General features: G+C 40.0%; 2 protein-coding genes, 1 long non-coding RNA gene and 1 pseudogene across 12 annotated transcripts; 1 reads left to right on the forward strand and 3 right to left on the reverse strand.

Annotated features, from left to right (window-relative positions):
- Nucleotides 1-20,978: 20,978 nt before the first annotated feature.
- TAF1 (TATA-box binding protein associated factor 1) lies at nt 20,979-90,507 on the reverse strand. 7 transcript variants are annotated; one of them, XM_077888112.1, is made up of 39 exons: nt 90,240-90,507; nt 89,112-89,226; nt 88,847-88,963; nt 84,793-84,912; nt 83,428-83,669; nt 82,624-82,842; nt 82,005-82,223; nt 81,458-81,665; nt 79,921-80,097; nt 79,141-79,268; nt 78,938-79,045; nt 78,643-78,816; nt 78,031-78,204; nt 77,697-77,801; nt 75,347-75,547; nt 75,033-75,174; nt 74,534-74,664; nt 73,755-73,835; nt 68,504-68,653; nt 68,203-68,322; nt 67,737-67,912; nt 66,783-66,961; nt 65,155-65,365; nt 64,520-64,685; nt 62,984-63,195; nt 59,996-60,104; nt 59,686-59,784; nt 59,201-59,378; nt 54,623-54,690; nt 52,691-52,813; nt 51,442-51,534; nt 51,274-51,358; nt 30,718-30,785; nt 30,147-30,263; nt 26,655-26,780; nt 25,671-25,772; nt 25,248-25,404; nt 23,991-24,168; nt 20,979-21,357 (listed from the first exon to the last, which is right to left on the reverse strand). In XM_077888112.1, the coding sequence occupies exons 1-39, from the start codon at nt 90,417-90,419 to the stop codon at nt 21,138-21,140; spliced, it is 5,778 nt and encodes a 1,925-aa protein (XP_077744238.1). In that variant the 5' UTR covers nt 90,420-90,507; the 3' UTR covers nt 20,979-21,137. The 7 variants fall into 7 exon arrangements, with proteins under 7 accessions (XP_077744238.1, XP_077744239.1, XP_077744240.1 ...); XM_077888113.1 differs by having other exon boundaries at nt 65,155-65,368; nt 83,428-83,606; nt 90,240-90,506; XM_077888114.1 differs by having other exon boundaries at nt 65,155-65,368; nt 82,723-82,842; nt 90,240-90,506.
- LOC144308004 (uncharacterized) lies at nt 89,923-92,045 on the forward strand. The gene is made up of 2 exons (XR_013374651.1): nt 89,923-90,879; nt 91,853-92,045. It is a non-coding gene; the product is annotated as an uncharacterized LOC144308004 (long non-coding RNA).
- A 2,411-nt stretch (nt 92,046-94,456) lies between these two features.
- Nucleotides 94,457-104,279, reverse strand: LOC144308003 (rho-related GTP-binding protein RhoG-like). 4 transcript variants are annotated; one of them, XM_077888120.1, is made up of 3 exons: nt 104,120-104,276; nt 98,084-98,181; nt 94,457-97,895 (listed from the first exon to the last, which is right to left on the reverse strand). In XM_077888120.1, exons 2-3 carry the CDS (start codon nt 98,093-98,095, stop codon nt 97,305-97,307), a joined length of 603 nt encoding a protein of 200 aa, XP_077744246.1. In that variant the 5' UTR covers nt 98,096-98,181; nt 104,120-104,276; the 3' UTR covers nt 94,457-97,304. The 4 variants fall into 4 exon arrangements, with proteins under 4 accessions (XP_077744246.1, XP_077744247.1, XP_077744248.1 ...); XM_077888121.1 differs by lacking the exon at nt 104,120-104,276 and adding an exon at nt 99,317-99,339; XM_077888122.1 differs by lacking the exon at nt 104,120-104,276 and adding an exon at nt 98,791-99,244.
- A 13,861-nt stretch (nt 104,280-118,140) lies between these two features.
- LOC144309245 (U6 spliceosomal RNA) lies at nt 118,141-118,240 on the reverse strand (annotated as a pseudogene).
- Between the last annotated feature and the right edge of the window lie 7,085 nt (nt 118,241-125,325).

Here is a 125,325-nt window from a genome sequence, read left to right on the forward strand (position 1 = left end):
CAAACACATTTTTAGTAGTACAAAAATATCCAGCATCCAACAAGGTCAAGTTCACAATGTCTGGCATCCAATAAAAAAATTAACAGGTATGCAAAGAAGCTGGAAAATATAATGAGGAGAAAAATCAATCAATAGACTCAGAAATGACACAGGTGTAAGGTTAGTAGACAGGGACAACAAAACAGTCTTTTAAAAAAGATTTTATTTATTCATGTGAGAGACACAGAGAGAGGCAGAGACGTAGGCAGAGGGAGAGGCAGGCTCCCTGCGGGGAGCTCAATGCGGGACTGGATCCCAGGACCCCTGGATCACACCCTGAGCCAAAGGCATACGCTCAACCACTGAGCTACCCAGGCGCCCCCAAAACAGTTATTTTAGCTATATTCCATATATTCAAGATGGCAGAGAAAAAATGAGTATGTTACGCAGAGACATAAAAGATAAAAAAGGTACAAATCAAACTTCAAGAAAGGAAAAAAATGTCTAAAATAAAAAGTACACTAGATAGGATTAATAGCAGATACATCCTGCAGAAGAAAAATATTAGTGAACTTGAAGGCATAATAGAAACCGAATGAAACAGAGGAAAAAATACTGAAAAAATGAACAGAGAACCCAGTGAACTGTGAGGGTGACTCCAAGCACACTTCTTTTTTTTTTTCCAAGCACACTTCTATACATGTAATTGGAGTCCCTGAAGGAAAAAGGTGGACAGAATAAATGTTTGATAAAATGATAGGTGAAAATTTTCCAAATTTCATGAAAACAAAAACAAACACAGAAATCTAAGAATCCCAATGAACTACATTCCAAGCACAAGATACATGAAAAAGCCTACCCCATGAAAGAGAGCAAACTAAACCCAAAGCTGGCAGAAGGAAGTAAATAAAGATTATAGGATAAAAATAGACTAGAAAAACAACACAAAGATTCAATGAAACAAAAATCGACTTCTTTGAGAAGAATGAAAGTGACAAGCCCTTAGCTAAACTAAGAAAGAGTAAGAGAGAAGACTCAAAGTACTAACATCAGAAATGAAGGAGGGGACAAAACTATGGACTTTACAAAAATAACAAACATTGTAAGAGACTACTGTGAACGCTCACTCTTTTCGAACTGAAATTTTTATTGAGATAATTGTAAGAAATAATAGACATCCTTTGTACGCCTTACCTAGTTTCTCTAAATGGTAACATTTTACAAAATCATTGCCCACTAGGGACGCCTGGGTGGCTTAGCGGTTAAGTGCATCTGCCTGCTTCTCCTCCCTCTGCCTGTGTCTCTGTCTGTGTGTGTGTCTCATGAATAAATAAATAAAATCTTTAAAAATAAATAAATGAAAACAAAAACCATTGCCCCCTAGTATTTACCACAAAGCCTAAGTGATCCTTTATAAAACATAAATAAAATTATGGCCCTCTATGTGCTCCATGCTTAAAACCTTCTAATGGTTTCCCAGGCCACACAGAATTACATAATCTGGCTCCTGGAAACCTCTATGACCTCATCTCCTGCCTCTCTCCCCTTGTTTACACTGCGCCAGACAAGGTGGCCTCCTTGCTATTCGTCTAACACACCTTTACTGTTTCAGGGTCCTGTTCTCTCTACCCGGAATGATCTTCTCCCAGATATCCACATCTTCTAATCACTAAGTTTTTAGCATAAAAACTTTTAGAAAATGTATCACAAATACAAGAGTACATACATATGTAGTCTTCAGATTTGATTCTTTGAACCATATATATATCTAAAGAATAAAATCATAAATGTGTATGCGAATTAAAGAATAATAAAGCGAATACCTGCAATTCCATCCCTCAGCTTGAGAAACAGAACAGCAGAGCCTCTGAAACCCTCTATATGTCCTTCAGAATTGCATCCCTCTCCTTCCCCACAAGATATAGCTACTATCAGGAATTTTGCTTTTCTTTATTGCTTTCTTGCCTGAGTTTTTGCTCTTTACATCATAGAATCATGACATATGATTTTCCCCTGAATTTGCTCTCTTTACATTTGTGGGATTCATCATATTGATATTTGTAACTGTAGGTATCTATTTTCACTGATGTGGTTTTCCATTTGATGATTACACCATAATTTATTAAGCCAAATATCCTGCTGGATATTTAGGCTATTTCTGGCTTTTTGTTATTAAGATCAGTGCTGCTATGAACACACTTGTTTTTTGTTTTTTTACTTTTTTTAGAGAGGGAGTGGGGGGAAATGGGGCAGAGGGAGAGGGAGAGGGAGATAAAATCTTTTTTTTTTTTTTTTTTTTCCTCAGTGGGATCCTTTTATTTTGTTCGCTATTTATAAAGTAAAATTTCAACCTGTAAAAGTTGTTTCTACCAGTTCGGTCAACGGCTTGGAACATTCCTAATTCCCGGGTGTGGTGGTCCCCAGGGCAGGTCCAGGGGACCAGATGGAGGGGTTCCAAAACTCCACAATACCAGCTTCTCCAGGATCCCACTGCTTCATTCTTACTGGCGATCAGCGAGGTAAAATCTTAAGCAGGCTCCATGCTCAGCGTATACCCCCACACAGGACTCGATCTCACAACCTGAGCTGAAATCAAGAGTCGAACACTTAACAGACTGAGCCACCCAGATGCCTCCACACTTGAATTCTTGTACATATATTCTGATACATTTATGAAATATTTTTCTAGGGTATATTCTAGGGGTAGAACTGCTGAATCATACAGTATAACCATATTTTTAGATTTATTAAATGGCAAAAATGTATTAAAAGTGGTTATGGGGCACCTGGGTGGCTCAGTCAGTTAAGCATCTGACTCTTGATTTCAGCTCAGGTTGTGAGATCAAGCCCCACCTAGGGCTCTATGCTGAGTGTGGAGCCTGTTCTCTCCCTCTCTCTCTGACCCTCTTCCCCTGCTTTCTCCTTCTTCTCTAAGAAAAAAATATTGTACCTATTTACATTTCTGCTTGCAAGATTTCCATTGTACAACCTCCTTAACAACACTGGTATTAGACTTTTTAATATTTGTCAGTATGATGAGTATAAAATTAATCTTATTATGGTCATTTGCATTTCCCTGATTACCAGTGAGGTGGTTCATCTTTTCATTGTTTATCGATCATTCCTGTTTTCACTTCTGGAAATATCTATTGAGTTCTTTTGGTCAATTTTCTGTTGGGTGGCTTGTCTTTTCCTTATTGATAAATAATATTTTAAATATATATTCAGGATAGTTATCCCTTATTAGTTATGTAAATTGCAAATATCATTTGCCAGACCCTGTAGCCTTTTTAAATAATGTGTTTTGATAAACAGAAGTTGGGCTTTTTAAATATTTTATTTATTTATTTTTAAAGATTTATTTATTTATTCATTCAGAGAGAGCGAAAAGAGAGGCAGAGACACAGGCAGAGGGAGAAGCAGGCTCCACGCAGGAAGCACGACATGGGACTCGATCCCGGGTCTCCAGGACCCGGCCCTGGGCTGAAGGTGGCGCTAAACCGCTGAGCCACCCGGGCTGCCCAGAAGTTGTTTTTTTTTTAACATAATCAAATATATCAACTTTTTATGGTTTGTGCTTTATATTTTTTCTTTTTATTATTTTGCCCCAAGTTTTAATTTGAATTCCAGTTAATGTGCTTTATATTTTGTCCAAGAAATCCTTTCCTATACCAATGTTATAGAAATATTCCCCTATCTTTTCTTTTTTATTAGAGAGAGCATGAGCAGGGAGGGCAGAGGGAGAGAGAATATCTTAAGCAGGCTCCACACCCAGCATGCAGTGTCTGATGCAGGGCTTGATTTCAGGTTCTGAAATCAAGAGTCAGATATCCAACTGACTGAGCCACCCAGGTGCCCCCAGACTTTTTCTATAGTTATTTTTTTTAACAAAAAAGTTTTAGCAGATGCGCTAAACTGCTGAGCCATGCAGGCGTCCCTGTTTCCAATTTTTAATACCACCTTGAGTGTGGACTAGACTTAATGATTTGCTTCTAAGGAAAAGTATATGCAAAAGGAAAAATAGTAATTTTATAGTGGAGAAACCTGGCAGATAGCAACTTTAACCAAATGATCAAGGTTAATATCAGTAGTAAGTCATGTTGACATTTGTGATGCAGTGAGAAGGATACTTCACTTCTGTGGTTTTCTTCCCCAAAATGCATAATCCCAGCCTAATGAGAAAAATATCAGACAAACCCAAATTGAGAGACAGTCTACCAACCTGTACCCTTTAAAAAGAATGAAGGTCATGGAAAGCATGAAAGACAAGGAAATTCCCAGAGACTTCCACAGATTGGAGGAGACTAAAGAAACATAACGACTAAATGCAACATGGTATCCTTGATTAAATCTTGGAATAGAAAACAGACATAAGTGAAAAAAAGAAACTAGTGAGGGCAGCCCTGGTGGCTCAGTGGTTTAGCGCCGCCTGCAGCCCAGGGTGTGATCCTGGAGACCCTGGATGGAGTCCCACATCGGGCTCTCAGAATGGATCCTGCTTCTCTCTCTGCCTGTGTCTCTGCCTCTCTCTCTCCTCTCTGTGTATTCTCATGAATAAATAAATAAAAATCTTAGAAAAAAGAAACTAGTGAGATATGAAAAAAATCTGTAGTTTGGCTAATAGAACTGTATAATACTGATTTCTTAGTTTTGATAAATATGCCATGATAAGATGTTAACATCAGGGGAAGACAGGTAAGGGTATACAGGAATTCTCTGTACTATATTTGAAACTTTCCTGTAAATTCAAGATTATTTCAATACAATTGAAGAAAAAATGTAATTTCTTAAATTAGGTGGTAGGTACATTTCATGGTTTTATTATTCTTTATATCTAGTATATCCATTATATTCATTTATACACATGAACTATCTCGTAATTAAAAAACAATAAAGGAGGGATGCCGGGGTGGCTTAGCGGGTGAGCATCTGCCTTCGGTTCAGGGCGTGATCCTGGGGTCCATGGATCGAGTCCTGCGTGGGGCTCCCTGTGGGGAGCCTGCTTCTCCCTCTGCCTGTGTCTCTGCCTCTCTCTCTCTGTGTGTCTCTCATGAATAAAAAAATAAAATCTTAAAATAAACAATAAAAAATGTAAGGGATCTAAACTAAGCTATCTGTGTAAGGGATCTATGAATTTTTTTTAATTAATTAATTTATTTATTTATGATAGTCACACAGAGAGAGAGAGAGGCAGAGACACAGGCAGAGGGAGAAGCAGGCTCCATGCACCGGGAGCCCGACGTGGGATTCGATCCCGGGTCTCCAGGATCCCGCCCTGAGCCAAAGGCAGGCGCTAAACCGCTGAGCCACCCAGGGATCCCGGATCTATGAAATTTTTAATACTCCAAATTCAATTCATTTGATTTAAGATAAGATAAACACATGATGAATTGTTCTAGTATAGAAGGCTTTGGTTTCAGCATTTATAATGACCTTCATCTGATAAAATGATGTATTAACAGAAAAAGGGTAGTCTTAAGACATCACATAAGAGAGTCCACAATAGGGGCCAAATTCATCAGTATTCACCAGCATTGTCTAGTAGTGAGAAGTTCTGGTATCAAATCCATCCCTATAGAGGAGATGGGCACATGAGGTTATCACAACTTGATGATACCAGCCATTCAAATCAGCTAATAGGTGTCTCAGTCGGTTAAGCATCTGCTTCAGCTTAAGTCATGATCTCAGGATCCTGGGAGAGAGCAGCATCGGGCTCTCAGCTCAGCAGGGAGTCCACTTCTCCCTCTCCATTTGCCCCTCCCCCTACTCCTGCTCTCTCTCTCTCTCTCAAATAAAGAAAATCTCTCTCTCTTTTTAAAGAACATATCAGTGAGCCAGGGGCTGGTTCTTTGAAAAGATCAACAAAATTGATAAACCTCCAGCCAGATGTATCAAGAAAAAAAGAGATGACCCAAATAAAATCACAAATGATGGGATGCCTGGGTGGCTCAGTCAGTTGAGTGTCTGCCTTCGGCTCGGGTCATGATCCCAGGGTCCTGGTATGGAGCCCTGCAGCAGGCTCCCTGCTCAGTGGGGAGCCTGCTTTTCCCTCTCCTCCCCTGCTCGTGCTCTCTTGCTATCTCTGCCTCTCTCTCTCAAATAAATAAATAAAATATTTTTTTTAAATCACAAATGAGAGAGAAGAAATAACAACCACCACAGAGGGATCCCTGGGTGGCTCAGCGGTTTAACGCCTGTTTTCGGCCCAGGGCGCAATCCTGGAGTCCAGGGATCGAGTCCTGTGTTGGGCTCCCGGCATGGAGCCTGCTTCTCCCGCTGCCTGTGTCTCTGCCTCTCTATGTTTGTCATGAATAAATAAATAAATAAATCTTAAAAAAAACCAACCATCACAGAAATAGAGACAATTATAATATTATGAAAAACCATATGCCAACAAATTTGTCAACCTAGATGAAATGGATAATTTCCTTAGAAACATATCACCTACCAAAACTGAAACAGGAAGAAATAGAAAATTTGAACAGACCAATTACCAAACAAATAAACTGAATCAGTAATAAAAAAAACTCCCAACGATCAAAAGTTCAGAAGTAGAAGGCTTCATAGATGAATTCTACCAAAGATTTAAAGAGGAGTTAATACCTATTCTTCTCAAACTATTCAAAAAAAATAGAAGAGGATAGAAAACTTCCAAATTCATTCTACGAGGCCAGCATTAGCTTGAAATCAAAACCAGATAAAGACACCACCAAAAAAAGAGGCCAATATCTCTGATGAACATGTATACAAAAATCCTAAACGAAATAGGTTTAGAGGGAACATACCTCAACATAATAAAGGCCTTATATGAGAAACCCACTGTGAATATCATAATCAATGAGGAATACTGAGAGCTTTTCCCCTAAGGTCAGGAACAAGACGATGATGTCCTCTCTCACCACTTTTATTCAACATGGTATTAGAAGTCCTAGCCCTGGCAATCAGACAACAAAAAAGAAATAAAAGGCATCCAAATAGGTAAGGAAGAAGTAAAACTTTCACTATTTGCAGATGACATGATACTCTATATAGAAACCCTGAAAGACTCCACCAAAAAACTGCTAGAACTGATACACGAATTCAGTAAATTTGCAGGATACAAAGCCAACATGCAGAAATCTGTTGTATTTCTATAGACCAGTAATGAAGCAGCAGAAAGTGAAATTAAGGAGTTGATTCCATTTGCAACTGCACCAAACACAATAAGATATCTAGGAATAAATCTAATGAAAGAGATATAATATCTGTACTCTGAAAACTATAGAATATTTATGAAAGAAATTGAAGAAGACACAAAAAATGGGAAGACATTCCATGATCATGGATTGGAAGAACAAATATTGTTAACATGGCTACACTACCCAAAGCAATGGATAGATTTAATGCAATCTCTATCAAAATACCAATGGCATTTTTCACAGAATCAGAACAAAAATCCTAAAATTTGTATGGAACCACAAAAGACCTGAAAAAGCAAAGCAAAGCTGGAGGCATCACAATTCTGGACTTCAAGCTATATCACAAAGCTGTATTAATCAAAACAGTATGGTACTGGCACAAAAATAGAGCATAGAAAAATGCAACAGAATAGTAAACCCAGAAATGCACCCACAACTGTATGGTCCATTAATCTTCAACAAAGCAGGAAAGAATATCCAATGGGAAAAACACAATCTCTTCGGGGGTTGGGCACCCAAGTCTTGATTTTGGCTTGGTTTATGATTTGGGGGTAATGAGATCAGGCCATTGCACCAGGCTCTGTGCTCCATGTGGAGTGTGCTTGGGATTCTCTCCCTCTCCCTCTGCCACTCCTCACCTCTCACGTTTGTGGCACTCTCTCCCTCTCCCTCTCTAAAATGAATAAATAAATCTTTAAAAAGACAGTCTCTTCAACAAATGGTGTTGAGAAAACTGGACAGCTACATGCAAAATAATGAAACTGCATGACTTACACCATACACAAAAATAAATTCAAAATGGATGAAAGACTTAAATGTGAGACCTGAAATGATAAAAATCCTAGAAGAGACCACAGGCAGTAACATCTCTGACACTGGCTATAGCAACTTGTTTTTCTAGATAGGTCCCTTGAGGCAAGGGGGAGAAAAGCCAAATAAACTATTGGGACTACATCATAATAAATAGCTTCTGCACAGTGAAGGAAGCAATCAACAAAACTAAAAGGCAACCCATGGAATGGGAGAAGATATTCACAAATGACATATTTTTTAAAAAGATTTTATTTATTCATTCATGAAAGACACATAGAGAGAGGCAGAGACACAGGCAGAGGGAGAAGCAGGCTCCATGCAAGAAGCCCAATGTGAGACTCGATCCCCGGACTCCAGGATCACACCCTGAGCCAAAGGCAGACACTCAACCGCTGAGCCACCCAGGCATCCCACAAATGACATATCTGATAAAAGGTTAGTATCCAAAATATATAAAGGACTTATAAAACTGGCCACCAAAAAAATGAATAATCCAATTAAAAACTGAGAAGACACGAACAGACATTTCTCCAAAGATGTACAGATGGCCCACAGACACATGGAAAGATGCTCATCATCACTTACCATCAGGGAAACGCAAACCAAAACTACAATGAAATATCACCTAACACTTGTCAGAATGGCTAAAATCACCAACACAAAAACCAACAGGTGTTGGCAAAGATGTGGAGAAAAAGGAAACCTCATGCACTGTTGCTGGGGATGCAGACAGGTACAGCTGCGATGGAAAACATATGGAGATCCACCCTGGGTTCATGACCTGAACTGGCAGACACCCAACCGACTGGGACACCCAGGCGTCTCTACTCTCCTATTTTTAAGTATGTTTAAAATTTTCTATAGTGAAAAGTTAGAAGTAGAATCCAACTTACTGTTCTGGTTCTGATTTTCTCCTCACTCAGCAACATCCTGATTGCATTGTCTTCTCATCTAGATTTGTCATTCAGTACAGCATGTACTGATGAGCAAATACAAATCCTTGTCTATGTGTTCAATTTCTCACTGCTGATTAACAATTTAGTAAATCTTCATAAATCACTTTAAGGTTTGGAATAGCATCTGATTGGTGAGATGAGGCCATGGACTGGGATGAATGCTGCCAGTGGCCAACCAATTGGGTGGCAAGATGGTTGCCCTTGAGTAAACCTACTACCTCTCAGTAGTTTGGCATTCACTGTTTTACCAGAATGCTTTGTTTTTCTACTTGAACTTCAACACTGGTAGACTGTGATTTAGGAATCCATCAGCTGTGGAGTCAGGACAAGGGAAGGTCTACCTCTCTTCTACCCGTTATTGTTATTTAAATAGTATAATAGTAAATACTAAAATAACAGTTAACACAGATTGAGGGCTCACTATGTGCCAAACATCATTCTAAGCACTTCACCATGTGTTATTTCATTTTATCTTTATGATGATCCTACATTTACAGAAGAGGAAACTAAGGCCTGGGAGACTTGCCTTAAAGAGCCAGAGTTTGAGCACAAGAGTTTGGCTTCAAAGCCATGTTCTTAGCACTGTGATGTATTATCTTAATCTGAAAACAATGTCAGAAGTTATCTTGTCTAATTATTTTGTAAATCATGCACATAAGCATCTCTGAACTGCCTCTAGGCTCTGAAGCAGAATATTACACACTGGGCAGGTAAGTTTGTTCCTGGCAAAATGCATAAGAATAGCATATATTGGAGAACAGTCGAGTTCATGGAAATTCACAATTATTATTTTGTAATGAGTACTGGGGGGGGGGGTGCGAGGGGACAGAGCAGCCTAGTCTCTTTTGCCTATATATTTAGAGACTATCTTCTCAGTCTTGGGGCTCTAAGACTTGACACCTAGGGAAAGCTCCAGGCAGTCTTTGTCCCACAGCTCCAATCAACATCAAAAGCAGTTTAAGTGTTTGAATGTTAATAATTAGAGGTTTGCGTGGGAAAACCTAGACTTCGTATGTTAGAAAATGAAGAGCTCTTGAAACCAGAAGTCAATAGACTAAACCGGGATATAAAATGTGTATTAATCAAATGGATGTCTTACTATGTAATAACTTATTTCTAAATAACGATTTAAAAAGTCATCATGTGGTGCCCCTGGGTGGCTCAGTCTGTTTTAAGCATCTGACTTTTGATTTCAGTTTAGGTCATGATCTCAGGGTTGTGAGATCTAGCCCCATGTCAGGCTCCCTGCTCAGCCAGGAGTCTGCTTGAGGTTTCTGTCTCCCTCTCCCTTTGCCCCTCCTGCCACTTGCGCATGTGCTCTCTCTCAAATAAATAAATCTTTATTATTATTTTAAAAAATATTTACTTGACAGAGAGCACAAGCAGGGGGAGGGGCAGAGGGAGAAGCAGCCCTACTGGACAGGGAGCCCGACATGGGGCTCCATCCCAGGACCCTGGGATCATGACCTGAGCTGAAGGCAGACACTTAACCAACTGAGCCACCCAGGAGCCCCCCACTTTTAAATTATTTATTAATAAGTAAATCTTAAAAATAAAGTCATCATGGGGTGCCTGGGTGGCTCAGTGTTTGAGCATCTCCCTTCGGCTCAGGTCATGATCCCAGGGATCTGGGATCCAGCTGTGCATCAGCTCTCTGCAGGGAGCCTGCTTCTCCCTCTGCCTCTCTCTGTATCTCTGTGTCTCTCATGAATAAATAAAATCTTTTTAAAAAAAGAAATCTCATCTTACTTTTTTAAGAATTATATTAATTCTGGTAAATACATTCTGTCCAGTTTGATATTTATTGCTCGAAGTTAGGAGAAGCCATACTTACATGGTGATCTGAAAGTTAAATCTGATAACCTATAATTTGATTCTAAAATTTAAAAAAAAAGGAAATCATAAGAAGAGGAAACAAGAAGCCAACCTTTATTTTTTTTATTTTTAATTTTTTAATTTTTATTTATTTATGATAGAGAGAGAGAGAGAGAGAGGCAGAGACACAGGCAGAGGGAGAAGCAGGCTCCATGCACCGGGAGCCCGATGTGGGATTTGATCCCAGGTCTCCAGGATCGCGCCCTGGGCCAAAGACAGGCGCTAAACCGCTACGCCACCCAGGGATCCCAAGAAGCCAACCTTTAAAAACCCCCAATTTTTATTCGAAACTTGGATTCTGGAAACACATCAAGACACTTGTAGAAAAGCTAAAATGAAATTTAAATTACAAAAGTTAGGGCTGAACCTACTGAAAATAAAAATTAAATTAGTAAATAAATAAAGGGGCACCTGGCTGGCTCAGTCAGTAGAGCATGCCTCGCTTGATCTCAGGGTCTTGATCTCAGGCCCCACATTGAGCATGGAGTCTACTTAAAATAAAATTTTTAAAATAAAGAAATAAAAGCTAGTGATGAAGAAATTCTTGTACTTTCTTCATAGCCACAAAAGTTTGGCTGTATTATAGTACTTGGAAATGTCTAAAGCCCTCAGGTATTTGTTTTCATTTCGATTGTTTCATAGAGTTAATTCTCAATAAAGGGGAGTCAAGTAAATTGAACAGTTCAATTTTCTGGGCCTGCTGGAATAGGAAATGAGGTCAGTATGTGGTTCTGAAGCTTTTCAGCTTTCCTCTACCTTTACACATTTTCATTGGTAGCAGTGGCTCACCAAGGCACTGATTTTCAGCCACGGGCAACATACAACTCGGGGTGATGTGGAAGCAAATATGAATGTGGATAAGAAGATTAATGGGAGAATTGGGAGTTTGAAAAATTCTCTTGGGTAATTCTGACAAACCATCCTTCCTTAAGAATTTCTACTTAGTCTGGAATATAGTAAGACTAACTGGTGTTTGGAATTCAAGATTTCATTTTAAGGAGTTAGAATTACTTTAATTGGTCTGTTGAACTCTTGTTTATTCAGAATATGTGATAATCACAGCTACCATTTACTGAGTACGGACTATGTGCCAGGCACCCTGCTGAGCACTTTCTTTGCATTAGCGCCTTTAATTTTCCCTACAGCCCTGTCAGGTAGCTGAGGAAACTAGATTTTAGCTAACTGTTCCAGGTCACACAGATAGTAAGTTATGGGAGTCGCAAGTGTGAACCTGAAGCCTGTATTTCTTTTTTTTTTTAAGATTTTATTTATTCATGAGAGACACACACACACACACATAGAGGCAGAGACATAGGCAGAGGGAGAAGCAGGTTCCATGCAGGGAGCCCGATGCGGGACTCGATCCCAGGACCCCGGGACCAGGCCCTGGGCCCAAGGCAGGTGCTAAACTGCTGAGCCACCCAGGGATCCCTGAAGCCTGTATTTCAAACCACCACACTACACTTTTTCCAAGATATTTCTGGATCGGAAATGCGGGCTTTTGTTGAAATGTGTTTTTTTCCCCTGTAGTCCATGAAGAGATTTTATTGGAATCCGGAGTTATAGCTGACATGTAGAAGGTTGTAGAAAGTGGAATGTCTTGTAAGCTTACCTCAAGAGAATGAAAATATGTTGCCCCAGCTTTTCTTTCTCTTGTTAGATGGACATCCAGCCTGTAACTTGCTAATGATTCTTAAGATTTAGGAGTATTTATATTAGGCTCTATTGTTTTGAGATTTAGACACCTTTGGAGGGAAAATTTCTTTAGACCTCAGGCCACACCTCTTTTAAATTAGCTTCTTTTTCTTAAGATTTTATTCATTTATTCATGAGAGACACAGGCAGAGGGAGAAGCAGGCTCCATGCAGGGAGCCCAATGTGGGACTCGATCCCGGGTCTCCAGGATCAGGCCCTGGGCTGAAGGCAGACACTGGACCCCTGAGCCACCCAGGCATCCCTTAAATTAGCTTCTTAACCAGGAGTCAAAGAAACATGATATTATACACATAACCTTATGTATATATTTACATTTTTTTCTGGAGGAAGAGTTCACAGCTTTTACCATATTTTCTTTTTTTTTTTTTTCTTGAGAGGGAGAGGGTGTGAAGGGCAGGTGTCTGGCTCTGCACTGGGGGGTGGAGCCTGCTTAAGTTTCTCCTGCTCCCTCTGCTTCTCTCCCTACTCTCTTTAATAAATAAATAAATCTTAAAAAACACAACATCTAATACACTTACTACCGGTATGCATTCTTCTGAAATGCAGTTGGGAAAATTGAGGGAAATATATCTGGCACCCTAGCAATCTGCATTTCTCACTTGCAAAATCTTTTTCCTCCCTAATTATTTAACTATTTCTCTACTTTAGAATATTTATTTGCTCCCAGTTTTCCCATATAGTCTTTTCCTCCTCTTAAAATATTCCTGATTTCATAAGAAGAAAACAAAGGAAGAGGGAACAGCTCTGTGATCATTGATATTACTTACTTTCCACCTACTAAAATGTAATATAATTCTGCTTCCTCTGTCAAATTTTTGGTTGGTAGAAGGTCTTACTTGTACTATAGAAATGAGAGAGTCACAAACATAGGTTATAAAGCATGCATCTTTATTTTATTGCAAATCAGGATGGATGAATATTTTAAAAACTTGAAAAGCTGTAAAATGGAGTTGATTGAAAATACTGGATTCCAAGTCCCCCAATTATAGAAAATCCAAACCTATATAGGTAAAATTCAAGAGAAGTGATTTTCAAAGTCTTACATCTATTTATACCAACTTGCAGAATTTATAATTTATATGTAATTTAAACTGTCACAGTTTGTGTATGACATTTATAAATAATAGGTGAGATACATAACAGTAAAGGTAACTTAGGGACACCTGCGTGGCTCAGTCAGTTAAGCATCTGCCTTTGGCTTAGGTCCTGGGATTGAGTCCTGTGTCAGGCTCCTTGTTCAGTGGGGAGTCTGCTTCTCCCTTTCCCTCTACCCCCTCCCCACTCCCCACACTCTCACAAATAAGTAACGTCTTTTAAAAAAATAACTTTTTATTTTTAAAACCTTTGAGTGTTTTTATGAACCAAAAAGCAAACGATAAATTTGCATTATTTACCTGATAATTTTAAAACTGTGATTGTATATTTCTTCTAAAGCACTTATAGTTACCAAAGACTATTATTAATGTTGTTGCTATTATTACATTAAGGTATGCATATTAAAATTACTATTATTACTGAAGGCTTGCATTCCAAGCCCAGGAATTTGATTTTACAGTAAGTGACCCCTACTGTCACCAGGATGTATACTAGTTTAAGAATAGCTGAGGGTGCCTGAGTGGTCCAGTCAATTGAGCATCCAACTCTTGATTTTGGCTGGGGTTGTGATCTCCAGGTCCTGTGTTGGGCTCCGTGCTCAGCATGGAGTCTGCTTGTCCCTTTCCCTCTGCTCCTCATCGCCCCCCTACTCCCACTCACACGCTTGAAATAAATAAAAGAACAGCTGATACAGAGACTGGCATTAATTTGGGAATGTTGCTGGATCAGTTTCTCAAACCTCTATTACCTGGGCCATCAGTAAAATACACAGACCAGCATCTTCTTCTCTAGATATTCTGACTCAAGAGGGCTGAATTGGGACCTAGGAACCAGTGGGGTTTTTTTAAAGATTTTATTTACTTATTTGAGAGAGAAAGAGACCACAAGCATGAGCAGGGGAAGGGGCAGAGGGAGAAGCAGACTCCCTGTTGAGCAGGGAGCCCAAGGCAGGGGTGCTCCATCCCAGGACCCTGGGATCACGACCTGAGCTGAAGGCTGATGCTTAACCAACTGAGCCATCCAGGGGCCCCGTGAAGCAGTGTTTTTAACAGGCACACCAGTTGTCTAAAGTCAGGGGGAAACAAGTTAGACTATTATTATATTTAGGCAAATACTGTACTGTGATACCTAAGACCTTGGAGTTGGAAAAGAAACTTAAACTACCAATAGGAAAAAAATTGGCTATTTTTACACTGATAAGGGATTGAGGCCTTGGAAACACAAAGCTGAGACTACCTTCTCCAGCTCCACTCCTCTCCCACTGAAAAGTGTCTCGCTACTTTCAGGATAAAGACAAAACTCCTTATTAGATTCTACAATACCTAGAGGCCTGGTTTGCCTCCTTCCTACTGCTTAGATACATCCAACACTCATTCTCCCAGTCTTTATTTATTTTTTAAAATTTATTTATTAATGAGAGACATAAAGGGGGGGGGCGGCAGAGACACAGGCAGAGGGAGAAGCAGGCTCCATGCAGGGAGCCTGATGTGGGACTCGATCCCGGGTCTCCAGGATCAGGCCCTGGGCCAAAGGCAGCGCTAAACCGCTGAGCCACCCGGGCTGCCCCCAGTATTAATTTAAAGGAGGTCCTTCTGGGGCACCTGGGTGGATCAGTCAGTTGAACATTGGTCCAGCTCTGGATTTCAGCTTGGGCCATGACCTCAGGATTGTGGGATTGAGCCCCATGTCGGGCTCCATGCTCAGTGGGGAGTCTGCCTAAGATTCTCTCCCTTTGCCTCTGCCCCTCCCTGTCCCCAGCTCACACTTTCTCTAAAATGCATCTTTAAAAAAATAAATAAATAAAGGGGATCCTTCTCCAGTCCAAGACTCATCCCTCTACCCTTTGTATGTCTAAATGTGTTCCCTCATCTGTAAAATGAGAATAATAATACCTATCTCATAGATGGTTCAGGATTAAATGAGGTCACATAAGAAGGGCTCTTTGCATAGAGGCTGGCACAGCGAATGATGGCTATTATTTAATCAAATCAAGCTGTGTCTATGCTCACATTCAATTCAATTCTTCAACCCACTTGCCATCTGGTTTCTGTACCTGCCATTCCAAGGAAAACTGTACTAGGTTCACCAATTGCCAAGTCCAAAGGACAAATTTCAGTCCTTATCTGATTAATCTTTCTGCAAGTACCAGACATCACTGACCACTCTATCCTTTGAAATTCTCCTTTGGCTTCCCTAAAAACAGTGTGTTCTGTTTTATTCATACTTCTCTGGCCAGTCTTTTAAAGCAACTCTTTTTTAAAAAAAAGATTTTATTTGTTTATTTATGAGAAAGAGAGAGGTAGAGACACAGGCAGAGGGAGAAGCAGGCTCCATGTAGGGAGCCCAAAACGGAACTCGATCCCAGGTCTCCAGGATCATGCCCTGGGCCAAAGGTGGCGCTAAACCACTGAGCAACCCAGGCTGCCCTTAAAGCAACTCTTGTGGTTCTTTCATTGCTTACCTTTCCAGATTTTTAAAAAACATCTTAGGGACATCTGGATGGCTCAGCGGTTGGGTGTCTGCCTTCAGCTCAGGGTGTGATCCCAGGATCTGGGATTGAGTCCCACATCGGGCTCACCACGGGGAGCCTGCTTCTCCCTCTGCCTGTGTCTCTGCCTCTCTCTCCATCTCTCATGAATAAATAAATCTTTAAAAAAAATAAAAAATAAAAAACATCTTAACTTTATTAAAGTAATACATGGCCTCTCTATATGCCAATGACAGCAGCAAAGTCTTGGTGGAGAGTAGTCAAGAAATAGTGATTGAAAGGAATTCCACCAATTTTGCTCTTATATTTGGGTCTTCGCCCCAAACTGCTTTACCTTTGCTTCTACACCAATAGCTGTGTTGCTAAGTACCTCTGGAAAAAAATCACACAATAAAGTAAACTGGTACTATGTATGTATGTATGTATGTATGTATGTATGTATGTATTTTAAGTAGGTGGGCTTGCATGGAGCCCAGCACACAGCTTGAACTCATGACCTGATCAAGATTTGAGCTGAGATCAAGAGTCAGGCACTCAACCAACTGAGCCACCCAGGCATCCCAACTGCTACCATTATAAAATGAATGTCTGTGGATGCCTCGGTGGCTCAGTGGTTGAGCATCTGCCTTTGGCTCAGGGCATGATCCCTGGGTCCTGGGATCTAGTCCTGCATCGGGCTCCCTGTAGGGAGCCCGCATCTCCCTCTGCCCATGTCTCTGCCTCTCTCTCTGCATCTCTCATGAATAAATAAATACAATCTTAAAAATCCTGTCAGTTCCAGCCCTCATTTCCTCCCTCAGGGATCATTAAAAAACCAAACCAAACAAACAAAAGAGAAATACTTCAATGTGACTAGAGGGGTTTGGGTGAAAAGGCTGAGCCCCACCCCCTGCTCTACTTCACTCCTAGAGCTGTTAACAGCTTGAAGTGTTTCTTGCCACCTCCTTTCTGTGAGTATGCAAACATGGATTTATATCCCCTTTGTCCCCCAAACAAATGAAATAAAACATCACTGCCTATCTTCTTATTTTTCTTCAAGAATACCTTTCCATATTAGCACATACTGATCTTCCTCATTCTTTTTTAACCACAGCATGGTATTTCACTGAATGGACGTGCCATAATTCAACCTGTCTGCTACAGGTGGACACTTACCTAGTTCCCGGGTTTTCATGACCTCCCTTGGTAGTTCCACACTTTTATTCAAGCTCTCATCCCATTTTCATTTTTCCTCACAAGGATCTTCTTCCCTCTCTCACAGAGAACTCCTCCAGCTTCCCATCTCCCTTATCTATACACTGATCTGAAACTCTAGCCATCCTTTCTGGTCTCAGGGGAGAGGATCTCTTCTGCAGAGTGAATGCTTGTTCTCACACAGGGCTTATCCTCTCAGTGGCTTTTTTTCCCCCAACCTCTCTCTCTTGCTTTCTCCCCTAAGCTTAAGTAAGCATGGTTACTTATTTTCCATTTTAAGACTCTCCCCCTCTCCTGCCTCACAGCCTAGTTTTTCTTTCTTCTTTCTTTCTTTCTTCCTTCCTTCCTTCCCCTTCCTTCTTTTCTTTCTCTTTCTTTCTTCCTTTCTTCCTTTCTTCCTTCCTTCCTTCCTTCTTTTCTTCTTTTCTTTTCTTCCTTTCTTTCTTTCTTTTCTTTCTTTTTTTTTCTTTCTTTCTTTCCTTCCTTCCTCCCTCCCTCCCTCCCTCCCTCCCTCCCTCCCTCCCTCTTTCTTTCTTTCTTTCTTTCTTTCTTTCTTTCTTTCTTTCTTTCTTTCTTCCTTTCTTTTCTTTCTTTCTTTCTTTCTTTCTTTCTTTCTTTCTTTCTTTCTTTCTTTCTTTCTTTCTTTCTTTCTTTCTTTCTTTCTTTCTTTCTTTCTTTCTTTCTTTTTCTTTCTTTCTTTCTTTCTCTTTCTTTCCAGCCTAGTTTCTTAAGAGTAGTCTTGTGATCTCTACACTTTCCTCATCTTCCATCTGCTCCTCAGACCCTGCTGCTGGCTGGTTTCCAATCTCATAACTCTACAACTGCTTTTGCTAGCTAAGATCACCAGGGACCCTCCTAATTACCAAAACCAAGGGCTCTCTTGCTCAGGCTTCCTTTAACTTTACCTCTTTGTGGCATCCATGTTGCCTTTTTTGTCTTAAAACTCCTTTGGTTTGAGAAATGGCACTCTTCCGGTATTGCTTCTATTTCTGGCCACCCTAAATATTGGTCTTTACCAGGATTCTGTCTTCCATGCTCTTCTGCCTGCACATTTCCTGGCTGATCTCACCAGCTCCCGAGGTTGCACAAATCCTAAGCTTTCTACCCATTGTCCTTTTGACTTCCAGGCTTCTAACCAAATTTAGCTGTTTCTCCTACCTTCCCCCCGCAGCCTGTGAACAGCATCACCATCGACCCAGTCACCTCAAAGTCAGAAATCTAGGTTCCACCCTCTTCCCTTCCATTATCAATCAGCCTCACCATGCCCCTCTCTACTGCCCATGCCTCTGCCAGCCTGAGTCTCCATCATCTCATCTGGCATCACCCTCTCCCCCATTTATCCATTCTCAAAGTGCCACCAGGGAGATCTCTCTAAAATGAGCATTTGATCCTGAGCATTGTAATCACCATACTACATGTTCCCTCTCTTTCAACCATCCAGAACTACTTGTTCCACAAACAGACCATGTAATTTCACATCGTCTGCCGAGAATGCTCTTCCCTCTCTCCAGCAAACTCCTACCTACTTTTCATGATCCATCTCAGTGATCTCCTCTCTGAAGCCTTCCCATCCTTATTCCATGAGCAAAGTTGGTTAACTCCTTCCTCTGACCACAGATTCTCATTATTTATTGCCATGATCACATTTTATTAAACTTATTTACCTGTCTCTCATTCTAGTTCCTAAAGTTCCCTGCAATTACAAACTAGACCTTACGTTTTTTATCAGCATCTAGCAGACCGCTTGATAAAGACAGGGGCTGGATATATGTTGAATGAACAAATGGATGAATACCACATACCCACCCAATCTCCCGAACCAAAATTCTGAAAGCCACCATCCATTCCATTCTGCCTTTTCCGTCCATGAATGCCGACTGGTCATCAAGTCCTGTTCATTCTACCCCCTGAAGAGCTCTCAGATTCATGCCCCTCTTCCCCATCTTCATGCCACAGCCCTAGATTGGGCTCCGTTACCCCTTATTTGAACTAGATTTGCTCCCCTCCAAAACCGTTCTCCACACTATAGCTGGGTTTTTAAATTTTTTATTACAAAAATAGTACATACTTGTAAAAAAATTCAAATGATACAGAAACAAAAGCACAGTACGTTCCCAGTACACATACAACCATATAGCCACCTCCTCTCTGATCCCATTCCTCAGAGGTTATCTCTGTGAACAGTTTAGTGTATATCCTTTCAGACCCTTTCCCTTGCATATACAAGTATACACACACACATATAGATATACACCCGTGGTTTTGTCTTACAAAAGTGGGGTCAAACTTTTCTGTTACACATAGATTCTTCAATTTCTTTCACAATCAACATACAGAAAACTTCTAGAACACAAATATGATGAAATCAATCCACTAGTGCTCATTTCCTGAAATATACAGTTCACACCTGTTGTCATCGAGGATGTGTTTCCTGCCAGTCTTTCAGTCTCATCTCTAGCCTTTCCAGCATTAAATGACTAGAGCATAAACTCCTTCCAATCCTTTCTGAAACAAGGCAGGCACAAACCAACCAACTGACCAGGAACATGCTCTGCTATCGGCCTTTTCACTTACGTTACACTCTGCCTGGACTTTTCTATCTGGCAAGTTCCTATTCACTCTTCAACAGTAAGCTTATCAATTACCTCTAGGAAGACTTCCCTGACTTTTTCTGACATGGTCACTCCTCTGTTTTCCCCTCTCCTTTTATCTAGATTCTTCATTGCACTTATCTCACCGCACCACTGCAATGATTTAAGAAACAAGTTTTGAATTCCACTCCCCCTCTCCCAACCTGTGGGTGAGCTCTTTGGGCAAAAGCAGTGTGTCTTATTTACCTTTGCATCCCAAGGATCTGATAACAGTGCTTATCACGGGGCAGATGCTCAAAGACACGTCTTTCGAGGATGTTCTGATTCTACAAACATTTACTGAGTACCCACTGTGCACAGAACCATATCCTGAGCATGAAAAGAAACAGAAGACACACAGTCTTTGCCCTAAGGCACTTACCACAGAACACATTTCACATGGCAACACATCATTTCTGACATACAGGTGGTTTCAAAGACTTATAGTCATTTGCCTCAAATCCATTTAGGAATAAGGCATTGCATAATTGAATAATAAAGTAACAGGGAGGTTGTCCAATAGGTTTATGTGTTTACTGGGGCACAGAGTCGACCAGTACTCAATTCTCTGTCTCAATAAGGAGGTGGTCACCAGTTCCAGCCTGCAAATTAGAAAACTGAGATGATATCATGCTTGGGAAAGGTCTAATACACCAAGGGGACAGAAAGTTGTTAGTCCTTTCACAATTTCTCCTCCTTCCCAAGGGAAAAGTGATAACATGAGTGGCAAGTGGAGCTAAAGGAGGGCACTGGAGAAGGAGCAGACTGCTTAGTGGTAGGGGAAAAGGGGTTACTTGGCTTTAAATCAAGGTGTGACACTGCCCCAGGAAGGTCAGAAGAGATGATTTATTTATTTTTTTTTTTTAAAATATTTTATTTATTTATTTAGGATAGTCACAGAGAGAGAGGGAGAGGCAGAGACACAGGCAGAGGGAGAAGCAGGCTCCATGCACCGGGAGCCTGACGTGGGATTCGATCCCGGGTCTCCAGGATCGCGCCCTGGGCCAAAGGCAGGCGCCAAACCGCTGCGCCACCCAGGGATCCCCAGAAGAGATGATTTATTATCCTTTATTTATTCTTTCTTAAAGGCTAAGGTATTAGTCAATCTGGTGATTTCAGGATCTGACACTACACAATTATGAACACGTTAAGGAAGGTGAGCCACCCAGGCTGGAGAACAGGGAAGGCTGACCAAGGAGGCCCAAAGGAAGCCTCATTCATCAGAGTCCAAATCACTGTCCCCAGCAATGGAGTGGAAATCCTCACTGTCCTCCTCATCCTCTGACAGGTGGACCTGGCTTAGTACACTTGGCCCAGAGCGCTGCTCTTCCTCCTCATCTTCTTCTTCCTCTGATACCTCATACCCACCGATGCTGCTGAAGCTTGTATCTTGGGTGTTCGACTTGGGATCAGGCTCCTCATAGCTCCCATAACTGAGAAGAGAAACACATCATCTCTTAAGCTCAGGCACCACCCTCTAGCCGACCAGTCCCGTTCTTGGTGCCACCAAGGAATCAGCCCATCTCACTTCCCTGAGACACTAAAAGGATTTGTTCCAGACTGTTCTCTAGGTACTTGAGAGAAAAATGATCCTGTTCAAAACATCCACCTGCCAACTTATACACAAGAACCCAAAATGAAAGAAACTCCCCTACAGCTGGACAACATGCTGCCGGCTGGCATGATCATAAGTGCTCTGATGGCCTCATAGTTTCATCTCCCACTTACAGCTTCACTCATCTATGGATCCAATTAGTCACCAATCCTGAAGATTCTACTTCTTCAATATATCTTGTCTCTGTCCCCTCCTTTCCATCTCTACTCTGCCTGCCTTAGCTTAGTCCTTTGTTATCTCTGGCCCATGCCACTCAAGTCAGTCTTTAGCAAACTGGGTGTAGTCTTGCTTTCCTTTAATTAATTCTTCACACTACTGCAAAAGTGCTCTTTAATTTTGTTTATTCTTAATTTTACTTAAAAAAAACCACATAAGCAATGCATGTCCACTGGTTTAAGTAAATAAATATATATATATATATACACATATGTATGTATACATATATATACATATATCAGGAAAAAAATCACTAGTAACTCTACCAGAGATAATCTTTTGGTATATGACCGTCCAAATTTTCTTCTATGCACTTAACTTAGATGCTTACACATTTTATTTTACAAAATTGGAATACTCTACATAATCTTCAGGAACTCGCTTTTTACACTAATGATTATAACGAGCATCTTTCCAGGTCAATAAACATACATCAACAGCATCATTTTAACAGCTATATGGTAGTCCACTATATGGCTGCAACATGATTTATTTACCAATCTCTCACTAGGACATTTAAGCTGTCTCCAATATTCCCACTATTAAAAATAATGCCGTGATTAAACTCCTTATACAAACAACTGGATGAAGGTGTTTTATTACTGCCATAGAATAATTTCCAAGACATGGAATCTTGGGGGCCAAAGGAGATGCACATTTTTTACATTTGGTTTATAATGATAAACTGTTATACTGGTCTCCACCCACCCCATTTTTATCAAGTCACATTACCAGCAGTCATTGGAGAATGTCTTTTTCCTCACACCTTCCCAACACCAGGTATTATCATTCATTTTAATTTTTGTTGATCTTATAGGTAAAATACATTTCATTGTTTTATTGCCTTTCTTTCATTCTTAGGAGCATTATTTCTTCATGTTGTTTATTGGCCGTGTGCATTTCTGTTGGAGTGCAGGGCGCTCTTTCCAAAACTGCTCATACCAAGATCTGCTCATACCTCTCATTCAGTATCTGCCCTAAACTTCTGGTCCTGATTTGGTCCTTACCTACCTGTGTAAATCATCTCTATCACATGGGTCGTGGATCAGAAGCTCCAGCCACATCAGGCTGCTTGCATTTTCTAGAACTATTTCATGCCTCATATGCTATTCTTGCTCTCTCAAGCGTCCTTTGCATTCTTCTTCATCTAGTTAATTCCTACTCTGAGTTAGCTCAGTTTCCTTCTATAAATAGTTCCCCTACCCCACTCCTATCCAACTCCTGGAAAAACACCATGGTTGCCTATCACAACACTTTCCACGTTACACTACGATCGTCTGTTAACCTGTTCTAGGTTTCCCACCAGACCGAATGCCTTGAACATCTTAGTTGCTTTTGAACTTGTGATAAATATTTGCTTAATGAGTAAATACTCTGCTTGCTAGATACCTCTAGCTAGATGTATCCAATGTACCTTAAATCTAACATGTCCAAAGACACATTCATTTTTTTCCTCCTCTCCCACCTCATCTAATACCTGCGCTTTTTCTCTTTTCTCTCTCAGTGACATTCCCATTCATTATATACCTATCTCCCACCCTAAATCCAATTGATCTATCCTTTTAATAGCTCTTAAATATGTCCCTTCCTTTCCCCCTACTTCTAACTGATCCCAGCTGAAACTCTTACCATTGCCTAGAGTTATTTATATGATGTTACTTCCTTTTCTTTGAAGTGATGATTCCCGTTACCCAAACTCCCAAGTGTCTCAACACGCCATGTAAGGTCCTCTACAATATAATCCCTTGCTGCTTCTGGAGCCACAATTCCCTTCACTCTGGAACATCTTTTTTTATATTCCTGTGCCTTTGAACATACTGTTCCATCTCTAAGGGTCTCCTCACCTCTTGTCACTTTTCTACTTAGCAGACTCCTATTTCAGCCTTACTGCCAGGTCCAGTTCAAATGTTCCCTCATCTGCAAAACTTTCCCTGATCACTCCAAGCAGAGTGAGACACCCCCTTCTCAGGGGTGACTTGGCACTCTCTTTACTTAACTCCCACTACAGCACTTACCACAACTGTATGGGTAATGATTTTGTTTGTTATTAGTCGCTTCCACTAGACTGTGAGCTCCTCAAGGGCAGAATATGGTTTACTCCTCTGTGTATCCCCAAGGGCTTAGCACAGCTCAGGAAATAGTCAGTGGATGAAAATAATCTGATGCTGGCCCCTCTGATATAGAGGGGTATAGCTGGGCACTGATGCCATACCCCTGTAGCACGTTGCTGATTACCTCATATTGCTATCCTCCAAACCATGAGAAGCCTCCCCACCATCTCCCTCATAGGACATCATGCTTTCTTCATTTTCCATGCCCATCCTTGTGTTTTCCTGAAGCATGCGGGGCTGTTTGGGTCTTATCCCACTAGATCCAACATCAGAGTCACTTCCACTTTCACTCAGTTGGATAGCTGTGAAAAGAAGGAGGTCCTGAGATTAGCTGGACAGAATTAATGTCTTTGGCTTGGTCTTTCAAAACCCGTTATTGCCATACATCTATAAAGGCATCCTGCCTGGACTCCCCTCAGCTCGGAGGAGTGCCTAGGGCCAGCACTGGCAAGACCATAGCGTGGAAACAGAATCCAAACAACCACTTCCTTTTCTCGTTTCAGTCCAGTCTTACTCTTTTTCCTCTATCATCTCCTATACTTTTCCCTGCCATTGCTATTAATTGACAAAATAAACTGATTAGGATCTTTCTTTTTCAATTGAAGTGTAGTTGACACACAATGTTTTATTAGTTTCAGGATTACAACATAGTGATTTGGCAATGCATATAGTATGCTATGCTCACTACAAGTGTAGCTACCATGTGTCAACATGCAATACTATTACAATATCACTGACTATATTCCACATGCTGTGCTTTTTATTCCCGAGACTTATCCACTGCATAACTGGAGGCCTGTATCTCCCTCTCCCCTTCACACCCATTTGCCCATTCCCCCACCCCACTGTACTCTAGCAACCATCAGTTTGTTCTCTGTACTTATGGGTCTGTTTCTGCTTTGTTTGGTTGTTTTATTTTTTAGATGCCACATATGAGTGAAATCGTATGGTATTTTGTCTTTCTCTGACTTATTTTCCTTAGCATTATACCCTCTAGGTATATCCATGTTGTTGCAAATGTCAAGATCTCGTTCTTTCTTACGGCAGAGTAAAACGGGATTTTATTTCTTTATTTTCCCCTTCCCTATTACAGATATAACATTTCTTTCTCATCTTTATCATAATGAATATTCAAATCAAAGATGCTATTTGGGCACTGCCTCTTCCACTGTCATCTTTTGCACTTCTTTGTTATATTTCTTCACCTCCTCTAAGGCTAACGAATGTACTCACCCTGTGAGTGCCCAGGACTGAGTCTACTAATGGGATTTCAAGAAAAGAGCAGCTTCTGGTAACAGCATATGTGGCCAAGAGTCATCTGTTCAGTCCTCAGGGTGCTATGGTGAGCTACCTATAACAGAAGCCCAGGAACAAGACTTACCAGAGAAAGGATTGTCTCCTTCTTCATCACTCCCAGCATCTTCTTCATCATCTTCTCCTTCAGACATAAGCAAATCCTCATACAGGACACTGGCTTGAGGCTGTTGCATACTTCCTTCCTCTTCATCTGCAAGATCACCATCTGCATCTTCACCTTCCTGAATGAGACCAGTTAGGGTCAAAGTCCCATCAATTGACCGTGTAAGAGTTCAGAAGCCACCACCAGCACCCCCCTTGCTGCCTCACAAGAAGTTAAGTAATTGTGGTGGATAGACTCGTTCAGCTGATTCCAAGGATTAAAGTCCGATTGGGCCTCAGTATGGAGACCCTGGTATCACCTTGGGATTTGGCCTGCCCTGTACTAGAGGGGCTCCTATCACACAAGGGTATAATGTAACCATAAGCTTTCTGTAAGCATACTCACTGGGGCTGGAGTCTTAGGTTTCCCATCCTCCTCCTCATCATCATACCCTTCAATATCTACATCAGAGTCTTCCTCGCCCAGCCTACCTCGGCCCTGGCGCATCTGAGTAAGGAACACAAATAGCACATCATTGAGGGACGTGCCTGTAGGAGGAGTTAACCAAGGGTTCTCACCCAGGGCGGATGCTCCTCCCTGATATCCCAGCCAACCCCACAGTTAGTGGGGGCTGTTTACACAGCTCAAGGCATGTGTGCTTTTTCACATTCATCCTTTGGAAATCATTGGTAGAGGAAACCCCCCCCAAAAAACTAGAAAACCCCCCACAAACCCCAGAAAAACCAACAAAAAACCAACCAAACAAACAAACAAAAAAACCCCAAAGAATAGGACAGTCCTTGGTCTGCTTTTGCTGTGTCATCACAAGGAGACTCTTCCTTCCTAAACCAAGATTTCCTTAGCTTCTTTTGGGGGACTCTTCAGGACAGAAAAACTCTCCTGGGTTTTTGACTCTCCAGTGGAACCCTGACTGAGATTAGATGATAGGATTTTTGGCTTCAGATCAGGAGTATCTTCTGACACCTCTAGAACAGGCCAGTTTTTAAAATTTAATTTTATAAATAATTTTAATTTAGATTATAGCATACATACAGTACAGTAGCAGGGCCAATTATTTTGAACTCTGTCTCTGAATGCAGTTGGTCTTTCCAGTAACCTGTGAGGTTGTTCTGATGCCTCATACACTTTTCATACTTGTGCCTTCCCTGAAGTCTGTTGTGCCTGACTCTGCCCATAGGGACAGACAGAAGACAATGCCAGTCATGTGACCTGCCACCAGCCCACCTTGAAATCACACTTCTAAGCCTTCATTCCCAGGGTCAAAGGGGCTTAATTATCCATGATACATGTCATATATCACCACCATCACTCCCCGACTCCCCACCAAAGCATGTTAACATTGTCACAAAGAGAAAAAGAACAGTCTACCTGTGTCACCTGCTTTTCTGGAGTGGCAGTGGGAATATCCAGGACAGACATATTGCTCTCATCTTGAAATACAGAGGCATCTCGGGACATACTGAGGGATGTGTTGGTGTCATACAAATCAGGAGGCTGTGGCACAAATGTACAACTTAGCTTCTATTTAGGAAAGGGAGCAAATACAGAACTCCCCTTTAGAGCATTCACTGCAGAAAAAAGTCATGCAGAGCAATCCATTTAAAGAGAAATGGTTTGACACAACTTGATGGACAGATTTTTAGGAATCTTAAAAATGCTTGCTCATTCTAGCAGAGAGGCATCTGATGTATATGACCAGAAGCTTGAAGCAGAAAAGCAACAAAGCTATGGGACAATTCTATGCCCTGACAGTCTTTCTGGTTAATAACCTAGTGTCTTCTAAGCCTTGTCTTATGTTTTTCAGGTCTAGGGCTTCATACCTGTGCAAAACAATCTTGATTGTTTGGTTTAGAGACATCTAATAGGAAATCGGATAAAGAAATTTCAATTCTAATAAGAGCATATAGTGGGTTAATAGTTTATGAGCTCATCAGAGGATGCTATGAGGCAAAATAGTATGGTGAAAAACACATGGGCTTTGGAATAAAAGACCCTGGGTTTGAGTCCTGGCTCCACCACTTGCTAGCTGAGTAACTAACAAATTATTTAATCACTCTAAGCCTTGGTTTCCTCAAGTATAAAACATGGATGATAATGTTTGCCTCCCAAAGTTGTTGGGAGAATGAAGAGATATGTGTAAGCTCCTTAGCCCATGCCTAGTATTCAACAAATTATAGATCCCTTTCCTCTTGCCTCTTCTGAAGAGACCAGGAATTTAGCAAATGGACTTTTCAGTGACACGAGGGCAGAGGGAACTGATAAATAAGCTGGAGAAGTAGGAAAGAGTTCTCTAAAACTTTGGCAGAGGGTAGAAATATTATGTAGCTATTTAAAAATAATATTTTCAAAGACTAATGAGACAAAATGTTCAAAATATAATATGAAATGAAAACAATAAGACACAAAAACATATGGACCAATTTTACTTTAAGTGTCTACATCAAAAAAAAAAAAAAGTGTCTACATCCCCACGTGTGTACACGCACCCACATTCTCAGATTTGAAAGAAACACACCAAGATGTTTACAGTGGTTTGTTCTTTCTGAGTGGTGGACTTAACTCCAGGTGATGTAGTTCTCCTTTATATTTCCCAATGAACATGTTGCTTTTATCAACAAAACACTCCCACATATGTGTTACTTTGTGGGTTTTTTTAAATAGCAAACAAGTGGGCCACCTGGGTGGTTCAGTGGTTGAGCATCTGCCTTTGGCTCAGGGCATGATCTCGGGGTCCTGGGGTCGAGTGCTGCATCAGGCTCCTTGCATGGAGCCTACTTCTCCTCCCTCTGCCTGTGTCTCTGCCTCTCTCTCTCTGTGTCTCTCATGAATAAATAAAATAAAATCCTTAAAAAAATCAAAAGCAAGCAAGGCTGAAGAGGGTTTTGGAAAAAGAGAGGCAACAGAGAATTTAAAGCATTATAGAGTAGGTAAACTAATGGTTGAACAGAAGAAGAGAATATCAGGGAATGAGGGACTAGTGGGAAACTGCGAAGTGAGCAATTTTAATATAAAGTGTTGAGCTGAATGTATGATGTAATCCAAGCTAGGTAGAAACAGGTGAGTGAAAATACATTATTACCACCATTTAAGGCTGGAAGTAAAATATGATTACTGTTATGTTTCTCTACAACTAGAGTTATGACAGGTTAAACCTACACCAATACTCTTTAGTAACATCTGTATTTGAAAGTAGCAATGAGTGAGGGCAATCATTCAGGCGCGTCTTCCTCAGGTTAAGAGAAAATGCACTGGGTTTACTATTTCACAACGTGTATATAGGAGTGAAAGCAATGATGAGAGGGTGAACTGGAATAATGAAGAGGTGCTATCTACACCTTACTCTTCACAGGGGACCCTCTAACTGTACCGAACAGTAGCTACTGCTCAGAAGGGAGAACAGGTGCCAGGCTTTCCTTGGCCATCTGAGACAGTGTGGCAGGGGCAGGAAAGGATGGATAATAACCTTTGGGTCTAAGGTTTTGATTCATCAAAGGACTAGGTTTATGCTGTCACAGACTAGAACAAACCATATGCTGCTCAGTGGCTAGACTCTTCTGAGGAATGATGGCTAAAACCGAGGCTTTAACTTACCAGAAAGGGCCCTTGTGGGAGCTGTGGGCCTATTAGCAAAAAGGGCCTTCCTGGGCAACAGCACTCACCCGAGCCCCCGGCCCCAATCTGCCCACACACTCCAAGAGCCTTTCCTTGTTCTGGGCTTGGAAGTAGGATCTGAGGGCTCTTTCTACTTGGCCCCTCAGTAACCTAGGTTTTGGGGTGAAAGAGAGTACAAGATAGATAGGGAGAGTGCATGAATGAAATAAAAACAGCAATAATCCAACAGAGACCATACAGGTTGTGGTGTTAGTTCAGAGTAGAATGAAAAAAAAAGTTTTCCAGTGGAAATCTGGTGAATTTTGTATTGAAATATTTGGTTAAATGTGAAAGGAAGTCTGAGAACTCTAGACAATTTTCACACAGACTAAGAAACATTTACTGAATGTCTCCTACGTGCCAGGCAAATTCACTCATTTAATGTTTATAATAATCTCGAAATGTACATTTTAGAGAAAAGGAGACTAAGCAAGAGGGCTTAAGTAACTTCCCAAGTTCACAAAGCTAGCAAACAGCAGGGCTAAGATTCAAACCCAGGCCTGTTTTATTGCCAAAATTCATGTACTTCCCACTTTGCCATAGCGCTTTCAATACAGAAACCAAGCACTGGTTACATTCTGGTGAGTCCTATTCTTCCAATATGGAAACATACGCTTCTGTTCAAATATATTCAAGGGACAGAACAGAAAGATTAAGAATTTCTTATTAATCTTGCTCCCTACTCTCATGACATGTAACTTTAAGAATATTATAAATGTTACCTATCGTTATTTACAAGGAGAGGGAGTCAATCCAGGAAAATGGCTGACATCTGAGCTACATTGAGATACATCTGAGGAAATGACTAATCAGGTACCTATGAGGCACAGGAACAATATGGCGAATGTCTGTAATTGAGAATTCTCTACTCTAGGGATGTCCTAGTTCATGGGCAAGGGAACTCCAGAGACTCAAGAGGATACCTCTGGCCACAGCAGTCAGGAATCTGGTATTCCTAAATACTGCCTCAACAACTAAGACCCCACCCCGTCATTTATCCCACACCTGCTTCTTCTGGATTCAACAAGGCCACCAAGACCCATGGCCCTCACTCACCTTAGCCTTTGAGAAGACAAGAAAGCACACGAAAGGCATATGAAGAGGAAGGACAGAGAAGAAGGGTATCTCAGTAAATATATGTTGACATGTTCCCAATTTCCCAAACCAATAAGAAAACTTTAAGAGGCAGTTCCTAGTCTTTAGACTCACCTGAGGTGTATAAGGCCCTGGGGTCATTGGGTCCAAGCTTTCTAATTCTGCTTCCTCCAAAGCCGCTTCCTTAGCTGTACAAATATCCTTCTCAAGTTGAGTCAAATGTTCATCATACTGAGAAATGAAAGAAAATTAATGAATTCCCTGAACATGCACTTTAGGCAGCGGAGACATATAAAAGTAAACGAAGTAGGGTGCCTGGCTGGCTCAATCGGTAGAGCATCTGACTCTTGATCTGAGGGTCATGAGTCTGAGCCCCACATTGGGTGTGGAGCCTACTTAATAGATAAAATAGTAAATAAGGTAGACTAAAATCCTTTTCTTCATGGAACTTCTTTTAGTGGCAGGTCACATATGATAACTAAAGTAAATAATTATATAGTTTGTTAAAAACATTTAGTGCTAGGTAGGAAAATAAAACAGGAAAGGAAATGAGGGATGTGGGGTGAGGGTAGGAGGCGGGAGGTCACATCTGAAAATCAGAGAGGCAGGGAAGGCCTCCTCACCCAAGGGAACAAAGGTATTCCAGAATACTACATCCCAAAGAGACCTTCTCTTTACCACCTACCTCAGTCAATGTCTGGTAACAGACATTTACAATCTCCTGAGCAGTCTTAGTATACTGACTTTCAGGCCCTACAAAAGAAAAGAGAAATATACCATGGCTTTTGCAGACTTCAGTTTCAGAAATTTACTTCTGCCAGCAGTAGTGTCCCATGTTATCCTAGACTCAAAAAACTATGCCTCAGCTTTATCTTGGACTCGTGCTGTACTTCTGGAGGTGGAAAAGTTCAAACGCATACAACGACAGAGACACTAATATGATGAACTTCCATGTACACATTATCCAGCTTCAATGATTGTCAATACATGGCCAATCCTGTTTCATTCACACCTCAACTTTTATACTCCTTTTAGATTATTGTGAAGCAAATTCCAGCATCACTTATTTCATTCATAAATTGTTTTAGCATGTATCTCTGAGAACTCTTCTAAAATATAACTACATATGAGGATATAATGGTACATATGTATCATTAGACATTTGTCAAAACCCACAGAATGTACAAGAATGAGCCCTAATGTAAACCACGGGCTTTGGTTTATGATGTGCCAACACAGGTTCATCAAATGTAACAAATGTACCACCCTGTAGGGGATGTTGATAATGGAGAGGCTATGCATGTGTGGAGTTAGGGGGTGTATGGGAACTCTATACCTTCCACTCAATTGTTCCCTAAACTGCTCTAAAAATTCTCTGTCTCTCTCTCTCTCTATATATATATCTATATATACATCTATCTATGTATCTAAACCAAACCAACTATATTATGTCTGACATAGTTAACAATAATTCTCTAATATCATTAAATAGCCAGTCAACATTTAAATTCCCCAACTGTTTTGTAAGGTTCTTCCACATTTGATTTCTTTGAATCATAATTCAAATAAATTCCACACACTGCTTTGAGATACTTTTACTACCTATTAAGTGATTCTTTTTTTTTTAAGATTTTATTTATTTTTATTTATTTACTCATGAAAGACAGAGAGAGGCAGAGACATAGGCAGAGGGAGAAGCAGGCTCCATGCAGGGAGCCCGACGTGGGACTCGATCCTGGGACTCCAGGATCACGCCCTGGGCCGAAGGCAGAGGCCAAACCATTGAGCCACCCAGGGATCCCCCTATTAGGTGATTCTTAACTAGACTACACAGTTCCCCATATGGTCTCTGTCATGAGTTGCATGTCAGTCAACTGGTAGCTTCTAAGTCAATCCAGTTTTGTTTGGTCCACATGAAAAATCACCTCAGCTTGCGAAGACAGACTGAGCTATACATCCATAACATTTGCACTTTTTATATGCAAATTATACCTCAATAAAAAGTTTTTAGAAAAATCTTAACTGACAACATTTAATAATTGAGAAATTTCATATAAAAACCCAAATGTCTGGCTTCTCTTAAATTAAAAAGCCGTAACTCCAAGGCATCAATCCCGCAAAGCACCAATGGGCTGGAGCTGAGTAGCAGCTGCCCCTTTTAGATAGTGTGTTCCACAGGTTACCATACTCCCTACCAGGTCTGCTTAACTCATTTTTGCCAGGACCCTGAAGGCATCTGACTTTAATATTCTTTCATATACTTACTGGTCATTCATCTGTTCATTCATTCTTCAAGCATTTGAGTACCTTCTATGTGCCAGGCAGAAATGAGTATGATACAGACCATATCCTCCAGAAGCCTATGGTCTAGGACAGTCAGACAACTAGAAACAAATAGGGCAATATAATGAAGTGGGAAAAATCATACAGGGTTCAGTAGAGGTACAGAGGAAGAAGCAGCCAATTATGGGAAGTGAGAGGGAAAAAGGAATTAGGAAAGGCTTCACAGAGGAGATGATCCATGAATTAGACTTACTATTTACTAGGATGCAAAGGATAAAATATATAATACATGATGTGTATGTGCAACTTTCATGCTGGACCTATTCTAATTATGACAAACTATTATATGAACAAAGAAGTCTCAGTTAAAACCTAAGCTAGGACATCTGTTTCCTCAAAGACGTAATGAAAATTGTTATCTTCACACAAGCTATGCCAAGCACAAATAAACCAGAAAGAAGACAAAGTTGACCATCAAGATATTTAGGACATGTATAAAGACAGCCAGAGCTGGCTCACCATCAAGAACAGTGTGAATGATAAGACTGCAGCTCAAGTTTCAGAGTTCTAATCTCCTAGGGCCACCAGTAGGCTGGTCCTCAAAATAATGATGGAGACAGACTGTAAAAGTTATCAGAAAGCTTGTCCATGTTGATAGTAATGCGTGATGCTAGGGTAAAAACAGGCTGCATACAGTCTACAGGCCTTCATTGAGCCAATACAACATCAGCTTCTTATGGTACATGGACTCTTCTATCTATGGGAACTTGCCTTGTGGCTACAATTCCAGCCTATAAAAGTGAAGAATTTAGACCTTACTCGACTTCAGTTAAAACATAAACTAACCATTTAACATCTCATTGCTCTCATTTAAAATACAGGGAAAAATTGTTTTTTTTTTTTGTATTTGCACAATTTTCTCTCTTAACCACTTTGAAGATGGGACCTTTTCCTTGCCCATTTTCTTTGCAACACAGAACTCTAAAGAAACACCTGCTAATAATAACCCTAGGATATATATAAACACAGTTATTTACATAAACTGATATACCTGTCCCTGTGTTTGGATTACTAGCTGTTTATGTCCTCAGTTTTTAACAGTCTGTGCTCTCAAGCATTATGAAGGGTTTGGCTATTTAACTCTGTTACTCTGCTATATGCAAAGTAGACCAAAGAAGGATAAAATATCTGATTTGCCCAAAGAAATGAAAACACTAATTCAATTTAGTGTCAATTAGTGTCAACACTAATTTCAAATTAGTGTTTTCAAAAGATACATGTACCCCTATGTTTTTTGCAGCATTATTTAGCCAAGATATGGAAGCAATGCTGAGTTGGTTGAGTGCCTTCAGCTCAGGTCATGATCTCAGGGTCCTGAGACTGAGTCCCTCCCCTCGTTGGGCTCCCTGTTCAGCAGGGAGGCCTGCTGCTCCCCCTCCCTCTGCCTGCTGCTCTTCCTACTTGTGCTCTAACAAATAAAATATTAAAAAAAGAGAGAGATGAATGGATATAAGATGTGGTATACACACACACACATGTGCGCATGCAGAGGAATATTACTCAGCCATTAAAAAGAATGAAATCTTGGGAACCCTGGGTGGCGCAGCAGTTTAGCGCCTGCCTTTGGCCCAGGGCGCGATCCTGGAGACCCGGGATCGAATCCCACGTCGGGCTCCTGGTGCATGGAGCCTGCTTCTCCCTCTGCCTATGTCTCTGCCTCTCTCTCTCTCTCTCTGTGACTATCATAAATAAATAAAAAATTTTTTAAAAATTAAGAAAAAAAGAATGAAATCTTGCCATTTTTGATAACAGATGGAACCAGAGGGAATAATGCTGAGTAAGTCAGACAATGGAAGACAAATACCATATGATTTCACCATGCTTGTGACTTTCTTCTCACATCACTAAAGAGGTAAATTAACTTAGAAATGACAAAAAGATTCAATAAAAATATAAATAAATGTACACCCCCCCAAAAAAAACGGGGTAAGATGCTAGATGTTTTCATATCCAATAATTCTTGAATGGGGTGGTAGTAAGAGAAAGAGATCCATGAATGTCCTGAAACTGTCAACAAAATTCTGTATGTAATATACAGTTTTCTGGGTAGAATATCCATAGTTTTTCATCAGACTCTTAAAGGAGTCTATAACTACACCACTTCCACATGGAAGACCAAAATTAATTTTTGAAAGAGTAATTTTCAACACAACACAAAAATGAATATAAAAGATAAGACCATCTATGAATTATCACTGTGCCCTACAGGAGAATTAGCTACCATTTACAAAAAGAAATATTTTTCCACATATACTTTGCTTTTACTCTCTCCGTATTAAATCACAGCAATGCAATTGCAAATGTCTTGTTAAGGAAATAGATTTATACTTTGTCTCATTCCAAATAAGGATTAGCAGTAACCTACAGAATCACATAAAATTCAAATCCAAATGTCCTTAAATAGTGGTAATTCCAATGACAGCTTTGGAAAGCTGATTTTCCATCAAATCGCGAAAAATGGTTCTAGTTAGAGAGGAAAAGTAAGTGTTATTGCTATCTGACACTGCCTTATACCAGGTTGCTATATCATTATCCACTAACTCAATACAGTACATAAGAGAGCTAACAAGTTATGGACATCATATGTTCAGTCCCTATCAAATATAAGTAGAAACTGAATTCTTGAACAGAGCAAGTATTCTCATAAAAATGAAAAATCAAATGACATTTACCACTGAGCAATCTCCCTCTACTTCAGCCACAGTATTTTTTTAAAGTGGAATTCCAGTCTAGATACTTTTTGCAGAAACATTCATAATGACATTCATTTAACTTTTTTCTTTGAGTCAATATGAACAGATTTTACTTAAACAAGATCACATACATGAATGAAAAATTGTCCATAACACATTATCAAGTGAAAAAAGAAAACTGTAAAACAGAATGTAAATATATGATTTGTTAGAAAAGAAAAAGTATATCATATGTATAGAAAAAGATCCAGAATGCTTCGCACCAAACCTGACAGTGGCCACTGTGGAGACTGGGGTGGGAAAAGGAGAAAAACATAAAGATTTTTCCTTTTCCCTTAATGCAATTCTACATAGTTTGATTTTTTTTTCTGAAATGAGCATGTAATTTTTTAAGATGGAAAAATTTAGTTTCAGTTATACACCTGAATTTTACAGAAATAATTTCACTGGTAAAGATTTTTAAGTATTGATAATTCCCGATGTTGCAGAGGTTATAGGAAACAGGCATTCTCCTCACTATTCTTTTTCACTATAAATAGGTGTACAGATTTTTAGAACACAATTTTAGAACATATATCAAAATTTCCTATAAAAATACTCCTCTAAGTGCACAATGATCAATGAAATATATAAATAGTGAAAAGCTGTTCACAAGGCAGCATTATAGAAATACTTGAAGTACCTACCCAACAAGGGGAGAGTTAAATAAATTAATACATCTATGCCATGTAATACATTAAAAAGGATGAGAAAGCAATATGTACTAACAATAAGACAGAATCAATAACTATGTCAATTTTCCCCAAAACTGATCTATAGGTTTACCTAAATTCTTATCAAAATCTTGGCAAGTCTTTTCTGTAGATATAAATACTCTTCTAAAATTTAAGTGGAAAGACAAAAGAATAAGAAAACAATTTATAAAAAGATAAAACGAAAGGAATCACTCTACCTGATGACAAGACTTACTATAATAGCTACAATAATTGTAGTACTGTGCAGAGGGATAGATACATAAATCAATGGAACAATTAAACCCAGAAATAGACCCATATACTCCACTGATTCTTTTTTTTAAAGATTTTATTTATTTATTCATGAGAGACATACAAAAAGGCAGAGACATAGGCTGAGGGAGAAGCTGGCTCCCTGCGGGGGAGCCTGATGTGGGACTTGACCCCAGGACCCTGGGATCACAACCTGAGCAGATGCTCAACTGCTGGGCCACCAAGATGCCCCTCAACTGATTCTTGACAAAGGTGCTCAAAGCAATTCAATGGAGAAAGGACAGTCTTCCCAAGAAATGAAATGGAACAACTGGACATCCACAGGCAAAACAAAATGAACGTCAACCGAAACCTCATACCATATACTAAAATTAATTCAAAGTGGATGTGGATTTAAATGTGAAACACTAAAACTGTAAACTTTTAGGAGAAAATATAAGAGAAAATATTTGTGAGGTTAAACAGACTTCCTAGAGATATACCAGAAGTGCACTTCATAAAAGAAAAAAATGGATAAATTGGACTTTTTCAAAATTAAACATTTCTGTTCTTCCAAAGATACTGTCAAGAGAATGAGAAGACAGATTGGGAGAAAATCTTTGTAGATCATACATCTACCCTGTCCATTCATCTCCTGATGGGCACCTTAGGTTGCTTCCATCTCTTGGCTATTATAAACAATGCTGCAATAAACATAGGGGGCCCATATTATCTTTTCAAATTAGTGTTTTCATTTTCTTTGGGTAAATACCTAGTGGTGAAATTACTGGATTCTATGGTATCTCTATTTTTAACTTTTTGAGGAACCTCCTTACTGTTTTCCACAGTGTTTACACCAATTTACATTCCCACTAATAGTGCATGAGGGTTCTTTTTTCTCCATGCTCTTGCCAACACTCAGTTATAAAATAAGTAAGTCATGGGGATAAAAAGTATAACATTGGAAATGTAGTCAATAATATTGTAATAATGTTCCATGATAGGTGGTAACTACACTTATCCTGGTGAGCACAGCATAATGTATAGTATTGGTGATTCACTATGTTATACAACTGAAGCTAATATAACACTATGTCAACTATACTTGAATACATTTTGGTTTTATTTCTAAAAATGCAAATTAAAAAAATCATACATCTAGCAAAGAACAACTACCTAAAATAACCCTCAAAACTCATTAATAAGAAGATAGCACAGGGGCACCTGGTGGCTCAGTGGTTGAGCATCTGCCTTTGGCTCAGGTAATGATCCTAGGGTCCTGGGATAGAGTCCCATATCAGGCTCCCTACAGGGAACCTGCTTGTCCCTCTGCCTATGTCTCTATCTCTCTCTCTCTGTCTCTCATGAATAAATAAATAAAATATTTTTTTAAAAAAGAAAGAAAACAGCACACACAAAAAAGAAAGCAGCACAATTAAAACTGGGGCAAAGAAATGAACAGACACCTCAACAAAGAAATTATGTGGATGGTACATAAGCATATAAAAGGATATTTAACACCAACAGCCATTAGGGAAATGAAAAGTAAAGCCACAAGGAGATAAAAGAATGTCTAAAATGAAAAAAAATGATAATACTAAATACTAAAGACAAACTGGATCATTCACATACTGCTTGTAGGAATGTAAAATGGTACAGACACACTGGAAAGAGTTTGGCAGTTTCTTACAAAACATATGTTTACCATCATCCTCTTGGGCATCTATCCCTGGGAAGTGAACATTTATACTCATACAAAACCCTGTACACAAATGTTCACAGCAGCTTTTATTTACAATACAAAATACTGGAAATCTGACAGACCTCCAGCAAGTGAATGGTTAAACAAACTCTGGCACAATGAAATGCTACTCAACAATTTGAAAAAAATGAACTACTGGTACACACAACAATTTGAATAGATCTCAAGACAATTACACTTAGTGAAAAAGTCAATGTCAAAAACAGTATTAGTTTTTATATTAACATGCCCAGATGCTGAGTGATGTTGAGCATCTGGGCATGTTAATATATCAGCATTGGGTAAATACAAATCAAAACCACAATGATACAAATCAAAACCTCATACTGGTCAGAATAGCTAAAATTAACAAGTCAGGAAACGACATATATTGGTGAGGATGTGATGACAGGGGAACCCTCTTATACTACTGGTGGGAATGCAAGTTGGTAAAGCCCCTCTGGAAATCAGTATGGATGTTCCTCAAAAAGTTAAAAATAGAGCTACCCTACGACTCAGCAATTGCACTTGTAGGTATTTACCCCAAAGATACTGATGTAGTGATCTGAAGGGGCACCCTCACCCCAATGTTTATAGCAGCAATGTCCACAATAACCAAACTATGGAAAGAGCCCACATGTCCATCACCAGATGAATGGATAAAGAAGATGCAGTATATAACACACACACACAGGAATCCTCCTCAGCCATCAAAAATGAGATCTTGCCATTTGCAATGTGGATGGAGCTACAGGGTATTATGCTAAGCAAAATAAGTCAATCAGAGAAAGACAATTATCATATGATTTCACTCACATATGGAATTTAAAAAACAAAACAGAGGAGCATAGGGGAAGGGAGGAAAAAAAACAAGACGAAATCAGAGGAGACAAACCCAGGGTTGAGGGGCAGGGGGTGGTGGTGGGACTAAATGGGTAACAGGCATTAAGAAGGACACATGATGGAATGAGCACTGGGTGTTATATACAACTGATTAATTACTGAACTCTGTCTCTGTAATAATATACTATGTGTTAATTAGTTGAATGTAAATAAAATAATAAACTATAAAGATGAAGAACATATAAGCGGTTGCCAGGTGACAAGACAGTGGTAGGTGCATGTGGGTGGATGTGGATACAGAGAGGTAGCATCAGGGAGTTCATTTGTGGTAATAGAACAGTTCTCAAATCTTGATTGCAGTGGAGGCTACATGATGACATAAACTGCATGAAACATATACACACAAATGAATTAATTTTTTAAGTGCAAAAAAAGTATAATTTTAAATTCCTTGGCTTTCTTCAATTATTTTATTTTATTTTTTTTACAGATTTTATGTATTTACTTATGAGAGGCCCAGAGAGAGAGGCAGAGACATAGGCAGAGGGAGAAGCAGGCTCCCTCCTGGGAGCCTGATGCAGAACTTGATCCCAGGACCCTGGGATCACAAACTGAGCCAAAGGCAGATGCTCGACTGCTGAGCCACCCAGGCACTGCTAAAATTATAAATTCTGAGTGATGATCATAGTGATAATATCTGGTGATAATTGTGTGTATTAGATAGGTAAGTATAAGAAAATAGACAACCTCAAATGGGTTCAGTAATATGTAAGAATTTAGTACATGATAAAGGTATCATTTCATGTAGTAGAAAATGACAGACTATTCCATAAATAGAATTTGGGACATTGGCTAAATCATTTGGAGGAGAAAATAAGGGGATCCCTGGGTGGCTTAGCGGTTTGGCACCTGCCTTCAGGCCAGGGCATGATCCTGGAGTCCTGGGATTGAGTCCCACGTTGGGCTTCCTGCATGGAGCCTGCTTCTCCCTCTGCCTACGTCTCTGCCTCTCTCTCTGTCTCTCATGAATAAATAAATAAAATCTTTAAAAAAAAAGGAAGAGAAAAGAAGTTAGATATTTACCTTATTCCATAGAATCTATTTTTAAAAATCAATAAATATTCATATACATATACATTCAAATATTTAAAATATGGTAGGTATTAGAAGAGAACATAGTTGGGTATCTTAGGGATAGGGGAGATCTCTTAAACAATTATACCAAAGATAGCAATCATAAATGAAAAGACAGATGATAAATACAACTACATAAAAACGAAGTTTCTCATTTGCTCTGGGTATATACCCAGTAGTGGAATTACTGCATCATATGGTATTTCTTTTTTTTTTTTTTTTTAAAGATTTTATTTATTTATTCATGATAGTCACAGAGAGAGAGATAAGGGCAGAGACACAGGCAGAGGGAGAAGCAGGCTCCATGCACCGGGAGCCCGACGTGGGATTCGATCCCGGGTCTCCAGGATCGCGCCCTGGGCCAAAGGCAGGCGCCAAACCGCTGCGCCACCCAGGGATCCCCATATGGTATTTCTATTTTTATTTGTTGAGGAAGCTCCATACTGTTTCCACAATGACTGCACCAATTTGCATTCCCACCAAGAATGCACCAAGATGGTTCCTTTTCCTTCACATCCTCATCCACACTTGTTTCTTATGTCTTTGATTTTAGATATTCTGACAGGTGTAAGTAAGGTGATGTTTCATTGTGGTTTTGATTTGCATTTTCCTGATGATTAGTAATGTCTTTTCATGTGTCTATTGACCCAAAGAAAATGAAAATATGGATTTGAAGAAATATACATAGCCCTATGTTTACGGCAGTATTATTTACAATAGCTAAGGTATGAAAGCAGCCCAAGTATCCATGCATAGATGGATACAAAAGACATATATATACACAATGGAATATTACTCAGTCATGAAAACAATGAAATCTTGCCATTTACAATGGCATGGATGGAGCAATGGAGTATAATGTTAAGTGAAGCAATCAGAGAAAGACAAACACCATATAATTTCACTCTTATGTAGAATTTAGGAAACAAAACAATAAAGAAAAAGACAAACAAACAGACTCTTAAATACAGAGAGCAAACTAGTGATTGCCAGAGGAGAGGTGGGTGGGGGGATGGGTGAAGTAGATGATGGGGATTAAAGACTGCACTTATCTTGATGAGCACGGAGAAATGTATAAAACTGTTTGAATCCTACTGTTCACCTGAAACTAACAGAACATTGTTATTTTAATTATACAATTTCAAAAAGCAAGTTTCTCGGTGTCAGAAAACATTACAAACAAACTGGATGGATGGACTAACTGCTACTAGCCTATTATGAAATAGCGATTTTCAAACACTGCCCCACAAGAAGTGTGGGCCTAGGATCCCTGAGATAAGGGAATTAAAGGAGGTGGGCTCTACAATTGCCCTTAGCTTTCTACTCAACCCAAGCAAGGCACAGCAGTCTTAACAGAGCCACAGATATCAATACTGGAATTGGAGGTGAAGACTGCTGGAAATAGCAGGGTAGAACTGGAGAGGAGAGACCTCCACAGAAAAATAACCTAAGATCTGCAGAGGCTCCCTTGAGCCCCTGGCTGAATAATAAACTGTCTAGGATGAGATTCTACAAGGGGTTCTTTAACCAGAGCAACTATCAGAGCTCAAACAGGGTTGGGAGTTACTCAAATGAAAGTGGGGAAAAAATCCCTCCCAGGAGTTTTTTAGGGTTTTTTTTTTTGGCAGTTTTCTTTTCTTTTTGTAAAGTTATATCTTATCTAGATTGTAGGGTTCCACTGAACATTCTAAAAGTTTGGGGTCTTGGGTTTAAGGATACATGATCTACCTATCCTAGGCCTACCCTGATGATGGCTTCTCATCAGAGCTGATTTTTGCTTTGAAGAGCACCAGAGGAGGAACTTTCTAGGAAATTCTTTGGGAAAAGAAATATTATGAATAGCTTGGCATCACCTACTGGTACAGACAATGTAGTTCACTTCAAACTTAACCCAACATTTAAGTACTAACTCATCTCTATCAACAACTTATGACCTTACGGTTTTATAAAGCCTGGCAAAATGTTTGGGTTGTGTTTTTTCTTTTTTTTAAAAAAAAGATCTTATTTATTTATTCATGACAGACACAGAGAGAAGGCAGAGTCACTGGCAGAGGGAGAAGCAGGCTCTTCGCAAGGAGCCCGATGTGGGACTCAATCCCGGAATTCTGGGATCATGCCCTGAGCCAAAGGCAGATGCTCAATCGCAGAGCCACCCAGGCGTCCCTGGGTTGTGTTTTTCAGAAGGGATTTCTTGATTTATATGTCTCTCTCCTGTCACAAACACAGAATGTTCTATGCCTTCTGAGGCTACTGCAAAGAGCTCCAATTCCAAATTCTGGGTTTCCCTGGTTATTAATGCTCCTTTCAAATGTGACTTTAACATGGAGAGAGGCTCTGAGATTGATTCAGTACCTATGTGGTGGCCAGGAGGCATAAGGGCTTGAACTCTATTAGTGTGCAGGCCATCACCACCATGTAAGTACAAGACAGTCCTCTGACATGTCCTGCACCCTTCCAGGTACGCTTTTACATGGAGTATTACTTATCTTCCACTTATTGCCTAATGACCCTAGTCTCAGTGCTAGCATTCTGGCTACATACTGTAAACACACATACACACACACACACACACACACGATAATATAGGATAAGTTGATGGAGTTACATAAAATGCTACAGGAATATGTTTATATGTAGTGTGATACTATGTGGGAAGGCTCTGAATGGAAAGAGTCAAGATAATGTTAACTAGATATACTATTCTACTAACTTTGGTTAGTAAAATTTTTTGTTTTTTTTGTTTTTTTAATTTTTATTTATTTATGATAGTCACACACACAGAGAGAGAGAGAGAGAGAGAGAGAGAGAGGCAGAGACATAGGCAGAGGGAGAAGCAGGCTCCATGCACCGGGAGCCCGACGTGGGATTCGATCCCGGGTCTCCAGGATCGCGCCCTGGGCCAAAGGCAGGTGCTAAACCACTGCGCCACCCAGGGATCCCTGGTTAGTAAAATTTTTTGAAATAAAAATTTTATAGTAGGGAATAAACCCTATGTGAACTCTATCACTATTAATTAAAAACAGAGCATGAAAAAAAAAAACAGAGCATGTTCAAATATGACCAAATCGGGGTGCGTGGGTGGCACGGTGGTTGAGCGTCTGCCTTTGGCTCAGGGTGTGATCCCAGGGTCCTGGGATTGAGTCCTGCATCAAGCTGTGGGGAGCTTCCTTCCTGCTTCTCCTTCTGCCTATGTCTCTGCCTTTCTCTGTGTATCTCATGAATAAATAAATAAAACCTTTAAAAAGAACAAACAAATCTGACCAAATCAACAAAATTTTATACAGAATTTTACACATGGTACCTGATAGTAGGAAACATCTCATTTGTGGCCTTCAACTCCAAGACTGATGTCCTTTTAGTATAAAAGATGTCACATCTTGTATCCTATGATACTACGAACCATTACAGCTCTAGTCAGAAGTTTCTTCTACTCTCATCAACTTGTTTAGGAGGGGGAAAAGTCAGCCTTCTAAGCTGTCCACTGTTGCTACCAAATCATTATTTACTCCCCACCTTGGGAAAAAAAAAAACCTATTTTGAGACTTGTTCTCTACTGTGCCAGAGGTTGAAAACCAGCTGTCTTGGAGCCAGACGTGGCCTGCAGATAGAGGTTTTCTGATTGGCCCACAGAATTTTTAAAAAATTTTAAATTTGCAAATATGTAAAAATTGGGAAATGTCACACACAAAAACCCACATTTTCAGCTTCTCTTGAAAAATTGAAACTAGCTAGCAACACTATACTCATTTCCTTAGGGCAATGATCACATGAAGAAAATGACTCTTTAGATGGAATAGTACTCTTTTAATACAATCCACACTGGGCCCACTTCACTCATTTCTATTACTTGCCTGGCCCCTGCAAGCCACCTGAGTTTGAGATCTCTGCTCTTCATCTCTACTCACCATTATGAACCTACTCACATTCACCAAGGGCCTACACACCTGGCAGAGTCATTCTCTTGGCTCCAAATCCCTACCTATCATGGTGGGTTACTCTAATGCTCACATGTACCACCCAACCAAAATCCTTGCTAATTTCATGCCAACAGTTTGCACTTCCACTCTAGCCAAATATATCCAAGGCTCTACCCAGAATGTGGTCTTTAAGTGAAAACAGATTGACTTCTGAAAGTTTCAATTCCAATAACCTACATTTTAAAAAGATGTGATTTGACGGAGAGAGAGTGAGAGAGTACAGGCAGGGGCAGAGGGAGAGGGAGAAGCAGGCACCCCCACTGAGCAGGGGGCCCTACATGGGGCTCAATCTCAGGACCCTGGGATTATGACCTGAGTCGAAAGCGGATATTTTAACTGACTGAGCCACCCAGGTGCCCCACCAATATCCTTTTTAAATTACAGCCTTCTATCTGCCCGCTTTTTTTCATTTCCTCTGACCTCAAGGAAACTTACAAGCCTATAAGCCCACTAATTCCTATTTCCCAATCTATCAAGCTTCTCTTGGCTTTAGTTTCCTCCCTCATCACTCCCCATGCTTTAAAAAGTAAGGTAATGTGTAGTATGGTATATCTCCCTTCATTAGCAATTGTATTTGAAGATGGAGGCTGGGGGATAAAACAATTTGGGGGCACCTGGATGGCTCAGTTGGTTAAGCTCCTGATTTCGGCTCAGGTCATGATCTCAGGGTCCTGGGATCAAGTCCCATATCCAGTCCCAGCCTCCTGCCCTCAGCAAGGAGTCTGCTTGTGCCTCTCCCTCTGCCCCTCCCCCAGCTTGTGCGCATTCTCTCTCAAATAATTAAGTAAACTCTCTTTAAAAAGTGAAAATAAGGGATGCCTGGGTGGCTCAGCGGTTGAGTGTCTGCCTTTGGCTCAGGGTGTGATCCTGGAGTCCCGGGATCAAGTCCTACATCGGGCTTCGTGCATGGAGCCTTCTTCTCCCTCTGCCTGTGTCTCTGCCTTTTTTCTCTCTCTCTGTGTCTCTCATGAATAAATAAATAAAATTTTTAAAAAGAAGAAAAGAAAATAATTTGGTAAGAAATGTGAAATGTGTCTAAGTACCAAATGTGTGTAAGTATCAAAGGCAAAATCTGAGTAACTTTTAAAGAAAAAACATGAATTGCCAAGAAATGTCAAGCCTTTGTAGAGCTGCTTTGGAATACCTCCCCCCCCAAACCAGAGACTAGAATCCTCTGCTATAAAGGGTCCTTTGGTGACAAAATTTGAGAAGCTCAAACTTCAACCTTTTTTTTCCCTTGCTGACACCTTCAATTTCCAATGTTTTCAGCACATCCAGAAAACGAAGTCCCAATCCTGAAGCAATTCTATCATCTGCCTTCTTAGTTCCCTGACAATTATAATACAACCATGCCAATTGATGCTACTATAAAAATGGTCTCCAACATCAGCTGGACCCTCAAAGGCTTCTCAATAGTTCTGTAATGTCCCTAGTCAGCTACTTTATAAACTTCCTACAACAGATAATTCAAACCCTTATCAACATTTCTCTTCAAATTCCTTCTCCCTTCATCTCACCCACCGTCAGCAAAAGACCCTATTTCCTACTTTGGAGAAAAAATAAGAGGCTATGGGCAGAAACTTTCTCAGTGTCTATCTTCCTACCTTCCACAAGAAACTCACTTCGTTTCCTTAATTTTCTTTTCTTTCACCTATACGAAGGTCCCTTGTCCAAATGCATTCATCCCCTTCCATATATTGATTACAATTTTCCTCCTTCCCTTCACAGGCAAATTTCAGTTTCTACTTCCTCACTTCCCATTCATTTCATATCCTTTGCAGTCTGGCTTTTAAAGATTTTATTTCTTTATTTGAGAGAGAAGAGAGTGCAAGTGGGGAAGAGCAGAGGGAGAAGGACAAGTGGACTCAGTACTGAGTGCGGAGCCTAACGTGGGGCTCAATCCTACAACTCTGAGATCATGACCTGAGCCGAAATCAAGAGTTGGACACTTAATTGACTGAGCCATCCAGGCACCCCTGAAGTCTGGCTTTTGATTCTAACCACCTCACTGAAACAGCTCTTTAAACCACCATTCTCCCTGGTTTTCTGTGTAGCACTTGACCTGTAGGCTATCTTCCTCTCCTCTTGGTTTCCAAGTCTTAGCCTCTTCAGTTTTTCATTCTTTCATTCTGGCCACTCCTCAGTATTCTCCATCTGGTTGGTCCCTTTAATGTGGAAATCTGTCAAGTCTATTCTACATTCTCTCAACTAATCAATGGGTCTTAACTTTTTTGGGTTACGTAAAACTTCAGTAATCTGATAAAACTATGGTCTTTCTGCCTGAAAAACATGCAACCATAATTTTACGTACAGTATTGGGGGTTCAAGGAAAATACCCCTAATCTCTATTTGAGCTCATCTACTTCTACTTTCATATGCTAATAATCTGAAAAAAAATCCATATTTACAGTAAGGACTTCTGAGCTTAGGACATGTATATAGCCAACTTTCTACTAAGTCTTTGTTTGGATGCTCTACCTCAATATAACACAGTCCAAACTGAACTTGACCACTTTTTTTTCCAAAACCACCCCCCCATCTATTTCCTGTATTAGTCAATGGCACCACCAGTTATCCAAGTCAGAATTCTAGATGTCATCTGATTTATCCATCCTCTGAAAGTGGAATATTTTTTTAAATTATGAAAGTATTGTGTGCTCAATTAAAATAACTCAAAACACCTAAGCACAAATAAGTGCTTTAGTAATTTTAGTCCATGGCAACAAATAAACCAAGTAGTGACTGATTCCTTTAGATGGATATGTCCTCTCCAGTTAATCAGTCCCTACTGTGCTCATTTCACCCATACCTCTCTGGCCTTTATAAGATCTGAATTTACAACCTCTTCTGTACATACTGTTGAGTAATCTATTTTTCAACAATACATCCTGAATACATTTTCATATCAGCATATACAAGTATACCTTACTTTGTTAGCTAATTTCCCATTTTGACAGCTAAACAGTACTCCATCATATATAGGTACCATAATTTATTTTAAAGATTTATTTAATTGATTTCCTATTGTTGGATATTCAAGGTGTTCCCATGTTTTTGCAATTACAAGTTGACTCTTGAACATAGGGGTTTGGGGTGCCAACACCCCACGCAATCAAAAATCTGCTTATAACTTCTGATTCCCCAAAGACTTAACAACTGATAAAGATCCTACTGTTGACTGGAAGCCTTACTGATAAACATTAACAGTCAACACATATTTTGTATATTATATGTTATATATTGTATTTTTACAGTAAAGTAAGCTACAGAAAAGAAAATGCTACATAAAGAAAATACATTTACAGTACTCTACTGCAAAAAGTCTGTGTATAAATGGACCTGTACAGTTAAAACCCATGTTGTTCAAGGGTCAACTGTATGATGTTGCAATTATTTATGTGTGGAGTATTCCCTAGAGGTGAAACTGATCAAAAGTAATGCCCATTTACCGTCCTTTAAAAAGTTTGTACCCATTTATGTTTTTACCCAAGAGCATGAGTGCTTTGCATTATCTTGAATTCTCCCTAACCTTGACCCAACACCCCCAACTTCCAACCATTTATGAAGATATCAATTCTCCCTCCATAGTATCTCTACAATCTGTCCCCATCTTTCCATTCTCACTGCTACTTAACCTTGGCTCCAGCTTTCAGTATTTTTAAAAAAGATTTTATTTATTTATTCGAAAGAGAGAGAGACAGCATGAGTGGAGGAGAGGGGCAGAGTTAAAGGGAAAAGCTGACTCCCCACTGAGCAGGGAGCCCAACTGGGGCTTAATCCCAGGACTCCCAAGATCATGACCTGAGCCAAAGGCAGACAGTTAACAAACTGAACCACCCAGGTGCTCCAAGACCTCAGTATTTTTTTTTTGCCCTCAGTATTTTTAACTTGGACTATTATCAATAGTTTCTCTACTGGTTTCTATCTTTTTTAAAAGATCTTATTTATTTATTCATGAGAGATAGAGAGAGGAAAAGACATAGGCAGAAGAAGCAGGCTCCCTGCAGGGAGCCCAATATGGAACTCGATCCTAGGACCCCAGGATCACGACCTGAGCCAACGGCAGATGCTCAACCACTGAGCAACCCAGGTGCTCCCTGGTCTATACCTGATTCCCCTCTCATCTATCCTTTAGATAGCTTCCAGAATGATCTCATTAAAATACCTGATATAATCCTCTTTCCTTTTAAAGGCTTAGTGTGACATACTAGGCCTTTTGTGATTTGACCCCATCTACCTTGAAAAACTCCTCTCTTATCACCAAAAGTAGCTCCCACTCTTCATACTAGCCAAACAACTATTTACATTTCCCTTATCCAAGACACTCTCCCTTACTTTTCTGTTTGTGGTCCCTGCCTAGAATTTCTTCACCCTTCTCTACTTTACTATTCAGCTTGGCCCAGAAGGTGCCAAATATAGAATTAGCTACTATAATCATCATCCTTCAAAATTCAAAAACCTCTAGGAAGAATTTCCGGTCTTTCATACTAGTAGGAAACTTGGAAAACATACAAAAGATGAAAACAAACAAACAAAAAATCCTAACCCTACCTCAGAAATAACCACTATTATCACATTGATGTTTCCTTCAGTTTTTTTCTATGTATACATCTTTTTTTTATAAAAAAAGCATAACTGAGATAAAAGAAGTTTTGTGTTATGTTTTGCTTACTTAACATTGTGAACACTACTATCATTATTTTTTAAAAAGAGTGCTCAATCTTTATATGATAATCCATCATATAGATGGCACAATAATCATTCCCTCAACATTAACCATTCAGATTATTTCTCATTAATATAAATAACATTATTATAAATATCTTTGCCTGTATCTCTGATTAGGGTATTCTACCATATTGGATATACCCTACATGTACATTAAACTTACATGTGTTTTTTTTAAGATTTTATTTATTTATTCATGAGAGACCCAGAGAGAGAGCGGCAGAGACACAGGCAGAGGGAGAAGCAGGCTCCATGCAGGGAGCCTGACATGGGACTCGATCCTGGGTCTCCAGGATCATGCCCTGGGCAGAAGGTGAAGCTAAACCGCTGAGCCACCGGGGCTGCCCTTCCATGTGTTATTTTACTGAATCTTCACAATAGCTCTCTGAGGATGGTACTATTATTATTTCCATTTTATAGACAGGAAAGCAAGGGCTAAGTTACTTGCCCTAAGTCATGCTGCTATTAAGTGGTAGGACCAATATTCAAATTCAAGTTTACTTGATTATGAAATCTGTTTACTTACCTATTTTTAAGTTTCTCAATGCTGCCAAAGAGCTTTCCAGAAATGTCTTACATATTGCCAAGAGCAATATGTGAGAGCACCTGCCTCATGCGCATTGAATACTTTCATTAAAAAAAAAGTTGAGGGACGCCTGGGTGGCTCAGCGGTTTGGCGCCTGCCTTCAGCTCAGGGCCTGATCCTGGAGAGCCGGGATCAAGTCCCATGTCGGGCTCCCTGCGTGGAGCCTGCTTCTCCCTCTGCCTGTGTCTCTGCCTCTCTCTCTTCTGTGTCTCTCATGAATAAAGAAATAAAATATTAAAAAAAAAAAGTTGAGTTCATCTAATAGGTGGGAAAAGGTATCTTTTTGTTTCAATTTGCATTTCTTTGATTATTGGGTGCAACTCAGTATTTATTCATGTTCATTAGCTATTTCATGTCAGTCTCCTGTGATCTGCCTGTTTGCCCTCTGTGCATTTTTCACTTAGCGTCTTCTGGGTTTTTCTTATTGTCTTACATTAGCGCCTTTTAAATCTGCCTTTTATCTTAAGCCAGCCATCACCAAGGCCAAGCAGGCTTTCTCTAACACTCTTACTTTATCACTTGTTACAATCATTTTTAGACATCTGTGAGCCTCTCAATACTTCTTTTGCCAGAATTCTGGGTGATCAGCTTTAGGTGTTTTTAGGAGAAAATGATGGAGACATAACTGACTTAACAAAGGGCATTTCCATTCTCTAATTTCCAGTGAGCAATAAAAAGAGTACAAGGGAGAAAGCAGATTCTTTTAAACCAACCCAGATGGAAGAAAAATGGAAGGCTCATCTCCAATCACCTTCCCTTAATGATATATATAAGTTCTAGACAAGTATCATTCTCTGAACTTGCTTATTCTTTCATTTCTCTATGGCATTAAACATTCTCTTCTCTATATCCATTTCCTCATCTGTCTTTCTGGCTGTCCATTCCTTCACCTCCTCCTTCCAATTCTCTGTCCCTTGTATCTAGCAAATGTACAGCCATACTAGTTCAGCTGCTGAATATTGCTGCAAAAAAGTCACACAATCACGTGGGTATTTTAGTTGAGACCTCAGTATGCTAGGCAATTCTCTCAAATGCCCTTAGCTCCCTCTTCTATTTTGCTTAAGGAATTATATGAGATTGCCATTTTAGTGCTTAATTCCTCAATGTCTTTCTGCTCAGGATAAAGTAAAATCCCTTAAATATGATACAGGGCACACACAAAGGTCTCTAGGATTTGACTCCTAGAGACTTCTACATAGAACCAGTCACTCACCAACATGTATACATCATTGCAACCCCAACCAGTTGTTTCTTAAGCCTATAATGTAATTTCAGACTCTGTATCTTTATATGCTGCTTTTCTATGTCTAGAACATTTTCTCCTTAGTCTTTTCCTGGCAACTCCACTGAGCCTTTAGAACTCAGCTTAAGCAAACTCTCTTCTAGAGAGTTTCCTTGAATTCCACTCTGATTTAGATATGGTGTCTCTGTATCCCTATGGTATTATAGGCCTACATCTAGCATAATATTTAACTAGATAAAATTTTCTTTTCTGTTTCCCTAAATAAACTACAACCAATTTGAGGGCAGGAATCATATGTCAGTTGATTTTATATTTGTAGCATCCATCGGTGCCAGCATACATTAGGGTGCTCAATCAATGTTTCCTAACAAGTGAGTCATTCAACATTGGTCTTTGTTAGCTTATTTATGAAGCCTTTCCTCATTCTTAGGTTGAGATGCTCCTTTTTCTCCTCTAATGCACTTTGTACATTCTTCTAATACAGCTCTTGTAAAACTGCATTTTAACAGTCTCTCTCCGTCAGTTGGATTGTGATATAGAAGGAAGTAACTAGCTGGGCATGTATTATTGGTTTGTGTACTGAACCAAAACTCCACACTCTGAGGAAGCTCACTATGGTCTATAGCTACACATTTCCTTAAGCTCCATCTAAGGGCCCAGGGCATAGGTGAATTTTCACATCTCACGGAAAGCATGACAGCTCAAAGCCCAAAGTTAAGATCCATTTGATTTTTATTCTCTTCTCATTTTTCTGTGCTTTCCGAAGTTTAAAAAAGTATATGTATATTGCTTTTTCATCATTAACAGTTATTAGCAAGCTTTACAAAACACACTAAAATATATGCCTGCTTAAAAAAAAAAGGCAGAGTACTTTCCAAGGATACTTCATGTAATTAAATTTTAGTAATGCTAACTAACACTGGATGGAGAGAATGATAGGAAGGGGAAAAAAAGGAGAAATACCCACCATTATACTTAACACTGTTGGCCAGAATAAGGTTGACATCATCCAGAAAGCTCTCCCGACTCTGGTACTTGTGCTTGGAGATATTCTGTAATTAAAAGAACCCAGGGACTTAGATATATGTACAAATTTACTGGCTTCCAAAAAGACATTTTATCTCAAATCATTCACCTTACGTATAGTCTCTAAATCCATTGGACTGATAATCACTTTGTAATAATCTGGAACAAACTTCTTATTAACTGGGTGATGAAATGGCCAAGACTAGAAAACAGAAAGCACGAAAAATTAAATGGAAACCATTCTTTATACAAGAGATTCTCAACCATCATTGGGTCACAAATATTCTAAAGGTTCCAACAAATGCTATGAACCCCTTTTCCCAGAAAGACACACAAAATTTTGTATACAATTTAAGGGGTTCATGGATTCCTTTAAGGAAGAATCCCTGCTCTATACTCACAATTAAAACTTCTTATTCCCCAGTCCTATCCAGAAGTTTTATAGCATGAACACATATATAACATATGCCTACAACACAAAAAGAAACTCAGTTCAGAATTCCTAAGGAAGAATCGTTACCAAAAAATGATACAGTCAACATAGTAGTCCTGCCATAAAGTTTGTAAAAGACAAAAAAAAATCAAACAAAAGATAACAAATACTGGATAATTAATAAACTGCCATCTGTTAAGAAGCACCTCTCAATCAAAAGCCTCCCATTAGCTGGCATCCTAATTTCTCTCCTGGGCTATTCAGGAGCTTTCATATACTGAATGTCAACAATAGGAAAAAAAGATTCTATATCTACAGATTCCTGGCCTCTGATTTTATTTATTTATTTTTAAAGATTTTATTTATTTATTCATGAGAGACATAGAGAGAGAGAGAGAGAGAGGCAGAGACACAGGCAGAGGGAGAAGCAGGCTCCACACAGGGAGCCTGACGTGGGACTCGATCCCAGGTCTCCAGGATCATGTCCTGGGCTGAAGGTGGCACTAAACCGCTGAGCCACCGGGGCTGCCCATGGCCTCTGATTTTAATGATAAAACACTCATACAGCAAAAAGGTCAGTTTTTAAAATTATATGCCAGTTTGCATTTATAAACACTACCCTTCAGACTCCCCAACATACATACCCATATATACTCTACTGTCCTTTCCCTTCCCCTATATTATCTCCACAATAGTTATTTATTTATTTTTAAGATTTTATTTATTTATTCATTAGAGACACACACAGAGAGAGAGAGAGAGGGGCAGACACAGGCAGAGGGAGAAGCAGGCTCCATGCAGGGAGCCCGATGCAGGACTCAATCCCGGGACTTGATGATCACACTCTGGGCTGAAGGCAGGCGCTAAACCACTGAGCCACCCAGGGACTCCCCTCTCCACAACATTTAGCACAGAGACTACTTACATCTGGAACTGCCATCATTTTCTGGGTGACAATGTTGTCCAGAATGAAAGAAAATGCTACTTGGTCATCATCATCCAGCAAGGGGTTGATAGCTTTCTCTAAACGAGCCAATTTATCTTCTTTCTGATATGAAACAAAGCAAGGAAGAAACGAGGTTTCCCTGATGTGTAATCACCGCAGAAACTTATTGATAATTTACGGTTCAGTTACCTACTGCCCTTGCCCAAAAAAGCCTAACTGAATTCTCAACTTCAGTTCCAGGCAGAGAGTCCAAATAAGAGAAATGATATTCTAGTGAAAGGATCAAAAGGGATGTACCAACCGCTACTTTAAGTATTCTATCTTCTATTATTGTAGGTCACAAAGATACACATCCCTGGGAACTGATAACTAGCTCCCACAACAAAAATATCTTCACCCAGTTAGGTTTTAATATTATGCTGTTTTTATAACGATTTTATTTATTTATTCATGAGAGACAGGCACAGGCAGAGGGAGAAGCAGGTTCCATGCAGGGAGCCTGACGTGGGACTCAATCCCAGGTCTCCAGGATCAGGCCCTGGGCCGAAGGCGCTAAACTGCTGAGCCACCCGGGCTGCCCTATTATGCTGTTTTTGCTGTAAACTGTTGCTGAAAACACTGAACATACTGTTGGTTACTGACTTTTACATATGGGAATTGAACCCAAAAAGTTCTTTTCAGACTATACTAGGAATAAGTTTATGTTGTAATTGTTCCACATCTTCACCAACACTTAGTACTAGCAGTTATTTTTTAGTCTTTTCAGATTTTAGCCTTTCTGGTGGGCATACAGTAGCATCTAAACATGGTTTAAATTTGCATTTCCCCAATGACTGATCAAGTTAATCTTTCCACGTTTATGAGCCATTTGATTATCCTCTTTTATGAAATGTCTACTTTAATATTCACATCATCATCATACTCCCACTTTTTATAAGCTTGGAAGGTGCTATTTTTTTGGTAAGAAAATGGATATAGGGGCACTGGGTGGCTCAGTTGGTTAAGCATATGACTCTTGATTTTGGCTAAGGTCATGATCTCAGGGTTGCGAGAGCGAGGCCTGTGTCAGGCTCCATGCTGGGTGTGGAGCCTGCTTAAGATTCTTTCTCTCCCTCTGCCCCTCTCCCCACTCCCTAAGAAAAAAAAAGAAAATCTTTAAAAAATTAAAGTTTCTCTCTGCCAAAACAGTCTCACAGTCTCTTAACTCTAGCTGACTTCTCGGGAATTCACTTTTCTCAGCCCTTTTTAACATTTTGTGGGTTCTAGATTTCACTCTTAGCTACACTATTTAATAACTATTTAATAGTTAATATATAATATTTACTTGCCCAGGGCAAGTAATTTTTTTCTATGGATCTCAGTTTTTCCATCTACAAAAGAAGGAATTGGATTATATAATTTCTCTAACATACTAAAGATCCGCTATTTCTACATTTCTCTACTTTTCCTTCTGTTACCATTCCCTCCTTCCTCAATCCTGCTACTAGCCATCCTCAAGTTCCACGCCTTTTTCTCATTTTATTTATTTATTTTTATTTATTTACTTATTATGTTTTAAAGAGTTATTTATTTATTTATTTATTTATTTATTTATTTATTTATGATAAACATAGACAGAGAGAGAGAGAGGCAGAGACAGAGGAGGGAGAAGCAGGCTCCATGCCGGGAGCCTGACGTGGGACTCGATCCTGGGACTCCAGGATTGCGCCCTGGGCCAAAGGCAGGCGCTAAACTGCTGAGCCACCCAGGGATCCCCTATTTATTTATTTTTAAATATTTATTTATTTAAGTAATCTCTACACCCACCATGGGATTCAAATTTATGACCCCCATATTCTGAATGAACCAGCCAATATAGCCACTGGCTTTCTCTCATTTTAAATATCTTACCTCAAAAAAAAAAAATCTTACCTCTTTGAGTTTTTCATCACAGAGATCCAGCATAGATTGAGAGATCTGGGTCAATGAGTGCTTCGGACCTAAATTTATAGAGGAACAATAAGTGAGGCCTTTAAAAATGGGAGACGAGAGCTGCCAATACCTCTCTAGACTTTTAACACATTTACTTAAATGCCTAGGATGTGCCAGGCACCATCCCAGCTGCTAGGTTAGACAGATATATTAGTTTTATCTCCATTTTTCAGTGCTAACACATGACAGATACACAGTATTGATAAATAAACTAATTTTAACTCTTTCTTATTTTTATATATATGCAACAGTACTACTATTGATACTGCTGCTTTTAATACCTTGAAAGTAATACTATCGACAGGGAATGATAATTTAAGAATGGCTGAAGACATGAATGCATGATACAATCTTTCCACACTTAACATATAAAATTCATGATCACAATCTTTGTTTATACAACTCATGGTTTAGAATGTCCTTCCAACATGAGGCTAATCCAAAGCCTTTGTAATAAAAGATTCTCCATCTCATCTCAGACTACTGAATTTCTTTGAAATCCAACAAGAGCTTCAGAAAATACTCGAACTATTTCCTACAGTCCCCACTTATGGCTGCTTTGATTTACGCTCATTATAGAGATAATTAAAACATTTTCATCTAGGTGCAGTAATTCTGACTATTTCCTTTCAGTATCTTTTGCTTGACTATCTTTCTCTATTTGTTTATTTAAGTGTTCCCGAGACCCTAAGCCTCAACTCTGTTCTCAACTAATTAATTAATCTAGCATTTATTTGTTTATTCATTCAATGAATGATTAGGGATAGTCTGTGATGTATTCAATGATGAAAATAAAGGGAAAATAAGACACAGTTCCTACCTTAGCTCTTGGGTCAAAGAAAATGACATGAAAATAAATCACTGCCAAAATAGTCTGAGTGCCTGAAATATTTATGGATGCACCGATAAGCTGGATAGTCTGGAAATACAGACTAAACAATAAGCAAGAATTGGCCATAGGAGGGTAATTGTTGATTAGGTGAATAGGTGTGCTGAGGTTTATTCTACTTCTGTATATGCCTAACAATTTCCATAATTTTTTTAAAAAACTGAGTATAGTGCAAATAGAGAAATACACTGGTTTCTAGGAAATATGGGAGGGTTGCATATGAAACATGTTGTAAGCTGCTTTACAACAATTAAATCTGCATACTGGGAAGTGGGAAAGGCTTGCTGTGGCTGATATTTGAGTAGTGTCATTAGTGAAGAGTAGAGATCCACCATGTAGACCATCACGTAGACAAGACAGTGGAAAGACATTCCAGAGGGAAGAAAAAGTATACAGAGATACAAAGATAAGCAAAATAACAGAAATATGCGGCAGCACATTTCGCAAGAACCATAAGTAGTTTAATACAACTGCAACACAGTATGCATAGAGGATAAACAGGAAATGGAACTTGGAAAGGCAGGAGGGGCCACATTAGAAAGATCTCGCCAATGATACAAAGCCGCTAAAGATTCCATGCTGAAAAAATTTTCAAATCTGTGTTTTAGAAGAAATTACCCTATCAACAGTGTGAAGAATTATGGCAAGCAGCAAAGGGAAAATCTGGAAGCTGCTGCAAGGGGTCAAATAAGAAATGACAAGGGCTTCAACCAAGATAGTAGCAACAAAGACCAAAAGGAAGGGGATGTGTTCCAGCAAACTGTATGTAGAGAGTACAATTCATGGGACTTAGTAACCTATGAATATGCAGAAGAGAGGGTAGAAGCAACAATGACCATGTCTAGGATGTACAACTAGATAGATGGTAATATCATCAGTCTAAATAAGGCAACCAGATAGAGTTGCCAGAAGGGCACCTGGAGCCACTGGTAGCATTGCTACTACTTCTATTATCAGCAACGGGTATGAGGAAGAAAGGGGATTGAGCTAGAGAAAATTGTCAGGGGATCCCTGGGTGGCGCAGCGGTTTGGCGCCTGCCTTTGGCCCAGGGCGCGATCCTGGAGACCCGGGATCGAGTCCCACGTCGGGCTCCCAGTGCATGGAGCCTGCTTCTCCCTCTGCCTGTGTCTCTGCCTCTCTCTCTCTCTCTCTCTGTGACTATCATAAATAAATAAAAATTAAAAAAAAAAAGAAAATTGTCAGGCTGTAAAAAGGTCATAACTTAGATTTTTATTTTGTACTAACAATCTCTACCTAAATGACCTACAGGTACCTCAGCTCTGTACTTTCTAAGTCGACTCTTAACATCTCATTCCTCTTCCATTAAGTATTTATCCTTGTAACTTGAATGACAGTTGGGCCTAACAAATGTGTTCTTCCCTTCTGTGTCGAGCACTCTGCTAGGCCCTGAGAATACAAAGATGAATAATACATAGTCTCTCTGGGAGGTCACAAAGTGACTGGAGATTCGGATACAATAATTCAGATTCAGTAATTATATAGAACACAGTTAAGAGTCATAAAAGTTGGGACGCCTGGGTGGCTCAACGGTTGAGCGTCTGCCTTTAGCTCAGGGCATGATCTCTGGCCAGGGATCGAGTCCCACATCAGGCTCCCTGCAGGGAGCCTGTTTCTCCTTCTATCTCTCTGCCTCTCTCTGTGTGTCTCTCAGGAATAAATAAATAAATAAATAAATAAATAAATAAATAAATAAAATCTTTTTAAGAAAAGTCATAAAAGTTGATTTAATTGTACTGGGGAGGCCAGAAGATAAAAAAAAAATGGGTATTTTGGGCAGTATGAATAAGTCTTCATGAAGAAATGATATGAGTTGGTCTGGAAATAAGAATGGAAATTCACCATTGAAAGGGAACAAAGGGCATTCCAGACAGGGCAAAGACCATGCAAGAGGCGTGAAGAAATGTCATAGGAGAGTTAGTGAAATATAATGCTGAATGTGGTAGGAGTCTCTAGTACGTATGGGTGCCAGGCACTGGACAGGAGACTAGATAAATGGGTTAGGCATGCTTGTGAAAGAAAGGTCTCAGAATCTAGGTACTGCTATTGTCTCATGTTTACAGATGACAAAACTGAGGAGGCTGTGAGAGGCTGTCTAAGGTAACTTATCTAAGAATTTGTCTAGGGTATCTTAGTAAGTGGCAGGGCCATGACTCATTATCTGTATTCTTTTTTTTAATTTTTATTTATTCATGATAGGCACACAGTGAGAGAGAGAGAGAGGCAGAGACACAGGCAGAGGGAGAAGCAGGCTCCATGCACCGGGAGCCTGACGTGGGATTTGATCCCGGATCTCCAGGATCGCGCCCTGGGCCAAAGGCAGGCGCCAAACCGCTGCGCCACCCAGGGATCCCTCATTATCTGTATTATTAATCCCCACACTAATACATGAATCTGTGCTCAAGGATACAACTGGAGATCAGAAACCTTTATCCCTTATATGCAGAAGCTATACTGTTTCCCCCCTTTTAAGAACAGAAAGCAGATTTCTTATTCCTTCTCTTTGCAGATCTTGAGCAAAGTGAACATGTAAGAGCCCCTATAACAAATCTATAGATCAAATCAAAGATTCACACACAGCAAATATGGTCATAGGCACACATTCTGCACAGGTTCCATCCATACTGTCTCCTCCTTCAATTTAATCAGTCCCACTTCCTCCTTCCACTAATCTTCATGCAACTGTTTCATTTCGACAGAAAGACTTCAAATTCTCCAGAGAATACATTAAAAAGTGGGACTAACCACAATAGCCAAACTGTGGAAGGAGCCTCGGTGTCCATCGAAAGATGGAATGGATAAAGAAGATGTGGTTTATGTATACAATGGAATATTATTCAGCCATTAAAAATGACAAATACCCACCATCTGCTTCGACGTGGATGGAACTGGAGGGTATTATGCTGAGTGAAATAAGTCAATCGGAGAAGGACAAACATTATATGGTCTCATTCATTTGGGGAATATAAATAATAGTGAAAGGGAATAGAGGGGAAGGGAGAAGAAATGGGTAGGAAATATCAGAAAGGGAGACAGAACATGGAAGACTCCTAACTCTGGGAAACGAACTAGGGGTGGTGGAAGGGGAGGAGGGCTGGGGGTGGGGGTGACTGGGTGGCGGGCACTGAGGGGGCACTTGACGGGATGAGCACTGGGTGTTATTCCATATGTTGGCAAATTGAACACCAATAAAAAATAAATTTATTATTTAAAAAGTGGCACTAAAAAGAAGCAATATTATTATTTTTTAAGATTTTATTTATTTATTTGAGAGAGAGAGTACGCATGAGCAAGCACATGAGCAGAGGGAGAAGCAAAAGGAGTAGGAAAAGCAGACACTCTGCTGAGCAGGGAGCCCAATGAGGGGCTCGATCCTGGGACTCCAGGATCATGACTGAACTGAAGGCAGACGCTTAACTAATTAAGCCACCCAGGCATTCCAAGAAGCAACATTAAAGGACAAAAATGTGCACTGATTTTCATAATCCCAAAATGCATATACACTGTAGATCCTTTCAGTCAGTACAATCTAGTCTGAATTTAGGACTAGTTAGAGACAAATAAGGATCTGAAAGGTGATCTTTGCAGTCAAGGAACAGGTGATTCTTACCATTATAGGTTGCACTATTTTTCACAATGAGCTCCAAATGTTCTCTGAACTCTTCCCGAGATGGGTAAAGGCGTTTGCGCACATTTTCACGGAGTGTTTGTAAGTCCATTGGTCGAGTGATGATTTTGTAGTAGTCCTTTACAACCTTTGCATTGACTGGAGTGTGGAAAGGGTAGGTCTGTGCAAATAAGAGACAGCATTATCCATGAGCAAAGAACACCTGGCAGAGCCAGTTCCTGAAGACTCTCACATCTTACCTGTCTACCTGGCCATCAAGTCTCAAAGGAATCTTTCTAGATGAAGCAGGTAGATCTGTTTCCTCTACTAAACTATTTTTTAAAAAATAAAACAAACCAAAAAACTACATCCCAAAGATTAGGAATTCCATATACCTATGAGTATACTCTACTGCCCTCTATCTGAAATCACAGATAGAACAAAGGGCTTTGCCATTCCTACTGTAGAGATGAATGTGATGAACTCACATTTGGAAGATCTCTCATGTCATTGATGATAGACTCCAAGATGGAGGACAATGTCACCATTGGGTCTGTCCGGCGCCGGTGGATGGATTTATGAGGTCTCTAAGGAGAAACGGGAAATCAGAGTGCTTCTTTAGATAAGAAAAACAATCCTTTCTAGCTATAGCTTAGAAATCTTGTAATGAACGGTACACATTATTTTCAGGGCAAGGCCAAAGGAAGAATCTAAGGCTGTGCTAGAGCCATGGGTTAGAGGGCTGAAGGAATCAATGAGAACCCCACCTGGTTAGAAAGAAGCAATGGAGATACTCACATTTAAGTAGTCACAGTGAACAGTGGTTCCAACTCGCCGTTTCTTCTTGGGAGGAAGTTGCTGTTTAGGGAACTTGAGAACCAGAGATTTTCTTCGAACCTCATCTGCACTGTAATCAATGACACTTTCATAGCATATAGTCCCTAAATCTAGTCCCCAGAAAAAAAACAACTACAATGAAGAAGTCCAAAGTACCTGAGCATGAGCCTGAGGAGGAAAAGCCAAACCAAAGGCCAGATATCCAATTTTTTTCTTTTTAAAGATTTTATTTATTCATTCATGAGAGGGGGCAGAGACATAGGCAGAGGGAGAAGCAGGCTTCATGCAGGAAGCCCAATGTAGGACTAGGTGTCCCTAGATATCCAAATTCTAAGGCTCAGATCAGGCAAGGCCTCATAGGATCTCCAAATTAATAAAGAACCAGGCAAGACACAACCTCACCTCAGTTTCCTATTTAGAAGATAAGGGAGCTAGGCTAAAGGAATTTTAAGAATTCTTCCAGCTCCAACATTCTATCTCAGGGTTCAAGGGCTAGGAAGCTAAACTTATACTGGAAACAAGGAAGAAATTAAAAACTGGTATGCAAAAAAAAAAAAAAAAACTAGCTTGAGTTTCCCTCAATCATTAAAAGCCCATTCACCTTTTTCCTTTCCATTGTATGGGATCAAGACACTACAATTTCCTTTCATAGTGTGCTTCAAAACATGACTACTATAGATACTGATAAATTAAATCAAGAATGGAAAAAAAAACCCAGGGTGTCTGGGTGGCTCAGAGGTTGAGTATCTGCCTTCATCTCAGGTCCTGATATTGAGGTCCTGGGATTGAGTCCCGCATGAGGCTCCCCACAGGGAACCTGCTTCTCTCTCTGCCTGTGTCTCTGTCTCTTTCTCTCATGAATAAATAAACAATCTTTAAAAAACTTTAAAAAAAATTTTTAAAAACCCACACTTAATAGAAGCAGAAACAATTTGTATGGTGGTAACTAGACTTATGATGATGACCACTTTGTAGTGTATATAAATACCGATCTACAACACTGTACATACATCTGAAAATTACATAATGGTACCCATCAATTTTGTCTCAATCAGAGACAAATGAATATAACTATACGTCAAATTGACTAAAAGTTATACACACACACACAAAAAAAGTTATACTCAAAAAAGAGTTCAAATATATTTTGAATACCCTGGCTGTACAACTTCAATGGTATATAGTTTAAGGACAATAAACTACAGAAAACACCTTGAATCTACTTTATAAATTTGTTGTTAGTGATATTGGTATTACAATTCCCAAAATACTTTGTATATGACAGATATACAGACAGAGCAAATGAATAAACATATTGATGGTGGAAACCAGGAATAGGATACAGATATAAATGGGGAAAGAGGAGGAAAAATCTGTAGATACGATTTGAATTGGAGATTTTGATGTGATCTATAATTTATGTGTATTTCCTAGCCTATCCACTAAAAGCCTAGCAGCAATGACATCTCAGTGGCAATGAGCATACCTAACACCTAGATCTTGGTTCTAAATACCATTCTGTGATAAAAGGAACCAGGGCTCCTTGAAGAATGGCTGATTCTAAGTCTTGAACAAGGAAATTTCAAGGACAGCCTAAAACATCTTGTGTCAGAAAGCAAAGACGTTCTCAAAGATTTACAGGATTGTTTCAAAAGGACACAGGATCTGGCTTTAAGAGGTCAAAAGTGAGACAATATGGTTATCACAATTGAAAACAGTGTTAATAAATTATATTAAGTTTACAAAAGGAAGAATTTCAGAATCTATAGAAATACTCAGAAAGGAAAGGAAAGCTTTTCTTTATAAAAATGCCAGTTAATATAGAAAGAATGCTATAATTAGAAAAACCACTATTTTACAACCCTTGATGTAACAGTTCAGTTAGGCAACAATCATCAATGGATGCTACAACTACTGAAAGATTGTTAGGGTACAGGATATTCGCCCACATGCATAGGTACCTTTACAAAGGTAAAAACATACCTTTATTATAGAGGGTTCTGGGGATCACCACTTAAACAAGATGATCAAAATAGTAAGAAAACCTGACATTATGTGCTTCTTGATGTGGTATAGTAAGTACATAACATCACCTCTTTAGTAAACTTGCCAAAGACATTTAATCTAAACATAATCAATGAGAAAACAACCAAACAAATCCAGAATATAGGATATTTTAGGAGACAACTGGCCTGGACTCTTCAAAAAAGTCAATGCCACGAAAAACAGAATAGGCAGAGAGAACAGTTCTAGATTAAGAGACATTCAAAATGGGATGCCTGGGTGGCTCAGTGGTTGAGCATCTGCCTTTGGCTCAGGGCATGATCCCAGAGTCCCAGGATCGAGTCCCCCATCCGGCTCCCCACAAGGAGCCTATTTCTCCCCCTGCCTATGCTTCTGTGTGTCTCATGAATAAAAAAATACAATCTTTAAAAAAGAGAGAGAGACACACACACTCAAAATATTTAATGTTTGAACTGGGATTGGATCCTGAATTGGGGGTAGGGCAGGCCATAAAGGACATTGTGATAACCATCTTTTAGGATGGTCAGTTACTGGAACTCTCTGAGATTAGGGACTTTACATATAGGATGAGTGCCTTAAAGTAAAATAGGAAGAGCACCTACGGCATGCCAGGCACTGTGCTACATGTTTATATAGTCTGTCATTTTATCTTCATAACTACCTTGGTAAGGGTGGTTTTATTTGGTTAAAATAAGGAAACTAAGACTCAGAAAAGTTAGGTAGCAAGCCCCAAGGCAAGTGGTAGAACCTAAAGGAATGCTTCATGACAAAAGACCATAATTGTCATTACTGGCAATAATTACTGAGGAAAATCCATCAAAGTTCCCATGTTCTGAGTTCCACTCATATCTACCCCTGCCACCCTTTGATATCATCAACTTTGAACAGATCTCTCCATAGCACTTCCTGCCTGCTATCCCTTACCTCTCAATTAGCTGTTTTCCCAGGACGATCTTGGTCCCTTCAACCTTGATAAGTTCTTCATTATCATTATGAATGACTGTCTTTTCCAACTCCTCCTCCTGCTCCTCTGTCATGGCAACAGGGTTGGAAGGTGGAGCATTTGTTTGATAGTAGAGGGGGCAGAACTTGTTTGTCCTCATGTGCCCAATGGCACCACAAGCTCCACATTTCAGCTGAAAAAGAAAAAGTATCAACGTGTCAGAGGTAAACAGGCTGCCTAATGTTTGCTTTACAAAATACATACAAGGCAGGTGCTGAACTTTTGTTTTAACATAACTATTATACACCTTTCAACAAGAAGCCACTTGACAAAAGAGCTTGTATGGAAATGACAATTCAAAATAAAATGCAATCCAGAGACTGAATTCCTCTGGTGAGGAAGAACAGGGAGACTATTTCCACTCTCGAGTCAAGTTGTAGAGTATGAAAATGTTAAATATGCAGGAGAAAGTCTGTTGGAAGCTGAAGACTGTATTCAGCAGCACAGGCAGCCAAGCATGGGTGTATTTTCAGTCCCAAGGAAAAGGTTCAATAATACCAAGTTTCTGTCTCAGTTTTGCAACTGACCTCAGTTTCAGCTGTAATATGAGGTCAACTGTATATTTATATCATATATAAGAAAGCAACTTGAAAATATTTAATCACCTCAGTACATGTTACCACCAGCTTACATTTGCTGAGAATTTTATAGTTTATAAAGTACCTCCCATGCATTATATCACTCCAACACTATGAAACAGCTACCATTTCAAAAAAAAACAGGTATAGTGGTAAAGGTTAAGGTCATAGAGCTACTAAATGGCAGAACCAGAACCTGAAGGCAGATCTGTTTCCAAAATCATGGTTCTCTCCACTATACCACAGTGTCCTCTTTTTATGTTGTACATTATAGTTACCTTGTATAGTAATGTCTGGAATCCTACTTAAGTTATGGAAAGCAACCTGTACTGGTAATTTTTTTGTTGCCTCTTTTAATATGCACAATTTTAAAAGTATGTATGTATGTATGCATGTATGTATGTATACACACATACACAAAAGTGCACATTAAAAAAAAATCTATCTCGGGCAGCCCTGGTGGCCCAGGGGTTTAGTGCCACCTTCAGCCCAGGGCGTGATCCTGGAGACCCGGGATCGAGTCCCACGTCAGGCTCCCTGCATGGAGCCTATTTCTCCCTCTGCCTCTCTCTCTCTGTGTGTCTCTCATGAATAAATAAATAAAATCTTTAAAAAAAAATCTATCTCAACCAAGCCTACCTCAACTCCTAGGAAATATTTCCAACGGATAAAGTATAAAATGACACCCAATGGCACCAGATTAGGTTGCTGGTACCAGTCACACTGGTACTGATAACACCTGAGTAGCCACACCAAATCAAACTAGCTTTCCACAATACTGCCCTTATTCCTAGGTTAGGGAAGATGCCAAAAGCTAAGGGAAAAGGTATGCTTCCTTCCTTTGCCTTGTTAGCTATGGTCACACCACTTTATATTTACTTTTAGATCAGGACGCTCCTTCATTTTTTTAGGCTTCTTCTCAGGAGGACCCTTAAGCTTCTCCTTTTCCTGATTCCGCTTGAGCCGCCTAAGTTGCTCTTGAATCCTCCGCCGTTCCTTTCGCATCTCTTCTCGATGCTGTTCATCAAAAAGGGCAAACTTTCGACTGAATAACAAAGGGGAAAATATCACGGGACCGTAAGCAAAGCCAAACCAAGATGACTGTCATGATAGCTAAACATCTCAGAACTAAAGTAATCCATCCAGCTAGAAATAAAAGGGACTACTTGGCATTCCCAACTCTCCCACTCATCAGCCTTCCACATGTAGAGAGGCATCTCTCTCAGAATAAGACATTCTGAGTCATCCCTAAGCTTTTTGCCAACCAACCACAATGCAAAGGACCCAGGTTGAACTGAAAACAGGCCTTTATTTTGTAGCAAATTTGAAATTCTCCCTGTGATTTGGCCCTGTAAGAACCCAAAGACCTAAATAAAGGCACGCAACCAACACAGACCTCCAACTTCCAACTGTACAGAATCCGGTCACTAAAACTCAAGCACCTACCTCATCCTCTTTCCCCATCACTTTTATCATCCTCCCTATCATAATGGAAAGTGTTGAGTCACACTCACATGAATTCCTCATCTTTTGTGGTCCGTATGCGCACATAGGCATCAATGACAGCAGGCTTTCGGACTGTCTCACAGCGAACATACTCTTTCCCTTCTTCATCTCGAAATGTGCGATAAATTTTGAGACAACGGCCAGTGGCAGAAGAGTTAAGGCTGGTCACAGAAGCTGTATCATCATCTCTGTGATTGTTTCCTGATGCTGCAGAACCTGCTGCTGCAAGGCAGAAAGAGATTTCCACACATTCCCCCTACCACTCAAATGGTCATTTTCCTGGGTTTGAGTGGAGACCTCGAAGCTCAACATGCTACAGAAGTACCATTCTACAGAAAGTATCAATGTCACAACCAGGCCCAAAATATACCAATTTGTCCTTTCCTGACTTCATTTTACCACTGCCACTGTTCCCATTTTCCAAAGTGCATGAAGTTCTGAAAGGAACTCAAAGAACTATGTTTGTTATAGCGGACAGAAAAATAGCAGCTGTATTCTGATTCCTCTGAGTAGCAAAAGGAGAAAGTCCAAGTAGCAAGTAGTTGATCATTTTAAAGAAAAGCACCAAAGGGAAAAATGGTGCCAACAAGTCCCAAGTCTTAAGGCCTAGATTATGCCTCTCAAACTTGAACATGAATGAATAGGATCCACCTGAGGATTCTCATTAGACTAGATTCCAATTCAGCAGAGTTTGGGGTATGGCCTGAGAAGCTGCATTTCTAATGAGCTCCTGTGTGATGTAGATCCTGCTGGTAGGACTGTACTGATGAAAAGACTTTATCACATCTTTACAAAGTAGTCAGAACACAAAATTTTACAAAGCTTTTATAGAGAGGAGAAAACAAAGGAAAAGACTACTAGGAGTGAGAACAGTTTTAAGCCTCCATCTTCAGCCTCTATCCTCTCTCTCATAGTATCTATATCCAGATTTTCATTTGTCTGCCTGACATCTACACTGGAAGTATCATGGGGACCTCTAACTCCACACATTACATCTTCCCTTCTCACATCTGCTTCTTCCTCTGAAATTTACTACTTTAATCAATGGTACCACCATCTTTCTGGCAAGCCCAGAGTGAAATCTTAAGGCCACCTTGATTTTTCACCTCTTTTCATTTCCAATATCCATATCCCAAACCAGTTCAGGCCCTTATCAATCCCCACTCTCAACTTCCACAATTTTTCGTTGGTGATTTTTAACTCCTTTTAGGATCTAGGACTCCTCTGAAAATCTTCTGAAAGTCGGGGATCTTCTCAGAAAAGGCACATTTGCACAGAATTTTACATATGATTTCAGAGGGTTCAAGAGCCTCCAAATTCACCCACATCTGTTTTTAATAACTCTTACCCTCTAGGATAAATGATCAGAAAGCTCACTTGATATACAGCACTGATAGCCCTGGCTTGGACAAGCCTGATATGGACAAAGGCAACAGTGGATTGCCAGCATCTCTTCAATCTGTGCCTCCTGACAAACCTACAGTTTGGTTTGCAGTAACCTCTCTACCTCATCTACAGGCTTTTCTCCACTCATCCCCTACTTCTTCCTTCTCCAGCTCTGGTTCAGTTATTAGTCTGCAATTATTTATACTTTTTTGATCCTTTTCTTTCTTGCCTGTGAAGTCACTACCCTCACCCAGTAGCATCCGCTGCAGTTCCTTCCGCTCCTGCTCCTCTCGTTCACGTGACAGCTGAGAGCTGGTTTTCTTATTCTGCAACATGTTCTCAATGTTCTTTCCCATTTCTTCAAAGTCACTGTCTTCGGCTGAGCTGCTGTCTGTGTCAGTTGATAATATTTCAGTTGATGACAAAACCCTAAAAAGAGAAAAAACAATGTTAAAAATTAAGATGAGGGGAAACATGAAAGAATGTAAAGAGCTGAAGAAATACGGCTTTAGGCAACAGTAGGAAATTGGGAAATCACCCTTAAAAAGGAATACCCCAAATCCACTAAGACATGAGGGCCTTAACGGAAAAGCTTTACAAAGTTTTCCTAGACATCTCTCAACAAGGCAAGTTTAAAACATGAAATAGCACAGCAACTCTTTCAAAATTCCTAGAGAGGGCAGCCCAGGTGGCTCAGCAGGTTAGCGGCGCCTGCAGCCCAGGGTGTGATCCTGGAGACCCGGGATCGGGTCCCGCATTGGGCTCCTTGCATGGAGCCTGCTTCTCCCTCTGCCTGTGTCTCTGCCTCTCTCTCTCTGTGTATCTCTAATGAATAAATAAATAAAATGTTTAAAAAAAAACAAAATTCCTAGAGAAAAAGAATTTTAGAGAAAGCCTGAGAAATACATCAGCACATCGATTATTTTTAACAGAGCATTACCAGCCTCTCACAAGTAAGCCTTCAGAAAAAACATTCACTGTCCCCTATCACCACTCACAAAAGTTGCCATGGAACCTAGAGTATCTCTTGCCAATGCATAACCTTTGCCAAGATGCTCTGAAAGGAATAGGTATTCTTGCAGTATTATGAACAGACACCACCCTGAAATCTCAGATACCTAACCACCTCCTCTTTATTATAATATAGTGTCTGGGACCCCTCCCCTTTCCAGCTTGGATTTGCTGCAGCACTAAAACAACACACTTGTTCTGTAGATCAAAGATGCGCTGACATTCCTCTTTGTAACGCTCTTGATGCTCAGCCACAGAAAACCTTGATCCACGGGCAAATTTACTCATGGGCCCCTCTCCAGAGCGGGCTTGCTCTGTTGACATTGTGCGTACCACATCAATCACTTCCCAGCGGGACAGCTTTTTAATCTATGAGAGAGACAGACACAAATATATATACCTAAATCATCAGAGATTTCAATAAATAAATAAACCAAGGCATGCACTTAGAGAGCCAGACCAAAAAATATATATATATCACCCAACGCAGGTTAAACAGAAAGCTTGGAGAAAGCTAACTCCTGAAAAAGTGCCCAAGATCCAGTATACTACAACCGATACCACAAAATTATTCAGATAGTTCCTTGCATCTGCCTCCTTGGTTTTCTCTCTATATACACAGCCCCTAGGAGACTCAAGTCGTCCTCTTCCACACTCACCTCTTCCTCAGGCACACCAAATTTACGTAGGAGCTGCTTGGCATTTTTCAGTGAGAGGCGACGGAGATCTGCATCTGTTCCTGTCACTGTCTTCTTCACTGGCTGAGGCTCCTTATCATCCTACCTCAAACATGAAACAAAACAGGCAAGAACTCCAATAAGCTGAACTCCTTATGGTAGGCACCTAAACCATTCTGTCAACCTAAGTGTTTTCCAGATCCTCCAGCCCATTCACCTCCACTCCTAATCTCCCTTTCTTCTTCCCTTGATTTTTAGCTTCTAGGATATCAGATAGTCTCACCTTCTGCTGTGTTGGTTTGTTTGGAATCTTGACATAGGAGAATCCTTCACCACACCCTGTGGGATCTGCCACCCCAGTCACCTCCAAGAGACACTTGCCCTTCATGGCAGCAATGAAAGCCCTTGTGGTATTCCAAGGAGCAGTGCGAACCTGAGGTATAGAGAAAAATTCTAATGGCTGTGGGAAACATTTGCTCTATGTGTAGCCAATTCTTAGATGGTGGGAATAATTACAATCATGTAGATTTTATGCTTTCTTAAATTATCCACAAAGAATAGTTGCATAAAGCTGCCCAGTATTCAGCTTACTCTTCCTCCCCCCGTGGTACTTATGATATTAAATAGAAATCAAGATCTCAGCCAGTGTAAGGAAGAATATGTGGAAGAGCAGTACCCTTTAGCCCCATATCACTTGGGATATATTGAGAGTTCTCAGAGACAGTGTTGCCCCACCCTCATGATGCTCAAAGAGGATGATGATGCATTTGACTGCCCAATTGCTCAAAAGGCTTTTTTAGAATAGCCAATATATTCTATAATTAAATAATAAGCATGTTTTGCAAAGTAGCAGCTTTAACCCCAGGTCCATTTCTACCTCTGCCACTGGTTTGGTCAAAAATGTCTGTCCTCTCCTGGGGAGAAGTCCTCTCCTGGGACCCTGAATAGTATTTTACTGACCCCTCAAAATAATCAGGCAATTTTTTAAAAAAAGATTTTATTTATTCACGAGAGACACAGAGAAATACACAGGCAGAGGAGGAAGCAAGCTCTCTGCAGGGAGCCTGACACAGTACTCAATCCCAGGACCCTGGGATCATGACCTGAGCCAAAGGCAGATTCTCAACCACTGAGCCACCCAGGTGCCCCAATCAGGGAATTAAGAGGAATGTGCTTGTCCACACAGACCAGTTAAGAGTATACACAATTAGCTAAAAAATGGCCAATTCTCTATTCAAGATTCAATCTCAAAGGTTATTTGACAAAATCTTTACTTTCTGAAATTCTTAGACATCCACTCATTTTCTACTCCAACTCAAAAGAACACAACGATGCTTCTTCACTCATTCAGTTTGACCTCATTTACAATCATTCAATGATTTTAACAAATATTTATTGAACACCTAACACACATGCCAGGCACTACTTTCTCATGGACCTCACATTTGTGAGGAAGAGACAAATAACCAACCAAATTTAATCTACACGATCAGTGCATTGACAGCAAAGTAAAATGTGTTACATATACATAAAGAAAAGGGATGCCTGGGTGGCTCAGTGGTTAAGCCTCTGCTTTCAGCTCAGGGCATGATCCTAGAGACCCGGGATCAAGTCCCACGTCGGGCTCCCTGCATGGAGCTTGCTTCTCCCTCTGCCTGTGTCTCTACTCTGTGTGTGCGTGTGTGTGTGTGTGTGTGTTTGTGTCTCTCATGAGTAAATAAATAAAATCTTTTAAAAAAGTGTTACATGTACATAAAGAAGAGAAAAATGATAATCCAATATGAATGAATGGTGGGAGTGAGGGCAGGAATCAGGGTAAGCTTCCAATGAAATATAAATTATAGATGAAGATAGGATGGTAGAAGAGTGGCAAGAAAATATTCTAGGCAGAGGGAAAAGCCATTGTAAAATCCCAGGAGGCAACAGAAAGAAATTTGGGAACTGAATGAACTTTATTATGTTTGGAGCTTAGAGTACAAGATGGGCAGGGACAGATGAGAGGTGGTTAGAGTTATATGTAAGACCCAAATCAAAAAAAAAAAAAGACCCAAATCATGTAGCACCTTGTAAATCATGTGAGGAGCTTCTAAGAGAAGTGAGGATCCAAAGAAGTCTTTGTGAAAGAAAGTCAGATGATCACATTTTTGTTTTAAATTCTTATTTTAAAAGGTCATTCAATTTTCTAAAAAATGGTGCTGGAATAATTGGACATTCATATGCAAGAAAAAGAACCTTAATCTATACCTTGCACTCTACACAAAAATTAACTCAAAATGATCTAAACATAAGATCTAGAACAACAAACCTTTTAGAAGAAAGCATAAAAGAAAACCTTCGCATCCTTGAGTTAGATAATTTCTTAGACATATCAAAACCCCAAGTAACAGAGAAAACTGACAATTTGGATTTCTGTTCTTCGAAAAAAACACTGTTAAAACAATTAAAAGACAAGCCACAGGCTGGGAGAAAATCTTCATAAATCACATACCTGATAAAGAGTCAGACCTAGAATACGTAGTCACACCTAGAATACATAGAGAACTCTCAAAACTCAGTAAAAAGAAAATAAGCAACCAACTAAAAATAAAAGTGGGCTAAAGAGATAAACAGACACTTGATCAAAGATGATGTCTGGATGATATATAAGCACATGAAAAAATGCTAAACACCCTTAGCCTTTAGGGAAATGCAAATTAAAACTGCAGTGAAAGACCATTTCATATCTGACAGGAGAGCCATAATAGTAATAATAAAAAAAGAAAAATAACAAGTGTTGACAAGGATGTGGAAAAACTGGAACCTTATACAATGCTAATAAGAATGTAAAAATAATGCAGTCATGGTGGAAAACAGTCTGGTAGTTCCTTCAAAGATGAAACAGGGGCCCCTTGGTGGTTCAGTCAGTTAAACATCTGCCTTTGGTTCAGGTCACAATCTCAGAGTCCTGAGATCGAGCCCCATGTCAGGCTCCCTGCTTAGCAGGGAGTCTGCTTCTCTCCCTCTCTGCCTCCCTGCTCAGGCTTTCTTTAATAAATAAAACATTTTTTAAAAACTGAAACAATTACTATATAACCCAATAATTCTACTTTTAGGTATTTAACCAAGAAAAAAGGAAAAATGTCTAAATATTTATACATGAATATTGATAGCAACTTTATTCATAATAGCCAAAAACTGGGAATGGCCAAAATGTCCTTTAGTAGGCGGTCAGCTAAACTGATATACATGCACATTATGGAGTGCTATATGGCAATACAAAAAACAAACGATCAATAATAACCTGGATAAATCTCAACATAATAGTAGTGAAAGAAGGAATATGTACTTCCAACAAATGAAAATAGAATAACCACATGCAAAATAATGAAGCTGGACCTTTACCTTATGCCATATACAAAAATTAACTCACAATGGATCAAAGACCTAAGTGTAAAAATTAAAAATATAAAACTCTCAGATGAAAAACATAGAGGAAAAACTTCATGACACTGGATTTGGCAATGATTTCTTGGATATGGAACCAAATGCACAAGCAACTGAGGTAAAATTAGATACACTGGACTGTATCTCAATAAAAAAAACTCTGCATCAAAGGACACAATAGAATGAAAACGCAACCTTGGGAGAAAATATTTGCACAGCATGTATCTGATGAGAGATTATTAACATAAAAGATTTATCTCATCTTCACTAATATAAAGAATTCCTACAACTCAACAACAGGAACCAAACTGATTCAAATCTGGGCAAAGGACTTGAATAGATCATTCTCAGAAGATACACAAATGTTCAATAAGTACATGAAAAGATGGCTCAACATCACTAATCATTAGGGAAATGCAAATCAACATCATAATAAGATACCACCTCACAACCATTAGGATGGCTACTATCAAAAAATAATAAATAACAAGTGTTGGCAAGAGTGTGGAGAAATTGAAATTCTTATATACCACTGATAGGAATGTAAAATGCTGCAGCTGCTTTAAAAAAAAAAAAAAAAAAAAAAAAAAAAGGGCAGCCCGGGTGGCTCAGCAGTTTAGCACCGCCTTCGGTCCAGGGTGTGGTCCTGGGGACCCGGGATCAGGTCCTGCATCGGGCTCCCTGCATGGAGCCTGCTTCTCCCTCTGCCTGTGTCTCTGCCTCTCTCTCTCATGAATAAAAAACAAACAAAAAAAAACCCAAAAAACTAAAAAACTCAAAATAGAACTACCAGGTGATCCAGTAATCCACTTTTGGATATATATGCAAAAGAACAGAAAGAATTTTGAAGAGATATTTGCACACCCACCTTCACAGAAGCACTAGTCACAATAGCCAAGAAGTAGGAGCAACCCAAATGTCCATCAATGGATGAATGGATAAGCAAAATGTGGAATATACACACAGTAGAATATTATTCAGCTTTTAAAAGGAAGGAAATTCTGATATATGCTACAACATGGATGAACTTTGAGGATATCATGCTGGATAAAATAAACTAGTCACATAAAAACAATACTGTAGGATTCCACTTAGGGAAAGTACCTAGAGTAGTAAAATTTAGAGACAGAAAGTAGAATTGTGGCTGTAGAGGCTGGGAGAGGAAGGAATGGAGACTTGTCGTTTAATGGGTAATAGAGTTCCAGCTTTGCAAGATGAAAAGAGTGCTGGAGATTGGTTATATAGCAGTGTGAACGTACCTAATGTTACTGAATTGTACACTTAAAAGTTAAGATAGCAAATTTTGTTATGTATATTTTATCACAGTTATAAAAAAGCACACGCTGTATGAGTCCATTTATCTAAAACGCTAGAAAATGTGAACTAATCTATAGTGACAAACATCAGTGGTTGTCAGGGCATAAGGAAGGTGGAGAGAAGGGAGGAGACAGAAGAAAGGAATTCCAAAGGAGTACAAAGAAACATTTGTGGGTGACAGATACATTCACTATCCTGTTAAGATGATTCACAGGTATAAACATACATCACAACATCAAATAGCACACTTTAAATGTGCTGCTTATAGTATCAATCTTACCTCAATAAAGCTGTTTTTTTAAAGGATAAATGGGGAAAAAATAAATTAACAAAAAAGACTAAGTGGGATGTACACTAATGAAAATTAACGTAAAGCCAGGGCACCTTAGTGGCTCAGTCAGTTGAGCATCCATCCAACTCTTGATTTCAGCTCAGGTCATGATCTCAGGGTTGTGGGATCGAGCCCCACATTAGGCTCCACACTCAGAATGGAGTCTACTTGAGATTCTGTCACTCTGCTCACCCCCCACCCAGCCCCTGTGTACATGGCTCTCTCTCTCAAATAAATATATTAACTAGCTTAAAAAAATTACAGTAGGGATGCCTGGGTGGCTCAGCGGTTGAGCGTCTGCCTTTGACTCAGGGCGTGATCCTGGGATCCCGGGATTGAGTCCCCCCGAAGGCTTCCTGCATGGACCCTGCTTCTCCCTCTGCCTATGTCTCTGCCTTTCTCAATCTGTGTCTCTCATGAATAAATAAATAAAATCTTTTTAAAAATTAGAGTAAAGCCTTACTTCATCATCAATCTTCATCTGGAAATCTTCCTCATTTTCTTCTTCTGGAGCAAAAAAGGACTTCTCACCATAGCCAGCATCCTGGAAGAGCACAAATCTAAGCATAAACCAATCAACACACTGGAAAACACAATGTACAAGTTTCAATAAATACCAAGAACAAAATATCAAAGTATATTTTTGCATAGAGAATGGATTCTGTAAAGTCTTCACTATATCTGTCCCCATTCTACATCCTTGGACTATCAGAAGATATATTATGTTTCAGGGAACTTGCCAGCTGATGTGTGGATAGTTAAGGCCCATTAGGAAAGCTAAGTAGAGACACTTGTCACTGCAGACTCATGAACTCAGGTGTATAGCTGTGTTCTCTCACCCTGGCTAGACCTTTCCTGTTTGGGCCTGAGAAGGATACTGTGCTTCTCTAAAGCACATGTCCAGCACCATCATCTCTGCCCATTTGGAAGGCTCTGGAAAACAACTGAGAAGTATTTTCCCTGTTTACATACCTGTCTTGTAAAGAACAAAGATTAAAGTCACCACCCAAGTGGACGAAACAATATGCCCTGAGTCCCACATTAAGCCTTCCCACTACTATTTAGTTCCACTATAATTTTCCTCAGAACCAATATACACAGAGTACCTCATGGCCTGAATTTTTGAGTAACTGGTTAATAATCTAGTAACCATCGTTTCTAAGCCAGTGAGGATAGTCTTCATCCTCATCTCTCTGACACGAATCCACGAGCAAAGGCAAGGCCTAAGAGGAAGGTGTTCACCTTTAGTCGCTGCTCTGCAGCTATCATGCTGTAATAAGCACAGCACTGCTCTGGAGACACCATAGCTCTGATCTCCTCTTCAGTTGGTAAACGAAAATCTGACTTCAGCACCCACCAGTTTGAGTCCATCCCTAGAAAAAGTAGAGAGAATGAGACCATTTTGAAACCCAAAGGCCCTTCCCCTGACAGCAACAAGGATAACAAACCAAGACTGAACCAAGCAATCTCCCAGAAGGTTTAACCAGTTAGCCTGCCTACCAAAGAAAACCTCTGCTGCTACGTTTCCTATACCTTGTGACATCCAACATACAATAAACTTCCTGGAAGGAGAAAATCAAAAAGCAATCAGAGCCTCCATAATTAAAGATTTACTATTTCCTTCTTTTGATGACTCTCAATTTCTAATTCTGTGAGCTGTATGCTGATCCTTTCATTGAAAGCCAGAGTTCCTTTCTTGGACAGAGAAAGAGAAAACAAATATTTAGTCACAACTCATGACCTGTGCGTTTGAAGTCAGCGCAGAGCTTTAGCCTCTTGCGGATGCTACTTTCTGAGTGAGAAGGAAAGGCTTTTTTTATATCTTCCATTCGGATCCGCCTTGGCCGATCTTTACTCTTCCAGAAGAGGCGGTAAATAAAAACCTGCCAAACAAATCCAATGTTTTTCATCTGGCAAAGTAAAGGATAAAAGTCCTTGCCAGGACTCCTTCCCCTGCTAAGCCCCTATGCATTTTGATCTTTCCTGATGTGCCCCCCAAATCCACATACCCTGTTATATGCATCCTGACCCACCTCCCTATTCTGTCATTCTTACCTGGAGAAAGTCTCGAATATGTGTATTAGCTCTTTTGGAGTTGGGCCCAGGAACTTCAAACAAGGGGCATTGCTGGCCGACCACAAAAATATCCACTAACTCCCGAATGTAGTAACCTTGTCTTGTCCGAATAATAAGGAAGTCAGTTTCTGGCATCTTATGAAGATAAATTGGGGCACGAAAGAGATTGTTCTCAAATGCCTAACAAAAGTAAAAATACAAAAATTATATACAGAGAAGCCCTAGGAAATTTAGTCAACTGAGAAAGGAAAATGAAGCTTATTTGCTCTGCATCCCCATAATGCCATCTAAAATCTATCCAGTAATATAAACAAATTAAAATATGGAATGTCAAACAGGATTAGAAAGTAATTTTTTAAAAAAGGTAATTTTTTACCCACTGGCTATCTTTAAGAGTCAGTAGTAGGGAAATCACAGGATTTGGATTCAGATGATAATGACTCTGCTACTCACTGAATGTCAGATAAGTTATTTAATATCTCTGAAATTAAAATTGTCCTCATCTATATCTATATCTATATCTATATCTAGGTATTTAAAAATCTCTATACCTTGCAGAATTGCTATGCTTATATATGAAAATCACTTTATAAACTAACAAGTATATATTATTACCCTAGACCCCAGCATAGCTCCTGTCATAATATAAGTAAGATCAAAACATGTTTTTTTTAAGATTTTATTTATTTATTTATTCATGAAAGACACAGAGAGAGAGAGAGAGGCAGAGACACAGGCAGAGGGAGAAGCAGGCTCCATGCAGGGAGCCCAATGTGGGACTCGATTCCGGGACTCCAGGATCACACCCTGGGGCAAAGGCAGGTGCTAAACCGTTGAGCCACCCAGGGATCCCCCAAAACATTTGTTAAATAAAACAACAAAAACAAAAATTAGTGGAGTAGAAACTGTGCTAGAAAAAAAAACAGACTAAACACACAGGACAGAAACATCTGAGCTTGTTTAAGCAGCAGCCAGATGGGGACCAATCAAACCTGTGACTTGAAGGAAAGACTTCTCAGAAAATCAGAAAGGAGGACAGAAGAGAGACAAATCTTCAACATATGGATATGAATAGAAAATTCTAAGTGTGGGGAAAAAAAAGAAAATTCTAAGTGTGAAATGGAGAGAAAAACAAAATTACAGAAGATAAAAAAGAGGATCTTTAAGAGGCTATAAAAGTAACCACAAGGGACGCCTGGGTGGCTCTGTGGTTGGGCGCTTGCCTTTGGCTCAGGTCACGATCTCGAGATTTGGGATCGAGTCCCACATCGGGCTCCCTGCAAGGAGCCTGCTTCTCCCTCTGCCTGTGTCTCTGCCTCTCTCTCTCAGTCTGTGTCTCTCATGAATAAATAAATAAATATTTTTTAAAAAGTAGCCACAAAAGAAGGGAGGGATTGGTAGAAAATCTCCACAGAAGGTTATAGGGAGAGAAGTGCCAGGAACAGGGAGAGAAATGCCAGCAGTCTAAAGATGCTTTGGGAGAATAAGCAACAGTATTAATAGAATACACTAGCTATGAGAGAAGGAAAAGTGGTTAAGCCTACCAAGAGAAATGAAATGGAGGACAAAAAAAAAAAACAAAACAAAACAAGGGAGGAGAGTGCTAGAGATGTCCTCATATCATTTGCACATATCTATACTTGCCTTTAACACGTAAAAGCTAGACTACCAGAGGGCCTCTCTACGCCCATCAGAACAGAAAGGGGAGGGGGCACACTTCACTATGGCTAGGGACTGTAAATGGCACACTTCAGGCGTGCTTTAGTACTCAAAATGACCATGACTAATACAATCAAAACCTGCCAATCCTGCAGATACAAATTAAATATTAAGTCACTACAGTAAATGATTAATCCCAGGTTGACTTTCAAATGCCACCCAGATGTTTCTGACTTCGTACCAGTGTGTGTTTTCAAAAAACTATTTTTTAAAAGATTTTATTTTTTCATGAGAGACACAGAGAGAGAGAGAGGCAGAGACACAGGCAGAGGGAGAAGCAGGCTCCATGCAGGAAGCCCGATGTGGGACTCGACCCCAGGACTCTGGGATCACGCCCTGAGTCAAAGGCAAATGCTCAATCGCTGAGCCACCTACGTGTCCCTTAAAAAACGATTTCAAAGTTAGTTTACAAATAACATTATTAGGAGCAAGTTTTAATAAGAAGATCCAAAGAATGTTGGGGATTATAATCATTTGAGGATTATGCTGATCTTCCCCACAGTTGACTAAGGTACTACTCAATCAACTAGAATTGGTTCTTTCTGGGCTGACTAGCTCCTCACCTGTCAAGTTCCTTAGGAAAGAGTTAAAACAGGAAAGAATCCCTCACCTGCAGTAATTGACCAGGATGAAGAGAGCCTAGGAAAGGAGATGTATGACAGTAAACAGTTTCTCCATATTTACAATCTGGGGCCCCAGGATCTTTTCCAGGTTTCTAGATCAAACACAGAAGACCCACAATTACTATCACAGAATATAATCAATAAGCCTACACAAAATATTCCTTGAACTTTTACTAGTATTACTAAATACAAAGAAAATACTATTTCTTTTTCCCAAGAAATTTACGGTATAAAAAAAGACAAAATATATGTTTGCAGATTATTGCTGGATATCTAATTACAATTGTATTAATAACGAAGGTTTTCTGAGCAGAGACTCACCCGCTTATAATAGTTTTTTATCTTGGTTGCCATGCCAACCTGCATCATTAATGGTCCATTTTCCTCACTGTATTCTGCAAGAATAAGATCTCCATCTTTGCCTGTGAGGTCCTGAGGTGTGCGCATAAAAAACATCTCTCCACCACCAGAAGCTTGTCTCTCTTGTTCTCTCATCTGCTCAGAACAAAGAGAATACAGTCCAGCTCCTGATGGGACAATAACTTCAAACTGAGACAATGACACCAAAAATGATTTTGCCTTCCTTTTTAACTTCATGCAAAAAGTTTCAAAAAGAAAGTTGAAACTATGAACACTTAACTATCTCACCACCTAGATATAACTTTCTATTTTACCTTGTTTTATCTAAAACTATCTCTATAGATATTACTGAATCATTTTTGAAAGCTGCAGTCATCAGGACACTTCACTCTTAAGTATTTTCACATGCATCTCCTAAGAACAAGGACATTCTCCTAAATAACATCAATAACATTCTACCACATCTGAGAAAAAAGCAATTCCCTAAAATCACCTAATATCCAGTCCATTTCCCCAGTTTGTACTCTAATGTCTTTTATAGCTGTTTTTTTCCTAACCAGAATTCAATCATACCTTAGCCTTCTTTTTGATGTGCTTCAGCAAGGGCTGGACTGAGTGGGGACCTGGCTGAGAGAGTGCCCCGAAGGAATATTTCTTCAGGGGTGGACGATGGAACTGCCGAAGTTTGATGGGCCCCATATGGGTAGGAAAGAAGGGCTGTCGTAATTCCACTGCAGGAATTGAGTGCTAAAGCAGGAAATAAGAATTCAAATTAAATACGAACTCCAGCCTAGGCAAGATTTATCCATATCCTCTATCAAAACAAGGAAGTGGGTCCCATCCATCCCAGAAAAAATGTTACTTTTACCTGGATAATATTTCCTCCAAAGGTGCCTCGAAGACCCTGTTGCTTGGGGTAGTAATATTCATCATTGGAGAGATTCCATGGATCTTTCACTTCTGGCTGAGACATGTTCTAATGACAGGACATCAAATAAATCTTAGACTACCCTTCTCCATCACCTTTCTCTGTTCTTCTAAATGCCCTAAGTCCCTTTTCTCTTCACAGACCTGCTGTGGTTCCTCCTTGATGACCCCTGTTTTCCCTAAGAGAATTCGGCTCTTCTTCAGAGATGATTCTTTCTTATTTTCCTTGGAGGGGGAGTTAGAAGTGGCCTCTTCCTTTTCATCAGGAATTTCTAAGGATGAAACAAAAGTCACTCTGGAGATGCTATCCCTGAAGATTCACTTTTCCTACAGATATCTTTGTGCTTCCTAACCAGATGTCTCATCCCATCCTAGACAACTTCTAGTAGGTGATTCCCTCTAGCCCAAACTACACTCCTGGAATCTCAAAGGTACTACTTTTCAATATTCCTACTTTATGAGTTTTCCCTAAGCAAAACAGAAATACTAGAAACTAAGAGCCACAACTTTGCTCTCTCAAACTGCTACCTAAAAGTCCTAGTCTCTTTATTTTTTTAAAGATTTTATTTATTTATTCACGAGAGACACAGGCAGAAGGGGAAGTAGGCTCCATACATGGAGCCCGACATGGGACTTGATCCCAGGTCTCCAGGATCACACTCTGGGCTGAAGGCAGCGCTAAACCTCTCAGCCACCAGGGCTGGCCTAATTTATTTGTTAAAGTAGACTCCACACCCAATGTGAGGCTTGAACTCACAACCCTGAGATCAAGAGCCACATACTCCACAGAATTGGCCAGCCAGCCACCTCCAAGAAGCTTCTAGTCTTGACCTTCCCAACCTTTCTGATTTCTCCCTGTCCCTTGACATTAGCAGCAAGCTTTCAATTATGGAGAAGGAACACTGGTCCCTGCCAATACCATACCCAAAATAAGGTTCTCATCATTGGGATCAAGTGTCAAAACAGGAGGCTCCAACAGCCTGGGCATGGCCTGAGCATCCCAAATGATATTGTCCTCCCAGCGTCCATATACCAGCTCCTCGTTGTCAATGGGAAAGATGGAGTACCAAGGTTTGTCATCATCCAGGGTGGCTGCAAAACCTACTCAGAAGAGGAGGAAACACTCAATAACCGACAAAGTATCTATGCCCCTTTCAATAATGATCCCAGCAAAGGGAAAAGGAGCAAATGTTAGTACAGTTACTCATGGGGCTACTGAAAAGGAACCTAGGACACCCAGTGTATTTCTCGCTTTATTTTTCTTTGTATTATTTCTCACTTAAAAAAAAAGTTGCAAATGTTCTTGCAATATTTTTTGTGACTCAAAATTAAAAAAAAAAGACTAAATTTAAACAGCCAGTGTGTTCAATAAAGGACTGGCTAAAGAAATTACAGTAATAAATGATATGGTAAAATATACTAACAATAAATGGTAGTAAAATATATTTAAAACAGAGTAACTATTGGTAAATTATGAAAACATCCATATAATACTATGCAATAAACAAAGTGTTTAGATAGAATGAAAGGAGGAAAAAACTATTTCTTAGAATTAAAAATTAAAACAATTTTGTTTCCCTCTGAATTATAAAAGTAATCCAGGTTAACTGAAGGAAGACACAAAAAAATATAAAGGAAACTGTCTGTGATCTCACAAACTAGAAATAACCACTGTGAATCCCATAGCACATTTCCTTTCAGTCAGCTTTCTGTGATTATAACATAGTGTGCTTTTTTCCCCACTCACACAAACAGGGCATCGTATAAGCCATTTTATGTTGTTTTTTTTTTTACTCGAGTTTCCCATGTTATTAAGTATTTTTATGAAGAACTCGGAATGACACAGAATAGTATTTATGTCAAGCGAAAAGCACAACATACAAAACTATGTCTACAGAAATGAGCTCAACTACACATACACACAGAAAACAGAAAATCAAAAACCAAGTGTACCACAAAGTTAATAGATAGTCGATCATCTCTGGATAGCTGGATTATCAGTGATTTTTTTTTTTTTTTTGGTGTTATCAGTGATTTTTGACACTGTATTCTGTTTTCAAAGTTTTCTACATTAGGCATGACATACCTTTTTTGGGCGTATGGAGAGAAAAAGCAAATTCCAGCATGATAAAAAACAAAGGGGTTGGCTTTGAAAACCAAAGTAGACTAGGAGATCAAGCCTTATTCTAGTCCAAAAAAGACCTTTAACTTCAAAGTGGTTTTCACATTTTTCTTTTTTTAAAATTTAATTAATTTATTTTTTGGTTTTCACATATTTTTGAGACATCAGAGTCCATCCTAGCTTAGTAATCATGTAAAAAAACTTATTAAAGACTAGAATCAGGGCTCAGGTCTGAAACATTTCACTGTCCCTCAGCAGCAGCATAGGGCACACCTAACCCCACTTAGGATAACTGAGGCAAAGGGCAGTGTGCTAGACACAGCTGGCATGGAAGCACACCTTGCTGAACATTGTAGGCCATGGCATTCCTAGTCATGCTGGAAGGAAGCCAGCCTGCCAGGCTTGCACGCTGAGGCTTTGTTCCTTTGTGCTTGACATCCTCCCCATCCCAGATGATATCATCCTCCCAGTGCAGCTGTGTCACCATCAGGAAGTTTTCATCAGCCAGTAGGTCAGAGCCATTGTTTTCCTCAAATTTCCTCAAGTCCTACAGAAACAGGAAAAGAACAACAAATCCCTGAGTGGTCAACGGTCAAAGTTCCCACTCCAGATCTCACATGAGATACATCAAATGTAGTCCTTGACTTGAAAGAACCTGATAATGGAGCATTATCTGCCTCCTCCCACTCCTAGTCCAACACAAACAGTACCCTTGCAACAGGGTCTAGTTGCCAGGGCAATATTATATAACAAGCAAAAGAATTGAACACCTCCATCTCCCACCAAAGATATCCTATCTGGTATGTCCTCAACTGAAAAGTAAAGTTAGGTAAAACTGCAAGGGCCCTGGGCACAGATTCCTTTCTTACGTACCAGTATCGCTTACCTCCATCATTCTACATTTTATCACAGGCTCATGGTCCATTTTTCTCAGTTTGAAGCCATAATCAAACCCACTGCCATCTTCAGGGACACCCAGCATATCATACCACAGTCGAGCAGGCCCATAACGCCACTCAGCCACTCTTGGTTTGGTATCTGTCACTTTATCTATATCTCCAGTTGACTGGGAAAACTTTGATTCAACAGGAGCCATCATTGTAATCTGTAACAGAACAAAGTAGGAGGGAAGGATTTCCTGATCCCAGATGTCCTAGGGCTATCATAGGGAGTCCACAGTCAGGAAGGGAAGTCAGAGAAGCCATAAGGACAGTTCTTCAATGGGACTGGAGTTAGAATGTTAACAATGGAGTGCTATCATGCCACACTCTGCCTATCATTCAAACTTTCCTATTCACCAGGATGTGTATCACCAACTGCCTGCCCTCAATCCTTTTCTACTGTAATAGGGAAGGGACAGCCACTAAGACTGAACTCACAATTTCTCGTTCATTATCAGCACAGGACTCTGCCTGCTAAGGTGGTACTTCCTATTTAGACATAAGCTAGGGAGAACTCATTTGTTCCTCTCATAGGTCTCGATCCCAGGTCTCTATTTTGCCTACTTCATCATCAGAGAGACACTGCTCTGGAGGTGGTGGTGGAGCATAGTCATAATTCCATAAAGACTTCTTGTTGACTTCGGACTCTACTGAGCACTCCACCTCCTGGATCTGTTCTTCCTGTATCAGCTCACGGTGCTTCTTCTTCCTCTTTCTCCGAGCACTCCGCCAAACAGATGGGACATTCTTCCCTGGTCCGAAAAGACGAAGGAAGCGTAATACCTAGGACATGGAAAGTCAAAGACTCAGTATCAGGTAGGAAAAAAGTAGTGTCTGGGTCTGCAAACTCCCCTGAGGGGTCTACTTGACTGTAGGGGAGGGACCAGGAGTGCTGAACTCAGAGTTATAACATCTACTGAGAAAGTAAAGAAGTATCCTTTAATAATTTGGACTCATTCATTTAAGACAAGGGCAATTTCTAATGAGAACTACAAAAATCACATGTACTATCATCAATGCATATGACTTTTTTTTTTAAAAAAGACCTAATACAACGCAGTTGAATGAGGAAACTTCTAAATCTTTGTTTTTTTAAAGATCTTCTTTATTTATTCATGAGAGACACAGAGAGAGAGGCAGAGCCATGGACAGAGGGAGAAGTAGGCTCCTTGCAGGGAGCCCGAGGCAGGACTCGATCCCTGGACCGGGATCACACCCTGAGCCGAAGGCAGACACTCAACCACTGAGCCACCTAGGCATCCCAAAACTTCTAAATCTTATTCATTCTATATTCAACATCTTAGAATAGAACTCAGTATTTAGGAGAGGTCAGGAGTTTGCAATGTGGGCTTTCTCCACAGAAAGTACCTTCCCAGGCCGAAATTCCGGGAAAAGTTCTGTGACACTTGGCAACAGCTTGGTGGCATCGTGTTGCATAATCCCAGCCAATGGTAGGGTCAGCTTTCCATCCTCAGATTCTGCCTGTGATGCTTCCTGAGGTCCCATCTCAGATTCTGAGTCAGAGGAACTACTGAAGTCCACTTTCTCTGAGGCCAAAGAGGAAGGGGCAATGATGGAGGGCAAGATGATGCCTTCTCCATCCTCAGACACTGCAACAAGGAAGAGAAACCCCTTTGGCATGTAACTGTGAGCATATTTACTCCGATTCAGTCAATACCCACTCTCTAGGCTATATGGATGGCTCAGTGGCAGGGGATATAGTTCCAAGCACCCAGATTACTAGTATGCAACCCAGAAAACTCATTCCAACTCATTATCTCCCACCATCCCCAACTCACCTTGTACCTGGTACCCTAGGGTTGTGATGAGAGAAAACAAACACTATTACTACATTTACTACTTTCTATACATGTATTAGCTTAAAGGAATGTGATCAATAGCAAAATTATATAATACTTTTATACCAATCAGGCCTTATCGTTTCTAGTTCAGGGACACATAAACTGAAGATTTTTTTTAAGCCCACAGGATGATAATGAAATTCTTTAACATAAAATAAGATGTAGAACATAAAGTTATCAGATCTTGTTTAGCTTGCAGCCTAATGCAGAAATGGCTAAAACTCTAATAGGAGGAATTTAGGTTAACATAATTCTCAAAAAAACAAGAGCTCAAAGACACTGCTCCTCCGCAACCTCCTAGCCTAGGACAAAGTTACTACTGTACTACTGTGGCCAACATAGGAAAGGTGGAGAGGATCACTAAAGCCCCTGCCTTTGAAATCTCTGAATCTAGTAGTTGGCTCTATATGATTTATGCACATTCTACGATGCCTTCCCCATTTGGTCATTTCTTTTAGAGAGAGTCATCTAAATAGGTAGTTTCCAAATACCAGTATGCAGATCAGTTGCATCAGCAACTACTGGAGAACATTTTAAAATTCCTGGGCTCTCTCGCTGATTTTCGGAATCAGATTCTCTGGTGTGAGAGTCAGAAATCTTATTTTTTTAAATGCTTGGGATGATTGTAATGGACAGCCAGATTTGAGAAACACTGACCTAAACTACCTTTTCTTGAGTAAATATTAAAATACTGCTGCCAAATGTTTTAAAACTTCCCTTTAACATTAAAATTTGAAAATTATATGCTTACTTCCGTAAGTTGTATCCTTTCGTAGCATCTTAATTTTAATAGCTCCCTATGGGTATGCCAAAAGCCTAGACCTATAAATGAAATATGTTCCTTGGACAAAAGAAGATAGTCTCTACTCACCACCGGTAAGACCATCCTGGTCCTTATCTTTCTTCATTGGTCCTGGAGGTGGAGGTGGAGGAGGCATCAACTTGCAATCAATGTCTTCACAATCGGCATCATAGTCATCTTCATCATAATCTAATAAAATCAGGAAAATGATCTCAATACCCAAAATATCACATAACAGTCCTGAGTTCCTCTGTTACGCAAGAATTTAAAGTACCACGCAAAACACTACGTAGATCCCTTAAGAACACACAAGAGGTGCAGCCTCTGCCTTGAGAAAGAGATGATGACACGTTATTACCAAATACTAGGACACAATGTATGCCACATATAGAAATTTAGGGAGCTCCTAAGAACTGTCTAAAACCTTTGTTCCTTCTCCTGATCAAATCCTATTTAATTTTTTATTTTCATTCTGCTCAATCTCATTCTTTCTTCTCTATCAGTTTCCTTTAAGATTGGACTTTCTCTCTTCCCATTCCCCAAGTCTTTTCTTTTTTTTAAAGATTTCATTTATTTATTCATGATAGACACAAAGAGAGAGGCAGAGATATAGGCAGAGGGAGAAGCAGGTTCCTTGCATGGAGCCAGATGTGGGACTTGATTGCAGGACCTCAGGATCATGCCCTGAGCCAAAGGCAGCCACAACCACTGAGCCACCCAGGCGCCCCACTCCCCAAGTCTTTGACACATTTTTTGGTCTACCTTCTGCAGTTTATTCTTTTCACTGACCTTTAACCTCTGGCATCACTCAATACCAGATGGTGAACATTTTGCTTTCATTCCTCTACACAAGCTCCATTCCCTTACTCAAGAATCACCCTTATCCAGATTAAACTCCAATCTGTAGGTCTTGTCCTGACTTACCCACCCTCTATAATTGTACATGTTCTGTTGCCTAAAGAACCTTTCCACTCAGATACCTCACAACTCCATCTCTCATCACACTGAAATATCCTTCACCTCTTTAAAACTCTTTCCTTACTATTAATACCACTTCCATCCTTATTTTCCCACCTTATGACTTTGTCTCTTGTCCCTTCCATCAATCTCTTATGCTTTTTCAATCAATCGTTAATAGTCATTATAGCAACTTCCATTTACTTAGTTCCCATTATGTGATTGGAAAACACACCTTTTCCAATCAATCATTAATAGTAGTCATTATAGCAACTTCCATTTACTTAGCTTCCATTATGTGCCAGGTATTTGTAGTTATTTTATCTACAATCCTCCCAAGAATGTTGGCAAAGTAAGAATTATTCTGAGATAGTAAAATGACTTACTCAGGGTCACACAGTTTTAAGTGACAAAGACAGAATTCAAGGCTGGTTGAACAACAAAGCCTATATGCTTTCTCACGCACTTCCTCACTTACTTAGTCCTACTGATATTTTATTAGCAACTCGCAAGTTTAATTCTGCTTAACATTTTCCACAACTGTCACTTTCCCAGACCTTGATAACTTTACATCTAGTGGGCAAAAAGTCTACCCCTTTACCCTTTTTCTAATCAAAACCCCAAAGCAACAAGCATCACTTCTCATTTTCATTTAGGAAGGAAAGGCAACTAACATTTACAGAGCATCTGTAATGACTATGTAATGCCCACTATGCCCACTATGACACCATACTATGTAGGTGCTTTCACACCAAGTGACAATGAGCTTAAATTCCCACACAAGACCTATTAATAGGTTGGGTATTATCACCTTTATAGATGACAAGAAAACTGAGGGATTATTACAAATCCAAGCCTCAAAAACTGAGCAACTTTCCCAGGATCAAACTAAATACGGAGCTGGGATTTAAATCTATCATTCTGACTCCAAAGACCATTTTCTTTTCATTATACCACCCTGACCCTAACTCAACAATCTATATTGGTTTACAATCCTTTATAGCATCAAATCCCAAGTAAGGCATACATACAAGTGCTGTCAAACTGCTCTACCCTTGGTTCTTGCTATCTAGCACTATGTTTTCCACTCCTTTCAAGAAAACCTGCTGGCCAATTCCCACCCCCCACACTACTCAATTATTTCTGTCTCCAAACTTTTAGACAAGCCATGTTTCCAAACCAAAATGCCCTGCTGCTTCCCTCTCCATGAAACTTTGTCAAAATTTTGCTCAAAATTCACCTCCATGATATCTTTTATAATGACCTCCACTCAAAACTATTCCAAAGAAGAATCCTTGTAAATCAAGCCATGTGAAGTGGCCAGTGCCAGAGAAAGAGGAAGCTAAGGGCACAGGTGAAGGCACCTTCACTAAGTAAGAGAACTTGGAAACGAGCATCCTAGATTACTGAGACTATCAAATGCAGCATCCTCCTTTTTTAGCTCATAAAACCCAACTAGGAATTCCGCACTTATCCTCTTCCTCTTCCTTCACGTCCCTAGCCAAGACAACAAACCCAAACCTGAAAAACCACAATATTCCCTGAAAATCAGAGCTGCTACCACCTGTCCCTTAGCCTAAGTCAGGGTGCTCAAAAATAATAGTCATGATATTTGTTTTAGATATTCTGTCAACCTCTCAAAACGAAATACAATATACAGAAATATGAGCTTGTAGCTGGCTTATGTCTTCTTCTTATGAGTAATTACACTTCACGTTTGTTTATCCCATTTTCCCCAAATGATAATAATATCCACAACAGTGAAACCTGTATCTTCTCTTTTTCTGGGTTACCTCTTGTATATGTGGTACAGTTAATTCTCTCTATATAACAAGCAGTCCAATCCATTGACTGGTCCTAAAATCTAATTCAACAAGGTGGACAATGAACAAACAATGAGCAGCCTCCTACAAAAGGGTCAAGCAGGGATCGCTAAGTGGCTCAGTGGTTGAGCATCTGCCTTCAGCTCAGGGTATGATCCCAGGGTCCTGGGATCGAGTCCCGCATCAGGTTCCCACAGAGAGCCTACTTCTCCCTCTGCCTATGTCTCTACCTCTGTGTGTCTCTCATGAATAATTAAAATCTTTAAAAAAAGTGTCAAGCAGTGAGAATAGTGAGTATAGGGCAGTGGAAACAATGAATTATATATGTGTCAACTATACCTCAATTAAAAGTTGTAAAAAATTAAAAGTCAAAAAGAAAAAGGAACTATGATCAGTAGCCCTACGTTCTAGACCACAGAACTAAGCTCCTCAAGATAGGAAAATTAATTTTATTATCTTTGTACAATACTGTCATAGTTTATAGCCCATAATAGGTGCTCAATAAAAGTCTAGTAATCTGAATTATTGAATTTGTTAAGGTCTGCCACTACTTAACTTATAGAACTTTTTTTTAAAAGATTTTATTTATTTATTCATGAGAGACACACGGAGAGAGAGGCAGAGACACAGGCAGAGAGAGAAGCAGGCCCCGTGCAGGGAGCCTGATGCGGGACTCGATCCGGGGACTCCAGGATCATGCCCTGAACCAAAGGCAGACGCTTAACCACAGAGCCACCTGGGCGTCCCTAGAACTTTTAATAAAGGCTCACATCTTATTAAAGTCAAGGTCTAAATCTGTGATGAGGTTAGTAATAAATAATTACTAAGACTCCTTCCAGCTCTGATTCTGATTCTACATGTAGCACCTTACACCAGGGAGAGAAATCTGTATTGTGAGCAAGCATTAAGTGCATTCTGTCACCATTACAGGTGGTGGGTGATTAACAGAAGTGGAGCTAATAAATACATGTGCTCATTTATATATGTCATTGTAAATACTTAACCCTCTTTGAACTACCAAGTCCTTAAGGGCAAAGGCTGAGTTTGAATAGTATCTAAAACAGTGCCATGAACCCTGCAGGTACTTAAGTACCAGATGATAAGGACAGCATTAGCATCCTTACTTGGCATTCACCAAGAATTTGGGAATAACCACTATGAGGAATAAATGTCTGAGTAGAACATGCCCCAGAACAAAAAAAGCAGCTACATGGAACTGAGCTGACAGAGAGAAGCACAGGACAGAGAGCAGAAATAACGGCAGAAAGCATACACAGAAACAAAATAGACTACACAGCAAGAAAATGAACTGGAATGCTCTACTGATGACACTAGAGAATCACCTGAGTGGCAAAGGGGCTGCAAGCTCCCCATTGTCTGCTGATATCTTCGGCTTTCATCTTCTGCTACCTCAGTGATGTCTGAATAGTCCACAGCATCTTCTGTACTCCTGATCCATCCTATAAATAAAAGGAGGGGCAGGTATATTTCAACAAAGAGCAAGTAACTCTCACTCCCAAGTGAGCAAGTAAATGCCCACTGAAAAGTGTACATGGTTAAGTGGCTAGCCTCCTCCCCCACTTTACTCCCCATGACCCCAGACTTCACCTTCATCATTTACCAGGGCACCATCGGTCCCAGCCAATTCTTCGTTTGCCGTGAGTTCAGTGATCAGGCTGCCCAGACCCAAAGCCCCCAAGCCTGCCAAGTGCTTCTTACACTCCTGAAAAAGGGACAGCACCAGAGTCGAAGATAACAACTAAACCTAAGTTTCCCACACCACAAGGCTTATTTCTCTGGTCCAGCACAAAGCTATAAATCCATATTAAATACAACTCTACAGTGTGCTAAAAGGAGCATCACCTTCCAGAACTGTAAAGTAAATCTTCTGCTAAACTCCACACATTAATCAGATCTTTATTAACATAGTATGTCCAACTTCATTACCATGCTTTAATAAGAAAAGATTATTCAAAGAACCATCACCAAGACTAAACAAAGGGAACAGCAATTCTCTAAAGCCTAAAGCAAACAAGATCATTGGGATTAGAGAAGGGACGGCAAGAATTTTTTTTGCTACCTTTTGTGTGTTTGTGTATGATGCAGATGAGGAATATTGATCAATATTTTCTCCTTGAGAAAATGAACCTAAATCAAAGTAGGTAAGGCTCATCTGGACACAGAAAACAATTTCATGAATGCCAGTGAACACCGGGAAAACTACCTAGGAAGTAGACCAGAAGGGGGTCTGTCCCTAATAGTTTAAACATTCACGGTTCTATGAACTGAGGCCTGAACCACAGGATTTGTTACAGGGTCTGTCCAGTCCTCTTGCTCTAGAGCCACCTCCGGTCAAAGATGGTCAGACGGTGCCGTTTCAAGAATCTTCAAGGGTCTCATAGCAACGGCTTAAAAGCAACGTCACTAGGTCACGCTATTTTTCCGGCTGCCTTGTTAGGATGAATATCATCCCCAAAGCCGCCCACATCAGCGCTCGGCCTACGAGGGCTTCCCTACAAATCTCTCTTCTCCCCATGCTCACGCACAACTGAGCCTGCACGCTCAACGTTATAGACACTCTACTAGGATACGCACTCCGTTTCTGGTTTCCTCTCTTTACATTAACCGCGCCCTTTCACAGAGGCTCTACTCTAACCATCCTCTACTCTGCTCACCCCACCGCCTCTCCTCAGCCGCACCACCCCCTACCCTATCCCGACGCCCACCCCCCCTCACATCGTCCAAGACGCTTTCCCCCTCCAGCTGCCCGGCTCCATTGATGTTGCCAAAAAGGAAACCGGTTAGAGAAAATGGGCCGCCTCCAGCAGAATCTTCATCGCTGTCCGTGTCTGACATGATGGCGCTGGTAGTGTCTCCGGCGGCTACAGGCAGCAGCAAATCCCAGCCAGGTCCCATAGACCGGAAATAAAAACATCAGTCGCCCAGAAGTGACTTACAGGGCTCCTTGACCTCACCAGGCCCTACCGGATGTGGAAAGGGGTGGTGGGAATAACCGGAAAGACGGGCGGTCCTACGAAAAAGGAAAATTGGTTGCACTACTTTACTAACGGCTTCTGATTCGACCATACGCGATCAGGAGGTTGGGTATGTGGAAAGCGGTTGGTCAAAGAAAACGTTTGGTCCCGCCCCCTTTAACTTATCTGAGCAACAGCATTCTCTGTGCGTTGGGTAGAGCCACAGCTGTTTCTCCAATCATAAGGAGCTGCCTGGGTCACGTAGCCTACGCCCTAGTGACTGCGAGTCACCACGGCCGTGGTACGCGGAAGTGAAGGTTAGAAGCAGGCTTTTCCTTCGTCCAGCTGTTTTGCCGCTTCGTGTTAAGGAGAACCTGGCCATCAATCGCACTGTGCCAGAGGTACCTATGCAAGTTGTTTTGAATTGATTGACATTTTCCCCATGGAAATGGAGTCCCCTCCCCCTCGTTTTCTTTCGGGAGATGTGAAAAAGATGAGTAAAAGAACCTACCCTTCACCTAGATTAACATTTTTACAGGTTTGCTTTTTTAGTTTCTGAACCACTTGAAGGTAGGTTACAAAAATATTGTGATTCTCCAGCCCTAAAAATATTTTTCTACATAACCACAAAATTATTGCATCTTAAAAGTTAGTATTAAATCATTATCATTTAACATACAGTTCATATTGGGATTTCACCAGTTGGACGCCTAGGTGGTTCAGCGGTTGAGCATCTGCCTTTGGCTCCGGGTGTGGGTCCCGGATCCGGGGATCGAATCCCGCATCGGGCTCCCCGCGGGGAGCCTGCTTCTCCCTCTGCCTATGTCTGTATTTACCTCATAAATAAATTAATTAATTTAAAAAAGAGAGATTTCCCCATTTGTCCTGGTTGGAGCATTTTACACTTCAATCCAAGATCCATTTGAGGTTCTTGCACCGCTCTTGGTAATCTCCCTTCAGTCTTAATCCAGAAACACCAGCCTTTTCTTGATGTTGCATGACACTAAATTTTTTTGGGGGGAGAATCCAGGCAAGTTGTCTTGAAAATATCCCATATTCTGAATTCATCTGATTGTTTCTTCGAATTGGTTAAGGTTAAATATTTTACCGACCATCAGAAGGCAAAAAGTCAGGTTGTCACAAAATTGGTGCTGCTCTATTTGAGCACCAGATCTCTCCATTGCACAGGCACATTTTTCCTTTTGTAATTAGTAAATAGGGTTGAGATTGTGTGAATATTCACCCAGTGGGTTTAGCATCCTTTAATGATCCTTGCCTGAATCAGTTATGTTGAGTGCAAAATGATGATTTTTCTAATTCTTAAATTCCTTCTACATTTATTTTTTTAAAAGATTTATTTATTTATTTATTCAGAGAGAGCGAAAGAGAGGCAGAGACACAGGCAGAGAGAGAAGCAGGCTCCATGCAGGCAGCCCGACGTGGGACTCGATTCCGGGTCCCCAGGATCACACCCCGGGCTGCAGGCGGCGCTAAATCGCTGCGCCACCGGGGCTGCCCTCCTTCTACATTTATTAAGTGGACTTACTCAGTAAAGAACTTGCTCTTACCTCCCTTCTCCCATTTTTATTTTTATGTGTTATAATGTAGCACCATCATTATCCTTTTTGATGCTCAAACTGTTCCAAATTTGTCCAGTGGGAACCACTTCACTCTGGCTCCTGTGTTATTGGCGGAGTACTTCCTTGGTTTTTGGCACAAGATGTTCTAGGCTTACTCTCTACATTCCCTGTCCCAGACCTGATTTAAGCCATTTCTCCAAGGAGCCCTGATTTCTTTTAGTGGAGAATTATATTTAGAAACTGGGGCATCATTGCTTAATAGGCCCTTTCAGTGGAGAGAACTAAAAAAAAAAATGAGTTTAAAGGACACCCGGCTGGCTCAGTCAGTAGAACAAGTGACTCTTGATCTTGGGGCCATGAGTTCAAGCCCCACATTGGGTGAAGAGCTTACTTTTAAAACAATAGAAATTTTAAAAAATGAGTTTATACTAATACCTCCAATTCAAGTCCAACACCACAGGGTTCTCCTTCACTTTTACCTATTTCATATTTCTGTCTTGCTTTTCTTACAATTAAAATTCTGGTTCCCGGGCAGCCCGGGTGGCTCAGCAGTTTAGTGCCGCCTTCCGCCCAGGGTGTGATCCTGGAGACCCAGGATTGTCCGGGGACATGGGCAGCAGAGAGAGAGAGAGAAGCAGACTCCCCGCTGAGCAGGGAGCCAGACTCAGGGTTTGATCCCAGGGCCCTAGGATCATGACCTGAGCTGAAAGCAGATGCTTAACCAACTGAGCCACCCAGGCGCCCTAAGTGTACTTTATACTGCTTCTTAGATGCTTATGCTTAAGGAAAAGCAGATTCAGCAAGAGGGGGATGGAGGCTTATGGAAAGGGGAAGGAGACTTCAGATACTATAAATACTCAAGATGGTATTCTTGCCTCAAAACGTGGTTTTGCATAAATATACCATATGACCCAGCAATTCCCAGCACTCCAGTTTATACCCAAGAGAACTGAAAACATGTCCACAAAAAAACCTTGTATACAAGGCAACAGCACTATTCATAATAGCCAAAAGATAGAAACAACCCAAATTTCCCTCAGTTATAAATAGATTAAATATTTTATATCCATACAATGGAATATTATTCAGCAATAAAAAGAAATGAAGGAGGGGTGCCTGCCTGGCTCAGTCAGTGGAGCATGTGACTTTTGATCTTGGTGTTGTGAGTTCAAGCCCTACATTGGGTGTAGAGATGATAAATAAACTTTAAAAATCTGCCCCCCCAAGAAAGTACCCATATACGCTGCAATATAGATAAACCTTGAAAACATTATGCTAAATAGAGAAAGTGAGTTGCAAATGACCACATATTGGGTGTGCCTGAGTGGCTCAGTCAGGACAGCATGCAACTCTTGTTCTCAGGGTCTTCCTGATTAAAAAAAAGACCACATATTGATTCCATGTACATGAAATACTCAGAAAAAGCAAAGTAGATTACTAGTTGCCTAGGGCTGGGGGTGGGATTAACTGCATGAGGGATCCCTTTGGGGTGATGGAAATGTTCTAAAATTGGATTTTAGGAGCACCTCAGTGGTTGAGCGTCTGCCTTTGGCTCAGGTTGTGATCCCAGGATTCTGGGATTGAGTCTTGCATCGGGCTCCCTGCAGGGAGCCTGCTTCTCCCTCTTTTATGTCTCTCTCTCTGTGTGTCTCTCATGAATAAATAAAATCTTTAAAAAAATAAAAATGGGATGTTAGTTGGGGTGCCCAGGTAGCTCAGTTGGTAACATGCAACTCTTGATCTCAGGGTTGTAAATTTGAGCCCCACGTTGGGTATAGAGATTACTTAAAAATATTTTTAAAAAATAAAACTGGGTTTTGGTGACAGCTGCATGAGTCAGTAAATTTACTAAAAGTCATTACACTGTACACCTGGAATGGGTGAATTTTTTTGGTATGTGGTTTTCAAAGCAAAACACATCAGTTGCTCTTCCTTACTAGTCACTTAATAGTGCACCAGCGCTATATATGATTAACAGTATCAGTTCATTTTTATGACAGAGGATGGAGACCTTGAGATAACTGCAAGAGGCAAAGGACATTAAATATTATGTCCTATATTTACAAGCCCTGGCACCTAGCACTGTAATACCTATAACACAATAGGAGTTTGATAATTATTTACTGAATGTAGTGTGATAAGTGAGAAAAATCGCCTACAGGAAACTAAATGGTCTGTCACTAGTGAAAACCAGCAGGAACTAGAGAATCAATGTTAGCAGGGAAGACAGCTCCCTATCCTGTCTGAGGTAGAAAAATAAGTACAGTTACACACAGGTGTAATGTGCAATACAATTATAGTCCTTTCATCCTTTGCAAGTTTAAAGGCATTTAGAAACCACTCAGAGCAAAGGAGGAAGGTTGAGGAATTTTTGATTTTTAGAAAGCAACAGACCCGGTAAAATCAGAAAAGTTTATTACCATTCATTACAAACAATTGAAAAGTGACTATTAGCATGTTAGTCTTCATACAAATTCCTTTTAAGTATAAAAACAAGATGTCAGTGTATGTTTAAGACCATCAGATCAGTCTAATACAGAACCATACTCTCAGACTTGTGGGTCACACCTCCATTCCTAAGAGGATATGAGTTTGACCAAACCCAGCCCAGGCTTACATTTGGCAATGTGCTACGCAAAGTGAGAGCAGGAGGCACTATTATAAGCCAATTAAAAAGATTTCAGTAGCTAAATGGAAAGTTCCCAGACACCAGTGACAGCCATGTTTCTAGCCCCTTTCAACCATGAAGTCCTGTAAGCACCTCAGGCAGCATCAATCAGAACATCCTGAGACCAGAATACACTCAAGCAATAGGTGCCTCATTTGGCTGCCTGTAGGAAAACTCAGTGAATACACAGAGCAGTTGGCACACATGCCCACAGGCCAATTGACTCCTACAGTCACCACACTACTATAATGGACCCCCACTTTCCAAAGTGTTACTGGGCCTTAGTTAAGGAGGGCCACCCTCACCCTCTTCCAGTTAACAACCTGCTCATACAGGGTCCCTACAACCCCATAACAGGAAGCTCTGGGCCAAACACCAGAAATAAATACAGTACACTGAAATTGAGAAAGAAGACATCTACGAGACAATACTATTCATCATGGATCCTCCACAGTTTTAGACAATAAATGGTGTAGAAATGAATTACTATATGGAGTGGAAAGTGCAGTGATAAAGGAAAAGCAAAACAGAACACTTTAGTCTATGGTGAGGGAGAGGAGAAAAGGAAGAATAGTGAGCTTATGTAACCTTTTACCTTCTAACAATACTTGGTATCTGCTTGACCTCTGGGTTTCAAGTTCTCAGAGAATAAGGGTGCCAGATTTAGCAAATAAAAATACATGATGTCCCATTAAATTTGAGTTTCAGATAAAGAGCAAATAATTTCTCATTCTATGTCCCAAATATTGCATGGTACCTACTTACACTAAAGAATTATTTACTCTCTTTTATCTGGCAACTGTATCCAGGAGGTTCAGTTAACCTGAGGACTAATCTTATCATATATTAACAAAGAGCAACAGTAAGACTATCACAGAGCAAAACAGAGACACTTCATTCACCACAGAAGGAGGTATGTGATTCTTTTAATTCCATTTCCCAAACTCTGGAAGATCCAATGCTTATTTTGGCAGGGTGAGAGGGTATGTGCAGAGTGGAGTTGTCAACCACCATCTGCCAGGTAGAGTTTTCCTTCCATATCAAATGAAGGTCAAAAGTACAACTAGGGAGAATAAGGAGAAGCAGGCTTACTGGGGTAAGGAATCTGACTCGTACTGCACCTGGGCAGGCTGAACAACTCCAGCAAAATCCCCACAAATGTGACAGCCCTGGGGTCTGGAGATCCTACATACTCCAACTTTCTTGGGGCAACTAAAAGACTTCAAAGGCAACCAGGACTGAAAACACACACACACACACACACACACACACACACACACACACACACACAGTATAGAGGAGGGAGGAACAGGAAGAGAGCAAGGTAGGACGCTGAGAACAATCACATAACTCCCTGATAATGACTGGAAGAACATTTTGGTTGGTGGGTTGGTTGATTTATGGGGTTAACCTTCAGTGGTCTTTCCCTAAAGCAGAAGCTGACAGAAAAAAAGGGCCTCATAGAGACCTCAAGGACACAGCTTTATGGGGGATTAATTCCACATCACTAGGGCCATAATCTGATAGCAGATCCGCCCATCAGACCCCACATCCAATGCACTATCATGACTAAGTACCAAACCCACCTCCTAAGGGTCAGAGAGGAACTAGTAACAAGTCCATGGCGATAAAATTCCTCTCAAAGGCCTAAAGAAGGAAACATCAAAAAGCACAGGACCACAGTTATGCTTTTTCTCACAGCCTCTTTGGGAATTTCTAGTTCCTATTAGCCCAGAATCTCTGAAATTGTTTCTAGAGATGTTAACAGGTGTTGCATGGACCCAAAAAAAGTTCAGTGAAATAAATTTGGGAAATATTGCCAAATAAATACATCATACATTTGTACGACAATACAAATATTGTCATACATTCCTGCAGCAGAGGAAACTTCAGCTTTATTGAAATCACTGGCTATCGGAAGGGAGGTAGGTGAGGGACTGGGGTAGATAGGTGATGGGGATTAAGGTGGAGGGCACTTGTGATGAGCACCAGGTCCGTGTGGCAGTATTGAATCCCTATCTTGCACACCTGAAATTAATAGTACACTGTGTGTTAACTAACTAGGATTTAAATAAACATTTAACACCCCACTGGTTCCTGACTTATTTGACCACAGAACCTTGTTACAGAACATTTATCTATTAGTATCTCCCAGTACTTTGAAAAAAAATGCTGCTTAAGCACTTTTGCAAGCATGTCTCATCTCAAGAACATGCCGACATTGGGAACACCCAGAAATCACACATAAGATGGCTTTCCAAAATTAGTATATCAAGAAGCTTAAGGCCATGATATGAAAACTGTAGATTTGTCCTTCTTTGAGGCACTTGTTCAATAGTAAATATGGCTAGGAAAGCCACATTTAGAGGTGAAAGTCAGTCTCTCTCTCATTCTCTCTCTCTTCCTCCACAAACTTCCAAGCAGCCAGGTATAAACTAGGCTGTCTTTGTTCCTCCAATAGCCTGGAGTCTAGGGTTTCTGGGAAGAGACAAATGGCTCATGCTGGCATTGTCCAATGCTATCAAAGGAGTCCCTCTTTTTCTCCCTAGGTGCAGTCTCCAAGTAGCACCCCCCGAAGCTATAACAGTACACACTTCTTGGTGCTCTTCTTTGTAGCAGGGTAAAGCACAGCCCGGACAGCTTCTGAAAACACCTCATGCACTCCATCCTGCAGCAGGGCCGAACATTCCAGATACTTCACTGCCCCTACTTGTTTGGCCAGGGAAGTGCCTTGCTGAGGAGTTGTGGGCACTAGGCTCTGTTCCTTCAGCTTCTTCACTGTCTCAACATCATTCCGCAGGTCTCTCTTGGTCCCTACAAGCAGAACAGGTACATTGGGGCAGTGATGGGAGACCTCCGGGTGCCACTTATGCCTCACGTTGGCATACGAGGATGGGTTGCCAATGGAAAAACAAATGACAAAGATATTGGTCTGGGGGTAGGACAGCGTTCGCAGTCGGTCATACTCCTCTTGGCCAGCTGTGTCCCACAGGTTCAGGCTGACGATCTGGCCATCTACAGAGGTCTGGGCGCTGTAGTTGTCAAAGACAGTGGGGATATACTCCTCAGGAAAGGCATTTGTTGTGTAACTGATGAGGAGGCAGGTCTTCCCGACAGCCCCATCTCCTACAACCACACATTTGATTGTCTGCATTCTTCCCTTGGAGTCCTGTGTGCAAAAGAGAAAGAAAAAATGTTCACAGATGCTGGGTTCATCTGGAGGGCCTAAGCTTTGTCAACATTTCTCTCTGAGGAGAAAGAGAGGAGTGTAGACCCCCACCACCACCACCACTGCCCATCCCCTTAACACCATAGAAGAGTCAGCTGGGAAAGGCTATATAGGGCAAGAGTTCTTACCGTGGAGTCCATGAACTGCTAGAGGATAAACTTCAATAGATCCTAGAAGCCGCCTCTGAAGTATGTAATATTATGTGTATGTACATAAGTGAATTTTTCTGGAAAGAAGATCCAAAACCCATCAGATTGTCACAAAGGGCTGTGAGCCCATAAAGATTAAAAACCACTCATATACTTAGATATTTATGTTACACTGTTGTCATGACATCTGGCTGTACTCTACCAAAGGTGCGAAAACACAGTGGGTGCTCCATAAATGTAAACTATTTTTCTTTAAATATTTAATTTATTTATTCATGAGAGACACACAGAGAGAGGCAAAGACATAGGCAGAGGGAGAAGTAGGCTTCCTGCAGGGAAGCCTGGGATCACCACCTGAGCTGGAGGCAGACACTCAACCACTCAACCTCTGAGCCATCCCGGAAACTAATTTTTAAATACCACTGATGTTCAGGTGCCTGGGTGGTGCAGTCGGTTAGGCATCCAATTCTTGGTTTTGGCTCAGGTCGTGATCTCAGGGTCATGGGATCAAGCCTCACGTTGGGCTCTGTGCTCAGCACGGAGTCTGCTTGAGATTCTCCCTTCCTCTGCTCCTCCCACTCATGCATGCATGTGCTCCTTCTCTCAAACAAATAAATATTTAGAAAAACACACTGATGTAGAAAGAAAAGTTTTAAAGGTTGAAACAAAAGAAATATGGCTCTTACTTTGGGTCTGTGGTCATAGACTCAGCAAAGAAACCTCTGTTCCTGACAGTGACATCATAAAATTGGAGAAAAGTAGGCCAGTCAGATTTAGCCATCCAGAGAAGTAGTTAAGAGTCCAGGCTCTTATGTCAGACCACCCGGAGTCCAAAACTAGTCCTTTCTTTTTCCAAGCTTTGTGAACTTGGACAAGCTTTTAACCTGTGGCTTAAATGAAAGAATGTATGTGTAGTGCTTATTAGTATCTGCCACATAGGAAGTACTCCTTAAGTATTAGAAGTTACTATGACTTCATAATAATTCTTCTACTGTTCTGGGGAAGGCAAAAGTTCTGTAATGTGATTACAATGCTAAACAAATCAGGGATCTCATCCCCTCCCACCTTATCTTGGCAAAACCATTGGTTATACCACCACCGTACTTTCCCCATCCATTTCCTCATGAATCAAGTATTTGAAAATTAATGGTAAGGCACAGATGACCTCCCACGTTTATACCCCCATGTTAAAACATTAAAAAAATCCCCTACCCTGTCAGCGCCCCCAAAGCAGTCCATTTCCTCTAGCTTCTTAACTACTGCACTAATTTCAGACTTGATCCAGATAGCATTAGTTTCTTCAAGTATTGAAACATGGAAGAAAGGGGACAAATGTCATATGTATCTGATTACAGAAAAAATACTGAGAATCAATTAGTTCTTCACCTTGGGAATTTGGGGGGGTACATCCTTCATTCTGTTGTCTTATTAGCTACAGTCCACATTAGGCCCATATCATAAACAAAACAAAACACCTAATTTTCAGTCAGAGCAAAGAAAAGTTGGCCTTCTGGGGCACCTGGCTGGCTCAGTCAGAAGAGCATGCAACTCCTGATCTCAGGGTCATGAATTCGAGCCTCACATTGGGTGCAGATTACAGACATATATACATACATAAAGAAATAAACTTTTAAAAAAAGAAAGAAAAGTTGGCCTGAGTACGCTTCACACAACCCCACTAGAGGTACAGCCAATTCTGACTAACAAGGCATTCCACCTCGAAGCCTTCATTTCATTAGCACAGGTCCCACAGGTGAAAGTCCAGAGTGTAATTCCACTCCAGTACTCACTGACCATTAGCCCTGTTTTTTTCCATCTAGGAAGAGGCATAAGGCTCAAACATACAAGGTCAATGGAAACAGGGTAAAGTCACCATCACATTCTCTGAGAAGAGCCTTCCTTGATTTCCCCAGGCTGGATTCATTTCTTTCTCCTCTGAGTTCCTATCCTATAGCAATCACTGCGTGAACAACTCGTCTTCCCAGCCTGCTACTGGTATCATCCATTATCCAACGTCTCTGTTCAAAGTGACTGTTTTCCGGATGACCATGCATCCGAGGGAGTTGCTTAACCAGAGCAAACTCTTAGGCCCAAAGAACACTTTGCACCCCAAGCTCAGCTCCTCACATCTCTGTAATTAGGAAAAGGCATCTACACTCATTTCTGCTTATCTCCACTAACAGTCCTGGCATAATGATCTGCAGATGGGCCTTCAAGTCACACTGAGGGCTAAAGGCCTAGATGATGAAGTGCAGCTGGAACATCCCAACATCCTCACCTGTAGCAAATTCTCTGTGAAAGGGGGGGGTTCAGGAGAAGTCCCAGGTATTTTGGGGGGCTCCTCTGTACAATTAATTGAATCATTGATTCAGCCTGCATGTTCATTACTATTTTATTTACTTCTATGTATGTTTGGAATTATCCATAGTTTAAAAATACTAAAAAATATATCTAAAAGAATTGGAAAGAGGATCTCAAAGAGATACTTGTGCACCAACATTCATGGCAATATTATGCACAAGAGCCAAGAAGTGGAAATCCATCAATGGAGGAATACATGCAGAAAATGTGAGATATATAGATATATTTAACTTTGAATATTATTCAACCTTAAAAAGGAGGAAATCGTGGAGCCTCTGGCTGGCTCAATGGGTAGAGCATGCAACTCTTGATCTCAGGGCCTTGAGTTCGAGCCTCACAATGGGCACAGAGCCTACTTAAAAAAAGAGATGGGGTGCCTGAGTGGTTCAGTCGGTTAAGCATCTGCCTTTAGCTCAGGTCATGATCTGAGGGTTATGGTCTGAGGGTCCTGGGATTGAGCCCGGTGTCAGGCTCCCTGCTCAGTGGGGAGTCTGCTCCTCCTGCTTCCTCTGCCTCTTGCCCTCCCTCCCCCTACTCATGCTCTCTCTTTTGCACTCTCTAATAAATAAATAAAATCTTTAAAGTTTTTTTAAAAATTTTATTTATTTATTCATGAAAGACACAGAGAGTGAGGCAGAGACATAGGCAGAGGGAGAATCAGGCTCCCTGCGGGGAGCCTGATGTGGGACTGGATCTCAGGACCCCAGGATCATGCCCTGAGCCAAAGGCAGACACTCAACCACTGAGCCACCCAGGGGTCCCAATAAATAAAATCTTTTCTTGAAAAAATAAAGGACCCTGGCTTAGAAAGCTCTGTTAATTCCAAAAGAGAGAGAGAGAAAGAGAGAGAGAGAAGGAACTCTTCATACACTACACTATGGATGAAACTTGAGGACAGGGATGCCTAGGTGGCTCAGCAGTTGAGTGCCTGCTTCAGCCTAGGGCATGATCCTGGAGTTCCAAGATGGAGTCCCACATCGGGCTCCCTGCAGGGAGCCTGCTTCTCTCTCTGCCTCTGTCTCTGTCTCTGCCTCTCTCTCTCTCAGTGTGTGTGTGTGTGTGTTGTGTGTGTGTGTGTCTCTCATGAATAAATAAATAAAATCTTTTAAAAAACTGCTAAAAAAAAACCCTTAAGGACATATGCTCAAAATCAGTCACAAACAGCCATATACTGCATGATTCCACTTACATTAGGTATCTAGAGTGGTCAAACACATAAAAACAGAAAGTAGAATGGTAGTTGCCAGGGATAGGGAAGGGGAAAAAGGGGAGCTTTTTTTTTTTTTAGATATATTTATTTTAGGGATGCCAGGGTGGCTCAGTGGTTGAGCATCTGCCTTTGGCTCAAATCATGATTCCAGGGTCCTGGGATCGAGTCCTGCATCAGGCTCTCTGCAGGGGGCCTGCTTTTCCCTCTGCCTATGTCTCTGCCTCTCTCTGTGTCTCTCATGAATAAATGAATAAAATCTTTTAACAAATTTTTTAAATAAAAAAATAAAGATTTATTTATTTTAGAGAGAGTGGGGAGAGGGGCAGAATCTCCAACCAGACTCCCCACTGAGCATGGATCCTGACGCAGGACTTGATCCCACAACCCTGAGATCATGACCTGAGCCAAAACAAGGAGTCAGATGCTTAACCCACTGAGCCACCCAGGCACCCCAATAGGGAGTTGTGATAAAGTTTCAGTTTTGCGGGGTGTCTCAGTCGGTTAAGCATCTTCCTCTTGATTTCTGCTCAGGTCATAATCTCAGGGTTCTGGGATCAAGCCTTGCATTGGAAGGCTCAGTGGGGAATCTGCTTGTCCCTCTGTCCATCCCCCCCTGGTGCTCACACCTTCTCTCTCTCAAATAAAATCTTTAAAAAGAAAGTTTCAGTTTTGCAAGATGAAAAGTTCTAGAGAGCTACTGCACAGCAATATGCATATAGTTAACGCTACTGTACTATATATTTTTAAATGGCTTAAAATACTAAAAATAAAATATTTTTAAAGGGTTTGGAGCTCTGAGAGAAGACTAGGAGTTGTAAGAGAAAGGCAAATGAGAAAAGTTTGTTTACCTTAGCCTCAGGATCTAGCACAATGCTGTCCTGTTACAGAGTACCTACAGCTTTCCCCTCCTCATCACCACCACTATCTACAGTCTCCCAGGTACTACTACGGGCAATGCACTGCTAGAAGGGACTCAGAAAAGAGTAAAAAGAAAGACTGCTAGAAGCTTACAATCTTGTGGTAAAGACAGGACTTCTATGAAAAGGCAAACAATAATACAAAGTAATGCATGGCTCACAGGAAAAAAAATGTTGCTAGGGGGAAGCAAAGGAAAACAAAAAAATGAGAGTTGGTTAGAGGCATTGTGCCAAATACGTTTATAGGGGCACCTGGGTGCTTCAGTGGTTGAGCATCTGCCTTCGGCCCAAATCGTGATCCCGGGGTCCTGGGATCCAGTCCCACATCAGGCTCCCTGCAGGGAGCCTGCTTTTCCCTCTGCCTATGTCTCTGCCACTCTCTATCTCTCATGAATAAATAAAATCTTTTTAAAAAATCACAAAACATTAAAAAAAGGAACAAGTGCTTTTACCTATCTTATTTAAGCCTCACAGTGGCACCATGAAGTATACATAAGAGCAGCTCAGAGATCTGTAGGTATGCCCCTAGGATTGGAAATTGGGAGAGGCCTGGTGCTGCAGAAAACCAGCACCCTCAGAAAGTTGCCTTCCGGGATCCCTGGGTGGCGCAGCGGTTTAGCGCCTGCCTTTGGCCCAGGGCGCGATCCCACGTCGGGCTCCCGGTGCATAGAGCCTGCTTCTCTCTCTCTCTCTCTCTCTCTCTGACTATCATAAATAAATAAAAATTAAAAAAAAAAAAGTTGCCTTCCAAGTCAGTCATTCGCAGTGACTTGATATTAACAGTTTCTTCTAAATTTTTCTATCTCTGACAAAGCATCCTTCTTCACATGTACAAGTCTGCATAGGAGTCAATTTTCTCCTAGGTTGGACACACAATGTAAAAGACCCAGTAACAGTCAAGACAAGAATGCAGCTCAAAGTATTCCTGTTTCTAGCACATTCTCCTCCAAGTCTCACCCTTTCCATAAGTCCAAGTCTAATTCACTTGAAATTACTCTGGAACTTTCTGAAACCAAAACAATTCGGCAGAAGACCCCCATTTGAATTTATTACTCTCCACATTAATCCACTACCCCCGGGAAGCTTTTTCACACTGAAGACTGACTTCTTTGGTTCAAGTCCAGTGGAAGAAGGCTTTAGGACTCTCCGGGCCAAGGAAGCCTGGTGAACACTCCCCAAACCGGAGCCAGGAGAAGACTATTCCGCGGCTGGAAACTTAGCCAGAGAGGCAGTGGTAGTGACCCGGCAATACCACAAGTCCGCTCGGCACTTCCCTCACATCCTTCTCCCCCAAGGCTAGTTGGTTCCGGGACTTCATATGGACTCGCGAGCCCGGGACAGAGTCATGCCCCACATGGGATTCGCAATAGGGAGAGCTGGCTCAGTCTCCCCTACAGGCATACACCTCATCCCACCCTCCAATGCCTTCCATCCAGGGAATGGTTCACAGACCGAGGATGGGGAGACTCAGTTAAAGAGCGGGAGTGGCGGGGGGACGTTGGGGCGGGGAGTCCCCGTAAAGATTACCTGGCAAAGTGGTCGTCCTCCTACGCTGTTCACTGCGGCGGGCAGAGGCTCCCGGGAGACTCTCGCCGGGGTGGGCAAGGCTCGGCGGGATCGGCGCCACATCCGGGCAGCTACCGAGTCCCACCCAGTCGTCAGACGCAGTCTTCGCTGAGTGCCCCGACACCTCCTGGGAAGTGGAGTTCTAGGGCCCGCCTCCCTGTCTGCAAGTCACGGGCTTCTAGAACCACCCCTTGGGGTAATCCAGGTTTCCTTAGATCCGGCCCCCAGGTGCGGACCCCAAGACGAGTCACTCGCTTCAGAGCTCCCCAAGGCTCATCTTTTCCTTGGCAAAGGGAGGCTGTCCCCTTCTCCCCAGATCCCCGTTTCCCTCAAAACCAATACTAAGGAGTCAGTCAAGAAACAAATACTAGGAAAAATGGAGGCGATAAAAAAAAATGAGATAGTGAATTAGGGTTCCTTTCGGGCACCGTATTATTTTGCATTTTCTAGAGTTTCCAGTAAATGGAATCATATAGTATGCACTCTTTTTTTTAGAGGCTTTATTGAGCTATAAATTCACATACCACACAATTCACTCATTTAAATGGTACAATTCAGGGGTGACTGGCTGGTGCAGTCAATAGAGCCTGTGACTCCTGATCTCGGAGTTATAAATCCCAGCCCTAGGTTTAGTGTAGAGATTGCTTACAAATAAAAAGTCTATATTTTATTTTTTAAAAATATTTTGTTTATTCATGAAAGACACACAGAGAGGCAGAGACATAGGCAGAGGGAGAAGCAGGCACCCCGCGGGGAGCCTGATGGGGGTCTTGATCCTAGGACCCAAAGATCACAACCTGAACCCAAGGCAGACAGTCAACCACTGAGCCACCCAGGCTTCCCCAAAATAAAAAAAATCCTTAAAAAAATTGTACAACTTGGGACGCCTGGGTGGCTTAACAGTTAAGCGCTTCTACCTTCAGCTCAGGGCGTGATCCTAGAGACCCAGGATGGAGTCCCACATCGGGCTCCCTGCATGGAGCCTGCTTCTCCCTCTACCTATGTCTCTGTCTTTCTCTTTCTGTGTCTCTCATGAATAAATAAATAAAATCCTTTTAAAATTTTGTACAATTCAATGTTTTTTGATATGTTACATTATTAACGTTTAAAATTGTGATAAATAGGTATAACAAAATTTGTCCTTTTAACCATTTTCAAGTGTACAATTCAGTGGCATTACGTACATTCACAATGTTGTGCAAAACTGTCACAACTGATATTTCCAAAACTTTTTTTTATCACCCCAAACAGAAATTCTGTATCCATTAAGCAATAACTTCTCATTCCCCCTGCCTCCAGCTGCTGGGAACCAACTGTCTCCATGAATTTGACTTTTCTAGCTACCTTTCATCTATTGATGGGCATTTTGTGTTTTTTTTTCGACTTTGGACTTGTGAATAATGCTGTTATGAACATTGGCTTACAAGAATCTGGTTTTGTTAACTTTACTGGTTTTTCACTGATTTCCACTTTGATTTTCATTATTTTTATTCCTTTACTTTGAGTTTTATTTGCTCTTCTTTTTACCAAAGTGAAAGCTAAGGTCATTGTTTCTTCTGTTCTAATACAGGTTTTTATTGCATAAAAACTACCCCATAAGAGGTGACTGGGTGGTTCAGTGGGTTAAGCAACCAACTCTTGATTTTAGGTCAGGTCCTAATCTCAGGGTCATGAGATTGAGCCCCACCTGGGGCTCTCTGTTTAGCATGGAGCTTGCTTAACATTCTCTCTCCCTCTCCCTCTCCCTTAAGCTCGTGAGTGCTTGCACGCTCTCTCTAAATAAATAAAAGAAATATATTTTTTAAATTACCCCATAAATACTGCATTAGCAGAATGCCATAAATTTTATGTGTGGTTTAATCTTTATTCCACTCAAAATATTTTCTAATTTGTCTCTTGATTTCTTCTTTAACCCATGAGATATCTAGAAGTAGACTGTTTCATTTTCAAATATTTGAGGATTTTCCAGAGATCTTTTGGTTGTAGGTGTGTAATTTAATTCCATTGTTTTTAGAGAATATATTTTGTATGCCTTGACCCTTTTGAATTCATTGAGACTTTTTTTTGTGGCCTAGAATATGGTCTATCCTGGTAAATATTCTGTGTGAACTTGAATGTGTATTTTGTTGTTAATGGGTGGAGTATTCTAAAAATGTCGACTAGGTCAATTTGGTTGATAGTGTTGCTCACTTATATATCCTCACTAATTTTATGCTTACTTGTTCTATTAATTACTGACAGAAGGGTATTGAAATCTCTGAGTAGACTTGTGGATTTGTCTGGTTTTCCATGCAGTTTATCAGTCTTTGATTCATGTATTTTGAAGCTCTTACATCAGGTATACACATATTTATAATTTTTATGTCCTCTTCATCTATTGACCCTTTTATCATTATGAAATTACCTTCTTTATTCCTGGTATCTTTGTTCTGAAATCTACTTTGTCCCATATTTATATAGCCCCTCCACCTTTCTTTTAACCAGTGTTATCATAGCACATCTTTTTTACATGCTTTTAACCTATTTGTGTCTTTGTATTTTAGGAACATTTCTTGTAGGCAGCAAATGGTTGGGTCTTGCTTTTGTTTTTTACCCAACCTGATCATCTCTACCCTGTAATTGGGGTGTTTAGATCATCTACATCTAACATAATTGTTAATATGGTTAAAGTTTGAGTCTATCATTTTGCAATTTGTTTTCCATTTGTCCCATCTCTTCTCTTTTTCCTCTTTTCTACCTTCTTTTGGATTAATCAATATTATTTTAATTCCATTTTACCTCCTTATTGGCTTATTAGCTTTACATTTTTGTTTTGTTATTCTAGTGGTTGCTTATAGGTTTATTATGTACAGCCATAACTTATTAGTCTACCTTCAAGTATTATACCACTTCAGAAGAGTTATATGTTATGTTATGCACTTATGTTAATATATTTCCATTTCTCTCTTCCTGGACTTTACACTGTTGTTATGCATGTTACTTTTACCCCATAATACATTGCTATTATTTTTGTTTAAACAATTAATTTTTTAAAAAGATTTTATTTGTCTATTCATGAGAAACACAGAGAAAGAGAGAGAGAGAGGAGCAGAGACACAGGCAGAGGGAGAAGCAGGCTCCATGCAGGGAGCCCGATGTGGGACTCAATCCCGGGTCCCCAGGATCATGCCCTGGGCTGAAGGTGGTGCTAAACCGCTGAGCCATCAGGGCGGCCCTAAACAATTAATCTTTTTAAAGATTTATTTATTATATATACGGAGAGAATGTGTGCACAAGTGGGGAGAAGGACAGAAGGAGAGAATCTTCAAGCACCCCCACTGAGCATGGAGCCTGATGCAGGCCTCAATCCCATGATCTAGGAGACCATGACCTGAGCCAAAACCAAGAGTTAGATGCTCAACCGACTGCGCCACCTAGGGGCCCCATATATAGTTAATTTTTTTTATAATAAATTTACTTTTATTGGTGTTCAATTTACCAACATACAGAATAACGCCCAGTGCTCATCCCGTCAAGTGCCCCCCTCAGTGCCCGTCACCCAGTCACCCCCACTCCCTGCCCTCCTCCCCTTCCACCACCCCTAGTTCGTTTCCCAGAGTTAGGACTCTTCCATGTTCTGTCTCCCTTTCTGATATTTCCCACACATTTCTTCTCCCTTCCCTTATATTCCCTTTCACTATTATTTATATTCCCCAAATGAATGAGAACATACAATGTTTGTCCTTCTCCGATTGACTTACTTCACTCAGCATAATACCCTCCAGTTCCATCCACGTTGAAGCAAATGGTGAGTATTTGTCGTTTCTAATGGCTGAGTAATATTCCATTGTACACATAAACCACATCTTCTTTATCCATTCATCTTTTGATGGACACCGAGGCTCCTTCCACAGTTTGGCTATTGTGGACATTGCTGCTCTAAACATCGGGGTGCAGGTATATGGTTAATTTTTAATAGACTTTATTTTATTTTCCTTTAAGTACACTGTATCCCTAGCATGGGACTCGAACTCATGACCCCACAATCAAGAGTCACATGCTCTACCAACTGAGTCAGCCAGCCGCCCCAATAGATTTTATTTTTTTAGAGCAGTATTAGGTACAGCAAAACTGAGCAGGAAGTACAGAGAATTTCCATATACCTCCAGCCCCTACACAAGCACAGCCTACCCCACTATCTCAACATCCCATACCACCAGAATGGCACATTCATTACAATTGATGAACCTACATTGACACATTGTTACTATCCAAAGTCCATAGTTTACATTAGAGTTCACTCTTGGTATTGTATATCCTATGAGTTTTGACAAATGTACAATGACATATATCCACTATTATAAGAGTATACAGAATAGTTTCACTGTCCTAAAAATTCTCTGTGGTCTGCCTATTCATTCCCTTCTCCATACAATCCCTGGCGACCATGGATCTTTTTACTGTCTCCATAGTTCTGCCTTTTCCAGAATGTCATATAGTTGGAATCATACAATACATATACTTCTCAGATTGGCTCTTTCACTTTAGTAATGTGCATTTGAGGTTCCTCCATGTCTTTCATGTCTTGATGGCTCATTTCTTATTAGTGAATAATATTCCATTGTTTGGATGTACCATGTTTATTTATCCATTCATCTTCTGAAGGACATCTTGGTCGCTTCCAAGATTTGGCAATTATGAATAAAGCACTACAAATATCTAAGTGCAGGTTTTTGTGTGGTCATGAATCTTCAACTCATTTGGGTAAATATGAATGTTATTGCTGGCCCAAATGGGCAATAATCTTTTTAAAACAGCTATATTGGGGTAAAAAATTATACATTATAAATTCACCCATTTAAAATGTACAACTAAATGATTTTTAGTATATTGACAATGTGCTATCATTACAATATTATTTTATTTTTTAAAGATTTTATTTATTTATTATTTATTTATGAGAGTCACAGAAGCAGAGACATAGGCAGAGGGAGAAGCAGGCCCCATGCAGGGAGCCGGATGTGGGACTCGATCCTGGGACTCCAGGATCACACACTGGGCCAAAGGCAGACGCTCAACCGCTGAGCCATCCAGGTGTCCCATAATTTGATTTTAGAACATTTCCATCACCCCAGAAAGATCCCTCTTGCCCAGTTGCAGTCACTCCCTGCTCCCAAATCCCAGGCAACCACTAATCTACTAATTCTCTCTGTAAAGGTGTCTTTCTTGACCATTTCCCATAAATGGTATCACACAATATTTCATTTTCTTGTATCTGATTTATTTCACTTAGCATAAAGTTTTTTAGTTTCATCCACATTATAGCACATATCAGTACTTCATCCCTTTTTATTGCCAAGTTGTACTTTTAAATCAAATTCATAGAGACGCCTGGTGGCTCAGCGGTTGGGTGCCTCCTTCAACTCAGGTCATGATCCCGGGATCTGGGATCAAGTTCCGCATTGGGCTCCCTGCGAGGAGCCTGCTTCTCCATCTGCCTATGTCTGCCTCTCTCTCTCTCTCTCTCTGTCTCTTATTAATAAATAAATATTTTTAAAAAATAAATCAAATTCATAGAGTTATAATTTATATGCCATTACATAAGCTCATTTTAAGTTTATAGCTGATGATGATTTTTTAAAGCTTTAAGTAATCTCTGCACCCCATGTAGAGCTCAAACTCATGACTCCAAGATTAAGAGTTACATGCTCCTCCAACTGAGCCAGCCAAGCATCCTGATAGTTTGATGACTTCTGACAAATGTATGCACTATGTAATTATTACCACAATCAAGATATAAATTTTCATCACCCGAAATAGTTCCCTTCTATCCCTTTGCAGTCAATCTCTATCACCCCTGGCCCCAGAAGACCAAGATTCTGCATACTGTCACTAAAGATTAATTATGCCTTTCTAGAATTTCATGTAAGTGGAATCTTTCAGCATGTACTCTTTTGCATCCACTTCTTTTGCTCAGCATGTATCTGAGATTTATTCATATTGTCAGGCACAACAGTAGTTCATTAATTTTTATTGCTTAGTAATATCAATTGCAAGAATATATGGCAATTTGTTTCCAGTTCAGAGCTATTATGGATGAAGCTGCTATGAATAATTATAAGTCTTTTGTGAATATATGTTTTAATTTCTCTTGAGGAATATCTAGGGAATAGAAATGTTGGGCCACTGGGTGGATGTATGTTTAATTTTGTATATTTAATATTATAAGGAACTACCAAATAGTATATCAAAGTGGTTGTACCATTTTACCCTCTAATGTATGAGACTCTCAGTGGCTCCGTATCTTTACCAATATTTAGTAATTAATTTTAGCAATTCTAATGGGCATATAGTGATGTTTCACAGTGGTTTTTATTTATATTTCCCTGATACCTAATGATTTGACCAGCTTTTCATTTATTTAATGGCTATCCATATGTCTTTCTTCATGAAGTGTCTGCTCAAATCTTTTGCCCATTTTGTTATTAGGTTGTTTTCTTATTTTGAGCTGTAAAATTTCTTTAATTGTTCTGGATACAAATCCTTTCTCAGGAGCACCTGGGTGGCTCAGCTGGTTAAGCATTTGACTCTTGATTTCAGCTCAGGTTGTGATCTTGGGGGTCATGAGATCGTGCCCCGGCTGAGTGTGAGATCGGCTCTGTGCTCATATACAAGTCTGCTAGAGATTCTCTCTCTCTCTCTCTCTCCCTCTGCCCCTCCCTGCCATGTGTGCACGTGTTCTCTCTAAAATAAATAAATAAATCTTTTTAAAAAATCCTTGTCAGACATATGTCTTGTGATATTTTCTTCTGCTCTGTGGCTTGCCTGTCATTTTCTTAAATGAAATAGCAGAAGTTTTAAATTTTAATATGTTCAAATTTTTCTTTTATGCTTAGTGCCTTTATTTATTTATTTTTTCGGTCATCTCCTGTGTAAGATCATTGCCTATATTTTTAATGTATTTTATAGCTTTTGTTGCCAATATTTATATCTCTTATTTTGATTTCTCATTTCACTGCATTGGTTAGGACTTGTAGCATAATGCTGAATGGTAGCTAGTTTACCAGTGAAAGTCTGTGATTCAGGTTTAAGGAATAACAGTGAGACTGGAGAGAAACCAGAGACATTACAAAGGAAGAATCAATAGAACTTGGTAACTAACTGAACAAGGAGGATGAAAGAGAATTATACTTTAGAAATAACTTGGATGTTAAGGTTAGGAACAGGGAGAATGAAGTTGCCATTATCAGAAATGAAACAACAAAGAAAGTTATTTCAGAGAAAGATAAGTTCCATTTTGGATATTTTCATTTTGAGTTTACCATAGGGCTTTCATTCGGAGGTGTCCTCTAGACAGTTAGAAATAGAGAACTGGCATTTGGATGAGAGGCTTGCGCTGGAGAAAAGTACTTCAGAGTCATCAGCAAAGGTGATAGCTGAAATAATAATGTGGATTAGTTACTTGAAAGAAGAGAAGTTAGGGGTGCCTGGGTGGCTCAGCTGATTACGTGGCTGACTTTGGCTCAGGTCATGATCTCAGAGTCTGGGATCAAGCCCAGTGACAGGCTCAGTGTTCAGTGGAGAGTCTGCTTGTCCGTCTCCCTCTACCTCTTCCTCTGCTTATGCTCTCCCTCTCTCTCAAATAAATAAATAAAATATTTTTTAAAAATATGGGAAGTTAGAGAAAAAGAAAAAGAGTTCAACATTGGGCCTCAAGATGAAGGGAGGAGGAAGTAAGTGAGCCAAGAAAAAAGAGAAAAGAAGGATTTAGAACAGAAGGTTATCTAGAATAGCTTTACAAGTCATAAGGAATAATTAACAGTGTCAAATAGGAGAAAGAACTTAAGGGAAACAAGGAATGGGAGCAGTGGGTCTTCTGAAATTGTCAATAAAAATATCCTTAGATTGGCAACTGTGACATAAAACATTTTTTACATACTAATGGAAAACTTAACAAAGACTAAGTATTAGATGATATTGAGAAATTATATATTTTATGGAGTATGATAATGGTCTTATGGTTGTGTTTTTTAAGTCTTTATCTTTTGAGCCCAAATACATAAAAGTGAAATGATATGATGCCCAGAATATGCCTTAAACTACTCCAGTAAAAATTAATTATTTAAAACAAAATAAAATACTCCAGCAATTCTTAATAAGAGAGGGATATACAAAACAATAATAATGGGGTATTAACTATCATTGAACTGGGTGATGGGTACATGGGGGGGTAATTATACTATTCTTTTTCCTTTGTATGCGTTTGATATTTTCCACAATAAAAGGCTTAAAAATAGTTGGGAATGAACTCCAAGATATATTGTTAAGACAAAAGTAAAGATTCAGAACATGTGGATGGTATGCTATTATTTGAATAAGAAAAAAATTAAAAGAAAGTCTAGGAATACTTGTTTGTATATGCAAAGAATATCTTTGATAAAATATGCAAGAAATTGATAACTTTAGTTGTTTCCTAGAAATAGAACCTGCACAGATTAGGAGTAAGAGAGGAAAGTTTTTATTTTTATTTTTATTATTAAAGATCTTATTTATTTATTCATGAGAGACAGACAGAGAGAGAGAGAGAGAGAGGCAGAGACAAAGGCAGAGGGAGAAGCAGGCTCCATGCAGGAAGCCTGATGTGGGACTCAATCCCAGGACTCCAGGATAACGCCCTGAGCCAAAGGCAGACACGCTCAACTGCTGAGCCACCCAGGCGTCCCAAGCGTCTAACTCTTGATTTTAAATCAGACTCTTAAGGTCATGAATTCAAGCTCTGCATTGGGCTCCATGCTGGGCATGGAGCCTACTTAAAAAAAAATATTTTCTAATAATTTGGTTATGACTTATATACAATAGTCAAGAAAGCATTCCTAAAATAAAGGGATCATATAGGCAAAAATTTTAATAAATCTGGAACCAAAATTTTGAGTGGTTTTACAAAATGATTAGAGGTGGAGAAGAAAGGATTATAGATATTGAATAATTAATGCTATTTTCAGAAAAAGTATACGTAAATTTTTGTGTGTGTGGAAATATAATTTATTGCTCACTGACTAGAAATAGGAACTAGATTAGAGGGAGAAAAGGAACAGAATCAACTTGATCAGTCAAGCAAAAGGTATGAGATGAAAATTAAGAAGCAAAAAAAGCAGCATAAAATAACATGAAATAAGTTGGTAGAATAAAACCTAAGATATTAATGATGACAATAAACAAGAATAGGTAAATTTCTCTATTTAAAAAATACTGTAAAAACTGAGGATTTTTTTTAAAAAAAGATTTATTTACTTTTAGAGAGAGAGAGCAAGTGGTGGGAGGGGCAGAGGGAGAGGATCCTATGCTCCATTGAGTGTGAAGCCCAACTCAGGGTTTGATCCCAAGACCCTGAGATATGACCTGAGTTAAAATCAAGAGTCAGCTGCTTACAATGTCCACAATAGCCAAAATATGGAAAGAGCCCAGATGTCCATCAATAGATGAATGGATACAGAAGAGGTGGTATACTTATACACAGTGGAATACTATGCAGCCATCACAAACAAAATCTTGACATTTGCAATGATGTGGATGGAACTAGAGGGTATTATGCTAGTGAAATAAGTCAATCAGAGAAAGACAATTATCATATGATCTTACTCATACGTGGAATTTAAGAAACAAAACAGAGGATCATAGAAGGGTGGGAAAAAATAAAACAAGATGAAATCAGAGAGGGAGATAAACCATAAGAGACTCTTAATCATAGGAAACAAAGTGAGGGCTGCTGAAGGGGAGGGGGTTGGGGAGATGGGGTAATTGGGTGATGGACATTAAGGACGGTATGTGATGTAATGAACACTAGGTATTATATAAGACTGATGAATCACTGAACTCTACCTCTGAAACTAATAATACATGATATGTGAACTAATTGAATTTAATTTGAAAAAATAAATTGAAAAAAGAATCGGCTGCTTAACCAACTGAGCCACCCAGGCGCCCCTGAAAACTGAGTTTTTAAAAAATCCAATTATGAGGTGCCTGGCTGGCTCAGTAGGTAGAGCATGCAATTCTTGATCTCAGGTTGTGATTTCAAGCCCCACATTGGGTGTGGAGCCTACTTAAAAAAATCCAGGGGCACTGGGGTGGCTCAGTTGGTTAAGCATCTGCCTTTGTCTCAGGTCATGATCCTGAAGTCCTGGGATCAAGCCCTTTGTCCGGCTCCCTGGTCGTTGAAGAGCCTGTATCTCCCTCTCTCTTTGCCCTCTCCCACCCCTGGCTCATGCTCGCTCTCTCTCAAATAATGAATAGAATCTTTAAAAAAATTTAAAAATCCAATTATATGTTATTTACAGGAGACAGACCTAAAACAAAATGACAGAGTAATGTTGACAATAAAAGGATAAAAACTCATCCGGTAAATATGGTTTTTAAAAAATGGAAATGGAGGGGTACCTGGCTAGTTTAGTCAGAAAGCTCTTGATCTCAAGGTCATGGGTTCAAGCCTCACATTGGGTGTAGAGATTAATAAGTAAATAAACTTTAAAAAAAGGAGAAATAGCAATATTAATATTGGATAAAGTGGGATTTAAGACAAAGTGTGTTAAGTTATACAAGAAAGGTACCATTTGTTTAAACTGGCAAAAGAACACAATTGACCGAAAAGGAAGATACAGCTGTCATTGAACTTTTTATATAGAACAACATAGTAGGGAAACATAAAGCAAAAACTATTAGAAATACAAGACAATAACAAAGACAAAATCATGGTCAGAGACAGACATTACTCAGACTGACAGATACAAAGAGCCAAATTAAGTAAGGATTTAGATTTGAAAACTACAAATAACTTGTTGGATTTAATAGATTTGTGTAGAAATTTACACCTCAAAATAGATTATACATTCTTTTCAAAGGCTATAGAACACTTATAAAATTGATCATGTACTAGGCTACAAGAAAATAATAATAGATTCCAAGGAGTAAAATAATACCAGCCAGATATAATAGATGATGGTAGAACAGGAAGCTCTAGGAAAGCATCCATCTTCTGAAACAATTATTAAATTGGCAGGAACTGTCTGAAGTAACAATTTTGGAACTATGGACTCTAGTTAAATACTTGCAGAGTCTAGGGGAGAGCTTGATAAAGAGGCTTATAAGTTTTGGTAAATTTCTTGAAATGTTGGCCTTTTACCCAGTAGTTGCCATCCCCCAGCACTGAGTCAGGTGCCTAAAGGGACAGTTCCTTGTGCAGCTTCCTGAAGCTTAAGTGGGCAATAAAGACATTGTCCTCTAAATATCAAGATTATGTGGTTTGATTTCTGATTGCTATTTATGAGGGCTGAGAGGCTGGCACAGAGGCTGACCATTGTTTCAATCCCCATGGGCTAAGGCAGTTTACAGGGGATTTAAAGAAACAGTACTTGGATTTTTAAAAAAATATTTTGCTTCTTTTCCCCCTTTAGATACAGAGACATTTAAGGAAATCTTTGTCAGGTTACTGACTGACCACAGATATAACAGAATAGAAACATCAGTGTCCATGTATAACAAATAATACACGCTTTATAAAAATAGTTTGCAAAAGTCACAAATAGATGGCTCTAACCCTCAACAAACAAGATTCATCAATCCCAGAGGAGTGGAAGTATTAGATGTCCAGAGTTACCACAATAGTAATACTCAAAATGTCCAGTTCTCAAAAAAATTTACAAAATAGAGATACATGGGTGGCTCAGTGGTTGAGTGTCCGCCTTTGGCTCAGGGGGTGATCCTGGGTCTGGGGATTGAGTCCTGCATCGGGCTCCTTGTGGGGAGCCTGCTTCTCCCTCTGTCTATGTCTCTGCCTCTCTCTCCATTTGTCTCTCATGAATAAATAAATAAAATCTTTTTTAAAAGTTTACAAAATATACAAATAAACAAGAAAGTATGGCTCCATCACAGGGAAAAGATTTGAATGAGGAAGCCCAGACATTGGAATTACTAGTCAAAGATGTTAAATAAACTGTCTTAAATATGTCCAGTAATCTCAAAGAAACCATGGATAAGGATTAAATGAAATCAGGTAAACAATGTATGAAAAAATGAGGGTATCAATAAGAGATAGAAATTACAAAAAGGGGAGCACCTGGGTGGCTCAGTTGGTTAAGCATCTGCATTCAGCTCAGGTCATGATCTCAGGGTCCTGGGATCAAACCTTGCATCAGGCTCCCTTCTCAGTAGGGAATCTACTTCTCCCTCTCCCTCTGCTTGTTCTCGCTCTCATGGCTCTCTTTCACATAAATAAAATTTTTAATTTTATTTTTTATTTTTTTAAATAAAATCTTTAAAAAAAAAGAAATTACAAAAGGGAACCAAACTGAAATTCTGGAACTGAAAAGTGCAATAACTGAAATGAAAAAACTCACCAGGGGATCCCTGGGTGGCGCAGCGGTTTAGCGCCTGCCTTTGGCCCAGGGAGTGATCCTGGAGACCTGGGGTCGAATCCCACGTCGGGCTCCCGGTGCATGGAGCCTGCTTCTCCCTCTGCCTATGTGTCTCTGCCTCTCTCTCTCTCTCTCTCTCTCTCTCTCTCTGTGTGACTATCATAAATCAAAAAAAAAAAAAAAACTCACCAGCGGTCAACAGCAGATGTGAAAAGGCAGAAGAGATCAACAAACTTTAAGATGAGACCATTGAAATCATCCATTCTAAGGAAAGGAAAAAAAAGAATGATGAAAAATAACAGAGCCTGAGGGACCCGTGAGACATCATCAAATGCACTGCAGTTCACATAGGAGTCCTAGAAGGAAAAAAGAGAGAGAAGGCTGAAAAATTTAAATCTTAAAATCTTAAAAAAAAAATTTTTTTTTATTTATTTAATCATGAGAGACACACAGAGAGAGGAGGGGGTTAGAGGCACAGGGAGAAGCAGAAGGAGAAGCAGGCTCCGCGCAGGGAGCCCGACGTGGGACTCGATCTCGGGTCTCCAGGATCACACCCTGGGCTGAAGGCGGCGCTAAACCGCTGAGCCACTGGGGCTGCCCTAAATAAAATCTTTTTTAAAAAATTTTAAAAATAGCCAAATTTGTCCCAAATTTGAGTAAATACATGAATATATACGTCTAAGAAGTTAAATGAATGCTACACAGGACAAATTCAAAGCTCAATATCAAGACACATTATTGTCAAGAGGTCAAAATCCAAAGACAAAGAATTCAATTAATTAATATATAGTGTATTATTGGTTTAAAAGGTAGAGGTCAGTGATTCATCAGTCTTATGTAATACCCAGTGCTCATTATATCACATGCCCTCCTTAATGTTCATCACCCAGTGACCCTGTCCCCCTCACTCCCCTCCAGCAATCCTCAGTTTGTTTCCTATGATTAAGAGTCTCTTATGGTTTGTTTCCCTGATTTCATCTTGTTTTATTTTTTCCTCTTCTCCCCTATGATCCTCTGTTTTGTTTCTTAAATTTCACATATGAGAGAGATCATATGATAATTGTCTTTCTCTGATTGACTTATTTTGCTTAGCATAATATCCTCTAGTTCCATTCACATCATTGCAAATGTCAAGATTTCATTTTTTGATGGCTGCATAGTATTCCATTGTGTATATTTATACCACATCTTTTTTTAAAATTTTATTTACTTGTTCATGAGACACACAGAAATAGAGAGGCAGAGACATAGGCAGAGGCGGAGGGAGAAGAAGGCTCCATGCAGGGAGCCTGATGCGGGACTCGATCAACCTAGTTGATCCCAGGTCGATCATACTCTGAGCCAAAGGCAGATGAGCTTAACTGCTGAGTCACCCAGGCATCCCAACATCTTCTTTATCCATCCATCTATTGATGGACATTTGGGCTTTCTCAGAGTTTGGCTCTTGTGGACATTGCTGCTATAAACATTGGGACACAGGTGCCCCTTTGGATCATTACATCTGTATCTTTGGGGTAAATACCCAGCAGGGCTATTGCTGAGTCATAGAGTAGCTCTATTTTCAACTTTTTGAGGAATCTCCATACTGTTTTCAAAAATATGGAACACTTCACAAATTTGCATGTCATCCTTGCACAGGGCCATGCTAATCTCTGTATCATTCCAATTTTAGTATATGTGCTGAAGGGAGCACCAAAGAAAGAATTTTTAAAGCATTAAGAGAGAAGTGACTGATCATGTACAAGGGATCCTCAATAAGATTAATGCCTGATTTTGCCTCAGAAACCATGCAGGTCGTAAGACAGTAGGATGATATGTTTAAAATTCTGAAAGAAAAATATAAACCAAGAATTCTACATCCAGAAAGACTATCCTTTATAAGTGAAGGAGAAATGAAGACATTTCCAAATAAACAAAAGCTGAGGGAGTTTATTACCAGTACATCTAACCTACAAGAAAAGCTATAGGGAGACCTTTAGGCTGGAATGAAAAGCAACTAGACAATAACTTGAAGCTATGAAAAACAATAAAGGGTACTGGAAAAGACAATTATATAAGTAAATACAAAAGCCAGTATTATTGTACTCTTGGTATGATTTATTACTTATTTTTCTGATACGATCTCATAGGCAAATGGATAAAACATAATTGGAAATCTATGTTAGTGGGTCTACAGCATATAAAGATGTAATTTGTGACAATAACAATAATAAAGGGGAGAGATGGGGATGGGAACAGAGTAATTGTATACTACTGAAACTAAACTGGTATTGGAGTACCTGGCTGGCTTAGTCAGTGGAGCTTGTGACTCTTAATTTTGGGATTATGAGTTGGAGCCCCATATTTGGGTGTAGAGAATACTTAAATAAACTTAAAAAAAAGAAACTAAGCTGGTATTATTCAAAGTAGGTTGTTATAAATTTAAGATGTTGATTGTAATCCCCAAGGTAACTAGTAAGGAAATAACTTTAAAATATTCCAAAAAGGAAAGAAGGAAATCACAATGGCATACTACCAACAAAGGCAGCATAAGGCAGATAAGGCACAAGGAAAATAAATAGACTCCAAAAAATAGAAGAGGAAGGAAAACTTCCAAATTCATTCTACAAGGCATACATTATCCAGACACCAAAACCAGATAAAAATACTTCAAAAAAAGAGAACTACAGGCCAATATCTCCGATGGACATAGATGCAAAAATTCTCAACAAAATATTAGCCAACTAAATCCACAGGAAATTTTTAAAAATCATTCACAGGGCATCTGGCTGACTCGGTCAGAAGAATATGAGACTTTTAATCTTGGAGTCATGAATTGGAGCCTCATATTGGGGGTAGAGATTACTAAAAAAAATTTTTTTTAAATCATTCACCATGATCAAGAGGAATTTACTTCCAGGATGCAAGGGTGGTTGAATATTTGCAAGTCAATCAACATGATACATCACATTAATAAGAAGAAGGATAAGAACCATATGATTATCTCAGTAGATGCAGAAAAAACATCTGGCAAAGTACAACATCCACTTATGATAAAAGCTCACAACAAACTGAGTGTAGAGGGAGCAGACCTCAACATAATAAAGGCTATATATGAAAAACCCACAGCTAATCATACTCAAGGAGAAAAACTGAGAGCTTTTCCTCTATGGTCAGAAACAAGACAAGGATGTCCACTTTCACCACTTTTATTCAACAAAGTACTGGAAGGCTTAGCCATAGCAATTAGACATACATACATACATACATACATACATACATACATAAATGGCATCTAAATTGGTAAGGAAGAAGTAAAACTTCCAGTTTTGCAGATGACATGATACTCTATATAGAAAGCCCTAAAGACTCCACTAAAAACTATTAAAACTGATAAATGAATTCAATAAAATCTCAGGATTCAAAATCAATGTACTGAAATCCATTATATTTTTATACACTAATAATGAAGCAACAGAAAGAGAAATTAAGAAAGCAATCAAACAAAACAAAAATAAAACAATTGCACCAAAAATAACAAAATATTAGGAATAAACTTAACACTAAACACTAAAACACTGATGAAATAAATTGAAGATGACACGAAGAAATGTAAAGACATTCCATGCTCATGGATTGGAAGAACAAATATTGTTAAAATGCCTATACTACCCAAAGCAATATGCACATTTAATGCAATCCCTATCAAAATACCAAAAGTATTTTTCACAGAACTAGAACAAACAACCCTAAAATTTGTATGAAAACCCAAAAGACTCCAAATAGCCAAAACAACCTTGAAAAAGAAAAATACAGGGCAGCCGGGTGGCTCAGCGGTTTAGCGCCACCTTCAGCCCAGGGCCTGATCATGGAGACCAGGGATCCAGTCCCACTTCGGGCTCCCTGCTTGGAGCCTGCTTCTCTCTCTGCCTATGTCTCTGCCTCTCTGTGTGTCTCTCATGAATAATAAATAAAATCTTAAAAAAAATACAAAGGGTTGCGGAAGGGGAGGTGGGTGGGGGGTTGGGGTAACTGGGTGACAGGCACTAAGGAGGACTTTTGATGGGATGAGCACTGGGTGTTATATGTTGGTAAATGGAACTTAAATAAAAACAAACAGGGGATCCCTGCGTGGCGCAGCGGTTTGGCGCCTGCCTTTGGCCCAGGGCGCGATCCTGGAGACCCAGGATCGAATCCCACATCGGGCTCCCGGTGCATGGAGCCTGCCTCTCTCTCTGCCTATGTCTCTGCCTCTCTCTCTCTCTCTCTGTGTGACTATCATAAATAAAAAAAAAAAAATAAAAAAAAACAAAACAAAAAAAAACAAAACAAAAAAAGAAGACAAAAAAGAAAAAATAAAGCCACTGAGTGGCTCAGTGGTTGAGGATCTGCCTTCGGCTCAGGGCGTGATCCTGGGGTCCTGGGATCGAGTCCTACATTGGGCACCCAGTGAAGAGCTTGCTTCTCCCTCTGTCAATGTCTCTGCCTCTCGCTATGTGTCTCTCATGAAAAAATAAATAAAATCTGGGCAGCCTGGGTGGCTCAGTGGTTTAAGCACGGCCTTAGGCCCAGGGCCTGATCCTGGAGATCAGGATTGAGTCCTGCGTTGGGCTCCCTGCATGGAGCCTGCTTCTCCCTCTGCCTGTGTCTCTGCCTCTCTCTGTGTGTGTCTCTCATGAATAAATAAATAAAATAAAATAAAATATAAATAAATAAATAAATAAATAAAATCTTAAAAAAAAAAAAAACGAAAGAAGGGATGCATGGGTGGCTCAGAGGTTGAGCGTCTGCCTTTGGCTTAGGGCCTGATCCCAGTTTACCAGGATCAAGTCCTGCATCGGGCTTTTTGCATGGAGCCTGCTTCTCCTCCCTCTGTCTGTTCCTCTGCCTCTCTCTCTCTGTATCTCTCGTGAATGAATAAATAAAATTTTAAAAAATAAATAAAATAAAAAATAAAAAAAGAAAGAAAAATGAAGGCAAGGGAAACAAAAGCAAAAATGAACTATTGGGACTTAAGATAAAAAGCTTCTGCACAGCAAAAGAAACAGTCAACAAAACTAAAAGACAACCTACTGAATGGGAGAAGATATTTGCAAATGACCTATCAGATAAAGGGCTAGTATCCAAGATCTATAAAGAACTTATGAAACTCAACAGCAAAGAAACAAACAATCCAATCATGAAATGGGCAAAAGACATGAACAGAAATCTCACAGAGGAAGACATAGACATGGCCAACAAGCACATGAGAAAATGCTCCGCATCACTGGCCATCAGGGAAATACAAATCAAAACCACAATGAGATACCACCTCACACCAGTGAGAATGGGGAAAATTAACAAGACAGGAAACAACAAATGTTGGAGAGGATGTGGAGAAAGGGGAACCCTCTTGCACTGTTGGTGGGAATGTGAACTGGTGCAGCCACTCTGGAAAACCGCGTGGAGGTTCCTCAAAGAGTTAAAAATAGATCTGCCCTAAAAAAAAAAAAAAATAGATCTGCTGTACGACCCAGAAATTGCCCTGCTGGGGATTTACCCCAAAGATACAGATGCAGTGAAACGCCGGGTCACCTGCACCCCAATGTTTATAGCAGCAATGGCCACAATAGCCAAACTGTGGAAGGAGCCTCGGTGTCCATCGAAAGATGAATGGATAAAGAAGCTGTGGTATATGTATACAATGGAATATTACTCAGCCATTTGAAGTGACAAATACCCACCATTTGCTTCGACATGGATGGAACTGGAGAGTATTATGCTGAGTGAAATAAGTCAATCAGAGAAGGACAAACATTATATGGTCTCATTCATTTGGGGAATATAAAAATTAGTGAAAGGGAATAAAGGGGAAAGGAGAGAAAATGAGTGAAAATATCAGTGAGGGTGACAAAACATGAGAGACTCCTAACTCTGGGAAACCAACAAGGTGTAGTGGAAAGGGAGGTGGGTGGGGGGTTGGGGTGACTGGGTGATGGGCACTGAGTGGGGCACTTGGCGGGATGAGCACTGGTTGTTGTGCTATATGTTGGCAATTTGAACTCCAATAAAAAAATAATAAAAATAAATAAAAATTTTTAAAAAGAAAAACGAAGCTGGAGGTATCACAATTCCAGATTTCAAGTTATATTACATAGCTGTAGTAATCAAATCAATATGGTACCAGCACAAAACAGACACATAGATCAATGGAACAAAATAGAGAACCCAGAAATAGAACCTCAACTCTATGGTCAACTAATCTTTGACAAAGCAGGAAAGAATAGTCAATGGAAAAAACAGTCTCTTCAACAAATGCTGCTAGAAAAATTGGACAGCCATAGGTATAAGAATGAAACTGGACCATTTTCTTACACCATACACAAAGATAAACTCAAAATAGATGGAAGACCTAAATGTGAGATAGGAATCCATCAAAATCCTAGAGGAGAACACAAGCAGCAACCTCTTCAACCTCAGTTGCAGCAACTTCTTGCTAGACACCTCTCCAAAGGCAAGGGGAACAGAGGCAAAAATGAACTATTTAGACTTCATCGAGATTTAAAAAAAAACTTTTGTATAGCTAAAAAAAACAGTTGACAAAACCAAAAGACAATCTACAGAATGGGAGAAGATATTTGCAAATGCCTTATCAGATAAAAGGCTAGTATTCAAGATCCATAAAGACCTTATCAAACTCAACACCCAAAACCCAAATAACCTGATTTTTTAAATGGGCAGAAGGCATGAACATTTGGACATTTCTCCAAAGAAGACATACAAATGGCCAACAGACACATGAAAAGATGCTCAACATCACTCATTATCAGGGAAATACAAAACTACCATGAGATCTCACACCTGTCAGAATGGTTAAAATAAAAAACACAAGAGACAAGTGTCAGCAAGGATGTGGAGAAAAACAAACACTTGTGCACTGCTGGTGGGAATGCAAACCAGTGCAGCCATTGCAGAAAACAGTATGAAAGTTCCTCACAAATTTAAAAGTAGAACTACCTGGCCTGCCTGGCTGGCTTAGTCAGTAAGCATACAACTTTTTTTTTTTAAGAGCATGCAACTCTTGATCTCAGGGTTTGGGGTTCAAGCCCCACATTGGGCATAAGTTCACTTTAAAAAATAATAATAAACAAAATAAAATAAAAATAGAACTACCACCCTACCATCTAGGAGTCACACTTCTAGGTATTTACCCAAAGAATACAAAAATACTAATTCAAAAGGATATATGCACTCCTATGTTTATTGCAGCATTATTTACAATAGCCAAATGATGGAATCAGCCCACATGTCCATTGGTTGAGGAATGAATTAGGAAGATGTGATATGTGTATACAGTGGAATACTATTCAGCCATAAAAAAGAATGAAATTTTGCCATTTGCAACAACATGGATGGAGCTAGAGAATATAATTCTAAGCAAAATAAGTTAGTCAGAGAAAGACAAATACCGTATGATTTCATTCATATGTGGAATTTAAGAAACAAGCCAAACTAGAAAAGGAAAAAAAATTAGAGAGACAAAACAAGAAATAGACTCTTAACTGTAGAAAACAAACTTATGGTTACCAGAGCAGAGGTTGTTTCATGGGGTGAGGGGAAGAAAACAGATAAATGACAGAAGTAAATTTCTCTTTATCAGTAGTCACATTAAATGTAGATGGGTTATACTCTCCTGGTAAAAGTCAGAGCTTGGCAGATTTGATTTAAAAAAGAAGAGCAGAATCTATATGCTGTCTACAAGAGACTCATTTTAAATATAAGAATACAGGGACGCCTGGGTGGCTCCGTCTGCTTTTGGTTCAGGGCGTGATCTCGGAATCCCGGGATCAAGTCCCACATTGGGCTCCTTGTATGGAGCTTACTTCTCCTCCCTCTGCCTCTCTCTGTGTCTCTCATGAATAAATAAATAAAATACATATATTTAAAAAATAAATATAAGAATACAGGGACGCCTGGGTGGCTCAGTGATTGAGTGCCTGCCTTCGGCCCAGGACATGATCCTAGAGTCCCAGGACTGAGTCCCACATCCAGCTCTCTGGATAGAGTCTGCTTCTCTCTCTTTGCCTATGTCTCTGCCTCTCTGTGTGTCTCTTACGAATAAATAAATAAAATCTTTTTAAAAATACATAAGAACATAAAGAGGTTGAAAGTAGAAGGATTGAAAAATATGTTCCATGAAAATAGTAACCAAAACAGCACAGGGGTGACTATATTACTGTCAGGAAAAACATAGGCTTTAAATATAAAAAGGTCACAAAAGACAAAAAAGTGACTTTACATATTGATATAATGTTTGATCTAGCAAGAATATATAGTACTCGTAAACATAAGAACAGAGCCCTAAAATATACAAAGCAAATATTAACAAAACTGAAGGAGAAATAGACAGTTCTATAATAAGTTGGAGATTTCAATACTCTACTTTCAATAATGGATAGTACAACCAGGCTGGTCATTGCAGAAACAGAAATGTGAACAAGACCATAAACCAGAAGACTGGTAGCTAGGGGCTTCTAGATAGCCTCAGGATGGGGGATGGTAGCCAGGAGAATCAATCATTTACATAGAGGATAGGGAAGGGGGAGAGTCTGGAGCCTTACCAAGGCTAATGATGTAATCAATCATGTCCATGCAATAAAGCGTCCATAAAAATTCAAACTGAAGAGGTTCAGAGAGCTCCCAAGTTGGTGAACATGTGAAGGGACTGAGAGGGGGGCATCCAAAGAAAGCATATAAGCTCCACACTCCTTTCCCTACACATTTCTGTATCTTTTCCATCTGGCTGTTCTTGAGTCTCAT

Source organism: Canis aureus, chromosome X (assembly GCF_053574225.1).
Source record: "Canis aureus isolate CA01 chromosome X, VMU_Caureus_v.1.0, whole genome shotgun sequence".
In the NCBI taxonomy this organism is placed as follows: Eukaryota; Metazoa; Chordata; class Mammalia; order Carnivora; family Canidae; genus Canis; species Canis aureus.

Bases quoted from the DNA above. Each gene is read 5' to 3' on its own strand.
- TAF1 (XM_077888111.1), bottom strand. From the start codon at position 90,419: ATGGGACCTGGCTGGGATTTGCTGCTGCCTGTAGCCGCCGGAGACACT. The intron at 73,836-74,533 runs GTGAACACCTTC...GTGCTCTTCCAG, and splicing joins CTGCAGAGCAGCGACTAAAG to GATGCTGGCTATGGTGAGAA. The intron at 51,535-52,690 runs GTAAGTAGTCTC...TCTGTTTTCTAG, and splicing joins AAATGATGGCAGTTCCAGAT to TCTTGGCCATTTCATCACCC.
- LOC144308003 (XM_077888119.1), bottom strand. From the start codon at position 104,221: ATGTGGCGCCGATCCCGCCGAGCCTTGCCCACCCCGGCGAGAGTCTCC. The intron at 97,896-104,119 runs GTAATCTTTACG...TTTTGCACACAG, and splicing joins GAGGACGACCACTTTGCCAG to GACTCCAAGGGAAGAATGCA.